We start from the raw sequence: 123,322 nt of genomic DNA on the forward strand, positions 1-123,322 counted from the left end.
GAGCATTTAACATAAGTTTTACCTTTGAGCGTCTTGTTGGCGAAAACTGGCAATGAGGTGAGAGGGACAAGAGAAGGAGAGGTACCTTTGTACTTTGCAGCGGGATATAAAAAAAAAAAATGTAATCGTGTTTCTCATCTTCTTTATCAAAGTGCTGCGGCTCAACTCCCCCCAAAATGGATTAACTCGCTGGAATAAAAAAGACAATATAACATACATCCATAAACGTGGACGCATGTGAAAAAGTGCAATGTATTTATCTGTACAGTAATCTATTTATGTATTTATATATATTTATATGTATTTATATATATTTATTTATTTTATATATATATTTATATATATTTATTTATTTATATATGCACCGTATTGCTTTTTTTTTTTATCCTGCACTACCATGAGCTTATGTAACGAAATTTCGTTCTTATCTGTGCTGTAAAGTTCAAATTTGAATGACAATAAAAAAGGAAGTCTAAGTCTTATAAAAAAAAGCACAGAAACTAACTGAAGAGTTACACAGTGTGCTTGAACGCCTCATAATGTGAACAGCGCAGGGATCGCAGGGCTTGATGGAGCCTTCTCCGACATGAAAAACTGAAACCGACAAGAGGTTGTTCATCGTTCTGTGTGCGTTTTATGAAAAAATAAACCAGACACATAATAAAGATGATTAAAGGATTCATTGGTTCATCACATAAACACTAAGCGTTTTTTTTTAGCCACAACCACTCGGGGGCCACATGATCATGGTCTGGGTCAGGGCCATGTATAGAGAGAGCATGGACAACCGTGTTTCAAGCGATCTCCTCAATAATTGGTCAAAAGGCACTCAGGTCACTATAGGGCGCCATGTTATGTGCCAGTTTGAAGCTGCAGTTAAGCAACACTACACTTCCACATTATACCTTTATTTTAATTGAAGAGTGATTACTGAGTGTTTGCCGTGTAAATATGCCGTTGTGCCGCAAGGGGATGTGCCACTCGCAAAAAATGTGGAAAGCAATTGCATACATTTCCCGAAACCGTAAGTAAAAGCACAGGCATGTATAGCGCAGTGAATACAACAAAAACATTGGAGGCATACATCAGTTGACATACTTCATACAAAAGTCATAATTTTTCCGTATTTTTTGGTCCAAAGCTAATGAGGATTTAGGTAATGAGGGTATTACGTTTTTTTTGGTTATTGAGTATTTTCTGACGTACATTTTGCCACTGGAAGCGTGTTAAGAGAGCCTGCTGATCACTAAACACTGCATGAATGTATGCATCAAAAACGGCAAAGCTGCCACAAAAGTATACTTTGACAACATAAAAGCATGTTTTATTGTAAGTTTATGAGCTGGTGTATATTTAGAAGTATTATATACTTATAATTTCGGTTTAGTTCGTCAGAACAACTAACATCAGAACTAGGGATGTCCCGATCCGATATTTGGATCGGATCGGCCACCGATATTTGCCAAAAAATGCGTATCGGCATGGCATGGGAAAATGCTGATCCAGATCCAGTTTTGAAAAAAAAATTCCGGTCCGTGTTTTCCAACGCACCGATTTAAATAATACTTTCCACTTTTCTGCTGCTCCCTAATTTCCGTTCCGCATTTTCCAGCACACCTTCAACACATCCACAGGTCTGTGGATTCTCACGCAGTTGCTTTTAGCTGCTGGCAGTACACGACAGGCTATTCTCACTCTTTCCTGTGTCTCCTTCTCACAGACAGCAAGCGCACGTTCTTACACACGTCACATACTGTCACGTCATACGTCACATACGTATACGCCCTCCCTGAGCAGAGAGGTAGCAGCATGGCTAACGTTAGCTGTGATGCTAGCGCAGCCGTGGGAGCAACGTTCCCTCTAAGGTGCGCGCCTGTGCAATTGCGCACTGCTCAAGCGTTCTCTGCGCACGGCAAATCTATGCCACGCACAAAATCAAATAAAAAAATAAGTGCATAACAATTTTTGACACACGGACACGACAGAGAAAACAGTTTTCGTCATCATTGTTCAAATATTGTAACGTCTGTCGAGACGCTTATCTCCATTTGGTGCCACACGTCCACACCATCAAAATGCAGAGGCAAACATTTCCAGATCAACACCGTATGAAAAAAATTGTGATTTTTTTTTAGTTGTGATTTCCTTCTCTGCATGAAAGTTTAAAAGTAGCATATATTAATGCAGTATGAAGAAGAATGTTTTTATGTAGATACATAGAATCATCATACTGCTGTGATTATATGCATTAAGTCTTCATTCAAGGCTAAGGCAAAATATCGAGATATATATCGTGTATCGCAATATGGCCTTAAAATATCGCAATATTTAAAAAAGGCCATATCGCCCAGCCCTAGTTCAATGATGCCATTTCTGTTTGTCATGTATAATTTTGTCTATTTTGTGTTTATCCTTGAATAAACAGGTCAGTTTCTTGTTACCAACCATTGTGTATTATTCATCCATCCATCCATTTTCTACCGCTTATTCCCTTTTGGGGTCGCGGGGGGGCGCTGGAGCCTATCTCAGCTACAATCGGGCGGAAGGCGGGGTACACCCTGGACAAGTCGCCACCTCATCGCAGGGCCAACACAGATAGACAGACAACATTCACACTCACATTCACACACTAGGGCCAATTTTAGTGTTGCCAATCAACTTATCCCCAGGTGCATGTCTTTGGAGGTGGGAGGAAGCCGGAGTACCCGGAGGGAACCCACGCAGTCACGGGGAGAACATGCAAACTCCACACAGAAAGATCCCGAGCCCGGGATTGAACCCAAGACTACTCAGGACCTTCGTATTGTGAGGCAGATGCACTAACCCCTCTTCCACCGTGCTGCCCGTGTATTATTCAAATTCCCCTAATTCAGCTGGCTAGTTGTTATCAAGAGTACTAAAACCCTTTTCAACATGATTCTGACAACTAAGTAGGCTAAATAACTTTAAACTTTAATATATGCTCGGATAGGCCAGTATCGGTCAGTATCGGATCGGAAGTGCAAAAACAACATCGGTATCGGATCGGAAGTGCAAAAACCTGGATCGGGACATCCCTAACCAGAACAACTGCAATGTCATGTTTCCGGGCACAGCCACACACATCCAAGGTACCAAACAGGGCGCCTCTCGTTTAGTTGTCCATACTTTCTCTATACATGGCTTTGGACTGGGCTTTTGTAAAGATTTGAAGATTCCCATCGGTTATAAAATCTGATGTTAAAATCCATTTTGCTGTCAAAGTTCAATAATAAGGTTGTTTGAATCAATTTAGGAATGTGAAACACTAACTACTTCCCTTTGCAAAAACGCTAAATGTTCATTCCTCCTGTTAGCGACAAATCCACCATGGAACACTTCACTGTTTACTCAGCATAGACGTCATAACGTCATCAAAGCTCACAATTATCCAATCACACACAGCGCCAACATGTGAGGACCAGGATGAGGCGGTAGAAGAAAGGTAAAAGTATAATGAATCTATTTGTGGCAGCATCGGACAAAGTTATAGCGAAGTTTACATTTTGCATCTTATTGCACATAACTGTGGTGTGTTCAAAGCTCCTTGATTAAAGTTCGAAACAAAAGGGTCGCTATGCTTTTGAAGACAGGGAAGGCTTAACTCTCAATAGATGCACTAATAATTATAACAATTGTTTATTATTGTGATAATTATCATCCATTAATTACATCAGGAAAAAAGTTTTTCCATACAAAATCTTGGAGACATTACAAGTTGTATGTAAAAACAAAAAAAGCTCCTACCATCTCTCTGCTCACGTCTTCGCTCCTGCCCATGCGGACTCCTCTCTCTGTCGCCGCGGCTTCTCTCACGACCCCTCGAGTGGCGGGGGCTTGACCTATCAGAGCGTCGGTGGGGTGATGCCGCGTCGTGGGAAGCGGCGGGAGATCGCGAGCGCTGGGACCTCGGCGGCGACGAGGCCGCCACTGCAGAGCTGCGGTGGTAGGCGGGGGAGGACAAGCGTCTGCGACGAGGAGAGGACGAATGCCGCTGCGGGGAGGAGTCGGAGCGGGAGGAAGGAGAGCGGCGGTGGGGCGGCGTGGGCGTGCGCTGGTGGAGTTGAGGAGATGGAGATCTATAGACACAAAGGCACATTACGTCAATGCCACCGGGTTTTGTCGCAGCAATCGTACCAGGCGTATGTGCTGACCTGCGAGGGGGCGACGCCATTATAGGGACTTTGTGTGAAGACGCTTTGGGTGAAACAGACTTCTTCCTGGTGGAGGGCGACACGCTATCAAACCCCTCCTCTGACGTCACCGAGCGCTTGGCCTTATGGGAACTGTCTGATCGATCCCTAGAACATTATTTTTTTTAAATAACTGAATAGCAAACATAAAAATACAGCGCAAACCCTACCTGCGCTTTTCCTTTTTGGTTTGTCCTTTATGTTTTTCTGCATCACGCCCCCTGTCTTTTCCCTCCTTCTGCTTCTCTTCTCCCTTCTCTTTGTTTTTGTGCTTGCCTTTGTGCTTCTTTCCGACCACGGGGATGTCCAGAGGCACTGGAGGGGGAGGACTGGGGGTGCGAGGCCCTTTCTTCTTACTGTGGGATCCTTTTGAAGATCTGATGCAAACAAAAGAATATGTCATCACTGTGTCCTCATCTTGTTGACCCCGCCCCTGCCTGGGAGAATCGTACTTGGCAATTTCTGTGATGGGCAAGGATGCTAATGCCTTCTTCTCTTTCTTTCCGGACCCCTTGACTCCGCTTTTGTGTTTCGGGGAGCCACTTGACTTCCTGGGTGTAGGGGAGTCTCGCGAGGGTAGCGGCTCAGGAGAGGCCTGCGGGACAGAGATAACGAGCATGAGCGGAAAGGCAGTCTGCAGATGACCAGGACATGTTCACACAGGTGGCGCGGAAGGTCTCGCTTTGTACTTTTTGCATGGCCGTAGATCTCGTTTTGGTGACGGTCTCGTCTTTCTTGGTGACAATCTCTTCTCTCTTCTCCAGATTCTCCTGCTCCAGTTTCATCAGCTCACGTTGAATCTTCTGACGTTTCATCTCGAGGGATAACTCGTAGTCATAGTCGCCAATATCTGAATCTGTAAGTCCGCCAAACATTTTAACTTTCCACACCAGGCAAAATCGAATGTTCCAAATCAAGATCACTTTTACAACAGCAGGAAAAAAAGCTGGCAAACCCTCACGAGTTGTCTCCCACTCTGTGGTTTCTTCTTCGCTGGCTGGGGTACGCTCCTTTGTAATTTTGATATCTTCCTTCTCTCTGTGTCGGCCTCTGGAGGATTCTTTCTTCTATTGGTCGGCAAACAAGACATTTTTTACACTAATGACTATTATTTAAAAACAATGTTATTTACAGTGCATCCGCAAAGCATTCACAGCGCTTCACTTTTTCCACATTTTGTTTTGTTACAGCCTTATTTCAAAATGGAAACACTTAAGTTTAGTAGTAAAAAGGTAGAGCTGCAACGATTAATTGATAATCTGTTGCGTCGATTAATTTTTTGAGTGTAACTAATAAAAAAATTGGTCAAAACCGGATCGCATGGAGTGGCTGGAACTTTAAATATAACGACATAGTTTCTGCACGGACGCTGCAATAGAGCGCACATGAGATCAGTGGTGTGTGAGTGCTGTGATTTGTGTGGGGGCGAACAGGGCAGAGTTTTTATGTTATTAAAAAAAAAGTATTTAATTAGCACACTCATTTTAAAACTGCAAATTTTAAATTTGGAAAAAAAAGAATGAAAGTTATTGCAAGCATAAAAATAATGTATTTAAACTATTTTCTATACTCTATGCATTGAGACCATCCATCCATCCATCTTCTACCGCGTGTCCCTTTCGGGGCTGCGGGGGGTGCTGGAGCCTATCTCAGCTGCATTCGGGTGGAAGGCGGGGTACACCCTGGACAAGTCGCCACCTCATCACAGGGCCAACACAGATAGACAGACAACATTCACACTCACACTCACATTCACACACTAGGGCCAATTTAGTGTTGCCAATCAACCTATCCCCAAGTCCATGTCTTTGGAGGTGGGAGGAAGCCGGAGTACCCGGAGGGAACCCACGCAGTCACGGGGAGAACATGCAAACTCCACACAGAAAGATCCCGAGCCCGGGATTGAACTCAGGACTACTCAGGACCTTCGTATTGTGAGGCACATGCACTAACCCCTGTTCCACCGTGTTGTCTACTGTTATATTGAGTATTCCAAATTGTTGTATTTGCAAACCTTACAACAACACTTGATTCTAGTCAAATTCACAAAGATACAATATTACAGGCATTTTTAAACATATTGCATGTTTGGTTTTGGAGTTATGTTTATATAACTGTCATATTTTGTATGACAGTTATACTGTCATATTGAGTAAAAAAAACTATTTTTTGTCTTTGTAAATCTTACAAATGATCATTTCTCGAGTAAAACTCACAAAGATACTTATTACAGGCATTATTAGCCAAGTTCCATGTTTGGTTTAGGAATTATGTTTAAATAACTGTCATGTTGAGTGTGACAGTTATACTGTCATAATGAGTATTTCTAATGTTTCTATTTGCAAACCTTAAAACACTTGATTCTAGTAAAACCAAAGTGTTTTATTCGAATACTTGATTAATCGATCAAACTAATCGATACATTACTTGATTACTGTAACAATCTATAGCTGCAGTCCTACTATAAGGCTATAAACTGTACTTCATTACTGTTACAATGTGATTTTGAACCAGTAGTTGTAATTGGTCTAAATTTTGAAAACAAGCAGTGTTTCCCTGCCCGTCATTATTTGTGGCGGACCGCCAAAAAATACATCTGACTGTTACAAATTGATGTAGCGCTACCTGTTGCCCAAGCTCATAAACACATTATTATAGGACTGTGTGTGAATGTAATTTGTTGCTACAAAATGATACAGTGTTCGGCATCGTAACTCCCCTTTAACAAACATTGTACGCTTAGGTTTGGGCCTAAATGAAAATGAACTTCATGACTTTCCTGTCATCAATGAGTTGCCATATGTCCCGTCTGTGTTTGTTTTCTTCCGTCTCTCACTTTCAAACGGGGTACAAGAGAGTTCACTCTGTGCATTGCTCTTAGCAGCTGAGCGTGTTTATTCAATTGCAGAACTAAAAGGTAAGGAGTGAATCTTCTTGTCAGTCATGCACAATCTTTGTTTCGGTTGGCAGAGGAGGGACCGCTAGCTTACACACACAGAATGCAAAGACAGAGACTTGCTAGTCGTGAGTGAGAAAAACCTAAGGTAACAAAAATTAGGAGGAAAAAAGATGATTGCAAAGCCAATATGGGAATAGTTTGACTTAAAATGAGCACATCAACACAGACCAACGAGCAAGTGTGCCCAATTTTGTGGTGGCGAAACCCACCCCCCCCCCAAAAAACATGTGACCAGTTTTTCCAACAGGGGGAAAAACTGCACTTTAAGATGCTCAATATTTATTGAAGTGCAAATTCTGCTAACAACGATTGAGAGGCAATTTTATTTTTATGGTTTTTTTTATCTTCTTCACGATAATTAAAAGTTATTGACCTTCATATTACAATGGTAAAAACATTTATGACAATGTATTGCGTTTGAAAGGAATACTTACAGTATTATTATTATTAAGACTAAATTTCTTAATTTGATCTCAAAATAATGCTGACAAACGTATTGTTAATCTGCAATAAATTGTAAAAACAATATATCATCCAGTAAAATGTATTATGGGTTCAAGCCTACTTACGCTACCGTCTAACAATAAATGTGTTGTCCGTTTCTTTGTGTTGCTTTTTTTTTTAAGTTTTGGCTAAAAATCACATGCATTTGCGTCATGGTTAAGGCAAATTAGACTGGCGCAGTCAACTCACTCTTCCTGTGGGCGATGTGGGCTCGTCCAAATCACGCTTCACACTTTCTGGGTCATTATCCTGTCTTTTATTCTTCATCCTCTCCCGCAGATCACCTGTGGGTCTCTCTGCTGACCTACGCACGTGTACACATGAAACAAATGAAGTCCCGAACACGCATAACAGCGCAAGCCTTGTTATAAGAAGCTGAGAAACAAGCCATCGTACCGGCTGAAGTTAAATCCTTTGCCTCGTGGTTGAGTTCCATGTGTGTAGCGACAGGTGTTGCCGTAACTGCAGTTTCCGGTCTTCAGCCAATTTCTACAGTGACTCTGAAAGGCACAAAACAACCATCCATGCACACGACTCTTAATCACATCGGGAAATTTCCTACATCAGATTCCGTACACATACATCAGCAGCATTACTCCCAGTGCTCGGGCCGAGTCGTTCAAACACGCTGGGTCGGCGGGAGGGGGCGGCAGGGTTGCTGGTGCTGCTGGATGCGGTGGTGCTGCTGCTGTCAGATATTGTTTTTGAATTCTCCACTGTAACCTTCCGCCTGATCTTGGACATTCTGCAGATCTGGACATAACACAAACAATAAGTGAAAAACATCTCCTGTTAAAAATAACCACAAAATGTCTCATGATGACAATTATTATTAGTATGCATGCAAGTAGAATGTATGTATTAAGGCTGGGCGATAAAACAATATCAATAAATATCACGATAGACACGTACAATATCAATAAAAATGTGTTCGATAAAACGTTAGATTTTTTTTTTCTTCTATGGCGGAAGAAACCGGAAGTTGCATAGCAACTGAGTATGTTTTATTGGAGAGCTGCAAAAGAGGCGCGGGAGAAGATGCGCGCTATGGTTGGTGGGGGTCTGTGTTTACTAACAAGACATCATAGCAGAGCCAAAGTTGAGTTTCTTAACATGGAGATATTCTCACTACTTTTCTTTTGTCGAGCACAAAGAAAAGAACATTTTAGTTAAATGTAAGTTGTGTCTTGGATCAAAGATCCTATCTACTGCCCAAAACAGCAATTCAAATCTGCTGAAACAGCTACAAAAGCAACATGCTTGGACGAAGCTAGTAAAGAGAGACACACTTCACCTCTAACACGATTTAAGCAACAGCGGCTGGATTTTAACGGAGGGACTGCTACCCAGGACAACATTGATAAAGCCATTGCAGCGTATGTGCTAGAAGACATGCAGGCTATTTCTACAGTGGAGTCACCTGCTTTCAGGCAGCTAATTAGCATGATATCGGGCGTCAAACAGCAAATGACAGAGAAAACATTTTCCACGTACCTGGACGCGGTGGACAGTGAGCACTTAAACATGGAAAGCAAGCTAAAGAAGACACTCCAAACTCTGCCTCTTGCTCATCATTCAGCAATGAAGGTACACACACTCTGTCAATTCTACTCAGTGGCCTAGTGGTTAGAGTGTCCGCCCTGAGATCGGTAGGTTGTGAGTTCAAACCCCGGCCGAGTCATACCAAAGACTATAAAAATGGGACCCATTACCTCCCTGCTTGGCACTCAGCATCAAGGGTTGGAATTGGGGGTTAAATCACCAAAATGATTCCCGGGCGCGGCCATCGCTGCTCCCCTCACCTCCCAGGGGGTGATCAAGGGTGATGGGTCAAATGCAGAGAATAATTTCGCCACACCTTGTGTGTGTGTGTGTGTGACAATCATTGGTACTTTAACTTTAACTTTAATTCTCTTATATACTCTTTCATTCTAGACTTCGAGAGTGTTTGATTATCACATCACTCTAAATGTATAGACTATAAAGTTCACAAACATAAAGAGGGATCCTAATGGGCCAGGCCAATCTTTCCTTATCTCTAAACTAAAACTTGGGAAATGTGTAGAGTGTTCTGGGCTTCAGACATGATTTTATTTCAGAATTCCTTGAGAGAGAAAAAACACCTGGTTAGGCTTTGTGTATGTAATGTGTGCCTTCCTTGCTTTACAGCTATGTTGTTATTATGCTGTTTGTTACTTGTGTATGTTATGTTGCAGCTATTTAAAATAGTTTTGTCAATTTGTTCTGGCCTGAAAAAAATTGTCCCTTTGAAACATATATTTGTCTTTGTGTGTTGTCTGTAGACCACATTGCTTAGCAGAGTTCAGTGATGCAAATGCATGTCAAGTTGATCAAAAGATTGTACTATTCTCCAGTGCAGTGGTTCTTAACCTTGTTGGAGGTACCGAACCCCACCAGTTTCATACGCGCATTCACCGACCCTTCTTTAGTGAAAAATAAAAAGATTTTTTTTTTTTTTTTTCAAATTCAAGAAAAAGTTATGTTTTTTTACTGGTGCACAAAATGAACCGTGCATGAACATCACCTTGTTCAAAGAACAAAACCAACACGGTGCATGAACTCACAACAAATTACACCCTTTACACACATTACCATGAATTGATTAAAATGGACCGCGACTTAAACAAGTTGAAAAACTTATTCGGGTGATACCATTTAGTGGTCAATTGTACGGAATATGTACTGTACTGTGTAAACTGTACTGTTTCATATAATGTATTCTCTTCCTTTGCAATCTGCTAGTAAAAGTTTCAATCGATCAATCAAACAACCTGCAAATCAGATGGAAAATTAGAGGGAACATTGTTTGGGGGTAACTATAATACGCTGACAGGGAGAAGTTTTTATTTACACGATAAGTCGGATGTAGGGATGATGTTTGAAACCGGTTCTCCCGGTTGTTTGATAACAAAAGAACCGATTCCATGGACTCAAATCTCATTTTGAGAACCGGTACCCGTTATCGAGCCCACTACAGTAAAGAAAAAGAGTTGGTTCTTTATTCGAATCCCTGGGAACGAATCCCGTCCCACAAGAAATGCCACGTGGGACATCACAAGAAATGACGTCACGAAGCTCAGTCATTAGGCGCAGATAGGGAAAGCAGGAAAAACAATGGACCGGAAAAAGCGCTCCAAGGTGTAATAAAGATCAAAACAAAAAGGTATAATCCAATGAATAACTTTACTGAGAGATTTGAGCAGGGTACAAACACACGATGAACACTTTTACGACCAACCGGAAACATAGCAACCAGGCTAGCAACGCACCTCCTATACGGCAGCTGTCGGAACGTTCTTAAAGCAACCGCAGCACATACAACATGTATGACATCTCCTTTTTTTTAACTTTTGTTTTTTCTTGTAAACAAAATCACACTGTATATACATTCACAGCTTTTCTTTTCAAGTCTTCGAAAACAAGATCCTGCCACCACATTGAATTATACCTTTTGTTTTGAACTTTATTACATGGTGTCATAAGTGACGGAAAGTGACGTCGCGGCAAAAAAATGGCCAAGTTTAATCCTCTGGATAATTTTGCGTTCGACTGACCAAATGAATGGGGAGATTGGAAACAACGTTTCCAAATGTATCGCATAGCAACAAAACTAGCAAAGGAGGACGGCGAAGTACAGGTCAGTTGCCTGATATATGCTATGGGTCCAGAGGCTGAAAACATTTTCAAGTCGTTCACGTTGTCCTGAAGATGATCAGAAAAAGTTTGACATTGTGTTAGGAAAATGCGACGAGTACTTTTATCCCAAACGGAACGTGATCCACGAGCGCGCATGTTTCTACCAGAGAGGACAGCGGCCCGGTGAGAAAGTTGAAATGTTTATCAGAGCTCTATATGATTTATCCGAACACTGTGACTTTGGAGCAGCGAGGGACGACCACATTCGTGACCGCATAGTTGTGGGTATCGTGGACAAAGACCTGTCGCGCAAACTGCAGCTGGAGGCTGGTTTGACGCTAACCCAAACCATACACTGTTCGCCAGCCCGAAGAGGTGAATGCACAAGTGCACCAGCAACAAGGAGAGGCGTGCACGGCGGTGCAGGAGATCGCCCGTGGACGTGGGAAATTTGCATACAGAGGAAAACAACAGTAATAAAAGTGAGCTTTTGTTAAACCAAATATTGTGTGTTTTTTTCCATATACAACAACCTATCTGGATTCGATAAGAAAATCGGTTCGATAAGAATTCGATAATGGGCTTGAACTCGATAATTTCTTATCAAACATCATTCCTAGTGTCTTTACCTCCACCGAACCCCTGAGGCCGACTCACCGAACCCCTAGGGTTCGATCGAGCCACGGTTAAGAACCACTGCTCCAGTGCAATAACAGTACTGAAATGAAGGCTAAAAGGGCATTAAAGGGGGTCTTAAAAAAACCAAAACAGAAATAACTGAATAGTTACTTTTCACAGTAACGCATAACTTTTTGGTATAAGTAACTGAGTTACTTTTGAAATAAAGTAACTAGTAACTGTAACTAGTTACTGGTTTTCAGTAACTAACCCAGGGGTCGGCAACCTTTACCAGTCAAAGAGCCATTTTGACCAGTTTCACAAATTAAAGAAAACAATGGGAGCCACAAAATTATTTTGAAATTTAAAATGAAATAACACTGCATACAAAGTTTTTTTTCTTGCTTTGTGCTATGTATAAACCAAGGGTCTCAGACACGCGGCCCACACCTTAATATGAAAATTGAATGTTAGTGCGGCCCGCGGGTCTTATATGAATGGCGCTTGACAGCGTCATACTTGTCAACCCTCCCGATTTTTCCGGCAGACTATGATTGTCAAGGCAACTGTTCTCTCGAACTTGCCGTGATGGTACAGCATTTAGCGCCCACTAAAATCAGCGTGCCGGCCCAGCCACACGTTGTATGGGGCTTCTGCTTGCACACGTAAGTGACAGCAATGCATACTTGGTCAACAACCACACAGGTTACACTGACGGTGGCTGTATAAAAAACTTTAACACTCTTACTAATAATGCGCCACACTGTGAACCCACATCAAACAAGAATGACAAACACATTTCGGGAGAACATCCGCACCGTAACACAACATAAACACAACAGAACAAATACCCAGAATCCCATGCAGCCCTAACTCTTCACCTCAACCGACGCACAGAGGGGGGGTTGATGTGTGAGGGAGCAGGGTTGGGGTGGGGGCGGGGTTTGGTGGTAGCAGGGGTGTATAATGTAGCCCGGAAGGTGTCGGCAAGTATGCGGCTGAGCCGCATCCATACTTGCCATCCCTCCCGAATTTTCCGGGAGACTCCCGAAATTCAGCGCCTCTCCCGAAAACCTCCCGGGACAAATATTCTCCCGAAAATCTCCCGATTTTCAGCCGGAGCTGGAGGCCACGCCCCCTCCAGCTCCATGCGGACCTGAGTGAGGACAGCCTTTTTTCATGACGGGAGGACAACAGGGTGACAAGAACTAAATCATCCAGACTAGAGATAAATTGTATTATTATGTTTATCTTCCCTAAAAATAAATATATTTACTAATTAAAAAAAACAAAAAACGAAATACATTTTTACTATATTGTGCTAAAAACATCAAAATTAATTGTATTTTTATTTGTATTTTTTCTGACTCCTTATTACATCAAGCCATAGAATTATACATTAAAATAAACATATTTGAAATAATTAATTTTAAATGATCATAATTAATTTGAAATGACCATTTTAATTATTAAAATAATTGCTTGTTTATCAACAACTTTAGCATTTTAGTCATTACATTTTGAAGCTCTCAGAAGCCAAGTTATGTTATATTCCTTAAGATTTATTTATGCAAGTTTGAAGTATCAATGATCTAAACAGTTTTGTTTGCATATTTTCAGGATATATATATATATATATATATATATATATATATATATATATATATATATATATATGTCTTAATAAGGTTATCCAAAAAATAGTGCTCGATACCGTAGTAGAGCGCAATATATGTATGTGTGGGGGAAAAAAATCACAAGACTATTTCATCTCTACAGGCCTGTTTCATGAGGGGGGTACCCTCAATCGTCAGGAGATTTTAATGGGAGCATTCGCATACCATGGTTTATATAGGGCACAGAGTGGGTGGGTACAGGCTGGCCTAGGGGCGTGGTGATTGGTTCATGTGTTACCTAGGAGGTGTTTCCGTCTATGGCGGCATGTTGTTACAATTTCGCCATACACGGAAACACCTCCTAGGTAACACATGAACCAATCACCACGCCCCTAGGCCAGCCTGTACCCACCCACTCTGTGCCCTATATAAACCATGGTATGCGAATGCTCCCATTAAAATCTCCTGACGATTGAGGGTACCCCCCTCATGAAACAGGCCTGTAGAGATGAAATAGTCTTGTGATTTTTTTTCCACACACACACACACACACACACACACACACACACACACACACACACACACACACACACACACACACACACACACACACACACACACACACACACACACACACACACACACACACACACACACACACACACACACACACACACACACACACACACGGACGGCGTGGCGCAGTGGAAGAATGGCCGTGCGCGACCCGAGGGTCCCTGGTTCAATCCCCACCTAGTACCAACCTCGTCATGTCCGTTGTGTCCTGAGCAAGACACTTCACCCTTGCTCCTGATGGGTGCTGGTTAGCGCCTTGCATGGCAGCTCCCTCCATCAGTGTGTGAATGTGTGTGTGAATGGGTAAATGTGGAAGTAGTGTCAAAGCGCTTTGAGTACCTTGAAGGTAGAAAAGCGCTATACAAGTACAACCCATTTATCATTTATTTATATATATATATATATATATATATATATATATATATATATATATATATAAAGTATTACGGCGTTACGACGTAAAGTATTTCATATATATATATATATATATATATATATATATATATATATATATATATATATGAAATACTTCACTTGGTGAATTCTAGCTGTCAATATACTGCTCCCCTCGTCACCACGCCCCCCACCCCCCGAAATCGGAGGTTTCAAGGTTGGCAAGTATGGCCGCATCAGACTGATCAAAGAGCCGCATGCCGACCCCTGAACTAACCCAACACTGGTAATAATACACAAAAGTATGGTAATAATACACAAAAGTAAAGTGCATGCTTTAAAAAAACACAAACTCTATTCTTATTGCATTTGCATGATTAGATAATAATGCATCTTAAATAAACAAAGAATGTAATGCTCATGATCCTGAACTGAGCAAAAAAAGGACCTCAACTCTTGCAAGTGAGGCTAACTAATTGAAACACTGAAGGCTAGCTTCTGCAAGTTTCCACACACAATTACAATTCCACTGCGTCTATCGCCCCCCCGCAAATCCTGACGTGGAGTATAAAAACACGCAACCTGCATTGCGTCAGCACCAGAACACATGCACGTTGACATGCTGAAGGTTGGAGGCAAAAACATAACGAACAGAGGCTAATGCTAGCAAAGCACTTTTACGTTTCAATGAAGCGCGAGGCCTTCGCGTCCCAGGGAAGACACATGCCGAAAACGAGCGCATAAAACAAGCTCACTCACCCAAGCTATTGAATCGGTGTCGCATCTACTGTTGTTCAGTAAGCGAGGAAATAATAGCGCATTTTTTCTTTAAAAGCAAATGCTAATGCGAGAGCATTGACGGAGGATGTGCGTCATTTTCCATGGTCTTCTTCGGCGCTGCTAAGGCAAGCAAGCGTGTGTCACGGGAGTCACCGCAGCGCCACCCATTGGTTGAATGTATGAGCATGTACAACATATATGTATATATAATATATGTACATATAATATAGGGGCAGCAAGGCCTTCTCTGCTGGCCTAACATAACCAGAAATCACGATCATAATTAAAGATAAAATTATTTTTTCATTTATTTTTCCTAAATGTCTAAAATTATTCATATTCTCTTCATGTCATATTATGCTCGTTCCAGCGCTGTTGTTTTTAGTTTTAATTTGTATCCAATCAGAATTCAGCTAGCTTATGTTGCCATGCAGTACGAAATCTGCCAGACGCCTTCAGAATCAACAATGCGCTGTATGTGCACGGGGGCATACAGTAATAGACAGTTGCGACAGCCAATCAGATCACGAGTTGTTGTCAGTAAGGACTTCTCGCTGGCCTTATGCGTCCTGTGATTGGATACTTATCGGGACCGTTAGCGGATGAATTTGAGAACACATAGAGTTGATCGACAGTTGCATAGCCAATTGGATCACAAGTTGTCGACAGTAGCTGTTCCTTTACAACTAAAAGTTGTAAACTCTTGTTGTTAAAGTGTGTCATGCTTGTCATTTAATTAACATTGTTACATGTGTATTTATCGCCATCATGTGGTCAGGGCAGTTAATTTATCCTTGAGACTTGGTACTTTGAATAGACTTAGACTTACACTTCCTTTTTATTGTCATTCAAATTTGAACTTTACAGTACAGATAAGAACAAAATTTCGTTGCATTAGCTCATGGTAGTGCAGGATAAAAAAGCAATAAGGTGCAGATATAAATAAATAAATAGGTTAGTGTACAGATAAATATATTGCACTTTTTCATATGCATCCACGTTTATGGATGTATGTTACTGTATATTGTCTTTTTTATTCCAGCGAGTTAATCCATTTTGGGGGGAGTTGAGGGGATAATTATGATGCGTTCAAGAGTCTTATGGCCTGAGGGAAGAAGCTGTTACAGAACCTGGAGGTTCTGCTTCGGAGGCTGCGGAACCTTTTTCTAGAATCCAGCAGTGAAAACAGTCCTTGGTGGGGGTGGGAGGAGTCTTTGCAGATTTTCTGAGCCCTGGTCAGGCAGCTGCTTTTTGTGATCTCCTGGATAGGAGGAAGAGGAGTCCTGACGATCTTTTCCGCCGTCCTCACCACTCTCTGGAGAGACTTACAATCTGAGGCATTGCAGGCTCCAGTCCAGACAGAGATGCTATTGGTCAGCAGGCTCTCTATAGTGCCTCTGTAGAATGTGCTGAGAACGGGGGGAGGGAGCTGTGCTCTTTTCATCCGACGCAAAAAGTGCATGCGCTGCTGAGCTCTTTTTACAAGAGCTCCGGTGTGTAGGGGCCAGGTTACATTGTCAGTTATCTGCACCCCCAGGAACTTGATGCTGCTTACTATCTCCACCGCTGTGCCGTTGATGTAGAGTGGAGTGTGGCTGGACTGGTGCTTCCTGAAGTCAACGATGATCTTCTTGGTCTTGTGACGTTCAGGACCAGGTTGTTGGTTCTGCACCAGTCAACCAGATGTTTCACCTCCTCCCTGTAGTCCATGTCGTTGTTGTCACGGATGTCCATGTCGTGTCGTCCGCATACTTCACAATGTGGTTAGTAGTGGACATGGTGCAGCAGTCATGGGTCATCAACGTGAACAGCAGCGGACTCAGGACGCAGCCCTGGGGGGAGCCGGTGCTCAGGGAGATGACACTGGAGGTGTTGTTGCCCACTCTCACAGATTGGGGTCTGTCTGTGAGGAAGTCAAGCAGCCAGTTGCAAAGGGGGGTACTGAATCCAAGGGGGACCAGTTTGCTCACCAAGTGCTGCGGGATGATGGTGTTGAATGCTGAGCTGAAGTCCAGGAACAACATCCACACATGTGTGTTCTTTCCTTCCAGATGTTCTAAGCTCAGGTGGAGTGCAGAGGAGATGGCGTCCTCTGTGGAGCGGTTAGGGCGATAAGCAAACTGGTATGGGTCGAATGTGGGGGGAAGTCTGGAGACAATATATTCCTTTACCAGCCTCTCGACTCGACTCGAATCAAACTGTATTCACCGGAAGTTGCATTAGCCAAGCAAAGAAACTTACGGTATATGTTTTAGTTGCTGATGCGTTTTAAGTGATTTTCAAATGCGCCAGAAAATAACCCGTTTTGTATACTGTTGATGTGATTCCATGCCCAATAGGGTGTAAATGTTTTCCTATATAGTATTTTTTAGGGGCCAATCCATTTTTGTTGGTATTGATTGATTGAAACTTTTATTAGTAGATTGTACAGTACAGTACATATTGCGGACAATTGACCACTAAATGGTAACACCCGAATAAGTTTTTCAACTTGTTTAAGTTGGGGTCCACGTAAATCAATTCACGGTATTTCTTTATATTGATACATTTGTTTATATTTATAAACAAATTTCCCGATTATCAAAATACTATTTAAAATATAAATGATGCAATTTTTTTAATATATTGCTGTCGTCCCTCGTTTATCGCTGTTATACAATATTTTCAGAGCTACCACAAAAAAAAAAAAAGATGATAAAAAAACGTATAATTACAGGGTTTTTAAAAATATATATAGACATGAAATACGACAACACTTGTTTAACCCAATAAAGTAGACATAATAATAGAAAATAATACATGCACTGTACTGACTTTAGGAGCCATGATCTCATCTTGAGGATAATACTGTAGTATTGATTTTTGGTTCATTTAGTCGTTTTCATACTTAAAAAAAAAAATCAATAGTGTAGCTGTAAACTTGAAAGGGCCATATGACGAGAGCCAACTGTAATACATTTTTTGCATTTGTTAAAAATAAAAAGTAAAAATATCAAAGCAGACAATGGATTATTAAAAATTAATTAAATTTAAGATTATAGAAATATATAACTTCTGGCTGTTGGATTTTCTTGTTTAAGTCAAATAATGACAATTAAAAGTGTAGAATTGTTTTACTAGTTAAATTTACAATTGTATTTGAAATACTTTTGAATATTCAAATCTCGAGGCAAATACTTTCTTTTACATTAAACTATATATATTTTTGAATTCTTATTTATTCTGTTGAAGGCCATTTTAAATGTTATGTTTTTAAATATGAAAATGAAAAACGACACAAATGGCCCTCATGAGGACGAACTTCAAGCACCATTGCCTTAGTGGAGTTGTCACCAAAATATGACATATACTCATTGCCAACTTTTATTTTTGTGTTTATAGAAATATAAATTACATTTTGATATCACTACATGTTTTAACACTTGCTTGCTGGACCAGTTTTCATGCGGTCCAAGACAAATATATATATATATATATATAGCAAATTCAATAATAGCTTACCGGTACATTTTATATTTAGTGATTTTTTCTCTCAATAAAAGCAAGTACATATTTACAACATATATATAAATGATGCATAGTACGTTGCACAGATCCATGCAAAAATGAAGTGGTCTTTTATTTTGAAAAGAGCAAGAATATACTGTACTGTATATTAACAGAGTTTAGAAGACACTTTTAAAAGGGCAAACTTCACTCTTGATTGGTCAGACCTTGATAAATGATACACAAATACACATTTAAAAAGATTATTTTTCTTTATGCCAAAAAGAAAACTTGATTATGGGCATAATCATGGGCCGTCCACATTTTTTGCACCAAAGTTCCGCTTAAGAAAACATTTAAAAAGGCCAATTTGATATTTGTCATCTTCTAAAAAGGCTGATTATTACAACGATTAGTATTATGTATTAGTTATGAGCATGATTATTTTGTGCCTTTTTGCTCAATGTCTTCCCCTTGTTACATTTTAATTCCACAATGTGCCGCGGGGCTAGAAAAAAAAGAGCAACAGGTCCCACTTTGGACATATACGTATAAACAAATATTATGTCTTATAGTCGCACAAGGAGCAGAAATGAAAGGGAAACATGTTTTTTATGCACTGTTATGTTATGCAACTATTCAAACTGTATTTGCTTTGAACACGTATGTCACACACTTCAGAGAAAGATAAGGAAATTGTGACATTTAAATTTGAGCATTCGGAACAATTTCCAAAATAACAATCACAGTCTAATCTCTGCTCAAACAGTTGAAGCTTGTGTTTTCTCGATGACCTTTTGAGCAATGACCTTCACGGCAAGTAGCGCTTCATTGCACGCCCCGGAAATGTGAGACGGTGGCAGAAGAAAGCCATAGCGTCCGCGGTCCTGCAGCTCGAACGTGAAGGAATACTTGATGCCAAGATTGTACGCCCAGTCATCAGACCCACCGGGAGCCAGGTCTGCAGAGGAGTGACGAGAGTTACGTAATCAGTACATGGAAGCGGTCAAATGAATTGTGAGGTCACAGCAGTCACTCACATATTGTCTTGGCTCCTGCGCCATATTTGTACATGTTTCTGTAATATCTTCTGATGGCTTGTGAAGCTTCCTGGGCCATCTCCATCTTGAAGTACAAATGGAAAGTCAACAGCCACAGTTAAACAATTTAATTGTAAATAAAATTGAGCGGTTGTAAAATTAAATAAAAAAATTAAATCAATGAATTTACTATCAAAATGTTGTTATGGATTTATTTTATTTTTATTTTCACTTATTCAGGACAGTGCCAAATTAATGAACAATTCATTACTGTTGCAGCGTGGCATTGATGGTGGGATCCTAGGATGCAGAGAAGACAGGCAGTACGTGAGCAAAAGGTCACTTTATTAGGCACCACTTTATTGGCCGGTTAGATTATCTGTGCGGATATTTGGCATTTTTTCGCTATCAGCCCTTTCTTGTTTTTTTTACAACTACAACAGAACTACATCAGCAAATACAATATATACACATATTATATTTAGTAATTCAAAACTAAATATTTAGTGAAGTATACAGTAATAAGCACTGCTCAATCACCAGCTTTTTCGTCTTGCATGAGAAATGTTTCCTTTTTCTAGAGCAAGTTTCCTTTTTAAAATGAATTTAAACATTAAAGTTACTCCTTCTAATGCAGTGCTGATCATCTACAATATGTCTTCTTTGCTTACATGAACTTGTGAAAACTTCTGTTTTTTTGCCGGGAATTCCAGCTTTTGTTTTTCTTTTCTTTTCTGGCCTCTTTCCCCCCTTTTTTCGCACTACTGCAGCGATGGAGTCACACTGAAAAGCCTGCGGCCGCAACATTCAGGACATGAGCTCAATAAAGGAGCGCGGCGAGTTTCATGTTCCGTGATTCAATTTAATAACAACGAGACAGAGCATTAGAAGAGGATGGACATAATGGAGACAGAAAATATACAGTATATCTGACAAAAAATCCAAACTTTGTGTCAATAGTTTGACAAACTTTTTATATAAGTAAAGAAGAGCAGGCATGCAGATTTCCCATATTTTGAAAAGCAAATGTGATGCTCCTCTTCGACACACGTAATAAATAAAGGTGCTTGTGAAATATTTGCATATTGTAAATACATATGGATATGGTTTAATGGATACAATGAAACACAATTAGGCATAATGGTGCACAATTGCACCAAGAAAAATTCCTAGTTTGTGAACCCGTTCTCAAACAATGGCAATAAAAACTATTCTGATTCTGATATAAAGCCAACTTGTTTTTCCACTCCACTGCTACTTTAAAGCCTTGTCCAGCTGTTTACTGACATATACTATTAATTTTTAGCTAACTTTTACTCCAAATATCAGTTATCGGTCTCCTTGACAAGCGGGTCCAATGTTTGCGACACGCGACAGTTTACGGTTTGTTTTAGTCCATGTTATGTTTTAGTGAATGCTAGCATCAAGCCACTTTCTTAATTCATGTTTTGCTGCGATGCTAAGTTTTGCCTGGAGCTCCACGCACGCGTACCTGCGGCACACGCACACTGCCTTTGTGTATTTTTTGCCTGGTGCGTATTAAAAGACTTGCCTTAGCAGCACGCTGCTTCCTGCCGTCTTTTGCACCTAGGGAGACACGACAGTCCAAACAACGCGCCCTCAACGTAACATGATTATTTGCTTCCATCCATCCATTTTCTACCGCTTATTCCCTTTGGGGTCGCGGGGGGCGCTGGAGCCTATCTCAGCTACAATCGCTTGCAAAGTTCAAATTTGTTTGAGAAAAAAGACCCAATATTTGCACACAGATACAATTTTATTGTCCAAATGTCATCCAGGAACATTTTTAAACGTCTTACTTGAATGCATGTCATGTATTTGCACAAAACCTGGTAACATTTTTATCTTAAAGTTCTTTCAGGCTGTATTTTGAAATTAAATTTGCCAGAGAGCACACCAGTCGAGTCTCCTCATTCATTTTTGACGTATGCACTGATCTGATCACTGACCGTATAAGGCAGGGGTCTCCAAACTTTTTGACTCAGGGGCCACATTGGGTTAAAACAATTTGGCCGGGGGTCGGGCTATACATATATGTATAAATGTATTCCTTGCGCACTAATTGACTGAAAGAGCGCGCACCTGCCGCTGATGATGTCACGTTACCGATGGGAAAATGCATTTTTAGACAATATGATTTGCCTGAGCGGCTAGGAGACACCGAGAGTAACAAGCGGTAGATAATGGATTAGAAAGGACATATTTTAAAAATTATAATAATTAAAACAACAAAAACAAACAAACAAAAAAATATATATATATCTTTTTTTTTTCAAACTTGGGACTTCCCATGGGCCGTAGTTTGGGGACCCCTGGTATAACTGTGAAGGGAAAAGAGCTTGTAAGGTCGAAATAAATTGCATGATCAATCTTAGGGTGCAAAGGACTAATGCGATAATTAATCACACAAGTTCACTTAGAAATTTTGACAGGCCTAATTAAAATATGTTACATCATTATAATACATAATATTCATATAATCATACCTTTTATCATCATAAAGGGAAAAAAGTTGTTTCACAAAAACACAGAAAAATATGGGTGCTGCTTAACTATGGAGTTTGCAGTGACCAATTTGCTAATGTCTGAACTTAAAAATGAACTGTAAAAACCTGTTTATGATTGTATTTACTTTTCTTATCCTCTATATACTGTGTTTACATATGAGCAGTTATCTTTAGAAAACGTTCACATGATATGGATTTGTGTGTTCTAAAGAAAGATACCATATTCATATCTATAATTTTTTACATTTAGATTTTACTGTAGTTTTAGCGCAGCTGGCTTTGTGGAAGCTTCTTTAGCAGCAGGCGTCTTTGTATCCTTTCAAAACAACTGTGGTGGCGTTGCCAGCATCTCAGGTGGCTGATAAGGTTTGATGTGTTGTTGCGCAATGTTTTTTTTCTCTCCTTGCGGAATGTTTGCAGAACATTTGGTGCAAATAGCATGCGAAAAGTCTTCCTCTAAAATAGGGTTGCTCAATATTTATGTACAAAATAAATTTGGCCGAAGATATAGTTTTTGATACTATCGTTGTATTGTGATAATGCATTTTGATGACACGTTCTAGTTGTGTCGTCTAAATTTGACCGCAAACGTCCAACGCAATGTTGTATTCTTTTTTTTTTTGTTCCTGTTCGGCTACTCAGATAAATCACATTGTTGATGTAGATGCCCATATTTGCTGTACAGATTTACTTCAGAAAAGAGAAGCGTGGGATCCTTCTCTTGATGCCTTATTTGAATTTGACTTTATTAAATAGATTTATTTAATGTTTGGCGCAGCCGGACTGGAGCAAGAGGAGATAGAAAGAAGAAGAAAAAAGATGATAGAGGAGGAAATTGTGGGTAGATGCAGGGGATAAGACAGAGAGACCGTTTATATGCCAATTTCAAAAGGCCACGGCCCCCTGACACCCCTTCTCAACTGTCTATGCGACGTCAAGGCTTGGTTAGCCCAGAATTTTTTAATAATGAATGATGGAAAAACGGAAATTTCAGTTTTTGGTCTGGCCCTCACTGACTTGGGACCATTGCAAAATTATGTGCGTCCCAAAGTCACCAGCCTTGGCGTCACTACAGACAGCGATTTTAAACATGACAAACAAGTCAATGGCGTTTTAAAATCGTGTTTTTATCATCTTCGTCTTTTAGTGAAAGTAAAACCGTTTTTATCTTTTAACCTTTTTGAACAAGTCGTGCATGCTTTTGTTTCAAGTGGCCTGGACTACTGCAATGCACTTTATGCTGGCATTAGCCAAAAAGCTCTCTCCCGGTTGCAGTTAGTCCAGAACGCGGCAGCACGACTTTTAACAGGGACTAGGAAACGCGAGCATATAACCCCAATTCTTGAGACTTTGCACTGGCTCCCTGTTCATTTTAGAATTGATTTTAAAACCTTGCTGTTTGTTTTTAAAGCTTTACATGGACTGGCACCTCAGTATATCTCAGACCTCATCCAAATTTACACTCCTGCGCGCGCTCTGAGGTCCGAGAGCCAGCTCCAGCTCGTGGTGCCCAAGACTAGACTTAAATCCAGGGGAGACAGGGCCTTCTCCGTGGTCGGCCCTAAGCTCTGGAACACTCTGCCCCTCCATGTTCGAACTGCTCCCACAGTGGAATGTTTTAAGTCTCGTCTTAAGACCCACTTTTATTCTTTGGCTTTTAACACTACGTGAGTTGTGTGGTCCTCTGTCCTCTGTTGTCCTCTGTGTTTTTTATAAATTTTGATTTCTATTTACTGTTTTAATTGGTTTTTCCCTTCAAAATCGTTTTTAATCATATTTATTTTTATATTGGTTTTATATTTATTTATTTTTTGTTTTTATTCAGTCATTAGTGGAGCTAAGGATAATATTTGAACATTGTTTTTAATATTGTTGTGCAGCACTTTGGAAACATTTTTGTTGTTCAAATGTGCTATATAAATAAAGTGGATTGGATTGGATTGGAAAAAAACAACAACATCAGCAAATATGATATGTACAAATGTACGAAAAATGATAGCAAAGAAGCAGTTAGGGAAGTAAACATTAATACCACAGAAATGACAATGAACATTATTGCACTACAAATGGAGCAATACGAATACCAATACAAAATAAAACCTTACAAATTCAATAGGGTCCTCTGTCCCAAAGGGACATTGCGGTCCCTAATAACACTATTGATAATGAATAATAATAATAATTACCTCAATTATTAACACAATTGTTTCAAATGCAACAATATTACATGTAATGAAACCTTGTATTACAAAAGAAAGCAAATAAATGGAGGGCAAGAAAGAGAAGCGAACTATATTAACCTTGTAGATTGTTATAGTAACAATAGGTTAAGCTTTGTCAGTGTACAGTGTTTACCCAGTTTCCCCTGGGGGGGAACAACGTTGATATATGTTCGATGAAACGTGACGGAAATTAGGCAATATCTTACTCCATACGTCAGCAGCTATAGATGATGATAGAGTTTGTGATAATACCGGTAATCGTTATCGCAGAAGGGTGTAATATATATCGCGATCTAGATTTTTGGCCATATCGCCCACCCCTACTATAAAACAGTGAAGAAGTCCCACATGAACGACGCCGCGTTTGTTTACAATGAGCTCAGAGGGGAGTTTTCCACAGGCTGTTTACGACATGGCAAAGGTAGAAGTAAAGAAGCGTTGATTTGCTCACTCTAACCCACCTACAGCACAGTATGGTTTAATCTTGACTATGCATTACATTTTTCTTTTTGCCAGATAATTTTTTTTGATTTATCTAATTCCTCAAAATTATCTGTGCAGTATTTATCGTGCACCCCTAATATCTTTAAAAGGGTCATTTATTTCCTAAATATTAATTTCTTCCTGTATTTCCGCAAGCTCTCATCGTCCCTTCAAAAATAAGAGTCGTTTCGTTGATGACCGACACATACTCACCATATCATTGTGGTTCTCGGCCTCCTTCAAGGTGTAGGAGTATGGGAAGAGCAGCATCTGGGAGTAGGAGTGCATGGTGAGGTAAAGCTGGATGGTGTCCTTGTGACTGCGCAGAAAATTGGCGACGGCCTCCGATTCGGGCTCTGACTCAGGGAAAGCACCGCAATAGATCTCGCTGCAGGGCTCGTCAGAGGCACCCTCCGCTAGTGGCCAACAAAAAGCATACAAATATGTCAGCAGGTAATGAGAGTCAAATAAATACATCTTTAAATAATAACTTAAATGTGTCAATAAATCATTGTAATTAGAAATAAACACATAAATGTGTTATCAAATGTGTCATTAATTTGTTTAATATTACAGCACATTCAACTGTTTAATTTATTGCTTCAATATTTAATTAATAATTGAATTAATTAGTGATTTTTCATTATTTAATACATTTTTATTTCAGCATTTGTTTAATTATTTTATGAGCCTGTCTCTCAGCGCGTCATGAATTAATTTTATCTGTCAAAATCCGCCATCAAAGTCAGTGGGCGGGACTAACACAAATATCGGCCAATTAATTGCTTTGCTCTGAAGCCTGCAACTTTGAAAGTTTTTCAAAATATGTGGCTAAAGAGAATATATCAGGTGTTAGCCCCGCCCACTGTCTTTGACAGATAAAATGAATTTGACGCTGCCACAAAGGTTTATAAAATTAATAATAAATCATGAAATAATTTATTTAAACATGAAATAATTAATACATCATGAAATAATTAAATAAATAATTCCAATATAGCAATCAGGGGTGTCCAAAAAAAAAAAAGATTTTTTGAATGAATCTTGATTCTCATTTGTAACGATTCTTAATCGATTAAAAGAAAAGCAAAAATCGTTGCACTCAGGCAAATCATATTGTTGATGTAGATGCTCATATCTGTTGTACAAATTTACTTGAAAAAAGATTAATCAATCAATCAATAAATCAAAATTTACTTATATAGCCCTTTGTGGGATACTTCTCTTGTTGCCTTATTTGTATTTACTTTATCAACTGTTTGGGTAGAATTTTATTAAACAAAACTAGTTTTGTTTTAAGTAATACAGAAATTTATCAGAGCTGTTTATCTATTTTATGAAGGAATGTAGTTAATCACAGAACTGGCACACAATGTTATTAAAAAAGTATTGACTTTGAATTAAGAATCGGTTTGAATCGACAATCGATTCTGAATCGAATCGTTACCCCCAAGAATCAAATCGAATCGTGTGGTGCCCAAAGAGTCACAACCCTAATTGTAATAATTAATTATATAGTTAAATAAATATAATTTTACATTAAATTAAGTAATGACGTATTAAAAACACATTTGTTTATTTAATTCAAATTATCATTAATTAATGACACATTTAAGTCATTATTCAAAGATGTATCCCATTTGACACCTACATAATCAGGAGACTTACTGCACCAGTTTGCATCAAAGTTCCTGTTGAGGTCAACCCCAACACATAAGCTGCCTCTTCTGTTGGAACGGTTCTTCCTCCACATTCGGTTCTGAAACACAAAACAAGCATGCATAAGTCCAACATCTATTGTAAGTTCAGACTGCTGTCTCATGCCACCCTACTTACTGTAGTCCATGTGTAGTGATATCCATCAGGGTTCATCACAGGCAGGACGTACACATCCATGTTGTCCAAAATGTCAGTTATGTCTTGGTTTTGTTTGTAAAAACCCAAGGCCTTTAGTGGATGAGAATGTCTTACTCATCTGATTTGTGGATAAAGATAACATACCAACGTGACGTACTCACATATTGTATGAACCATAAGCAGAAGGCAGGAGAGATCCACTCTCTGGCATGGATCCCACAGTCGATCCACATGGCTTTTTTATTCTCACTGTTAAGTGACAACTGAGAGCAGAATAAAATATACTTTAGTACCTCATAAAAGTGAATACACCCCTCGCAATATTTCATTTATCTTCTAATCATATCCACAGAAATGACACTTTGATACAATTTAAAATCAGTGTAAAACTTGGATATCGATGTGAATTTACTGTCACCTCAAAATAAGTCAACACACAGCGATTTATGTCGAAACGAAAGTAAGCACTTTACACGCATAAGTGAAAATGTCAAAATTTTAAAGTGCCAAAAATAATAGTAGCTAGACAAAATATTCACACTTTAGGCACAATGTGGACATTAGGGGTGTATTCACTTTTGTTACCAGCATGTGACTTATTGTATATACTTATATTTTGCGGGGACAGTAAATTTACAGTTATACAACAGGGTCTCAGTAGGTTTCAACAAATCAAATGTAATCAGGATTTCCCCTTCATGTATTTGATTGTGGTGCGCCACGACAACATATGTACATAATGTATTGTATTGTAGCGTCTAGAAAAAGACATACAAAAGCCGATGCTCTTTTTAGCTTTTATTGATAATTGTATGTATTTTCCTCCTTGCACACACGTCTCCGTGTTTCACTCCTAGACACACAAAACTTCCCTTATTCTCCCCACCCCCACACGGTGTATTCACACAACATTGAGAAAATTTAACATCGTAACACACTAACATGCACATTAACATCACCAGGTAGTTCAATGGATATATATATATATATATATATATATATATATATATATATATATATATATATATATATATATATATATATATATATATATATACATTTATATATATATATATATATATATATATCTATATATCTATATATATGTATATATATATATATCTATCTATCTATCTATCTATCTATCTATCTATCTATCTATCTATCTATCTATCTATCTATCTATCTATCTATATATATATATATAAATTTGGCTGCTGAACAAAGACGTACTTTGATTATCGGAACAGCGCAGACGACACCGGATGTTGTGATGACGTAAGCCATACGCACAAGGTTGTCTAGCTTGGAGGCAGCATGTCTGTGATATGGAGAACTTTAATGTATCCCAGATATACCCGCGGACAGCATACTTGCCAACCCTCCCGAATTTTCCGGGAGACTCCCGAATTTCAGCGCCTCTCCCGAAAACCTCCCGGGACAAATATTCTCCCAAAAATCTCCTGATTTCCAGCCGGAGTTGGAGGCCGCGCCCCCTCCAGCTCCATGCGGACCTGAGTGACGTGTTGACAGCCTGTTTTCACGTCCGCTTTCCCACGATATAAACAGCGTGCCTGCCCAATCACGTTATAACATCTACGGCTTTTAGAGAGTGCACAACTGCGCACACAACAAGGAGACGAAGCAGAAGAACGAGGAAGATACAGCCATGGCGAGGCCGACGACGAGTAAGATGAAGAAATACGCTTGTAAGGTCCAAAACGAATGGAAACAAGAATTTCAGTTTATCCAGGACAGTTCGAAGGGGAAGGGGTATGTTGCCTGTAAATTTTGTAGAACAGACTTCTCCATTGAACACGGTGGACGAACGGATATACTCACTCATGAACGGTCAGCAAAGCACGAGGTGGCAGCAGCGCAGCACCGGTCACAGCACAGTATTATGGGCCACCTCGCTAAATGGAGACCCGAGTGTGTAACTTATGCCGAGACAAAGATGGCTATGCTGATAGCTGGAAGCAACATCCCGTTCTCATTTGCGGATGTCTTCAACAAATCCGTGAAGGATATGTTCCCGGATTCAGAGATCGCTCGCCAGTACGCAAATGGCAGAACAAAGGCTACTCAAATAGTGAAAGGTAAGTGTTTTTTTTTTTTTAGTAAGCAGCAAACTGTGCTTCTGGCTGCAAAGCTTTGCACTTTCAAGTACAACAATGAGTAGATGAGTGTTATGTGTGTGTATAAGTGTAAATAAATGAACACTGAAATTCAAGTATTTATTTTATTTATATATATATATATATATAATAAAATAAATAAATATATATATAGCTAGCTGAAATTCACTGAAAGTCAAGTATTTCTTATATATATAAATATATATATACACACATGAAATACTTGACTTTTGGTGAATTCTAGCTGTAAATATACTTCTCCCCTCTTAACCACGCCCCCCCCATCTCCCGAATTCGGAGGTCTCAGGGTTGGCAAGTATGGCGGACAGCGATCTTCAGAATTTAAGATAGAACTAGCGGCTTTTGTAAGGAGAGAAAGGCTCCCAGCAGCGCGAAGCAAGTGTGATGTCAGGCTCTGTGCAGCTTGTTTTTCGTTGCGGACGTGGAGCAACAGAAGTAAAGAGTCTCTAATCCCGAATACAGTCTACAATAACACCATAAATAAATGCTAGATTTGTTGCCAGTCATTTATAATAAAGAAAGACTGACTAAAAGAATTGGAGAAATCACTACAAAAAAAAAATCAACAAAGTCCATTGTATAATAAGCGGTAACAATTAAGAAATAAGGCAAAATTATATTATGTACAAAAAATATATGTTGATACTATAATAAATCATAACAGATTTGTTTAAAATGTATGTACACATTTTCTTGCCTTTTTAAAGAAAATATATGCATCATAGTAAATATTGTGATGACGTCATATTGACCACGCCCGAGCCACGCCCCAACTCCACAAGTATCTTGGCAATCTAGGGGAAACCCTGACAATAGTTTTTAAGATTTTTTTAAGACCGTAATGAAAAAAAAGTAAGATCCATTATACATTCACACCGACAAATAAGTACAAGTCGCAGCGTTTTGGCATCTTTTGACACAGATTTGTCCCAAGTTTTTATTATTGTTCCATTCACTTGTACTACAGTGTTTACAAATGCTGCCCTCTAAGATGGCTCCACATCTGGGTCCTGATCCGACATAACATTATTATATTTTTTAAAAGACTTTTTATGAGATTTTAGGACATTTTAAGACCACGCGTACTTTAAACTGTGTCAATGTGTCATATCTTCAATGAGAAAATATATGCATTAATGCCATTTTTGGAGACTGTTGCATTGGAGTAAGACAAACACGCTCACCTTAAGAGCATAGAGTGGGCGCTTCTCGTAGGAGGAGCCCAGGAGAATAGTTTGGATGGCGTTGGGGTTGTCCTTTGTTGTCCTGTTGATCCAATGATAGATCTTCAGAGGCGACAAGAAAACATGATCAGGTAATCACCATGGCGACGGAACTAGAGTGCAGTGGAAGGCATACATCCTCCAGGCTGTGATAGCGCTCGTAGAAAGACGTGCTGCTTCGAGGGTCCGTCGTGTCGTTCCTCGTCTGCATTTCGATCAACTCATTGGCGTTGTCCAATAACACTCTGAAGAACGCACAGGTGGTTGGTTAATCATCAAAAACTGAAGCAAAAGGAAATTGTATACTGCGGTAACTCAACTTAAGAGCGTTTTGAGATAAGAACTGTCTCTTGGCTAATTGTTATGGTTTAAGTTCCAAGCATCCCCGCCATGAATTGACGTATCGAATGTCACACTGAACCCTGTAAAATCCACCCAAAACATCTGGTCTTACTCGCTAGCAGTGACGAACATAACTTCCTTTTCGAACCATGGGAATTAAGGAAAGTGAGTGTCAAGGACACTGCTGAGAAGAAGAAGTGGATGATATGCATTCAATTAAAGAAAGAAATCATCAAAAACATGATCGAGGGTGAAGCAGTTTGAGTGTATAGCTGCGAGTCTGCACCATACTGAAGCAGAATGAGTCTAACGCCAGCCAATGATGTTGAAATAATATCTAAACTGAGGGACATGTATCCATGAAAATATGGAGAAGCTGCTGATGATGTGCTTGACGTCCAAGCAGCTGGAAGGCGATACCGTAGAAATACATTCTCCAAAATAAATGCTGTACTTTATTATCCCTATGTCTAGCATTAAAAGATTACAGTTGGTACAAAATGCGGCTGCTAGACTTTTGACAAGAACAAGAAAGTTTGATCATATTACGCCTGTACTGGCTCACCTGCACTGGCTTCCTGTGCACTTAAGATGTGACTTTAAGGTTTTACTACTTACTTATAAAATACTACACGGTCTAGCTCCATCCTATCTTGCCGATTGTATTGTACCATATGTCCCGGCAAGAAATCTGCGTTCAAAGAACTCCGGCTTATTAGTAGGAGCCCAAAAAAAGTCTGCGGGCTATAGAGCGTTTTCTATTCGGGCTCCAGTACTATGGAATGTTCTCCCGGTAACAGTTAGAGATGCTACCTAAGTGGAAGCATTTAAGTCCCATCTTAAAACTCATTTGTATACTTAAGACTTTAAATAGACCCCCTTTTTAGACTAGTTGATCTGCCGTTTCGTTTCTTTTCTCCTCTGCCCCGCTCTCTCTTGTGGAGGAGGGGGACACACACAGGTCCGGTGGCCATGGATGAAGTGCGGCTGTCCAGAGTCGGGACCCGGGGTGGACCGCTCGCCTGTGCATCGGTTGGGGACATCTCTGCGCTGCTGACCCGTCTCCGCTCGGGATGGTTACCTGCTGGCCTCAATATGGACTGGACTCTCACTATTATGTTAGATCCACTATGAACTGGACTTTCACAATACTATGTCAGACCCACTCGACATCCATTGCTTTCGGTCTCCCCTAGATGGGGGGGGGGTTACCCACTTATGCGGTCCTCTCCAAGGTTTCTCATAGTCATTCACATCGACGTCCCACTGGGGTGAGTTTTCCTTGCCCTTATTTGGGCTTTGTACCGAGGATGTCGTTGTGGCTTGTGCAGCCCTTTGAGACACTTGTGATTTAGGGCTATATAATTAAACATTTGGCCCTGCGATGAGGTGGCGACTTGTCCAGGGTGTACCCCGCCTTCCGCCCGATTGTAGCTGAGATAGGCTCCAGCGCCCCCCGCGACCCCGAAGGGAATAAGCGGTAGAAAATGGATGGATGGATGGATGGATAATTAAACATTGATTGATTGATTGATATTACAACATTACTTTAAAAAAACTACTGTAGTTGTTTGTAATACATTCCATTGTATTGTTTTTCATGCTGTATTTCTTATCTAAAAGTCTGTTGTTCTTTTAAAAAGCCACGTTACATGTTACAATTGTCCTGTTTTTGGGGCCAAGCATCAATTGATTTCAATTTCAATGCACGACATTGATTTAAGATACAAGTTTTGAGATCAGAGCTCCGTCACAGAACCAATTAAGCTTGTAAGTTGAGGTACTACTGTAGTATTTGTTTTAACGCTGAGAACATACTCATGTGTTATTTTATATCGCTGCAGCACATCTTTGACCACAGCTGAGCTGTTTGCAGGAACAAAGAGGTGAACTTGCGTTTCCTCTTGGATGTACTGGTGGTGTACAGGCTGCCACAATGCAGTCTGAAAAAAATAGCATGTAGATGTTAGGGGGGAAAAAACACATACAAATAATTTCTACCTCATATTGAGTGGAGATATTCTTCAAAATGTCCACTTGCACCGGTGTTGTCGGTGTGATGGACAGAATTTGATCACTGCACAAAAGAAGAGGAAATGGTTGTAAAGTAGTGCGTGCGCATGACGCAAGTCACACTTTTTTTAATGAAAGCTTGAAATTATGCTGGATTAAAAAAAAAGAAAAGGCACACTTACCGTGTTTCAGTGCTGACCGCCCCGATGAACTGGAACAATAAAACAAAGCAGATCAAAAGTGTCCTCATGATGGAAAGTGCAGATGACAGTGATAGTTTGCGCAAACTGTGGGGGTAGGGACATGTTATTGATTTAGTCTTTTAGTGTTGATTCACAAGTTAAACTTTGGCTTTTTCAGACAGCGGGGGCATAGATCAGCTAACATGGCGGCGACGGTAAAGATGACTTCAATCACATATTTTTTAACAGGATGCACTTTTTAAAACTATTTGGATTTAATTTACACATTATGAAAACTGGCTGTTTTTTTTAAATGGTGTAGTTATACATCCTCGCCTGCAAGTGGCGCTCGTTAAATGCAAACCGCAGTAAAGAGCAGGCAAGTGAGAAGTTTAAAGGTGACGTGTGTAGTTTTGTTTCCGTTGGCAAGATGTCGGCACACGACCAGCTGGCTTTGTATTTGTCTACAACAACACAGTAAGTAAGCATTTTTATTTCCATTTGTGAAACCTTTAAGCCACATGGTTATACATTTCATTTAGATTTTGTCAGTGTCGTCGTTGTTCACCGTTTTGAAATCGTTTTTCTGTTTTATTTTTTTCCACTGCCTATAAGCTATTTTACTCATACGGTCTTTTTTGAATTTGGTTGCTTAAACACAAACTTAGTATTTAAACAGTTAAACTTCTTGAAATGTAATGAACTAGTAGAGTACAATATTGTAAAAATTATGTATTATTCACAAATTCTACCAAACAACATTGACTTAAGTGGAGCCCGACTTAAACAAGTTGAAAAACTTATTCGGGTGTTACCATTTAGTGGTCAATTGTACGGAATATGTACTGTACTGTGCAATCTACTAATAAAAGTTTCAATCAATCAATCAAAAACTAGATGACAGGCAAAACGTCTTCTAAGACAAACCAAACAGTCCAGTTGCGATCGATTGAATGCCCTGGGAATGCGATGACCTGGATGAATTAGAACAAACGTTGACAACATTTAAAACAGATTCGTAAAAAAAGAAAAGATTGGAGAGTTTAAAAAAACAAAACACATCTAGATCAAAACCGTGAGAATAGAAAGATGCATTTCAATCAAGGGTGTTAGATTTTGGAACAAACTTGACAGTGGAACAAAACAATGTAGTATAATCAGGCTCAAAAATATAAGGTTCTGGATCATTATTTGTACCAAAGTAACCGTTGCAATTTCTCATGAAGTCTGCATGATTAGTAATAGTAGTTGTTGTCACATCCTGGTACCCCAGCACCTCCAAAACCCTCAAATCTAGACTCCAAACATCCCAGAACAAGCTTGTCAGGTTACTTCTAGACCTCCACCCCAGATCACACCTCACTCCTACCCACTTCTCCAAAGTGGGCTGGCTCAGGATGGAGGACAGAGTAAAACAATGTGCACTGAGCCTAGTCCAGTGGTTCTTAACCTTGTTGGAGGTACCGAACCCCACCAGTTTCATATGCGCATTCACCGAACCCTTCTTTAGTGAAAAATAAAATGTTTATTTTTTTCAAATTCAAGACAAAGTTATATGTTTCTGGTAACACTTTAGTATGGGGAACATATTCTAAGTAACAAAGACTTAATTTAGAGTTATTTGGACACTAGGGGAACATATTCTAAGTAATAAAGACTTAATTTAGAGTTATTTGGTTAAGGTTAGAGGGTTAGGGTTATAATAAGGCCATGTCGAATAAGGCATTAATAAGTACTTAATAATGACTAGTTAAGAGCCAATATGTTACGAGTAATTTGCATGTTAATAAGCAACTAATTAATGGTGAATTATGTTCCCCATACTAAAGTGTTACCATGTTTTTTTTACTGGTGCACAAAATGAACCGTGCATGAACATCACCTTGTTCAAACAACAAAACCAACACAGTGCATAAACTCACAACAAATTACACACCTGCAAATCAGTCAGCTGTTGTCGTAATACGCCATAGGGAGAAGTTTGTATTTACACGATGAGTCGGGTGTGTTTTGACCTCCGCCGAACCCCTGAGGCCGACTCACCGAACCCCTAGGGTTCGATCGAACCCAGGTTAAAAACCACTGGCCTAGTCTATAAAATTCGCTACACCTCCCTGATACTGAAGTACTTGTCAAACTACTTCCATAATGTAAATGACCGCCATAACCACAACACCAGGGAGAGCTCCACAAACCACGTTAAACCCAGATTCTGATCTAACAAAGGTATTAACTCATTCTCCTTCTATGCCACATCAATATGGAATGCACTCCCAACAGGTGTAAAAGAAAGTGCATCTCTACCCTCCTTCAAAACCCCACTAAAAGAACACCTCCAGGCAACTACAACCCTTGACTAACACCCTCCCTTCCACCGCCTACCTCCCCGGATTGTAATTCATCAAATGTGTATATACTTGTTCTTATGCTTTCTGAGCTCACTATGTTCACTGCTCGCTGTACATATCCTACGAAGTCAGACCTACACTGTTTCAATGTCCATTTCTCAGATTATATTATTGTTGATGACTGAAGTGCTGATATCAACCAAACCTAAACCCCCACCCCCTCCACATCCCACCCCCGGATTGTAAATAATTCAATGTATATACTTTGATGATGATTAACTTGTGTGATGACTGTACTATGCTGATAGTATATATTTATACCATGAATTGATTAACGTGGACCCCGTTGAAAAACTTATTCGAGTGTTACCATTTAGTGGTCAATTTTACGGAATATGTACTGTACTGTGCAATCTACTAATAAAAGTCTCAATCAATTAATAAATTGTGGGGAAAAGTGAACATTGCGATGCGCATGTGAAATGAATACGGCGCCGTATGCTTAAAATGACCAACGTATGTAAATATTACATGCTATTATGAATGTGCCTGTGACAATAGTACATATATACTTACAGCATGTATATTAAGCGTTGATAGAGGTTTTTTAGAGTGCTTTGTAGCCGGAAAAGCGCAAATCACGTTAGCTCCATTGTTAGCCGACTTTTGCTAATATTTATTTACAAGTTAGAATGCATGAAAACAGAAAGACGTGTTCTTGTCTTACATAAAGATTGTGAATGATGGGCAACATTTTTATGATTAATACATTTTACTTATTTGTTTCGTATTTTAATTATATTATTTTGTTCACTCTTATTACATCTTTTTTTTAATTTATTGATATGTCCTCATTATTAGTATTTTATTTTTTTAACACAATAATGAACACAAATCAATGCCTTTTTGACAGTGTTGTGTCCCTGTGTTGCAGCTTGCTGTGGAAGTTGTTGTTGCCCCTGTTGTTTGTATGCCTGCTGCTGCTGGTCCTGCTGGTCCTGCTGGTGCTGGCAGTGCGTCTGTGGCTGCAGGGCAAAAGGAGCGCTCGACTGGCGACAACCAGACGTCCGGTGGTGGCCTTCTTCCATCCGTACTGCCACGCTGGCGGCGGCGGAGAGAGGGTGCTATGGTGTGCAATCCGGGCTTTGCAACAAAGGTAGAGTTGACTGTCTCTTCAGAATTCTTAAGCAAGTTCAATTGAACTATTTCTGTTCTTTGTATCTCCACAGGTACTCGCAGGTAGACTTTGTGGTCTACACCGGCGACCTGGGTGTTTCAGCGCATGAGATCTTGGATGGAGCGCGAATTCGTTTCAACATCACGCTTCGCCGCCCCATTCGCTTTGTGTTCCTCAGGCACAGAGTTCTTGTGGAGCCCAGCACATATCCTCACTTCACTCTGCTCGGGCAAAGCGTGGGTTCCATCTTCTTGGGATGGGAGGCGCTCACTGAGTTTGTGCCTGATATTTACATTGATTCAATGGGCTACGCCTTCACTCTGCCTATCTTCCGCTACCTGGGAGGCTGCAGCGTCGGCTGTTATGTTCACTATCCCACCATCAGTACCGACATGCTGTGTGTAGTGAGAGAAAGGAATACCAGGTATGTATTTACTTGCATAATTATTACAGTTTTGTTTAACACCCTTTACTGGTTGGCCTAGTAGTGCAACTAACTCGTTCGAGGGGCCGCATTTCCAGAAAGCTAAGGACCTCACTATTTTTTATTTAAAAACCAACATACTCTGTAGTGGACATTTGTTTTTGGTCTATTTCTTCCGTCAGAGTTACACATTTCAGGAAAAAATCAGACCTGTATGCAAAATACAGGTGTCCACTGAAGTGGACACAGGCCTTTAGGATGTCACAACTAGGGATGGGAATCAGAAACCAGTGTATCAATTATTTGGAATCGCTAGCCAACTTTTCAAACGATTCTCTCATCGATGCCAGTAGTTGGAACTGACATCTTGACGCAATGTTTCAGTTACGTATTCGCACTAATTAAAACCTTGATGTCAATTCGATGTCGATTAATCGTGCAGCCCTATCTCTTATTAAATCAAATATTTGTGTATGCATGCAACAAGATTTAACTGGTAGTGTTGGGAAGATGTTTCGACACGGGAGAAGCGCCGCTGTCAGACACAGAGCTCACAGTGCCATCCCGCGCCTCTAGCCGGCCGAATTTCGCTGTCAACCCTGGTGGGACTGATCGCGAAGAATTGGACCTCGTCCGTTGCTCAGTCTAGCTCTCCTTTCGCAAAAGTAACAATCCTTCCGCTAGTTCACATACAGAAACTTTCTTAGGACTTTACTTGCTCTATTTAGTCAAGTTTGATGTCCTCTTGAGAACCTCGTAAACTATGTTTAGCATTTTGTCGGGGCGTAAAGAGGCGAAAATGTTTTGCTCACTTTAGTGAAGACTATTCTTTTTGTAAGTAAATTTAATTAACTAAAGATTCACCGTGTAAGTGCAAGAGCACATCCATGTGACATTACAGACACTTAGTGACCAGTGAGTATACACTACTACATATCACCATTTGTGGGCGGTATAGCTCGGTTGGTAGAGTGGCCGTGCCAGCAACTTGAGGGTTCCAGGTTCAATTCCCGCTTCTGCCATCCTAGTCACTGCCGTTGTGTCCTTGGGCAAGACACTTTACTCACCTGCTCCAAGTGTCACACACACTGGTTTAAAAATGTAACTTAGATATTGGGTTTCACTATGTAAAGCGCTTTGAGTCACTAGAGAAAAGCGCTATATAAATATAATTCACTTTATTGTTCTTGAAAAAATAGTCGACTATGGGCAAAGTCTAACGAATCAGATTCAACTATGAAAATCCTTAGCTAAAGACAGACATAATGTGTAATAATAATAATAATGCAAGTATTAATTTCAAACACAATAAGCTTTGATTTAAAAAATAAAAATAAAAATAAAAAAACCATTGTAATTGGAAGGTCAATGATTTTTAATGAACCTAAATAAGTAGACTATAAAAATAAAATTGACTCTCAACCTCTGTCAATCACTTTCCGTTCAACGTTGCACACTTGCTCGTTGGTCCGTGTTGTCGGGCTCATGTTGCTTCCTCCTTTTGAAACCGAAATGGACATTCGGCTGTACGATCATCTTTTTTCTTCCTAATTTTTGTCACCCCGCGATGCTTCTCACTAGCGAGTCGCGACTAGCAAGGCTCTTTGTCCGTGAATCCTGTGTGTATAAGCTTGCGGTCCTGCCTCCGGCCACCGAGACAAATATTGATGCAGAGTGAACCCTCTTGCACCCAATTTGAAAAGCGAGAGACGGACAAAACAAACACGCAGTCATGGCAATTTATCCATTGGCACAGTTATTGAAATCATTTTCATTTATCGTTCAATTAATTGATTTAGTGACCACGCTTATTTATGTTCTCCCAGCAACGATTGCATTTCATGACCAATTAAGTCAAATTGAAAAATCTCTCTTGGCTTCAAAACAGTGTTTGGGAATAACTGAATTTTTAATGAAGTATTGACTGTTGATTGGCTGTTCTCATCCCAGGTTCAACAACCCAGATTACGTCTCCAACAACCTGTTCCTCAGCGCCGTGAAGGTGTTCTATTACTGCGTGTTCGCCTTGCTGTACGGAATGGCCGGCTCTTGCAGTCACCTCGTCATGGTCAACTCCTCCTGGACACTTGACCACATTCTATCACTGTGGTACGTCCCCAACCGCACCAGCGTTGTCTACCCGCCCTGCGACGTCAGCGCATTCCTGGACATCCCGTTGGAGGAGGACGGGGGGAAGAAAACGTGCCGCTCCATCGTCTCCATCGGGCAGTTCCGGCCCGAGAAGGACCACAAACTGCAGATCAGGGCTTTCAAGAAAGTGTTGGCTCGGCGGAGAGATAACAACGAGACACTAAAACTGATCCTAATTGGAGGATGCAGGAATCAGGAGGACCAAGATCGGGTGCTGATGTTGCGGGGGCTGTGCCTGGAGCAGGGCGTGGCTGACAAGGTGGAGTTTAAACTGAACGTACCCTTTGCAGAGCTGAAGAGAGAGTTGGAGGAGGCCACTATCGGGCTACACACCATGTGGAACGAGCACTTTGGGATAGGTAACAGATCTCCACTCACCGGTTTGTTTTATTGCACACGTGACAGCGCTCTGATCCCCTTCAGGTGTCGTGGAGTGCATGGCAGCAGGAAAAGTCATCCTCGCCCACAAGTCCGGAGGTCCCAAGCTAGACATCGTAGTGCCTTTCGAGGGCGGCCAGACAGGCTTCCTTGCAGACGACGAGGACAGCTACGCCGAGGCCATCGAGAATATCCTCAATTTGCGGCCTGCCAGCCGCCTGCAGATAAGACAGAACGCACGGCAGTCGGTGACTCGCTTCTCAGATCAGGAATTTGAAGTCTCTCTCCTGGCTGCCATGGAGCCTCTGATGGGGACAGTTGAACAATGACACAGTTTGTCTGGGACTGTTTTTTTTCTTATTATTTATGGTAAACGTGCAAAAAAGTCCGCCTTTGCTTTGTCATTGTGATTTAAGAGGTTTTAGCTTACGGCAGACATGTGAAAAGCGATCCTTAAACGGGAACTGCACTTTATTTTTGCCCATTGTTCTCAATCATTATGACAGATGTATTTTTTTAAATGCATTCTAAATAGAACATGCAAACACCTCCATTAAGGTTGTATATACCGTATTTTTCGGATTATAAAGTAGCACCGGGCGAAAATGCATAATAAAGAAGGAAAAAAACATAAGTCGCACTAGAGTATAAGTCGCATTTTTGGGGGAAATTTATTTGATAAAATCCAACACCAAGAATAGACATTTGAAAGGCAATTTCAAATAAATAAAGAATAGTGAACAACAGGCTGAATAAGTGTACGTTATGACGCGTAAATAACAAACTGAGAATGTGCTGATATGCGCCTAGTCTCTTACGTGAATGAGATAAATAATAGTATTTGATATTTTACGGTAATGTGTTAATAATTTCACACATAAATCGCTCCAGAGTATAAATCGCACCCACGGCCAAACTATGAAAAAAAACTGCGGCTTATAATCCGAAAAATACGGTACATGATGTAAGTATATATGTAATGTAGTAACAAGCACTTATACGCGGCGCAATAATTTAAAAAACATCACGTTTACTTTCTTAACATCACTGATTACTTCTCACTGCAGACTTTATCAGAGCCTACAAACATAATAAAACATCACTCACTGCTAAAGGTCTACTGTCATTATAATGTTAACTGCTAGGATGTTAATATATTATATTCCCATTTAGATTTGAAGAATCACTCATAATTCTTGGGAAGAAAAGGTGGGTGGAACCAAGCGTCATTTCAGAATCAGAAATACTTTATTGTATTAATCTCCGAGGGGAAATTTAAATTCATGTCGTTCTCTAAATTTGCTGTCAAAGTGTACCAACTTGTCCGAATACGTCCTCGATCCTTTTACTATCTCGGTGAGAGGCATGATTTATGATTTAGAAAAAGTTTGATGAGCAAGGAAACTAGGAAGTAGCTGATCAGTTGAATTTGTCAACTTTGGCACACACGCTCACGATCATGGTGCCGCTATACATAGTTTGTCTGCGTTAGCTTTTATAATCACAGCATCACTAATACTTGGTCAATATTGAAGTCATGAAATGTAAATGTTTTTTTTAATGGGCTGAATAGAGAACCTCTCGCTGGCTGTGCTAAAAGCAGACTTTTATTTACGAGTTAGAATGCATTAAAAAAAAATCTGTCTCATAATTGTGAACGATAGGCAAAATTCCACAAAAAAGTGCAGTTCCTCTTTAATGCACTAAATGACGGATTGAATACTTTGCACTGTTTTCAAAACACACATTTCATCTAAAGTAGTATGAAATGTATTTGTGTGTACTAATTGCTGAATGATAAGATGTAAATGTACCAGCGAACAATGACATGTACACAAGTTTGTGTAAAGGAATGTGATTTTTCACTTAAGTGTAAATAAAAAAGGTCAGCTTTAAAGCCCTTATTTCAAGTGAATTGAGGTTAAGCGTCATTTTAAAGAATTGACACGTCAGGGTGGGATCAATAGTGCCGAACAAAGGTTGAGAACAGTGGCGAGGGGTGATTAAGGCCAATAGGCGGTGCAAAGTTGATTTTGCAGATGTAATTGAAAGAGTCGAGATGCTTTTAGTTTGTTAGTATGCTTGTTGAGATGAAGTCACAGGTGCTTCTCTTGGCCGCAGTCGCTCAGGTGCTCAATTGTTCATGCATGACACGTGACATGACCTTAACAGCATCCCGCTGTAGGCTACAATGCTTAGGTGCGGGAACTCAGCTTGTCCCTCTCTGGCACGCGGAGGTAGCTGGAGCCTATCCCAGCTGCATTCGGGCAGACGGGAAGGTACACCCTGGACAAGTCGCCAACTCATCGGAGGGCTAACACAGATAAACAACATACACACACTAGGGCCAATTTAGTGTTGCCAATCAACCTATCCCCAGGTGCATGTTTTTGGAGGTGGGAGGAAGCCCGAGTACCCGGTGAAAACCCAAACAGTCACGGGGAGAACATGCAAACTCCACACAGAAAGATCCTGAGACCGGGTATTGAACCCATGACCTTATTGTGACGCACACGCACTAACCCCTGTTCCACCGTGCTGTCTTATGACCTACATAATGAAAAAAATTACAAACAAGATTTTGTGAACGCTATAGTAGACTGACCATACATCCTCTTTTCACCGGACATGTACTCTTTTGCGGGACTGTACGGGCGGGGTTTCTTAAATGCCTCAAATGTCCGGCATTTTGAATTAGGGTTGCGTGTATTTTCAATGTACGTCCAGGGTTAATAAGGGGTTGAAAACAAAACAAATTGTGAAGGTGTGCGCAAGCAGCAGCATTCGTGAGGAGGGGCAGAGACAGAGAGAGCGAGGGAGTGGATTGATTGATTGATTGAAACTTTTATTAGTAGATTGCACAGTACAGTACATCCATCCATCCATTTTCTACCGCTTGTCCCTTTTGGGGTCAATGGTAACACCCGAATAAGTTTTTCATCTTGTTTAAGTCGGGGTCCACATTAATCAATTCATGGTACAAATATATACATAAAAAAACTACATAAAAAAAAAGTAAAACATTTTGAAATGAGGAATGGATCTGAAGTTGATGTAGACTCCAGAGATTTAAACGTTAAATATAAAATGTATGTATGCCCTGGCACACCATTATCATCTTCATGACCCAAGCAAAACACTTTTTACACTTTTATACTGAAATAAATACACCTACAACTTGTTAAATAAAAACATAGAAAAGAACTACCAGCAGCGATAAAGTTTAGATTCATGAAGGAAAGAAGAAAGTGAATGAATGTTTATAACTGAATAAATTTACATATGCATACAAATGTCCATCCATCCATTTTCTACCGCTTATTCATTTTTGGGGTTGCGGGGGGCGCTGGAGCCTATCTCAGCTACAATCGGGCGGAAGGCGGGGTACACCCTGGACAAGTCGCCACCTCATCGCAGGGCCAACACAGATAGACAGACAACATTCACACTCACAATCACACACTACAATTTAGTGTTGCCAATCAACCTATCCCCAGGTGCATGTCTTTGGAGGTGGGAGGAAGCCGGAGTACCCGGAGGGAACCCACGCAGTCACGGGGAGAACATGCAAACTCCACACAGAAAGATCCCGAGCCCGGGATTGAACCCAAGACTACTCAGGACCTTCGTATTGTGAGGCAGATGCACTAACCCCTCTTCCACCGTGCTGCCCTGCTTACAAATGTATTTAATTTTTTTTAATGAATTAAGTAATGTTTATGACAACCTTTTTCCAAAACACAATATACAATGTGAGATATAACAGGATAATGCATACGTTTATCATTTGTTTTCAAAACGCTTGCAAAAAAGTGGGACCCCCAAAATGTACAGTGGGACCCCATTTTTATGACTTGATGGGGTCTCTGGGACCCCATTTAGAAAATTCTTAGCACCAACACTGCTGTTAACAGAGGAGAAAAAATGCTTTATTTAAATAAATATATTATTTATAAAGCAAGTTCGAGTATCATTGGCAAATTTTCACCTAGTCCCGGCCATGGTGTGCTGCCCGCCTTGGCACGCATATATGTGTCCTCTTTTTGGGATTTCAGAATATGGTCAGCCTACGCTATAGAATATTTTGAGCCTCCAATCTTTAAAAAAATGCATATGATTAGCCACGAAAAATATTGCTACATTCTAATAACTCCATTTACATTCTAATAAAAATAACTTGCCAAACACCGCAGATGAAGTATTATTAAAAACAACCAATTGGCAGTAATTTCGTGATGCTAATGGTAGTATACATAAATGAATCAATACTATATTCTAATATTTTTTTTTTTTTGCACTTACAGCAGCTGACCAATTGGTGGCGGAGTATGGCAACACATAATAGCGTCTACTGTAGCGAGTAGGGACTGATGCCCAACTTGTACATTAAGAGACTTAGGCATGTAGGAGTTCATGTTTACTTGTGCAAAGCTGAACAGCCAGTTAACATGTAAATGTTCTCCAATAAGCACACATGGTTGTTTTTTTCTTCTGTTTTAGTGAAGTCATTTACAAAATAGAGCTATCAGTTAAACCGCTAAGCACACAAACTAGACACATTTAATAAGAGTCCTTAGTTGAACAATTTTCAGTTTAAAACATTTGTCAGTATAAGCAAGTATGAAATATTTATAGTAGCATATTACTTACAGATACAAAGTATCCAAGGCAGAAGAGTATCAGAAAGTATCCAGTAACAAACATGTCCGCATCATTCAATAAGCCTTATGAGCTTAAAGGGGAACTGCACTTTTTTGAAAATGTTGCCTATTATTCGCAATCGGCCTGGCGCAGTGGGACAGTGGCCGTGCGCAACCCAAGGGTCCCTGGTTCAATCCCCACCTAGTACCAACCTCGTCATGTCCGTTGTGTCCTGAGCAAGACACTTCACCCTTGCTCCTGATGGGTGCTGGTTAGCGCCTTGCATGGCAGCTCCCTCCATCAGTGTGTGAATGTGTGTGTGAATGGGTAAATGTGGAAGTAGTGTCAAAGCGCTTTGAGTACCTTGAAGGTAGAAAAGCGCTATACAAGTACAACCCATTTATCATTTATTTATTTATTATGAAAGACATTACGACGGATGGATTAAAAAAAAAAAAAAAAATTCTAACTCATAAACGTAAATAAAAGTGGAGCCAATGGGAGGTCCTCTATTCCGCCCATAAAACCCGATAAATAACCATCCAAAAAACACCAACAATACTACTCCGTTTACATTTCGTGATTTGAATATTAACAAAGTATTAGTGATATTGTTATTATAAGCGCTAACGCTGACAAACTATTTATAACAGGGCATGGTCTGCTGTTTCCTTGCTTCCCTGCTCCCTGTAAGTTTATTGCAGATCATAAATCATGCCTCTCACCTGGACAGAAGAAAGCTGGGGATGCATTCCGACAAGTTGGTACACTTTGACATCCAATTTAGACCCATTAATGGCGAGTATGACACGAAAAGATGCTTGACTGATAGTTTTGACTTTATGGATTAATATCCTTGTTGCACTGAGAATGATCCAGGTTTGGAAGATTGTTAAACATTTTCTACACCTCAGCGTCACTTTTCCCGCTCCACTTCGGTCCGAATGTTCACTACTTCTAGCCAGGTACTGTCTCTCAAGTGCGGCCATGACAGCAGCACAAGAGAGTCCAATGAGGAGGTGAGTGTATGGAGTTAAAAGTATTTTTGGAATTTTGTCTATGATTCACAACCCTTATGTAAGACAAGAACACATATGTAGTTCCTTTTTTATGCATTCTAATTCGTAAAATACGGCAAGTATGAGGATGTTAAACTATTGGAGAACACTTTCATCCCATAAAACTCTCTAAAAAAACATCCAAAAACCACCAACAAAACTCTTTTTACATCCCGTGACCTGAATATTAATTAATTAATTGGCGGGCGGGGTTTGGTGGTAGCGGGGGTGTATTTTGTAGCGTCCCGGAAGAGTTAGTGCTGCAAAGGGTTCTGGGTATTTGTTCTGTTGTGTTTATGTTGTGTTACAGTGCGGATGTTCTCCCGAAATGTGTTTGTCATTCTTGTTTGGTATGGGTTCACAGTGTGGCGTATATTTCTAAGTGTTAAAGTTGTTTATATGGCCACCCTCAGTGTAACCTGTATCGCTGTTGATCAAGTATGCGTGGCATTCACGTGTGTGCGCGTACAGAAGCCGCACATATCTTGTGACTGGGCCGGCACGTTGTTAGAATGGATGTAAAGCGGACGTGACGACAGCTCGTAGAGGACGTTTAAGGCAGTGCCTTTAAGACACGCCCCCAAGACTGTGGTCCGAGTGGACTACGAGATATAATGACTGATGAACACCTTCGTTCGATAATGAAGGTTGCCTCAGCTCAAAGCCTGAGCCCCAACATTAATGAACTGCCATCCAAGAAAAAAAAAAAAAAGATGCCAGGTATCTGGCTTTGGCACATCAGATTAGATCATTGTGTTGCAAACTGAGCAGTTTAAAGTCCTGAATGGTTGGTTTATTCATTGTTATTTTATTTTCAAATGTATAAGCCTGTGGAAAAAGTTACTGTTGATATTTACCTCAGAAGGCTGCAAATAGAAAAGAGGCATTCAATTTTTATTTAAATTGTATTTGATATGCCATTGATATTTTCTTCTTCTTATTATTATTATTTGAAACTCGATTTTGCATGTCACTATAAAGTTATATAAGCCTTGCTTGTTCAATATTCAATGCAAAACTTGTTTGGGTCCCTAATAAAAGGTTAATTTGTTAAACCCGCCCGCGGCTTTGTTCAGTTTTAAATATTGGCTCACTCTGTATTTGAGTTTGACACCCCTGCCCTGTAGGGTCAAGAGAAATATCCTAATCAATGATTACTTTTTTACAAATTGGACTAGACTACATGGATTCTACAGCCTGAGCAACTGAAACAGTCCGTAAACTGACTTTTAACTCCATTTCCACTTTTAAGGAGTTCTGGTTACACTTACAGCAAAGACTTTTAAGTCTGGTGGACGTAGAGTCGACCCTTCTTTATGACTGAAGAACCCAAATCATGTGGACTGGAGCAGTGGTTCTGTTGATGGTGACATAATGGAATATGAATAAAGGGGAAAAAAACCGTTTACAGTTTACGTGTATCACACCAATTACTCAATATTAACACAAAAACATAAATAAACTCACCTTAGTAACTCCATACGTCCTTGTTTCACTATAACTCGTTTTGCTATGCTAGTTTACTGACGAAACCGCGCGCAACAATGAAGGCTCAATCAAGCCAGATAGTGTGAGACATGGGCAGAGAGCGGAATTACTTCAAAATAAAACCCGGAAAACAAAAAAAATTAAAGGTTAGGGGGCGTTTCTTGACAAATGACTCAGAACAGATAATGGTTTGAACATTTATATTGTGAATTTGGATTTATATGCAATGACATGTATTCAGTCTGCAACTATTTAGGTCCCACATGGGCACATCAATAACTTACACACAGAACTGTAGCAAACATCCTGTTCAAGACTGTGATACTTTTTTTTTTTTTTAAAGAAATGATATTCCACAAATGAGTTGGGTATAAAAAAAAAAGAAAAGAAAATCAACTGTATGCAACTCCTTTTCCCCTCAGATCAAAGACCAATAAAATAAAATACAATCATTCTAATCCATTTCATTTTTCAACAGTGTAAATATAAACGCCATCCTGATACATGTTGAAATGTAAGAACAGCACGAGCACCTTGCAAAATGAAGGCCATGAGACAAGAAACAGACACTAATATGAGTGCAACATTCAAGTCCTAAGTCTGTCACATTTGTTGTTCTCTACATATTTGATGCGCTGTACATTAATCGGGCTGACATGTCGCTTTGCGGCTCCTTCCTGGGTTGTGGTCCTGTGACTTGGCAGGGGGCGATGGAAAAAAACAGCAGCTACAGCAACTGTACAAATGTATACATATAAAAAAAAACACTCCACAACACACATTTTAAAATAAGTCCATGGCAAGTTTTGCATTAGATTAAAAATAGTAAAGAGCAATTTCCATCCAGGCTGCTGAGCCTGGAGAAAAAACACTCCTTCCTTCATCAGCGTTGTGCAAGACTTAAAGAATAAGGCCTCCTTCTTTGCTTTTGTCATGAGACCATCTAGAAATGTTTAAGACACCGCATGTTTGAAAGTCTGTTTTGAACTTTTGTTGGTGTGAACAACTCATGTTAACCTCCAATATACATTCCATAACCACCGTTGACCAAGCACTTCAATTTAGCATTTAAATAACTTCACACAAAAGCAAACAATACCTGCACCTCGCTATCATACTGCATGTATGCACATGCTCAGCAATCACACAACACATGCACTCCCATCTACAGCCTGAACAATGTCTTTTTCCTCTTTCCAGTCAAAGCTTGGATACTTAGTTCGGAATTGATCACGTTTTGATTTGTGTTGAAATGCTTGGTGCACAAGATGGGATTTATCATTAAAGGGGTCCTATCGTGCTCATAAAGATATACCGGATCCAAGCGGGTCACTCTAGTAAGTATTTTCATAAAATGGTAGAGATGGGTCAAACGATACAGTATTATGAAACACAAAGACTGTGTCTCTCGGTGTGTCACTTTAAGAAAAGTTTCGTGACCAATACAGCTGCTGTGTTGTTTGACTACAACGCACCAAACTGTGCTTCACAAACCTTTCTGTATAACTACACGTGTGGAATATTTAAAAAATGTTTTTTTAAATATTTATTATTAATTTTATTTCAGGTCAAATGTGGTGACTTTTTTAATCCAGCAGATGGCGCCATTATGAAGCACCAACAGTGTCAGTGCAGCGCTAATACAGCTAGTGAGTGTGCCAAACACTAAATAGTTGTGAACAGGGTAAATCTGCACTCTTCTCCTCTTGGCAAAACATGCTCGGATTCCGCAGCTTCTTCCCAGACCACGCCCACTCTGTTGCGATTGGTCATGCTCCATATCCCTCACGCAGTATGTGCTAATGGATATCAGCAAACAGTAAATATGAAAAAAAAATAGTTCTGGCTGTCATTTTTAAGAAAGAAAAAATGGTACCGCGCAACGTTCGCGGGTAAGTTGTCATACCCGATATTTAGGAGTGGCATAAAAATGGAAGCGGGGATTAATTAAAAACACCCCAACTTCATTATTCGACACTTCCACATCACGCAGAACAACCTTTGAAAGATCAGTCTGAGAAGTTGCAAATGTAAGATAGGACCCCTTTAAGAGTTTAGACTGAAAAACCTGCGCTACAAAGAATGAGTAAATGTTAATAAAAGTTTGCAGATCTAGAAAGCCAAGCATTTGAGAAATGTGAACCACCATCTTTTTGTATTTACAGACTTGGTTGTTATGACCCGAAACAAGGAGGGGAATATTCTCACATGTTTTTCAACACTCTCCAGTAAGCTTGGTGCCGTCCCCCCGTTTTGGTGGCGCAGGTGGGGGTCCTCGTCGCAGCGTTGCATAGCCTGAGATGTTACCAGACATGTAGCCGCCACTTCCTCCGTTGCTCTGGTTGCCCTGTTCAGGGAGCAGCTCAGGCGGTGGCGGAGGCAGCGCCATGTCATCCATCGTCCCAGCAGGGTCCGTTTTGCCTTGCCGACCCACGGATTTTCGCTTAAGGGTCCGGTTCAGGTCCTCTAGAAAGTTGGGCTGTCCTGAGCTGCCCTTTGGTGAGGTGGGCGGAGGGACTTGTGGTGTTGGTGAGAGGGGTTGGGGCTCTGGCGTGGTGTTGCTTCGGCGCACCAGCGTCGGGGGAGGAGTCTTTTTAAGTGAGTTCTTACCCCATGAAGAGTTATTGATAAAAGAGACCGGCGGAGGAGGAGGGGGAGCTTGGGGCTGGGGGTTGACCACAGCCACTCTGGGAGGGCCGCCATTATGGGAATCGCTACCAGGAGCAGGTGGAGGCGGGAACAGCTCAGATGCTGGCGGCGGCGGAGGGAAGTAGGCGCAATCAGGTGGCGGGGAGGGGAAGTCGCCACCAGATTGTTTAGCCTGGCTCACTTTGGCTTGAAGAGCCAAGGGAAGGTTAGACAGGTTGAGCTTGCCGGGTTTAGGAGGTGCGGGGGGACCCCCTGAAGGATCCTTCGATGGAGAGCCAGTGGATGCAGCAGTGGGAGACGGGGAGGATGGAGGAGTGTTACTCTGGGGGGCAAATTTACTGAGCAGGTTTCTTCTAGATTCCTCATAGGCGTTGGACTTGATGCTAGAGTTTCTTTGGGGAGCCGGAGGAGGTTTTTTACCTACCAGACTGCAGTTGCCAGAAGGTCCCATGTTCCAAGGTGGAGGGGGAGGCGCCGGGGGTGCTGGGCATGAGGCAGTGGCCAAGGGAGCTGGGGGTGGAGGCGGTGGGGCAGGAAAACCACCACTGTGGACTTGGGCGCTGTCCGGAGGGGGCGGGAACTCTGGAGACTGTAGCTGCTGACCACCACCAGGCTGCCATTTTGGTTTGGACTTAACTGCAGGCGGGGAGAGAGGAGGGGCTACCTGGGTTAAAGCCCCCGGAAACTGACTCGTGAGCTGTTTGACCAATGACGTTACAGGGGGCGTACCTGTGCAAACACCTGGGGGCTTAGACAGGCTGTGCTGCTTGGGCAGCGTTGGCGGAGGTTGGCTGGAGGTGTAGCCTGTCTGGAGACTGAACTGCTTCTTAAGGGGGCCAGGTGGAGGAGGGGGAGGTGGCGGCGGTGGAAGCCCACCCATGGAGGCAGGAGGTGGAGCAGGTGGGAAGGGTGAGACAGGTGACAATGGTTTGGGAACAAACCCTGGTGTGAAGGATTTGGGTGGTGCTGCCGGTGGAGGAGGGGGGAACTGGACTGGCACGGAGGTCTGTTGGGGAGGAGGCGGAGGGGGTGGTGGAGGTGGCGGCGGTGGAGGTGGTGGTGGGGGTGTAGGGGTGGGAGTCGGTGACTCTTCAAGATCTCCATTTGCAGACAAAAGATCCCGTGGTGGGCTAGGAAACCTATCCTTCAGTGCACGCTTCAGCCCAATGTTGTAGGTGGACTGGCTGACTGGACCAGGTGCAGCCGGGGGTGGCGGAGGAGGGGGTGGAAATACCCCACCTTTGGTTGGCGGGATGAAGGCAGCGAGGGCGCCCGGATTTTGAGGGCCGAGCTTCAACACTGCCATGGCTGAACCAGGAGTTGGCATACAAAGTGGCGGTGGGGGAGGGGGAGGCGGCGGGACATTTGTCCTTGCCGCAATGTGGTTGACGTTTGGTTTGGTTGGCGCCGGAGATGCAGAAAGTTTCTGGGGATGGAGGTGAGTGGGCATCCTGCGGTGATTGGTAGCCAGAGATGATTGCTGGTTCTGCAGCCTGTTTATGGTGCTGAACTTGTACATGGTGGGAGCTGGAGAGTGGTGCGACACGTTTTGGACTGGAGGTGGCAGCGGCGGCGGGGGTGGCGGCGGCGGCGGAGGAGGGGGGGGTGCAGGGGAGGGCTGTTGCTGCGGGGGAGGGATCGGGCTGTAGTTACTCACACTTTGTGGAAGCTGTTGGTTGTAGGTGCTGACTGTGTGTTGTGGCGCCTGTTGAGGCGGCGCCTGGTTGTAGTTTGAGTACACCTGCTGCTGTTGGAGTGAGGGTGGTGGTGGTATGTGGCTGTAGTTGCTCCCAGGGTGTGGCGCCTGTTGGGAGGGTACCTGGGTGTAGTTTGAGTGCGTCTGCTGCTGTTGAGGTGACAGTGCTGCTAGCGGCAAGTGGCTGTAGTTGCTGCCAAGGTTTGGTGGCTGTTGAGGGGGCATATGGTTGTAGTTGCTCATGGCGTGAAGATGCTGCTGTTGTTGAGGAGGTTGCTGTGAGCGCTGAGGCGACTGTGGCAGAGGCTGCTGGGCCTGTTGAGGAGACGGCGGGGGAATGTGCTGCTCCACACCCTGTGGTTGATGCTGTTGGTGGGGATGAGACTGAGGAGGAGGTGTCAAAGCCGGGTGGTCAACCGAATGCTGGCTGTGATGGCGGTGGCTGTGGGTAGCGTGCGGCAAAGTGGCCCCTCTGGACGCCTCCATTCGCATCTGTTAAAAGCAGATGTGGTGTTAGATTCAGCAGCAAAGAGGGAGATCACACACTGAGTGATCGTACCTTGGTGTTCTCCTCGATTTGAGTGCCTCTCTTCCAAGCCTCTGAGAAAATGGAGCTCACCACACTCTGGGAACGACCATGAGAAGATCCTGTGTCCACACCACTGTCTGAATGGCCTGAATGATTGGACTGGGATTCTGGAGGCGCAAATAAGGACGGAAAAAACATTGAGCATCAAAAGTTATTTTCGAGAAGAAGAAAATGACTTACCGGGTATGCTTGCAGAACTGGAGCCTGATCGGATACTAGAGGTGGACAGAGAGGACCAATCGTAGGCTGCCTCAGTTCTTTTCATGGCCTCCTGGTAGTTCCCATAGAGCTGCTTCCCATACTAGACAAAGAAACAGTGCATAATCCAACAGCGGTGTTGTACATTTCTGTTTTAACACAAAAAATGAAGCTCAGGCTTACCTTTGCAATTCGAATTCCGTTTATCCACTGGTGCAAGGTCCTGACATCATCACAGCACAGATACTTAATATACTGTGACTTCTTCTGGATCTGTGGATGCTGCAAGACAAAAAAACACTCTTTAGTACCTGACTGAAGACAACTCAGTGATATATTGGGAACACAACATACACACCACGCCCAAAAGTACAAGGAACACTAATTTACCTTCAAAGCCAAGCAGTAGTCAGTGGGAGCTTTATATTTGCTGCGATAGTCTTGACCATAGTACACATTAACATGGTCTAGCTGTAGGAAGCATACAAGATCTCTCGATGCCTGCAGACAAGACAAAGGAAAGGCTTGACTTTTGAGGAAGTGCTTGAATTGTATATTTTTTTTAAACTAGGGGTACGTCTTTATTTTTCTCACACACTTCAGCGCAGTGTTGTCAACTTGGCGATTTTCTCACTAAATCTAGAATCTTTCCAACTCCCCTTATATACTCTCTTTATCAAAAGCGACTCGCAACACATCTTGCAACTTTTTTTTGGCTGTTTGTAGACAAGAAAGCTCGTAACACTAATGTCCTTAACAAACAAGCTGTGCTGCTGTGAGCCTTTCCTTACAGCAGCACAGCAGATTGAATGTCTGCTCTTAGACAGCTTTTACTGAAAACACATTTTGTTGTACTTTGAAGTGTCATGACAATGAAGTCCATTCCATTCTTGTCAGAGCAGAGAGGACAGACACACACACACAACAAAGCTGTCGCTGTTTCTGCCTTGGTTGAGATGGAAGTGTTTCATCACTGTTCACACAAATATAAACAAACCTATCGTTCATGTCAATGAGCTAGTCAATAGATTTGAATATCTCAACATTTAACAACGTGGAACAAATAAATAGACCAAATGTGCACAGAAATTCCAAATTGGTTATAAACAAGGAATACTAAAAAGCAGCTTGCATGATACTGGTTCTCATAAACAGAGTACATTTCCATTTCCAGTCGTTTTTAAATTTTGTGACCCAAGCCTAACTGACCTTTGCTTTGCCTTTTGGGACATAATAGATTCCAGAAGCCCTGAGGAGGAAGTAGCGCTTCTTCCATGACTTCTTCCCATCTTCCTTTAGCCACAGCACACCTTCGATCTCTGGCACAGATACAGAGCCTCCGCAAAAGCACTCCTAAAAATTGATAATTCAACATTCATCAGTCATCCTTTACAAAAAAATAGTTATTTATCATCTTACTTCTAGTAAAGCCTCTTTGTTTCTGTCTGCCATTTCAGAAGTCTCTTTGCGCCCCAGCAAATAGTTCTATAAATGACAAGGACGATGAGTTAAATAGTGCACAGGCAGTGGAAGGATAAAGCAGCGTAAAGTCAGTTGCTCAATACGTCTTATGTTAAATGAATTATTCACATTTACTAGCTTTAGAGCTTCGACCTACTTCTAACTCTCCAGCACAAACAAGCTCCCCTGTTTGCTTTCTGAGCAATACAGGCTTCGAGTGTGCATAAAAGATGTGTTTGTGTCTGTACCACACAGAGAGAGGCTGGCGAAGGGTATGAAAAATACAACCCATCTACTCTCTCTGCACGAACGTGTGGTGGCGTTGTAGTCAGGCACCTGAGGGTTCTTGAAGAGAGCATATTTTTCGATGCGCTCAATGAACATCAGCTTGTTGTGACTGTCCCGCGTCCAATTCAACAGATTCTCCACCAAGTTCTCGTGATCCTCGAAAATACGCTCTAAGAAACAGAGGAGATGAACATAGTTTTAAAAGAGTGTTTTCTTCATCACTTGAACACGATTATTCAAAAACTAAAACCTACCAATTTCCCCCAAAACTGGGGTTGGACATGCAGGTGAAACTCAAATAATTTGATTGTCAAACATAAATGTGAAAATAATATGTGATATAAACTCATTACATACAAAGTGAGATATGTTAAGCCTTTATTTGTACAATTTTCATGATCACAGCTTACAGTTGATAAATAAATGATAAATGCGTTATACTTGTATAACGCTTTTCTACCTTCAAGGTACCCAAAGTGCTTTAACACTATTTCCACATTCACACACACATTCACACAGTGATGGCAGGAAACCCAACAGTTGAAACCCCAACATTTTCTGAGATTTTCTATTTGAAGTTTTTCAATAAACAGTAAGCCATAATCATCTAAATTAGAAGAAGAGGGCTTGAAATATCTTGAGTTGCATGTTATGAGCCTATGTCACATAATAGTTTCAACTTGTAGATTGAATTGCTGGAATAAACGAACCGTTGCACGATATTCAATTTTTTTTAGTTTCACCTGTAGACTAAGGCAAACCTTTGTTTTATACCGTGAGAGGGGACATGGTGATGATTCTAGTTAATGAATGATTGGCCTTGGCGGAGGTCTGTGTTCTGAATGCCATTCTAGTGTTGTTTTTGGCTGGGTTTTGGAGAGCAGATTTTTACTATTTAGACCTACCAATAACTCAAATAATGTATGATGCAGTGATTATCACGTAATTTGTATTTATCTTTGTTCGATACAAATTGAATTTGCATCAAACATGTAAAATATGACATTTTAAAGCCCCACATAACTTTCAGGCTATGCTGATGTTAAATAGCAGACGCTATCAAGAAATTATATTTGATTGCGCTACAAACATGACGCTACTACCAAGATGTAGGGGGCGGATGCAGGTACAAAGTAAAGAAAGACTGGCGGGAGATTTTTTTTGAAGGAAGTAGTAGTGAAACAATCAAGCTGGTGGCTATTTGTTGCTACCGGGTTCAATGTCCGACGATTCGACTGCGAGGTTGATAGTAGAAACAGACTCCTCTGTAGGGATGTCTGATAATGGCTTTTTTGACGATATCCGATATTCCGATATTGTCCAACTCTTTAATTACCGATACCGATATCAACCGATACCGATATCAACCGATATATACAGTCGTGGAATTAACACATTATTATGCCTAATTTGGACAACCAGGTATGGTGAAGATAAGGTCCTTTTTTTTTTTTAATTAATAAAATAAAATAAGATAAATAAATTAAAAACATTTTCTTGAATAAAAAAAACTAAAACTATATAAAAACAGTTACATAGAAACTTGTAATTAATGAAAATGAGTAAAATTAACTGTTAAAGGTTAGTACTATTAGTGGACCAGCAGCACGCACAATCATGTGTGCTTACGGACTGTATCCCTTGCAGACTGTATTGATCTATATTGATATATAATGTAGGAACCAGAATATTAATAACAGAAAGAAACAACCCTTTTGTGTGAATGAGTGTAAATGGGGGAGGGAGTTTTTTTGGGTTGGTGCACTAATTGTAAGTGTATTTTGTGTTTTTTATGTTGATTTAATAAAACAAAAACAAAAAAAACAAAAAGATAACCATACCGATAATAAAAAAAACGATACCGATAATTTCCGATATTACATTTTAACGCATTTATCGGCCGATAATATCGGCAGGCCGACATCTCCACTCCTCTGAATCAAATCGTTGAATAGTTTATTTTTTTGCAAAGCCATAAACATTCATACACCAGTTTGGGTGGCACTGGAAGCAACGTGGGTGAAGTGTCTAGACCAATGACACAACGGCAGTGACTAGGATGGTGGAGGCTGGATTCGTACCAGGAAACCTCAAGTTTCTGGACGACCACCCTACAATCTGAGTCACGCCGTCAGAGACAGCCCGAGTAATCACTATTGACTCTTTCGGGCTCCAACTCCTGGAACACCAAAGAATCACTTAATTAAAGTACAGTGTTTTATTTCTTAGAATCAAACAGTGTTGCTGCTCAAACTGTATGTCATGTTAGTGGCCAAAAATATAAAATATAATGCCTTGCTTTTCATTCATTCATTCATTCATGAATGAAAACCTTGGTTTTAATGAATACTTAAGCCTATTACACCAGTGGTTCTCAAACTTTTTTTGTCATCCCCCACTTTGGACAAGGGGGAGTTTTCAAGCCCCACCTGCCCCCATCGCCCCAAAAGAGCGCTAATGCCAAGCTTTAACATTTTCAAATTTATTGAACATCAAGTTGCATACATTCAAACTCAATAACATAAAATAACATCAAGTTCAATAATAAATAAAATAACTGTGCAGCTGTGGTATAACTTGCATCAAGTTCAATAATAAATAAAATAACTTCCATCAAGTTCAATAATAAATAAAACAAAAGTGTTATAACTTGCATCAAGTTCAATAATAAATCAAAAAAAGTGTTATAACTTGCATCAAGTTCAATAATAAATCAAAAAAAGTGTTATAACTTGCATCACGTTCAATAATAAATCAAAAAAAGTGTTATAAGTTCAATAATAAATTAAAAAAAGTGTTATAACTTGCATCAAGTTCAATAATAAATCAAACAAAAGTGTTATAACTTGCATCACGTTCAATAATACATCAAAAAAGTGTTATAACTTGCATCAAGTTCAATAATAAATCAAATAAAAGTGTTATAACTTGCATCAAGTTCAATAATAAATCAAATAACTTGCATCAAGTTCAATAATACATAAAAAAAAGTGTTATAACTTGCATCAAGTTCAATAATAAATCAAATAACTTGCATCAAGTTCAATAATAAATAAAATAAAAGTGCCACTTTGCAATCTTTGCAAAAAAAAAGGAGGAGCTATATGCATTTGGCAAGACAGGGCAAGTGACAGCACTTTTCCCCGGGAGAGCCACCTTGCTTCACTGTGAAACAGCACGGCTGTATGATCAGCTCCCATTTCCTCACACAGTGCAGAGAACAGTCGCACTTTCAGTGGTCGTGTTTTGATCAAATTTACCGCGCTCACAACATCTGTTAAAACCTCATTGAGTTCGGGGCTGAGCTGCCTTGACGCGAGTGCTTCCCGGTGAAGCACTCGTCAGATTTTTGTTTCTCTGCAGGCACTGGCTCTGGCTCGACGACCTTTGAGGTGCGAGTCACAAATGTATATATTTGTGTAATTGTGGTCCACACATTAGCCTGCTACCCATCCGCGCGAAAGTTTGTTCCGCTTAGCCCCGCCCCCATTAGTTACTGTTGCTATGTCTGTCAAACTTTCGCTCCTACCGAGAAATTTAAAGCCTACAGTAAAAATAAGTACCGGTAATTTCCATTTATTTATATAGCGGATTTCACAGACAGAATCACAAAGTGATTTACAGTGTGCATAGAAAATGAAAGCATAGTAAAAAAAAAAAATCTAAGAATATAATGATAAATAAAAAAATTTAAAGTGAAGTTTCCTCCCGTTCTTCGCGCCCCACCTGTCATGTCTCTATTCCCCACCAGTGGGGCGCGCCCCACACTTTGAGAAACGCTGTATTACACTATTGTATTTTAATGTTGGTCATTATGGTGGTACTTGGAGAGCCAAGTCTTTTCTGAGGTGGTACTTGGTAAAAAAAAAAAGTTGGAGAAACACTGCACAAAAGTGTTTTTTGTCTAATAGTCATGTTTTATTACGTCATAAAAGCTAAATTCCAGAGTAAAGCCTCTCACATGCTGGTCATGCCAGTGGAAGCCAGACTGGCAGTGGAATCGCATAGTTTTCATAGCCTTAGGTTTTTTCAAACAAAAAATACTAATAACACGCAGGCAATTAAAAACAACATTCATTTTTGTAGTTTCCTGCATGTGCATTGCACATATATAATGATATTGATGAACAACACTATGGTAGAACGGTAGGACCACAAAACCATTAGATATTAAAATGTTTTTTTTTTACTCCTTTGCCTTTATCCCAGGTTTAGTATGTGACCTTTTGGTTGTTAAGGTTCAAGGCGTTTCTTTTGTCATTCCAATAAAACACATGATTGGACCGAAATTGGTTATTGAGCCAGCAAATTTAAAACAAAATACTAATACGATTGGTTAAAACAAAAATCAGTCCAAGACAAGCAAAAAAAAAAAAAAAAAAAGTAAAAATAGTCACACTCGCCAATAACATTTTATGTGCAGTAGTGTGCAAATGTATCTAGTTGTTGGATGGTATAAAATAAAGTGGAAAATACTCCACACGCTAATTCTTAGACTAGTATTATTTGTATCCTTCTGTGTGTATACAGTGATACCTCCAATTAAGAGTGCCCCAACTTAAGTGTTTTGAGATGAGAGCGGTCTCGGTCTCTCAACTAGTTGTTATTCTTTAAGTTGCAAGCAAAACTGTAAGTTACAAGCCTCACCCCCATTAGCTGACATAGCAAATGTCACAGTGAACCAAGTAAGATCCGACTAAAACTCTGGTCCTACTAGCTTATAGCTAGAGGTGGACATAACTTTGTTTTTTAACCATTGGACGGAGAAAGTGTGTGTGAAGGACAGTGCTGAGAGGAAGAAGTGGATGATATTCATTGAATTAAAGAACTAAATCATCAAAAACATGACAGGTGTGTAGCCAACTTGGTGAAGCAGTTGGAGTGTATCCCTGCGAGTCTGCACTATACTCATAAAACTACTGTAATTGTTAGTAGGACATCATGCTATTGTATTGTTTTTCATAAACTATTTCTTACCTATAAGTTATTAAAATGCATGTTACATGTTAAGAATGTGGTGCTGTGGGGGGGCCGAGTACCAATTAATTTTGTTTTTAAAATAATTTAATTGGGATACAAGTGTTTTGAGTTAAGAGCTCCGTCACATAACCATCCGTTGAGGTAGTACTGTATTTAACTTTACTATTTTTTAATCTTCCTTTTATTTAATCTTTACAACAGTTTAGTCAACAGCTTTTGTTTTTAAACTTAGCTCGACCTAACAAACTACAACAAACCGTCAAAAACAAACAATTGATTCATATTTCGTACCCATTTGAAGCTCGTTAATGGTTTCCACCAGAGACCAGTCAGGACTGTAGCCACAGTGTGACTTGTCCAGCAGGCTGTCAAGGACCTGCCTGACCGTCTGCCTCTCGTCCACCATCATGGTCTTGGAGCTCTCGTCTGACATATGCACCCTGATCACCAGCTGGGGAGGTTGAGAGGGAAAAGGTGGGTGAAAGTTTATGTTTGAAACAACGACACTTCATTTTCATGTGACCCAGTTAGACTCCTGGAGGCTGTGGGGTACAGTCGGTCATGGGGCCATGTGGTATGTTGCAATTATACCACAGTATTAATGGCTCATAGTGTGCCAACTAAAGTCCAACTTCCAGTAATCTGGTTTTGCGTCTAAAGCCCACTGAAAGTCAAGGAAGATTACATTCAGCTGAATGTGACGAGCATGAGCAAGTTCCAAAGCCAGACTTGCACAGCCTGTCCTGGTGTGAAATTGAATAAAGTCCTCAATTCCTTGACATCCCAATCTTGACCCAAGCATGCAATCAGTTTGTGGGTTCATTAGGAACTTGGATGAATGACAACACTAAGAAAGCTGCAGACATAGCAAGTCTGACCTACATTATTTAAGTTAAAGTACCAATGATTGTCACACACACGCTAGGTGTGGCGAAATTATTCTCTGCATTTGACCCATCACCCTTGATCACCCCCTGGGAGGTGAGGGGAGCAGTGAGCAGCAGCGGTGGCCGCGCCCGGGAATCATTTTTGGTGATTTAACCCCCAATTCCAACCCTTGATGCCGAGTGTCAAGCAGGGGTCCCATTTTTATAGTCTTTGATATGACTCGGCCGGGGTTTGAACTCACGATCTACCTATGCATGGAAATACCCCTCAAATCAACTTTGTATTGCCTCTAAATGAGAATTAACAAGACAGTCGACTTTAAAAGGAGAACTGCACTTTTTTTTGGTGATTTTGCCTATCATTTATAATCCACAAAGTACAGGGTGGCTAACAAAGCAGCTAATGGGAGTACTCTATACCGCCCATAAAGCCTTCTAAAATCATCCAAAAAGCGCCCCCAATACTCCCTTTAGATCTCGTGACCTCAATATTAACCAAGTATTAGCAATAGTGTTATTATAAGCACTAACATTTAGGAACTATTTTAGTGGCGCTGTGAACACAGAGAGCTAACTCGCTTACAACTATACTGAACTGCTGCATCGCCTCTGAGTCGGTAAAAGTTAATTCTAGATTATAAATCATGCCTCTCACTTGGACGGTTGTGGCCATAAACTGAGAAGTTTGTCAACTTATACCCTTAGACGGCGAGAAAGACACAAAAAAGCTCATTTGCGTCACTTTTTTTAATCTACGTGAGGTATGTAAATAATTGTTCATCTAAACAGGAAGATATGAACGTCCCATCAGTGGGTATCCCAGTGAGAGCAGGCATTGTACAGTAAGTGATTGTTTTATTATGTTCGTAGTTTGTATTTCTTGTTTAGCACTTCGCAATACTGCTGCATGATGCTTAGTGTTCACACAACTTCTAAAACTTGTAACTCATCTTCCTTATATTCATGCTCAAAAATATAATGTTCTGGATCATAATTTGTCCCAAAGTAGCCTTTGTTGTCTCTCACAAAGTCTGCCATAAGTAGTAGTGTTGAAAAAGCAAACATTGTGATGCGTCTGTGAAATTAATATGCCCCTGTATGCTTAAAATGACCAAAATATGTAAATATTACATTTTATTATGAATGTGCCTGCTACTACATTACATATTGGTGTATATGTTTTTCTATTTTGTTTCCATTTATTCCCCCATTATTTACTTTTTACTTTTAAATTCGATCTCAATTCTGTACACTGCTGCTGGAATTTTAATTTTCCTGAGGGAACTCTCCTGAAGGAATCAATAAAGTACTATCTATCTATCTATCTATACTCATAGTGTGTATATAAAATATTGAGAGGCTTTTGGATGTTTTTAGAATCTCCTTACCTCCAAACATATGTGATCATATCTTACATAAGGATTGTGAATGAGAGCCAACATTCCAAACAAAGTACAGTTCCCCTTTAAGCTTTGTTGTCAAACAAATTGTGTGATATGTCAAATTTGAGCTTTTTCTGATGTACACAGAAGCAAGTACAATTACTGAATAAACAGAGGAGAAATATAACCTTAAAGGAAAATCTAATTTAAAACATTTGTATGCTCGTACAACACTTAAAACCTTCACTATATCAGTATGTGGAATTAAATTATGGAACGGATTAACCAAAGAAATCAAACAAAGCATCAATATGATTCAGTTTAAGAGACTGTTCAAACTACAAGTGTTCACAAAGTACACAGAACGGAACGGAATAACCAAAGAAATCAAACAAAGCATCAATATGATTCAGTTTAAGAGACTGTTCAAACTACAAGTGTTCACAAAGTACACAGAACAAGAATTATGATGAACAGAGTGTGAAAGTTGTCTGTCTATCTGTGTTGGCCCTGCGATGAGGTCGCAACTTGTCCAGGATGTTCCCCGCCTTCCGCCCGTGTGCAGCTGAGATAGGCTCCAGCACCCCCCCGCAACCCCGTAAGGGACAAGCGGTAAAAAATGGATGGATGGATGGATCTTGAACCCTTTTTTTTATTTTTATTTATTGAGACAAAGATTATTTATGTATTTAATATATGTTTGCTTATTATGGTATATTATTTATTTATTATTTATTTGTTCACTGTTCTGTTACAGAGAACAAGGAATTTGGATAAAATTGCTATGGTATGAAAAGGGGTCGGATTAAATAAGCTCTGCTTCTTCCTACTCCTTTTCGGACGTGTAATGAAAGAACTGGAAATATGTGCTGCATTACATTGTATCGTATGCATGTTCGAAATAAACTGAGACTGAACTGAACTGAACTGAACAATGGGGAAACACAAATGGCATCTTGTGCATGAGTACGGTGGCGTGCACACCAACCCTCTTGTCAATCTCCTCCCGCGCAGACACACGCTCACAATCAAATGCTGCAATGACCTATTTTCTGGGCTGTGAATGAAGTTCACAAAGGGATGCGCCGCGCAGCGAATGTGACAAGACAGTCGTGACGACACGACTCGGAGCAGCTTCTAATGACAGGCCTTGAGTCAGGAAGTGGCACACAAAAAGAATTGCACTCTTACCTTTTTGACCTGAGCTTCTTTAATTTTCTCCAGGGCCACTCGGATCTTCTCTGCCTTCAGCTTAGCAGCTTGCTCCTCCTGGATGGTTCAGACAGATGTGCGGTTAATAGACTCGGCATTCAGACATTAGACCATCTGTGCCTTCGTAGCCTTTCTTCATCCTCACTACCCTTGTCATCTTCATCTAATACCAGGCTCACCTTCATTAAATAGTTAACAGCCTTCCACTCAAATGCAACAAGCCGCGATGGCGACAATAGCATTTCTTAGCTCACCTGCCCTCTCCAACAAGACGCCATGACTTCCATTTCCCAAAGGTGCTAACGAAATGCCTTGCAAGTGAATATTTGATCAAAAACAGTCTTGTCGATTCCGACAGCGATCCGCTGCTCCCTCAAATATGGCGCTCCATGTGCCGTCTACGGTTCCTCTCTAGATTCTTATGGAGCTGCAGCGGATCCCTTTGATCCCTCATACAGCGGAAGGGAAACAATACGGGGAGATCCCCCGGAGGGCCACAAGCTGCGGATGAGTGTGGAATCAGTTCAGAAAGCCTCAGCGTCCTCCAGTTAAATATAATAGAGAAAAATAATCCATTGAAAACGTTAAAAAAAAGTCTAAATGTAAGAAAGTGGTTCAGAAAGTGTTCTCAAATCCGAGCCATGCACCTTCCATGACGGCAAAGTGTGCTAAGTGACATGTGCAACCGAAATGAACACAACTTGACTACTAACGTATACCTAAGAGAGGATGATGCCCCTCCCCCTTCCAACATTCAGTCTTCCCCTTCATGACTTTCTCTCTCTTGCTCTCTCGCTCTCCCTTGATCTCAAAGGGGTTTTTGGGAGCGTGCCCAATTGAGGAAAGCATAGCACCCGTACCGTAGCAGAATGGCGGTTCTGCCAACCCAGTGAGCTCCATTTCCCCGACTGTCTCTCCTTGGGCGACCGTGACCACGACAACCTCAGCGCTAACACTGGAGGACAAGTATGGAGAATTTGGGTGAAGTGTTGAATATTTAAGGTAGCGCGCCTGCTTACTAGCTGGGAGGTTGAAGGTGGGGGTGTTAAACCACCCCTCAAGCCTCTTACCTCCTTGAGCCAGACTACCTTTTCCACTTGACCGCCTCCAGCACTATTTGGCTGATACGTACAGTGTGGTGGCAGGCTTTTAGTGGCCTTTTAGTGTGTGAAACAATGCCACAAGGGTTGTGCCGGTCCGCTAGTCACACTGTAGCTTTGATATCCTTCTAAATTGTATTGTTTGACAAATTAAAGTGACTCGTGCACAAAACTTATGGATCAGGGGTGTCCAAAGTGCGGCCCGGAGGCCATTTGCGACCCTCAGACCGAGTTATGGATGCTCACAGCATAAAAACAACAGTAAAATTGTAAGAAAAAGAGCATAAAATCAGAATGGAATGAGAAAAAGCTGAAAATGTTAAGCTAAAAATTCTTAATAATATACTAAGTCACATACAACACAATGGTCCTGGGCATGACGTTAAAGTGCATCCAGCAGTGGAGGCTCCTCTATGGGGTCTTGCTTGGGACACTAGGAGGTTAACCCCTTTACTACTGTTACCCCAGGTGGCCCTTGGCAAAGGCCTAGTATCTGACTGCCCCCTAGCCAGGGATACGGTAAAGACCTCAACGGCGGAGCAGGCGGAAGATGGTAGATTTAAGAACTACCACAACGGCTGCGATGGCGGAAGAAGGCTGCAGCAGAAAAAGGTCCCCAGTCATCTTGGACTCCATGCCACTGGACCCTGACCCGATTCTGTCAAGGATCGTGTGGTGACTGTCTGTGCACCAGTCTCCCCACGTTAAACAAAGTCACGCACAGGCATCCTCCATAAAGGGATACACCCCTACCAGGAGGATCGTCATACTCGTTCGAGTTACCGCCGACGATGATAACACAATGTTTTGTCTTTAAATATATGTAATATCTGTTTTTATCATTTTTTTAAATAAAAAAATATTAAAAATGGGTGTGTGAATGTGAGTGTGAATGGTTGTCTGTCTATCTGTGTCAGCCCTGCGATGAGATGGCAACTTGTCCAGGGTGTACCCCGCATTCCGCCTGAGTGCAGCTGGGATAGACTCCAGCCCCCCCCGCGAACCCGAAAGGGACAAGCGGTAGAAAATGAATGGATGGATGGCCCTGCACTTTTCAGTATGCGGCCCTCGGTGGAAAAAGTTTGATCTGAAATATTAGAAGCTCTCAAAATGGAAAAAAAATTACATTAAAATATAAACAAAGTTTAGTTTAAAAAAAATACAACAATTTGAAAAAATACAACCACCATAATAAACACTGTTAAATATGTAACTGAACATTATTTTATACAGGTATAATTTTTGGCACACTGGGTTATGCAGTTACACAATCCATCATTATTTGTATTCTATTTTTACATGGGAAAAAAAACAAGTAAAAATGTAAGAAAAAAAGAGCAAAAAAAATCAGTATGTTATGAGAAAAAGCTTAAATGTTCTAACTAATATTTTATCCTGCACTACCTTGAGCTAATGCAATGAAATTTCGTTCTTATCTGTATTGTAAAGTTCAAATTTGAATGACAATAAAAAGGAAGTCTAAGTCTAATAATAATGTACTTAGTCACAAAACCAAAGTGTTGTCTTTAAATATATATAAAATCTGTTTTTAACATTTTGCTTAAATTAAAACATTTCAAAATGGCCTTCACATACAGTATTTTGACTTTTCCGTATGCGGCCCTTGGTGGACAAAGTTTGGACCCCCTGCTATAAACCAAGGTTCTTAAACTCGTTTGCATTGAGGGCCACAATGCAGTTATGGCTGCTCTCAAATGGCCGCTTGTGACAGTCAATATATATGAATTATAATGTATACTTGCTGCATTATGTCGTTACACAATTCACTATGGATTTGATTATTCTATTTTTTTTGTATATACAAATTGATGGATAACATACTTGCTTTTGAAATCATAAATCAGCGGGACAAGCATTTAATATATGTTGGTAATATATGTCCAAATTCTATTTCTCTTGTTCCATTACATGCTTTTTATACCACTTTTAATAATTGTTTTACCTGTAATAGATTTAATAGAAAAGGATGTTAAAAAATGAGTTGCGGATGGAATTTTGGACATCCCTGGCCTAGAAGGCAAATAAAGAGTAACTTAAAAAGTCCTCCAACCCTTAAGTACAGTAGCCTTACTCGAGAAAAGACTATGTAGGTGAGCTCTGTTCCTAATTAGGTACATTTTTGTACCACAATTTGAGACAAAGCGCTTACTTTTGGCGAAATGAGACAACCAACCCCGTTCTCCCCTACTTACAAAATGTGTCGTTATCCAACACCACGTCTTTTTTAAAGCATCTTCCTGTTGAAAAACAGTGAATGAATGCACTTGTGAGACAGCGCCTCTTCTGGATTCATAGCTGCAGCACTTTGTGCACCCTGCAAATAGTGCCATCACAGCAATTTCTATTTGGTTACCCCCAAAAACGATTTACAATTTAAAGCAGAAAAAAAGAATCCACCAATATGTCGGGCAGCCAATGTCAAATCAAAAATTTACGGGGCTCTACTGTATATATTGTATGCAAGTGAAAGTTGATTGTGACATAGCGTCGCTGTTGGAAACCATGAGAGACATTTGTGACATGCAGAGCGGCAAGGACCGGGTGAGCGTGCACTCAGTCAAAAACAAGCAAGTATTTGAGGGAAAATCACCTTGGTCAGGAGGTGAGAAGGCTTTCCAGCTATGCTTTTCAGAATGAGCGAAGTTTCTTGATCCAGATAGGAGTGCTTGGGGTGAGGAGAGAGAAACAAGAAAGAAAAAAAGAGAAATTCCATAGCGGAATAGAAAAATATTGAGAGAAGTCAGTGTCGGATGAATCCTGAAAGATTAATATTCGCTGTGATCTTCTGCCATGAAATGTGAAAGTGAAATTAAATAAAAAGGGTGCAGATTATAATTGTTAGCTGAAGCTATGAGAAAATAAGCATTGATTAGCTTTTACATTATAACACATGTCTGAAATATTACAGCATCTAGGCATATGAGCAGCAACAATGTATACCTATTAAAAATGTGAAACTTCACACCATACACATACATATAATATTACCGCAATATTAGGAACAGCAAAATCTAATGAGATTGCAAAGAAAAGCTGTATCAAAAAAATTCTCTTACAAATGATTCCCATTTGTGACACTTGTGGTATTATTTACAGGGTTCATATTATGATTTTCTTCCTACATTTAAAACACTTCCTTGTGGTCTACATAACATGCAATGGTGGTTCTCTGGTCAAAATTTTACATAGATTTTGTTTTACACACCATTTTCAGGCCGCATTCTGACTGTCTCTTCAGGATGCGTCGTTTTGTGGGTGGTCTTATTTACGTGGCTCCACTTTCCTTTTTTTGTTTTTTATTGTAGCAACATGGTTGCTAACGTTTTGGAGCGCACTTGTGTGTGTGTGTGTTGACAGTTAAACTTGCTGCTGCTGTTGTGTTATTTTGATAAAAAAAAAAAAAAAAAAAAAGAGTCATTACCCCCTTGCTATGTTGGTTTGATATTTAAACATAATGTACACAGAGTCTACAAAGTGTGCATTTTTTTTCTAAAATAGAGAATTTTGTCGAGGCTAGAACCAATTATTCATGTTTACATTGTTTCTTATGGGGAACTCTGCTTCACTATACAACCTTTTTGGATTACAAACCATGTTCAAGAACTAAGACAACACAAGTTTCCACTATTCTTGAACTTTTGTGTTTGAAGTTCTAAACCGCCACAACAATTGATTCAAATAAATCCACTTTGACAGTGTCAGTGAAAACTTAAGTACCGTATTTTTCGGACTATAAGTCGCAGTTTTTTTTCCATAGTTTGGCCAGGGGTGCGACTTATACTCAGGAGCAACTTATGTGTGAAATTATTAACACATTACCGTAAAATATCAAATAATATTATTTAGCTCATTCATGTAAGAGACTAGACGGATAAGATTTCATGGGATTTAGCGATTAGGAGTGACAGATTGTTTGGTAAACGTATAGCATGTTCTATATGTTATAGTTATTTGAATGACTCTTACCATAATATGTTACGTTAACATACCAGGCACGTTCTCAGTTGGTTATTTATGCCTCATATAACGTACACTTATTCAGCCTATTGTTCACTATTCTTTATTTATTTTAAATTTTAAAGTTCTATTTTATCCACTAGCGACGCTGAGATCATTATTCATGCGTTCGTTACGTCTCGTCTCGACTACTGTAACGTATTATTTTCGGGTCTCCCTATGTCTAGCATTAAAAGATTACAATTGGTACAAAATGCGGCTGCTAAACTTTTGACAAGAACAAGAAAGTTTGATCATATTACGCCTATACTGGCTCACCTGCACTGGCTTCCTGTGCACTTAAGATGTGACTTTAAGGTTTTACTACTTACGTATAAAATACTACACGGTCTAGCTCCGTCCTATCTTGTCGATTGTATTGTACCATATGTCCCGGCAAGAAATCTGCGTTCAAAGAACTCCGGCTTATTAGTGATTCCCAGAGCCAAAAAAAAGTCTGCGGGCTATAGAGCGTTTTCTATTCGGGCTCCAGTACTATGGAATGCACTCCCGGTAACAGTTAGAGATGCTACCTCAGTAGAAGCATTTAAGTCCCATCTTAAAACTCATTTGTATACTCTAGCCTTTAAATAGACCCCCCTTTTAGACCAGTTGATCTGCCGTTTCTTTTCTTTTCTCCTCTGCTCCCCTCTTCCTTGTGGAGGGGGGGGGGGGGCACAGGTCCGGTGGCCATGGATGAAGTGCTGGCTGTCCAGAGTCGGGACCCGGGGTGGACCGCTCGCCTGTGCATCGGCTGGGAACATCTCTGCGCTGCTGACCCGTCTCCGCTCGGGATGGTGTCCTGCTGGCCCCACTATGGACTGGACTCTTACTATTATGTTGGATCCACTATGGACTGGACTCTCACAATATTATGTCAGACCCACTCGACATCCATTGCATTCGGTCTCCCCTAGGGGGGGGGTTTCTCATAGTCATTCACATCGACGTCCCACTGGGGTGAGTTTTTCCTTGCCCTTATGTGGGCTTTGTACCGAGGATGTCGTTGTGGCTTGTGCAGCCCTTTGAGACACTTGTGATTTAGGGCTATATAAATAAACATTGATTGATTGATTGATTGATTGATTAAATTGCCTTTCAAATGTCTACTCTTGGTGTTGGGTTTTATCAAATAAATTTCCCCCAAAAATGCGACTTATACATGTTTTTTCCCTTCTTTATTATACATTTTCGGCCGGTGTGACTTAAACTCCGAAAAATACGGTATTATCTTGAGGAAAATCTTGGGATCTGAACCGAGGATGTCGTTGTGGCTTGTGCAGCCCTTTGAGACACTTGTGATTTAGGGCTATATAAATAAACATTGATTGATTGATTGATCTTTGAAAAGACAACATTTTTGATAGAGCTCTCATTAGATTGTGCAGGTGGAACCAATATTGTGGCTGCTATCTTAGCATAGTTAGAAGCACTTTAGTGACAATATATCCACACGCAATCAAGCAAATGTGCATGCACAACAACAAACTCACACACATGCACTTACAGTGGCCCGATCCACTTCGCCCTCTTGCGAGGTAAAGTCGAGGTGCCGCCTGGCCGTTTTACCGTTGGCCCACCGCAGTGTGACATGCTAGAAAAGTGCATGTGTGTGGATGGAGATAAAAGAAAGGATGCAAACAGAGATAATATGAACACATGCAAGGGGGTTGGGAGGCACGTTGCATGCAAAAAGTCACTATTTCACTTTCTTGCTTTCTGTCCTTCCAGAAAGTGTGCAATGTGCAGGCTTTTGTGAGAGCGCTACAATGCTCAGTGAGTAAAAGGAGTCATTCAGGAGCAATAAACACTGTTAATATTATAATCACAGTCACACTTAGAAGATCACAATGCATTTATAGGCACAATGAACGTGGTGTGTTGTAAACACATGCGGCGTCTCACGTGCACAATAACAACCTGATTATGGTAAATTAGCCTCATTGTTGGTTAATTATTTAGACGTTAGACGCTTCATTGCCTTCAATAAATGTGATTCTTACTGGAAACACACACACACAAAAACAAACAGATATTGTTAGCCATGCTCGTCATACCTCTGTGCTCGTCTGGTTTTGCACGGTGGGGCTACTCCTGCCATCCCCTTCTCCAGCTGTCGTCACTTTATCAATGTCCAGGGAGTCCATGCTGGACGCGGACACACACGCCGAGTTGACGCTGGAGCGCTGGGACGGGGCCTCCTGTTCACTCACAGCGCCCACCGAGCCCGTCCGCCGATGCTGCCCACCGCCAGACGAGCCGGACGAGGGTCGCCGCAGCGTGGCGGAGGAGAAGGAGGACGAAGAGGACGAGGACGAGGAGGAGGTCTGACGGGCAGCTTCGTCCATGCTGAGGGAGGCCTTCTCCAGCTGAGAGGTGATGTCGTCCAGGGAAATGTTGGAGGCAACAGGGCGGGTGGTGGAACTGCTGCCTCGCACCGTGTTGGCAGGAGATGCTCTGGTGCTGCTACTTGCACTACCTGTTTGAGGAAAAAGTAGTGCAATTTACACAACCAGAGTTTTTTTTGGTTTGTTTCTTTAACAGGATAAATGAAAGACTGGTCCTTCAGTACAAATTCATATAGAATAAGATAGGATAGACTTCATTCATCCCACAATGGGCAAATTGTGAGGTTGCAGTGCAGATACAAAAAGTCCACAAAAAAAAGGTAAAAACACATGAAAACAAGAGGGAAACATCAAAGATTACAAAGGACATCAAATACATTCAAAGAACACAGAGCTGATGCAACCAGCTGCCACTTCAGCGGCACCATTTCTACATACAGCTACAATGTGAAACAACCAAAGACCCAACAATTAACAATAAGTACTGTGTTTTTGTAAGCAAATTGGAAGAAGGCAAGTAATCTTATGACTCAAGTGATGGATGGATACATGCAAAAATTGAGAAATGATCCCCTGTTTCCAAATATGTTTATTCATATGTGTAGAGATGTGTGCAAACTTTACTTAGGAAATCCATGAATCCATTGCTTAAAACACCAAAATAGGAGCGCAAGACAAGAACTAAAACACTACACACAGGAAAACACCAAAAAACTCAAAATAAGTCACGGTGTGATGTGACAGGCCGTGACAGTACACCTACTTTGAGACAAGAGCTATAGCATCCTTGGTTATGGTTTAAATTCAAATCCAACAATTGCGAGAACGACTTTTTATTGTCAATAGCCGCTACTGAGTTTTGTTTTTTAATGATTTCTGCTTGTGGTGTGCCTCAGGATTTTATCAATGAAAAAAATGTGCCTTGGCTCAAAAAAGGTTGAAAAACACTGGGTTAGACCAACGCTCATACAACTTTTCAAGATAATTTAATGATTACATTTTTGATTACAATATCATCAGACAAAACACAGCATGGTAGTGTAACAGTATCAATTAACTATTTAAATTATTTTTTACTCTGATTTAAATCCTTTGATTTTTGTCCTTGAAGCCCTCCTCATGTGTGTATAATTTTTAATAACAAAAACGACAAAATACATTTTTTGATGATAAAATATATTGATCTTACCACTGTAGCATCCACCATATACTTATACTATACTGGGAATCGTTACTGTAGTTAATTGTATCGATCCGCCCACCTTTGTTTACCTTGACAAGCTCTAGCGTGTGGTTAGCGGTTAGCATATCCTCTTACTGTGCATAGTGTAGTATGTTTAGCTATTTCTAATTCTCCAATGATACTGATACAAATGTTTATTTCCCACCATCGGAGGCTGTGATAGGCTCCAGCACCCCCCGCGACCCCGAAAGGGACAAGCGGTAGAAAATGGATGGATGGATGGATGGATGGATGGAGGCGAGGGTTGCAGACTAAGAAATAGCTTTGTACTGTGGAGGGATGTTAGCCGCTAGCTTGCTAGCAAGGACTTTAAATTGCAATGAAGACGCTTTCGTTCGCTTGTCTGTCATGAAAAGGCATTATCACGATAAGCGCCAAATTTATATAATTTATATCATATATGAATCTTAATTGTAATATAAGATAGTAAATCCAAAACATGTATTGGAAGCCCTGCACAGAGGCTTATAGTGCATGCAACAGTGCTTTTTCATGACATCATCGCAGGTAAATATTTGCACAATATTAAATAATGAACATATTCAACCCAGCAAAAAGTGATTTTGTTTAATCAGTCTAATCATTTTGTGAATTTATTTATATGTTTTTTTATTTACTGTGTGGATGATTTTGTACATCTTTTTTACCCGAGTGCAAAACTAGTGTACACAAAACTACCTCCACTGCTTCCCCCTCCACTGGTGCCGGCGTGCTTGGTGCTGGCACTGCGTCCCCCAGGGGCCCGCTTGCTCTGGCTGCGTGAGTTTGGTTTAGAAATGGTGGTAAGCTCCTGTTCAATGGTACACAAGTCAGCCATGAGAGCATCCAAGTCGACTGTGTCGCCCTGGTTCAGTGCCTCTGCGTGGGGTAAAAGTAAGCAAAATTATTGGGGGCGGGGGTAGCTATCGAAAAATGAGATGATTTAGGCCTTACCGTTGATATTATACATTGAGAAGCGGTAGGAGAAGTTTGCCATGTTTGTCTCCTGCCTGAGAGGAGGTTTCTGCAGTGCCTTCTGTGGTCTGCTGTCATCCAGACTCTACAGAGAAATCACAAATATGTCATTTCAGGGGAATAAAACATCAACACTGATGACACAATCAATGGTGTCTGTCTGCTTCATCATCACACACAGAATCGCACTAATACACAACACAAAGGGTGGTAGGAGGAGTTGCTAGGATACAGAATGGGGCGACAGGATTAGCGGTGTTCAAGTTGCCATGGTTACAGGCCATCGTTTGCCTCAATCGTGTAGGCAAGAGTGTGTGTGTTGACCTGTGTGAGCTTGTCCAACTCCCCCAGCCAGGCTCCGAACATCTTGTCCAGGTCTTGGTCCTCCTTATCGCTGTCCTCCTCGGCTCCATGGTCCAACTCGTCGTCTGACACTTGATCCATCTGCCACACACATGTGCCGATAGAAAAAAAGCACACTTGAAATCTAAATGACTGAGAACAAAAACACACACACTGAAATATACCCAAGGCTCAGTTAAACCTCACTGCCTGTTACCATGACAACCGCGCATGTCCACTTGCCCGCGCCGGCTGCATGTCTCAGATCAGATCAGTGACACTTTAACCAATTTGTGTGTGGATGACTTTTAGGTGAAAGGTCATAGGCAAGAGCATTTCTTTATTTGTTGGAGTCTTGTTTTGGTAAAACATCCGTTTGTGTGGGCAGCTCCCTCGCCGAAAAAACCTTGGGTTCTCTAGGACAAGCGTAGTACATGGAAGGACGGATCAGTTAATGTGCTCACATTTATCTGCTTCAGAGACAACAAAAAAAATTCAAAATAAATAAATGGTATGGAACACTGTAATTTCAGTTTTTGCGTGTTCTTTGCATAAGTGTATTTGGACAAGACCACAATATGGATTGTCCCATGACGCACGGTAATCCTGGAGACAGTGCCATAAAAACAATACCGGCCAACTGTAGCAGAAAAAGGAAAATGATGTGAACCACTGTGTTCTGTCACAAGGTGATGGCGGAGCTCCCTCTAGTGGCCTAGTGAAACTGCAGCTGTGTGACCCTTCACCCATATCTAGATGTTTTACAACAGCTTGATTTCACAGACAGCTGTGTCGAGGTGGGGATGTTGTACCGGAGTACCAAGCACAGGGTAGTTTGTAGTTTTAAAGATGTTTTTATGTAAGTTATAAAAAGGCCTCATAAAAGTTAATATAAAATTAATATAGCCGTAAAGGTTCAATAATAAGGTTACCTGAATACAGTGGCGGGCCGTGCGTTTCCCACCTAGGCCTTCAGTGATCTCCGACCTCAATGATTACCTCTCAAAATACCATAATTGATGTCCCCACATGACCATTGCTGGAGAAATACTACCGTATTTTTCGGAGTATAAGTCGCTCCGGAGTATGAGTCGCACCGGCCGAAAATGCATAATAAAGAAGAAAAAAACATATATAAGTCGCACTGGAGTATAAGTCGCATTTTTGGGGGAAATGTATTTGATAAAACCCAACACCAAGAATAGACATTTGAAAGGCAATTTAAAATAAATAAAGAATAGTGAACAACAGGCTGAATAAGTGTACGTTATATGACGCATAAATTACCAACTGAGAACGTGCCTGGTATGTTAACGTAACATATTATGCATACTTGCCAACCCTCCCGGATTTTCCGGGAGACTCCCAAAATTCAGCGCCTCTCCCGAAAACCTCCCGGGACAAATGTTCTCCCGAAAATCTCCCGAAATTCAGGCGGACTCAGGTCCATGAGGACCTGAGTCCGCTAACCCACAATATAACCAGCATACCTGCCCAATCACGTTATAACTGTAGAATGATGGAGGGCGAGTTCTTGGTTTCTTATGTGGGTTTATTGTTAGGCAGTTTCATTAACGTCCTCCCAGTGCGGCAACAACACACAACAACAGCAGTCACGTTTTTATATACCGTAAAGCAGTTCGTCTGCCGTAAACAGCAATGTTGTGACACTCTTAAACAGGACAATACTGCCATCTAGTGCATTTGATGAAAGCACTTTTGTGCGTGCCACACATCAATGCATCATCAGAGTTCAGCATTGTTAGAAAAATAGTGACAGAGAATAGAACAAGGATGGACAATTCAACCCTTAACTCAACAATGAGTAGATGAGTTGTATGTGTGTGTATAGGTGTAAATAAATGAACACTGAAATTCAAGTATTTATTTTATATATATATATATATATATATATATATATATATATATATATATATATATATATAAAATAAAATTAATATATATATATATATGTATGGCCCTGCGATGAGGTGGCGACTTGTCCAGGGTGTACCCCGCCTTCCGCCCGATTGTAGCTGAGATAGGCTCCAGCGCCCCCCGCGACCCCAAAGGGAATAAGCGGTAGCAAATGGATGGATATATATATATATATTTATATATATATATATATATATATATATATATATATATATATATATATATATATACACACATACATACATATAATAAAATAAATAAATATATATATATATATATATATATATATATATATATATATATATATATATATATATAGCTAGAATTCACTGAACGTCAAGTATTTGTTTTATATATATATATATATGAAATACTTGACTTGGTGAATTCTAGCTGTAAATATACTCCTCCCCTTTTAGCCACGCCCCCCTCCCACCCCGACCACGCTCACCCCCCTCCCCCCACCTCCCGAAATCGGAGGTCTCAAGGTTGGCAAGTATGATATTATGGTAAGAGTCATTCAAATAACTATAACATATAGAACATGCTATACGTTTACCAAAAAATCTGTCACTCCTAATCGCTAAATCTGATGAAATCTTATACGTCTAGTCTCTTACGTGAATGAGCTAAATAATATTATTTGATATTTTACGGTAATGTGTTAATAATTTCACACATAAGTCGCTCCCGAGTATAAGTCGCACCCCGGGCCAAACTATGAAAAAAACTGCGACTTATAGTCCGAAAAATACGGTATACAGGAACACATTTACACCCTACTGCGCATTGAATCACATCAACAGTATACAAAACAGGTTATTTTGTGGCGCATTTAAAAATCAACTAAAACGCATGAGCAACTAAAACATATACCGTAAATTTCTCTGCTTGGCTTATGCAACTTCCGGTCAATAAAGTTTGATTCAAAGTACACACTTCTCTAAGATATATTAACTGCCCTGACCACATGATGGCGACAAATACACATGTAACAATGTTAATTAAATGACAAGCATGACACACTTTAACAACAAGAGTTTACAACTTTTAGTTGTGACAGAACAGTTACTGTCAACAATATGTGATCTGATTGGCTATTGCAACTGTCTATCAACTCTATGTGTTCTCAAATTCATCCGCTATCGAACCCGATGAGTATACAATCACAGGACGCATAAATGTCACGTTCAACGTGAGGCCATCTAAAAGGCCTTACTGACAACAACTCGTGATCTGATTGGCTATCGCAACTGTCTATTACTGTATGTCCCCGTGCACAGTACGCCCGCATTGTTGATTCTGAAGGCCACTGGCAGATTTCGTACAGCATGGCAACATAAGCTCGCTGAATTCTGATTGGATACAAACTAAAACTAAAAACAACAGCACAGGACCAAGCATAATATGACATGAAGAGAATATGAATACTTTTGGAATAAATTAAATAAAAAATTGTTTTTGTCTTTTATTATGATCATGATTTCTGCTTATGTTAGGCCAGCAGAGAAGGCCTTGCTGGCCCTGACAGCCCACCACTGCCTGAATCAAATTAATGTCTAAGACCACTTATAACCCCTGTCAACAATGGAAAATGGTTCGTTCCATCTGGATAGCGGCAAACTAGCTTAGAATACTTCAGCCAACACAGACGTCAAAACATGACAGCTCACCTTTAAGCATTCCCAACAAGGTGAGGTGATAGAATTCATGTGAAAATATAATAAATGTATTTGTACCAGCATAGGAGAAAGTTATGTACAAGTTGTACTTTCGCATTTCATTGCCCATAAGTATGGTGCGTTCAAAGATCCTTGATTAAAGTCACAAACGGAGGCATCACTAGTTTTTAATAACATGACTCTTAAGAGATGCACTAATAATAATATTAATGATGTATCATGGTGAGTGTTGTTGTCCACTGATGATAATCCTATCTGCATCAGCTAATCTCTACTTTACACTCTGAAGCAAAAGAAGACATATTTACAATCATATTCAAGTGAATAATTTGTAGGGTTTTTTAATTAAAAAACAACTTTTTTTCCCTAAAAAAAACAAAATTATTTATCAATAAATCATTATTTAAAGTTTATTTATATAGCCATTAATCACAAGTGTCTCAAAGGGCTGCACAAGCCACATCAGGGCAAGAAAAAACTCAACCCAATGGGATAACAATGAGAAACTTTGGAGGGGACCGCAGATGTGGGGACCCCAGCCCCCCCAGGCGACCGGTGCAATGGAGTGGATCTAGTTAATAGTGTGAGAGTCCATTATTAGATATGTTCTAGACCAGTGGTTCTCAAATGGGGGTACGCGTACCCCTGGGGGTACTTGAAGGTATGCCAAGGGGTACGTGAGATTTTTTTTAAATATTCTAAAAATAGCAACAATTCAAAAATCCTTTATACATATATTTATTTAATAATACTTCAACAAAATATGAATGTAAGTTCATAAACTGAACATCAAATCAAGTAGGCTATTCCATTCATTACCATAAACCCAGAGTTTCCCCCATGCCATGATGGTTTGACCCTCACTAAAATGTCTGTCAAAAAGAAGTGAAAAGAAACGCAACAATGCAATATTCAGTGTTGACAGCTAGGTTTTTTGTGGACATGTTCCATAAATATTGATGTTAAAGATTTATTTTTTTGTGAAGAAATGTTTAGAATTAAGTTCATGAATCCAGATGGATCTCTATTACAATCCCCAAAGAGGGCACTTTAAGTTGATGATTACTTCTATGTGTAGAAATCTTTATTTATAATTGAATCACTTGTTTATTTTCCAACAAGTTTTTAGTTATTTTTATATATTTTTTTCCAAATAGTTCAAAAAAGACCACTACAAATGAGCAATATTTTGCACTGTAATATAATTTAATAAATCAGAAACTGATGACATAGTGCTGTATTTTACTTTTTGATCTCTTTTTTTCAACCAAAAATGCTTTGCTCTGATTAGGGGGTACCGTACTTGAATTAAAAAAATGTTCACAGGGGGTACATCACTGAAAAAAGGTTGAGACCCACTGTTCTAGACAATTTAATCTGATCTTTAAAAAGTAAAAAACTAAATAAGGTTATGTTTTAAAAAGATGGTTTCAACCAAATGCATGCAACAATTAGTTATTTAGTAAATGTAAACATCCCAAGTGGGTGTGTATGGGTAGGCGACATAGGGTTTAGGTTGGAATAGGGGGGCCCTTAAGATGTTTTGTGTATGGGGGGCAAGAATTTGGTCCTACGCCCCTATTTAGAGAACATACAATTATGGCATTCTAAGCCACAATGTGTTCATTTTGACTCACTGACATGTCATAAATACACAAAAAAGCTCAGAGAACACGCCAGCTAACGTGCAAACAACACCTCTAAATTGCTAATGTTCATTTATTGCACACCCTCTGACTCTGCAGCAGACATTCAGTTATTCTGTTCTTGTGACTATCAACATCATGTGTGGTAGTGCCAGTAAAAACAAGGTCAAGGAAGAAAAAGTGCAAGAGAGGGTGCAATACGGCACTGAGCGTTATCGGGCGCTGACGCCGCTCACCCCTTCTTATCACGTCTGTTTGGACAGCATGATGCTATTCAGTGAATGAACCACCAATGCCAGCCATATTGCACAGCACAATACGGTTTTTACTACTACTGACTCACAACCGGGAAGCTGTGTCAACCATTAGTCACAGGTATCGCAACAAAGTCAGCAAAATTCTTCCAACTTGACCAGTCGCTCTTATTGTGCTTTGGTTGACTTGAAAGGGCTTACTCACCTGGTTGAGTGAGTAAGGTGGTCTTCTGGTGTTCGTATATGTGTTATAATGTTAGTCATATTGTGCCCGGTGATGCTGCAGATGCAAATGATGCTAACGTTGAAACTACACCGCCTCAGCTACCAGCCTAATCCCACGGAATTAGTGAATAACTTCCTGTTTCTGAATGCTCATCCAACACTTATCAAGTATGCAAACCCACAACAAGCACGTGTGTGTATGTGCTTGTAAAATCAGACCACTCCCACACAGGCCATGGGTGTGGGAGGACCTGGATGGCTTGCGTCCAACTGTTCTAATATTCTCTGTGGTGCCTCTGTGTGTGCAAACACACACGTTTGACAGCTGTGTTTAAACAGCAATCAGCCTGCAGTCCTTCAAGACAAACTACACCCAACATGAAAGATGATGCAAATTTTTCCCAACTGTAATGAGTCAAAATAACAATTAAAAAAAAAAAGGAAAAGAAAGAAACACACACACAAAAACATTGGCTGCTGTCAGTCTAATGGAACCACAACCTCAATGGTGGACACTAGCGGAGTTTTAAGTGAATTACCACCTGAGTCCATGCTTTTAAGCTTATGGAGTGTGACCCGAGGGAGGTAAAGGGACGGGTGGATACTGTGTGTGTGTTTCCTGAGGCAACATCTTAAACCAGACATCCTTGGCCTTTTATCTCCTCCTACTACCGGGTAGTGCTCTCATTTGAGCATGGATGGCACTCATCTGTCTCCAGTGACTCGACGGGTGGCTCACAGGTCAAAAGGGTAAAGGTCAAAGATCGCAAGTCTGCTCTTTTTACGTGTCCCTTTGCTGCTCAAGTATAGATGTTTTGAATAAGCAGAGATGACAAAATGGTACACGATGCTCTTTAAAAAGTGCAGGCACAAGCACAGGATGAAAAAGAGCTGGCGGAGGAGAGTATTTCTATCTTTAGACACTCAGTGTTGGGAGACTTAAAAACCAGAGCGATGTGTGTGTAGGAAATACAGATTTAAGCAACTCTAGATTTAAAGTATGCCAGCATTAGTTGCACTTAGTTTAAAGGGTTTATATCGTACATTTGCAACTTTTAGACTTCTGTTTGAAATGTTGTACTCATATTTTACAGAGTATGGATGGGCAATATGGCCTAGAGCACAGGTGTCAAGTGCAAGGCCCGCGGGCCAGATGTGGCCCGCCACTTCATTTTATTTGGCGCTCGAAAGCCTGGAAATAATATGTATCAATAAAGTACTGTAACTTTTCTTACTAAATGTATTCTTTCTTTCTATTTTGGGAGATATATGGAAGAATGGCCGTACGCGACCCGAGGGTCCCTGGTTCAATCCCCACCTAGTACCAACCTCGTCATGTCCGTTGTGTCCTGAGCAAGACACTTCACCCTTGCTCCTGATGGGTGCTGGTTAGCGCCTTGCATGGCAGCTCCCTCCATCAGTGTGTGAATGTGTGTGTGAATGGGTAAATGTGGAAGTAGTGTCAAAGCGCTTTGAGTACCTTGAAGGTAGAAAAGCGCTATACAAGTACAACCCATTTATTTATCATTTATCATTTAATCGCAAATAATGTTAACCTAAATATTGTCTAATTACTAATTATTATCAAACATTCAAACCATTTTTTGAATAGAAATAAATGCTAATAATGATTTCAAAGCAAGTTATCCATCAAATTGTGCAATTTAAAAGTAGCAATAGATATCATGGTAAAATTGTGAAATGTACTGGGGTTTTTTTACAGCATTTTTTTTCTAAATGAAAAAAACAGTACTTTTTACTGTAATAAACTGTGGTGCCGTTTTGGCATTTACAGTAATACACCCAAAAATCTACAGTTGTTGATTAGTGGTAAAAACAAAACCAAACTGGCAGCTCAGGTGCCAAAATTGTACCGTAAAATTGCAGGGTTTTTTTTAATTTACAGTAAAAAAAACTAATGTAGATTTTACATAAAAATTCGGACAACTGAGTTGCCTTTTTTTTTTTACCATAAAAACAGCAGTACTGTTTTTCTATTTACAGTAATATACACTAAATTGTGAGGTGAAATTATTGCAACTTACCATGTTTTTCTTACATTTTAGTTTTAAAAAATCCACTAATAAAATGCATTAAAAAAATTGTGTAATAATAATATTCACAGTTAGAAGCGGCCCTCTGGGGCCAGACATAACTGCGATGTGGCCCTCAGTGAAAACGACTATGACACCTCTGGCCTAGAGTCTATATAGCAATATTAGGGCTGCAACTTTCGATTATTTTACTAATCAAGTGATCTATTGACTAATTTGTTCGACTAATCGAGCAATCAAATAAAACACACGTTCTATCCACAATGCGACTTTAGGGGAAATAGAAATAAACAAGGATTTTCTAATGACCTTTCTTCTTATAAATGCACATAACTTTGAAATTGCACTTTTACAGGAGTGTCACTATGTATTACTTAAATGGAAAAAAAAGTTCAAAAGTAAAAAAAAAAAAAAAAAAGCTGTAAAGCCAGATGAACATGAACCAGGTAATCAATAACACATAAAGAACAAGACTAAAAAAAGACCCTGACTAAGTATGATAAATTGAGTGGAAATGTATTTAACAATTTAACATATACACATTGTGACGCTTTGGGTGGCCTGATAGCGATAGTTGTTGTGATCCCAAAATGCAGAGGACAGCAGGAAACAGCATGCATGTAAAAGGTAATTGAATTTAAGAAACAGGAGGCTATGCAAACATGAGAAAAAACTAGGCGACAAGGTAAACTTAACAGAATGTTAGCAGTGAGCAACAGTTTCCGCCTGAGCACCGGAGTGAGCGATCACAAAACAATGTTCCAACACCAGCCAGCAGCCACAGCTGAACCGAAGCAGACATGATTATAAACGAAGAGCAGGTGCGCTGGCAGAAAGAATAAAGGCGCAGCATAAAAAAGAACAGGATGTGAAAACTACAAACTAAGTGTGCTGGACAGGAATTAAATGTGAGTGTGAATGTTGTCTGTCTATCTGTGTTGGCCCTGCGATGAGGTGGCGACTTGTCCAGGACCCCGCCTACCGCCCGAATGCAGCTGAGATGGGCTCCAGCACCCCCCGCGGCCCCGAACGGGACAAGCGTTAGAAAATGGATGGAAGGATGGACAGGAACTAAACACTAAACCACCAATACAAGACAAACTGTCAAGTCGGACGTGACCCGTATTATAGTGGTGTTTGATATTTGGACATATACAATTAGTTATCATTAACATACAAATTGTTGATGCAAACATGTCCTCAAATGCCTCCATGTATTTGAATAAAACTTTTGTTATGCAAGTCAACCATATACTATGTTAGCTACCTGAATGGACTTTTACCTTGTTTTAATGTTGAATCATTGATGTAGTGTTATTATGAAATGTCAGCTCTGGGTAAACATTTTACCCAATGTTTGTTTTATTCACTTTTGAGCCCTTCTCGCTCTTCCACTTTGTCGTTTTTCTGAGCTATCTCTGTCTGTTCGCACTTTACTAGTCCCACATCCTTCCCACTTACACACACACACACACACACACACAAACGCCACATCACCGGCAGCACAAACTGCATCACCAATAAGTGCACTGCGCTCGTGAGCAATACAAAATCTGCGTATTTAACTCAATAATCGCTGCAGCAACAAAATACAAATCAATGCTTCTTAATCTAATACAATTGATACATTTTAGCGATTAATCATTGCAACCCTAAGCAATATATTTATTGCAGCATAGAACAACAGATAACAACACATATTATAATAATATAATATTCAGAAAATAAACCATAATAGAACCGTTTTAAAATGGGTTACAAAGGCTCCTAATTTGGCTGCTGGCGCATGCGTTATTGTTAGTAATAATTTCTCAAAACTTTGACCAACCTACTAGTTAATTCATTGTTATTAGCTGGTTACTTTAGGCTGCGTAGTAAGCACTCAATCTGCTGTTTGGCTACTTTACATTAGTTTGGGGCAATACTACAAATTTGGGTGTGGATCCAATACTATGGTAAGTAATTATAAAGGCAGTATTGGCCATAGCATACTGATACTTAAAAGTTTCAAGATCATTAAGTGATTCCAGTTTTGATCATAACTTTAATCAGAAAAAACACAGAATGGCAGTGTAACAGTATTAATTAGATATTTAAATTGGTTCCCATTTCACTAATATTACACACAATAGACAGTTTCGGAATCCGTGACGTTATACGGGCACACATCGCAGCGGCAACCATAATGCATAGGTGTAGTTTTCGCATGACAACGACAAATACGATTCGACATTAACCAGTTATATTTGTTAAGCTATCGGAGAGGATTAAATGCTTTTGGGGGAAAGCGGTATTATGATAAGTGTGGGATGATTGACAATATAGACGCCTACGCCACAGAAAAAAAGCAACAAAATCAAACTAAGGGCATCAGTCACCTACCCAGATATCGTCAACTATCATCTCTTCTCGTCTTCTCTTCTCAATCTTCCTGGCATTAATGAAAATTAATTACATTAGTGGCTCCATGTACTGTTAGCTTACTATATATACACACACTATACTAGTATAGTATATATAGTAAGCTACCAGTACTATATGGTACTATACTACTGTATATAGTATACTACTTACTATACTACTAAACTATAAATATTAAAAATAAATTCTAGTTCGTATTATATTATCAAGCATTGTTTGCTGATACCCGTATGAACATCATACATTCAATAGGCCTTAGAAATAATCAAAAAATATATCTAATACCGGCATAACAAGAATAAACCATGTCATATTTTCACTCAACTTTCTGATCAAGATATTACAATAACAGAAGCTAGCTTATATGCACCATTGCCAGCTAACAGCAGCAAGTGTCCTTAAGTTCCCATACCCCCCTATTTAAAACACAATATTCAACTTTATGTTTAAGTAACCTATACCTATCATGAACAAAATTGCTCATAACACACTGAAATAAGGGAACAATTTCGCTGTTAGTTCGGCTATGCTAATACGAGACAGCCACAGTTGTCGTCTTTTTGTCAACAGTTGCTCCGTTTTCTCGCATTGGTTATTGATGATGGCTGAAAGTCAAAAGAACAATACCGTACACCGCTCACTGTCATTGGAACAACCGACAATATAGCAGCTAACCTCTGTTTGCCAGCTGTTCCTAAATGTCGATTTGTTACGTGCTGTTTACTTGCGTTCACCCATCCAATATAGCGACCGTCTTAAAAATCGTAAGTCGTATGATTTCACACAAAAAGGGACTATAACTAAACATAAGCAAACACTACTATTGGCTATTATCCAAATCCTTTGGTTTTTGCTCTTAAAGCTCTTCCTGTCACGGTTTGGGTCGCAGCTTACTGCGGGGTTCGTTCTCTCGAAATGCAGACGGACGACTCCGGACGAAAGCGTGAGGTAGGATATGATTTATTCCTCATAAATCATCCAACTTACAAAAATACAGGCAAACAACAAAGGCAAGCATGCCTAACACACGGGTAGCTAAGGCAAAAACTTAGCGCAGGAAACATAAAAGCTAACACTTAGCATAAACTAGAGACAAGGCAAAACTCACGTAACAGGTGCATATAGCAAACAATGACGCCAGGCCGACTGACCGGCAAAGGCAGGCTTAAATAGTCCCTCTGATTAGTGCTCGGGAAACAGGTGAGCGTCCCGAGCACCAATCAGAGACAGGTGGAAACAATAAGCACCCATGGTAACAAGCAAGGGTGCACAAAAACAGGAACTAAGGGAGTCCAAAACTAACAGAACATAACGAAAACATGATCCGGACCACGGATCATGACACTTCCATGTGCAATGACTTTTTTCCTGAGTTTGTACACCATAACAAAAATGACAAAAAAACCTTCAATCTAACCACCTAAGTATCGACCATATACGATACTAAACTTGATATTGACACTGTCGATTCGCCCATATGTTTTCGTTTAAGACATTAGCTTAGCTGTTAGCATTGCTTCTTGAATCCTCCTACAGTGTGTAATGTAGCATTTTTTAGCCAATCATGGCCTTGTAATCCTCCAGTGATATGGTTAATTGTAAGAAACAGTTTATGTGCCACCATTGATGTGAGGATTAGTAACTAAAAGGAGATTAGCAGCACACATTTGTTGCAGCTTTTCGTATTCAAATTTGCGGAACACAGCTAGAAAGTGTCATCAAAACACATTATCGTGGTATAGTGATAAAATAAAAATCTGTATCGTCGGCCAAATTTCTATAATTGATATGGTGTATTGTCTTTAACGCGCAACCTCCTGTGCACGTGCTATAATTTGGGATTAAAGATTTAACGATAAACGGTAATAAAGTATAACTGCTGTAAAACTCCCAACGGTTAGTATTACCGCTATGCTGTGGCCTTGCGCCACGATCAAGTACATGTAGGGGAAACCCTGGTTTACAGACAATTTTATAAACACAGACAAAGATGTCTACAACAGGAAGTGAACACGTGTGATGCCATATAAACCGGAAATTAAGCCAAGTGAACAATGAATTTACCTTTAGCAATAAAACATTTTAAAAATTAATATGGACGATAAACCTATTCAAAAACTCAAATACAAAAATATGGCTCTTAAAAAAAACAGAATATCTAATGTTTTTCGACAAGACATTTTTTTTAAATACAACTTGGTTAAAATATTTTAGTGTGTGTGTATATAAGGACTTTTTGAGCGCATTCAACAATACTGCAATAATAACGATAACGGTGATAACTTTGGTCACATTAACCGTGATATGAAATGTTCATACCATTACATTCCTACTTCTGAGGTTTATGGTTAGTGTGTTTTTAAGTTATCCCTGGCTGAATTTATATGCAGTCATGTACGACTCACATGACAACTTTAGGGAAGTCCCGAACCCTAAACCTTATCTTAGTAAAAGTTGGATACATATGCTTTGCCGATAATGAAATTAGGACTTCTTGAGTTTCCTCACTGAAGATTCATTACAGCAACCTTCACTTGCCACTTGCTTGTTTCTGTCTTAACCTTTGTTGTCAGTAAATGAAATACATATTTTATTGGCTTGGCTTCACAACAACAACACTTACGTGGCCATTTAACCTTTTCAAATCCGCCAGACCCCAGTACAGGTTGCATTTGTATTTCTACAATAACTGCTACACGACCTTTTTATCATACATACATTCACGCGTATGTTACCATACAAAAGTCAGCTAAACGTTAAACCGAACCAATTCCAGACAAACAGAAGTAATTTCAAAAGAGATCACGTCAATGGGCATGTTAAAAACAAACAAGCAATCAAAGACCAGCATACGTCAATAATACTTTAATTTTTTTTAAAACAGCACTATTTGAAAGCCAACACTTAGCCCATACAACAGAGTAAGTATCATCATTCAGAATATACACATTTTTAGCATTAAAATGTCTTGAATTGCTTTTGCAGTATGTCTTGGGTCATTATCCATCTGCAATGTGAAGAGCAGTTTTATACCATTTGGCTGTGTGAGCAGCATCTTGTTACTTCTGTCAGCAATCACATCAATATCCATTTGCAGCCATACTGTATATGCTGGACCATAAGTGCCTCTACCATAAATTATATCTGATGCAGTATGCTCTGGATGGCGAGCCTTGTCCCTTACTTTTCTCTTTCCATTATTCTGATACGAGTTGGCTTGTCCAAAGAATCTGATCTGACACATAAGGCCTTTTTAGAATGGCAACATCTAATCTGGTTTCCTCTTCTTCCAGTGGTGTGCGCTTTGTTAGTAAAGTTAGTTTACATTCAATACAAGTCTGTTGATTTAAAAGCAATTGTTTCTACCAGAGAGTCATTGTGGCATCACACACTACAGTTAGCCATTTTGTGTCATGTGGTGGACAGAGCCATGCAAGCACATCCCTAACTAAAACCATAATAAAAAGAAGGTCAGTCATGATTTGAAAACAGACAACAGAAATAATCTTGCAGACTCTGTTCCCTTTTTCACATGACATGGAATAACTGAGGCTGTCAGCTGGCCTACTTTGGCACCAAACAGAATGTGGTTGTTTCCTTCTGCATTTTCCATACTTCTTTCTTACAGCATTAAGTCTTGCATCAGCCATTTCTGCTGCTTGGCAAAGACAATAATATTTGGGTGTGACATGAAAAAGGGTCAGTTAAACATGCCATTGTGGGTTGTATTAAGGTACTCATTATTTATACTTTTTGTACCACTTTTCAACTGCTCAGTTTATATTAGGGACAGCATAGGTCTCATTCTCTAGTGTCCCTTTGCAGTAGGGGTGTCCAGATACGACTTTTTCACTCCGAATACAATACCCATATTGGAGCCTTGATTATTGGCAGATGCAGATACAGATATTGAACTGATATGATATCAGCATAAAACATACATGTTTTTATTATTTTGAAGTGTAGAAAACTTGATCAAGTGAAATTACTTAGAACAATGGTATGTATTAAAAAAACAACTAACCTATTTATTATCAATCCTCTGGAATGGAATTAAGCTGTATTTAAGTTGAAGTGGGGTGGTAATTAATGAAACTACTGGCCACAATAATTTATCAAGTTAAGGTCATGATACAATAAATTGAATGATGCAGATAAGTTTGTTACTGGATACTTTTTAATGCGCTTCTGCCTTGGTAGACTTTATATATGTAAGTTATATGTACCTATAATTATTTGATACTTGTTTATATAGACAAATGTATTAAAGATGACAATATTGTTCAATTAGGAAACTTATTACTAATGTGTAGTATGTGTGCTATTTTGTGCTTAGCTGTTGTGTAGCTCCTAGCTCCTGGTCGCCGATAACCTACCATGTTTACATTTAGTCAATGACCTCAGTGAAAAAAAACAACCTTATGTGGTTAGTGGAGGACATTTAGATGTTAAAGGGGAAACTGCACTTTTTTGGAATTTTGCCTATCGTTCACAATCATTATGAAAGACATGACGATGGATGGATTTTTTTATATGCAATCTAAATATTAAATGTAAACGTAAATAAGTCTGCTTACAGTGGAGCCAATAGGAAGTACTCTATTCTGCCCATAAAATACGATAAATAACCATTAAAAAAGCGGCAACAATACTTAAATTACATTTCGTGATTTGAATATTAACCAAGTATTAGTGATATTGTTATTATGAGCGCTAACGCAGACAAACTATTTATAGTCACTAAAGATCCGTGTCTCTCTCTGTTTACATCATCATGTGGTCTGCTGTTTCCTCGCTTCTATGCTCCCTGTAAGTTCATTGTAAATCATAAATCATGCATTTGACCTGGACAGTAGATTGCTAAGGATATAATCCAACAATTTGGGACACTTTGACAACCATTTAGCACCTGGAACTGGCAAGGACGACACGAATGGCGCTTGCTTATTTAATATTTAGAATGCATTAAAAAAATACTCCATCCGTTGTTATGTCTTTTGTCTAATGTTTGTGAACGTTAAGCAAAATTCCCCAAAAAGTGTGATTCCCCTTTAACTGGCTGTCCAGCTTTGCACTCCAGGACTGCTTGTATAAGAAACAGAAAGTCTGCACCGCAGTCCAAGTGGGTACACTTGTCTATCTCAACTGCAGCCTTGATGCTGAATGATTAAAAGAAAAGTGTTGCTCTTTTTCCTTGAACGTCACACCACAAAATAATATTTTTCATGGTAGAATTTAAATGCTGCCATATGCGTGATCTCGATAAAGGTTACCAATTAAAGGGGAACTGCCCTTTTTTGGGAATTTGTATCCAAGACAAAAACACATACTATTACGCATATAAAGCGCTCTAAAAACATCCAAAAATCTCCATCAAAGTTTTATATACACAATGTAAGTATATATGTAATGTAAATACAGGCAAGTTCATAATAACATTTAATGTTTAGGTATTTTGATAATTTTAAGCATACGGTGGTGCATAAATTACAGACGCATCACAATGTTGGCTTTTCCCTTTAACAACGACAACACTACTACTCTCAGCAAACTTTGTGAGAGACAACAAAAACTACTTTGGGAGAAATGATGATCCAGAAACTGAATATATGGGGGATGACCAACACATTTTAGAAGCTGAAACCCTGTAGTGCTAAGTGCTGAACAGGATATACAAACTATAAACATAATAAAACAATCACTTACTGTACAATGTCTGCTCTCAATGAGATGCCGACTGATAGGATGCTCATATATTTCCGTTTAGATAAATAATCAATCATAATCCCCACAAAGGGTTAAAAAAAAGTTTCCGCAAACAAACGTCTTTTCGTGTTTCTTGCCATCTCTGGGTCTAAATTGGTTGTCAAAGTTGACTAACTACTCAGTTTATGGCATATCCTCTTACTATACAGGTGAGATGCATGATTTATAATCTAGAATTAACTTTCACTAACTCAGAGGTGATGCAGCAGCTCACCAGCTTAGTATGTCAATATAGCAGCATAAAAACTAGTGAGCTCTGTGATCATGGCGCAGCTAAAAAATTGTTTATATTAGCGCTAAAACGTGTTTATTATTTAGGTCACGAGATCTAAATGGAGTATTGTTGGTGTTTTTTCAATGTTTTTTAGAGGTCTTTATGGGCGGAATAGTGTACTCCCATTAGCCACCTCGTACTTGTCGTATATTACAAATTAGAATGCATTAAAAAATAAAAACATGTGTTCTTGTCTTATATATGGATTGGGAATGATAGGCAAAATTCCAAAAAAGTGCAGTACAATTTTTGGTGTATTTTCTGTCGACCAAATGTAATGTGAGCACCCTTAGGTCATTATCTACCCATGACAAAAAAACGCCAGGTGGATGCATCATATAACGCAGCCAGGGTGTTCTGCACACATACACACACCCAACACAAAAAAGTCAAAGCCACATTAATAAAAAGATAACCTCCTTGATTGATTAACAAAAGCAAAGGAGCTCTACTGTGAAAAGACACGCGCCAAATGTGTGACAGACTGCAACAGAGGGTGTGACTGATGGCAGATGAGATGGATAACAGACCGAAGGATGGATACACACAATAATGGAGGGAGGGTGCCGCCTATTCGGGTAGGCTGAACAACAGCTCCAGTGTCATTATTCACGTGTGACCGACAGCCTGCAAGCGGTTGTGGAAGACCCACATTTACAGATCCACAAATTCTTAAACGAGTGCACCGAAGCGCAGCATGACACAGTGAACTCCTTTGGCTTAAACAATTACTAAGGAGGAGCAAGGCAAGAGGAGGGGTGAAGTGGAGCCAGAGAGAGGGGAGGAAGGTAAAGCGGAGGTCGGCAGATGTAGATTGAGAGCGAGGGAGAGTAAAAAAAAAAAGGTGGTCAGAAGGTGCAACGGCAGATTCTCAATATCACCGTTTCCATAGTTACGGCACTCACTCAGCCGATACTTGCACAGCCAGCATGGCCTGTCATCACTGCAGAGACAACCCATCCATTTGCATGGTTGTATAAAAACAAATGGCTGATCTTGTAACAGTAAAACAAAATACGATTAAAAAACATTGATGATGAGGCAGACTCAATGTGGAAATCTTTGGGGACCTAATCCAATTCTGATTTCTGGGTTGACGATTCAATTCAGAATCGATTTTCGAATCAACACGATTCTCTAAAGTTGTGGTTGCTCATTCAAAACAACACTGGCTCTAGTGTTTGTAATGCGCTACGTGACACGAGAGCTAGGGATGGGTACGATTAGAATTTTAACCAAAATAGTATCGATTGACAGGTACCAGGAATCAGTACGCAATGGTACCAATTTTGGGTAATTCTGTGTGTTAATAAATATTGTTTTTGATAAAAAAATCTTGGTTTATTTTGTTGCAAAATTTAAAAAAGAGCTGATTATGATAACTGTTGTCCAGTTGTTATACCTTGTTTTAGGATCACATTTTTGAGTCTCATTTGCAGGTATGACACTAAATAATTGCCATTGCAAGTCCATCCATCCATCCATCCATCCATTTTCTACCGCTTGTCCCTTTCGGGGTCGCGGGGGTTGCTGGAGCCTATCTCAGCTGCATTCGGGCCAAGACATTAAATGGCAGCAGTGTATAGTTCATAGTGTGTTCAGGTAGGTTCAGTCTTGTTGCACCCTACAAAGCGTTATTACTGTAAGTATTGAACTTGCATCAAGCTAGCCCATTTTTGGAAAAGTGGAGCTTTAATTTATGTTTGAGTCTATTCTAAGTTAATTTCTTTGTTGGCATTGAAAATTGCAACATTAGCGAGAGGTAGTTATGCTCAGTCTGCTCTTAGTGCTGCTGGAGTGATCACCAAGAGCCAAAGAGTCTGCAACTGGGCGTGATTTCACCCGCAAAATGGGTACCAAAACATGGCACCGTTGGATTTTACGTGAGTAGGTGCTCGGTAGGACTGGCGGGATTCAGTCGATGCAAAGAAAGTACCAGCTTCGATACCCATACCTAGTGAGAGCATCGTCTTTCAGCCCTTGGTCTTATCCAGGAGAAGGAATAAGAATCAAGGAATCTAATATTGTGAAATGGGTTTACTAACAAAAAATGAAGTCTGACTGTTATTGGGTAAAACCAAACTAATCAAACTTACTGTGGATTTGTTATAATAAATCACTGTTCACTCAACAGGCAGAAAGTCCATTCATCCATCCATCCATTTTCTACCGCTTGTCCCTTTCGGGGTCGCGGACAAGTACGTGCAGAAAGTGAATATGCTATTTATACTAACATACTATTATTTTCAAGTATGTCACACTATCTAATAACCTCTTACTCAGGCTTGAACTAGTAAACACACAGCTTGGCCCGACAAGTTTTCAAGATGTCTTGGGGTTTGTCCACAGTGGAAGAGGCTATATGTCTGCCCCCTGTTTTGGAATAACACACATACTGCCTTTACAAAACATTCCTCTTTGAGCTGAATAGAACACAAAAACAGATGCAAAGCCAGAGCATGAAAGCATTTATCCCGCTGTGTGCTGGATGCTACCTGCGGGCACTGAGAGGCGCACTTTAGTCCCCACTGCACTACTGCAATCCCCATCACCTCCTTTTCCTTGTCCTCCCTCTCCGCAGGCTTGCAGCTTATGAAACGAACACAAAAGTAGGATAGCCGGTTTTCCTGCCACGCCACGTCACAATTGGCAAGTGCTACTTCTTTATAAAAATTGTGTTTTATGTTACTCAACAGTGACAGTTGAAAGTTAGTAAACACTCTGCTGTAAACACACATGGGTGGTACTACAACCTTGGTATTATTGGCCTCTGTTTTGACATTTGCATTTACCGATCCCTAGTTAACCTTGCAAAAACTATGGCAATTTACAGTTAACGAAATGGTGATGAATATGGTGCAAAAACTGCAACCCGCGGTGCTTCACATTCATCCTGCATTTGTGGCATGGACGGAATAAAAGCTCACTCGGAACGTCTCCTTGTGTCAAGGTCTGTCACGGTCCCCCCCTCACATGGTTTTACTAAAACTGGGAATTATCTCCCCAGGCTTGGCTCCTCTTTCATTTGGCTTTCATTTACGAGACCCTCTTTGTGCAAACAACAAACACATACCGTATTTTCCGCACTATAAGGCGCACCTAAAAACCACAATTTTTCTCAAAAGCTGACAGTGCGCCTTATAACCCGGTGCGCTTTATTACGATTCATTTTCATAAAGTTTCGGTCTCGCAACTTCGGTAAACAGCCGCCATCTTTTTTCCCGGTAGAACAGGAAGCGCTTCTTCTTCTACGCAAGCAACCGCCAAGGAAAGCACCCGCCCCCATAGAACAGGAAGCGCTTCACCCGCCCCCATAGAACAGGAAGCGCTTCACCCGCCCCCGGAAGAAGAAGAAAAAACGCGCGGATATCACCGTACGTTTCATTTCCTGTTTACATCTGTAAAGACCACAAAATGGCTCCTACTACGCGACAAGGATCCGGTTCATAAAAAGACGCAATCTCTCCATCCGCACACGGATTACTACCGTATTTCACAGCAACTGATATTCCTGTGAACTGCACTGTGGAACGGGAGCACGTACGGTGAATATTCGCACCACAGGGAATGAGAAGTCATCCTTCACTGTGGTTCTAGCTTGCCATGCTAACTTCCTCCCATGGTGATATTCAAAAGGAAGACCTTGCCAAAAGAGACCTTTCCAGCCGGCGTCATCATAAAAGCTAACTCGAAGGGATGGATGGATGAAGAAAAGATGAGCGAGTGGTTAAGGGAAGTTTACGCGAAGAGGCCGGGTGGCTTTTTTCACACAGCTCCGAAGGCGAACACACCTTCACTAAGACGGGCAGATAGCGCCGGTCGACATACGCCAACATCTGCCAGTGGATCGTAAATGCCTGGGCAGATATTTCGGTCACAACTGTGGTCCGAGCTTTCCGGAAGGCAGGATTCACAGAACTGCTGCACAACAACAGCGACACTGAATCCGATGACTTCGACGAGGCGGAGCCGGCCATTTTTGGATCCCACGCTTGCGCAACTTTTCAATTCGGACACCGAAGACGAAGAATTCGAAGGATTTACGAATGAAGAATAACTTCAGAAGGTGAGCGCTATGTTTATTTTGTGTGTTGTGACATTAACGTTCGAGCAACATTATGTTGCTATTTATTGCTCTACACCATTTTGAATTTTACTATGTTTGTGATTGCACATTTGCGTACATTTTGGGACAGAGTTGTTAGAACGCTGGTTTTCAATATATTATTAAAGTTTGACTGAACTATCTGACTGTTTTTTTGACATTCACTTTAGCGCAGCGTTTTTTTGACATTCACTTTAGCGCAGCGTAGGCGCGGCTTATAGTCCGGGGCGGCTTATTGGTGGACAAAATTATGAAATATGTAATTCATAGAAGGTGCGGCTAATAATCCGGTGCGCCTTATAGTGCGGAAAATACGGTAAGTCCATGGTGCAATAAACAACAAAGAAATACATATACAGTACGTAAAACGCCCGACAGTTAGTATTACCATATTAAATAGTTATGATTGCAAAAACAGTGATTGATGACTGCACTTTGATACATTTATGGAGGGATAAGCATTAGCATGCTAACTAGGTTAGGTGTTAATATAAAAACGGGAGACAATGTATTTTTCCCAATTAAGAAATGTCATACTCCAATCTAAATTTATATAAACACATTGCTGTCTAAACAACTAAGATACAGTATTCACATTGGACAATAAGGCTGTGCTGTCTTTGCACAAAGTGGTCGATACTCGACTGTTTCGAGTTGAGACAGACGGACGTCCGTTCAACGAGAAGTAGACTCCAGTGGCGTCACATAAACCGCAAGGGAAACAAACCGACACCTAATTTGTATTTATTTAAAAAAACATTCTAAAACAATTACGAATTCAAATGAAAGAAGATAAACATATTTAAACAAATAAAAATAATATGGCTCTTATGAAGCCAGAACACATTTGATGTTTCCTCTACCGAGAAAGTATATTGTGTGTCTATTTTTTTTTAAGTTATTAAAAATCCATCCATCAATTTTCTACCACTTGTCCCAACTTGGTTAAAATATATTTTAGTCTGTGTTTATGTAATTTTTGAGCAGATTTAACAATACCGTGATAGTATTGGTAACCTTGATCTATTTGGTCACATTAACTTTATTTAGCCATTTTATTTGTTGTTTAGGTTGCATCACATTTGCTTTTTTTTTTCTGCATCACTGATTATTACTCACTGCAGACGTTATGAGGGCCAACAAGCATAATGAAACATGACTTACTGTGCAAGGTCTGCAGTCATTAGGACGCCGACTGCTGGGATGTTCATATATTTCAATTTAGGTGAAGAATGATTCATAATCCTCACAAAGAAAGGGGGGGGGGAGAAACCAGCGTTTTTTTGTGTCATTTTCACCAGTTTTGGGTCCTAAATGGCTATCAAAGTGCACCAACTTGTCAGAATACCTACTCAGACATCTCATGTCCAGGTGGGATGCATGAATTATGATCTACAATAATCTTACAGGGAGCAAGGAAGCGAGAAAGCAGCAAATCACTCGATGTAAACATAGGGACACACGGAAGTGATTTTGCCGCCACTATAAATAGTTTGTCTGCGTTAATGCTTATAATAACGATATCACCAATACTTGGTTAATATTCAAATCACAAAATGTAAACAGAGTATTGTTGGCGCTTTTTAAATGGTTTATCTGATTTTATGGGCGGAATAGAGGACCTCACATTGGCTCCGGTGCAGGCGGACTTTTATTTGCTTTTATTTAGTTAGAATGTATTAAGAAAATCCATCTGTCGTCATGTCTTTCATAATGATTGTGAACCATAGGCAAAATTCCAAAAAAAGTGCAGTTCCCGTGTTACAGAGACTGAACCTATTTTATTGCCTGTGAATTGTGATTTTTATTCAAGTGGAACATTTTGCTATAAGACTTTCTTTTTTTAAATAATTTTATTCAACTTTTAAAAGTTTACATTCCAATTACAATGTTAAACTATAAGAGAAATACAAGTTTATTGCATTCAAAAGGGTATACTAGCATTATTATTGTGTATTATCATTACATCAGTGGTTAATTTGGTCTCGAAATAATGTTGACAACTTGTCCAGGTTGTACCCCGCCTTCTGCCCGAATGCAGCAGAGATGGGCTCCAGCACCCTCCATGACCCCGAAAGGGACAAGCGGTAGAAAATGGATGGATGTATGGATGGATGGATAATGTTGACAATAATATTGTTTATCAGCAATAATTTGTAGGTCAATATATCGTCCAGCAAAATTTGTTGTCCTCCTTGGCCTAACATTACTTTTAAAATGTACTTTAGATGTTAGTAATACATTTTTATACAATATTTCTTATTTAAAACTTTGTTTTTCTTTTTAAAAAGGCATGTTACGTGTTAAAATTAAATATCTCCGGCTTCCTCCCACCTCCAAAGACATGCACCTGGGGATAGGTTGATTGGCAACACTAAATTGGCCCTAGTGTGTGAATGTGAGTGTGAATGTTGTCTGTCTATCTGTGTTGGCCCTGCGATGAGGTGGAGACTTGTCCAGGGTGTACCCCGCCTTCCGCCCGATTGTAGCTGAGATAAGCTCCAGCGCCCCCCGCGACCCCAAAAGGGAATAAGCGGTAGAAAATGGATGGATGGATATTTAAATCAATTTCAATGGGAGACGTTAATTTATGGAAGTAGAATTGTCTCACATCAAATTATATATATCAATATGATATTAATACATATGCATATATTAATAAATATACAAATACAAATGTGATATACAAATAAATAAATAATTTGTATGAACGTGTATTTGTAAATATATTTTTGAAATTTCAAAATATATACAAATAAAATTTATAAATTTAAAAATGTGACATACAAATAAATCAAGAATTTGTATAAATAAATGTGTATTTGTAAATATATTTTTGAGATTTTAATATACCGTATTTTCCGCACCATTAGCCGCACCTAAAAAACACAAATTTACTCAAAAGCTGACAGTGCGGCTTTTAACCCGGTGCGCTTTATATATGGATAAATATTAAGATTCATTTTCATAAAGTTTCGTTCTCGCAACTTAGGTAAACAGCCGCCATCTTTTTTCCCGGTAGAGCAGGAAGCGCTTCTTCTTCTACGCAAGCAACCGCCAAGGTAAGCACCCGCCCCCATAGAACAGGAAGCGCTTCTTCTTGTACTGTAAGCAACCACCCGCCCCCGGAAGAAGAAGAAGCGCGCGGTGCATGCTGGGATATGTGACGTTTCATTTCCATTTGTGTGTTTATGTAAAGACCCCAAAATGGCTCCTATTAAGTGTGTTGTCTGTCTAATTATAAATAATGCAGACGAGGCGTGTTAACTGAGTTCTCAACGTTTACTCACAGCGTGCTCATAACCACATTCTAACTGCCAGCATACAACGCTTCTCAGGGCTACCGCGCATGCTCGTAACTATCGTTGCATGCTGGGTAGTGTAGTTGTTATATTTGCTAGCTCATAACATCACTTTAAGAGACACGCTTACGCGCTTAATTCAATACTCGCCGTCATTCCGGGTGGATTGACAAAAGACCTCCAGCCGCTAGATATTGGTGTCAACAGGGCATTCGAAGCTAGACTGCTAACTGCGTGGGAACAATGGATGACAGAAGGCGAACACACATTCACTAAGACGGAGGCAGCGCCAGACGACGCCAACATCTGCCAGTGGATCGTAAATGCCTGGGCAGATATTTCGGTCACAACTGTGGTCCGAGCTTTCCGGAAGGCAGGATTCACAGAACTGCTGGATAACAGTGACACTGACTCAGATGACTTCGACGAGACGGAACCGTCCATTTTGGATCTCACATTTGCCCAACTTTTCACTTCGGACACCGAAGACGAAGGATTTACGAATGAAGAATAACTTCAGAAAGTGAGCGCTATGTTTATTTTGTGTGTTGTGACATTAACGTTCGAGCAACATTATGTTGCTATTGCTCTGCACTATTTTGAATTTTACTATGTTTGTGATTGCACATTTGCGTACATTTTGGGACAGAGTTGTTAGAACGCTGGTTTTCAATATATTATTAAAGTTTGACTGACCTATCTGACTGTTTTTTTGACATTCCCTTTAGCGCAGCGTAGGCGCGGCTTATAGTCCGGGGCGGCTTATTGGTGGACAAAGTTATGAAATATGCCATTCATTGAAGGTGCGGCTAATAATCCGGTGCGCCTTATAGTGCGGAAAATACGGTAAATATGTTTGATTTTGTGGATCTGTGGATCGCTTTTTTGCTTTTGTGTCTATGAGACATTTCTACCACAAACCAGATGCACAAATAAATGTGACCTACACACTCCTATGAACTACCAGCAGAACGCACTGCAGCCAGAGTGGTCTGGGTCACAAAGCATTATATGCATTATATGTAAAATGCCCGGAGCAAAAAAGCCATCCACATATGCAAATTCAATACAAATACAAATTCAAGCATATTTATATTAAAATCTCAAAAATATATTTACAAATACACGTTTATTTATACAAATTCTTGATTTGTATGTCACATTTTTATATTTATAAATTGTATTTGTATATATTTTCAAATCTCAAAAATATATTCACAAATATGTGTTTATTTATACAAACTATTTATTTATTTGTATATCACATTTGTATTTGCATATTTATTAATATCATATTGATATATATAAGTTGATGTGAGACAATTCTACTTCCATATTAATTTCAGATAATGTTTTACGTTAAGAGCTCCGTCACATAACCAGTTAAAAGCTTGTGAGTTGAGGTACTACTGTACGATATAAAGTGCCCATCTTCGGTGCAGCTTTCATGGCAGTTTTTGACCACAGCATTTGTTTTACAACTCTGCTGTCTAGAATTTACTGCCTCAAGAAAGCAACCATTAGTGTACAGTAACTCTTACCTCTGAAGTGGATTGGCCCGCTTCCTACTAAGGTTGAAGTTCAGTCAACACCACCACTCCACTCTGACAGAGCCTTTTATCTGCTGGAAAAGAAAAGGAAGGGCAAGAACATCAGGCCATCACTCGGGGTAATTCCCAAAATTTGTGGATTGATTGCAGCAAAGGGATAGACCAAACTAGCAGCTGGAGGAGAGCACACTGAAGTCACAAAAATGCAGTGAAGGTGCCATTTGAAATAAGTTTTCAACCGAATCACGATGAGCTTTCAGCTTGTTGGCTTCTTCAGTTCCCTACAAAGCCTTCCACAAAACATTAATTTCTGTACATTATGACTTTAACTAAGTTGTATGTCTGAAAACTGTAAGGAGGGTCCGGGGGGGGAGCAGCTGACATCTATCAGGAAGCTGTTCCCGTTGGTCTCAGCTGTTCCTTCGTTTTTCTACACACCAACTGTTATTCACGCCACAGCATGCGTTCAGTCTCCTTGCACAAGAAGAAAAACAGTGGTTGTATTTCCACAGCAAACACACGCACCAGGCAGAGGGTTCATGCGCGCGTCTGTGTGCGTGCACTAAGTCCATACACTGACAAAAGCACCTTCTTCCAACTCCCTGGTGCAAACTGTGCCCGGAGTGTAATATCACTCAGTCGGCGTGGGCCCGGCGAGCAGGTGTGGCAGTGACACATGGACCGTGCAGCTGCAGGGGAACACAGTTGCTGCAGTCACAACAACAGCAGGGTCGGCGGGCAGCTGCTCACACACGGAAAACAAAGACGGGGAAACTAACAGAGTCCAAATAATGCACAATTTCAAGTATTTATAACTATCCGTTGCAATACAACACGTGCATACACAAGTATCTGTGTTACAGAGGTGGGTAGAGTAGCCAGAAATTGTACTCAAGTAAGAGTACTGTTACTTTAGAGATTTATTACTCAAGTAAAAGTAAGGAGTAGTCACCCAAATATTTACTTGAGTAAAAGTAAAAAGTATGTTGTGAAAAAACTACTCAAGTACTGAGTAACTGATGAGTAACATACACACACATATCATATATATACATACATACATACATACATATATATATATATATATATATATATATATACACACACATTTATATTATATTATATTATTTATTTTGCCGTTTTTGTTTACATGTTAAAGGTGTTTTAATGAATATACATGCATGTTTAACACATATAGATTCCTTTCTTTCATGAAGACAAGAATATAAGTTGGTGTATTACCTGATTCTGATGACTTGCATTGATTGTAATCAGACAGTAGTGATGATAGCGTCCACGTTTTCAAATGGAGGAGAAAAAAGTTCCTCCTTTCTGTCTAATACCACATGAAAGTGGTTGATTTTTGGCATCTTATTTGTCCAGCTTCCATATTCGTTTTTATACACTTTACAAGAAATACATTGGCGGCAAACTCCGTAGCTTGCTAGCTTGTTTGCGCTGGCTTTCGGAGACTCTTTGTTTTGAAAGCGCAGGCGCGATGGAGCGGCACTTTTATTGTGAAGACAGGAACTGTGCAGTCAGTCTTTAGGCTTTTGACGGGATGTACGGTTGAAATAAAAGGGTATTTTTTCCTTCACACTTTTGATTGATTGATTGAAACTTATTAGTAGATTGCACAGTACAGTATATATTCCGTACAATTGACCACTAAATGGTAACACCCCAATAAGTTTTTCAACTTGTTTAAGTCAGGTCATGTGACCGCCTGGCTCTGTTTGATTGGTCCAACGTCACCAGTGACTGCATCTGATTGGTGGAACGGAGTGAACGTCACCAGTGACTGTATTTGTTGAAACGCAGGCACTATGAAGGTCTGTCTGACAGACCAAAACAAACAAAGCGTGCATGAACAGATCGATAAAAAATAGTAGCGAGTAGCGAGCTGAATGTAGATAAAAGTAGCGGAGTAAAAGTAGCGTTTCTTCTCTATAAATATACTCAAGTAAAAGTAAAAGTATGTTGCAATAAAACTACTCTTAGAAGTACAATTTATCCCAAAAGTTACTCAAGTAGATGTAACGGAGTAAATGTAGCGCGCTACTACCCACCTCTGCTGTGTTATGGAATCTATCAGCTTTGGAAACACCCCCAGCCCCTTGTGTGGCTACTCCAAACACTATAAATATAGACAACATACGGTTACACAGAAAAATGCCTTGCATTTAACCCTCAGCGCCCCACTTAGCGCCCCACTTTAACAACACAACAAAGGGAAACACTGTGTTGTGTGCACAGGTGTGTCCTTGTCCACCCACGCTTCCCACCCCTCAGGGGCAGCTCATTTCCTGTCAGTGCAGGAAGTCCGGAGTGGGGCAGGACAGAGGGACCAGCAAGCGAGCTGATGATGTCACAGGAAAAGAGAAAGACAGAATTTGTTGTCGGAAAGCGCAGTAAATGACGACGCCGATCTGAATGAGTAGCTTGGCAGTTCTGGAAGAAAAACTTCCTGCGGGAAGAATTGTGCATCAGCATAAGACGACGCTGCGGCTTCTCTGACCATAAACATTATTTTCACCCAGTCAGCTGATGGATGGTTCCAATCTGGGTCGGTGCATTACTATTGATCAATGCAATGCTTTTAGTACGCCCGCAACCCAAATAAGTCTGTACCCTTGCTTGGCAAACTGCCTGACATGAAAAAAATCCAACACATAAAATATGTTGAGTGCAGTCTGTGGCCCTAAATTACACAAACATATTTCTCGGTTCGAGCACAAACTCCTTGACAATAGGGGATCTAGTACACAAGCACAAACTCCTTGACAATAGGGGATCTAGTACACTCACCCTGTCACACTCGCAGCTAGCATGAATGCTAAAAGAGGTCATGTCTGGTTGTGATTACAAGGAGTTGATCTCCACTCCTCGGCGGGATTCTCCATGCTCCGTGCAGAGCGCGCTAGGCTCGGGAGAGAACACACATGGGGGGAATTACGGAATAATGCTGTGTCAGGAATGTTCCCACGGTGGCCCGTGGGGTCTGATGGGGCGTCCCCATTGGCTGGCTGGTTGCCAGTGAGGTTTATGGGTAATGTAACACACACATACAAGGTTAAACGATATAATAATGCCTCGTGTTGACCTGTTTTGATATGCTGTTAAATCTCATGCTGCTTTGAAAAGATAAAGAGTGATGGGGGAGAACGATGGACAAACATAAACATGCCAGTTGAAGTCGGTCATGGTGCCAAGCGGCTCCGAGTTAATTTTCCTATGTAAACCAGTAACCACTCGAGAGAGTCGATCAGCATGCCGGAGTATAAAGATTAGCAGGCTACTTTTAAGATACTCAGTCGTCAGAGGCAAAGGAAGAGTATTAGTCAACGATAAATACAGACAAGGATATTTGGTCGGATTACGCCTACGAATTGGAGTGACTGTCAAGGGATTTTTTTTTACAAAATGTGTCAATGCAGCTGCTTCTTCTTTGGATTGTAGGTCAGTGCTATTACTGCCGTGTCCTACATGAACCCTGACGCAAAGGAACAGCAGGCCTGCATGCCATCATATAGTCAATAGTGTGTGTGTGATTTCCATAAACCGGCAAGCAAAAACACTGGTGACCTCAGCGTCCTCATTCCATTTGCATTTTTCACCTCTGAGCCTCCAGATGTTATGAGGGCAGGCTGCCATACACATGGTCAGGTTTCCCTGCTAACCTGACACCCGTCTGCATGGCAAAGCTCTCTCAAACATGCTGCTCACAGTCGAGAGATCTGACAGGGGAAAAGTAGGCTGCAGTGCATGTTTAATAGTAAAACAAGCTAGTTTTATTGATTTGAATTAATGAACCTCAATTCATCCCAAAAACACTTAAGACTGAAATCTATCTTCTATGCCTGGGCCATTAACTCCAATAGACTCTGAATCACTGAAAGCACACATTCAAATATGGATTCTTGGAGGTTCTGAGCTGAATTGAGCATCTCATTATGCTGTTAAATTTATTCTCCATCTTACATGAAATTAATCTACAGAGTATCCAATTGGAAAGCCAACCCTAAGGTCAATGATGACATTGGGACTGTGGTTTAGCGATGGTAGGAATTTTGTAGACTGACACACACTGAATAGGGATGGAACAATTTCTTGGGATAAAATTCCCAACAGTTAATATCACCAATTCAAATTTTAATCATTGTTAAATGTGATTGATTACTGCCCTTTGAAAAACTCACTAAGGATGTAACAATAAACAATATTAATGATAACCGCTGTAAAACTCCCGACAGTTAGCTGTACTGCTTTAAATTAAAATTATTGAAAAACTGTGATTGATAACTGAACTTTGATCAACTCACAGACTGACTGGCGCAAGCTCGCTTGCTTTGATGTCAACATCAATACAAGAGACAATGTATTTCCCCATTAAGAAACGACATACCCCAATCTAAACTTATTGCTGTCTGAGCAACTGAGATATTCATTTGTGCACATACAACCTACAAGCTGTGCTCTCTTAAAACACACTGATTAATACACGGTGCGTTCAAGGACCGCTGAACAAAGCAGGACACCACAATGCCTGCCAGAAATAAATAATAATGAAATTAAAAATTAAAGTGCTACAGTCCAAGCCAATATTTAAAACAACAACATCTTAGCCATTAAAGCAAATCAAATACTAAGACTAAAACACTATCATTGAAGCATAGGAAACACAGAACATGCAAAATAGTGGGTTTTTGACCATTTTATAAGTACTTTTTGAGCACATTTAACAATACCGCAATACTAATGATAACCTTAATAATTTTGGTGATTATAACTGTGATATGAAAATTCCACATCGTTACATCCCCACTCACGGCTACACTGCTCATTTCCTAAAGAAGCAGATAGTACGCTAATCACTAGGTAGCTTAAATACTGACGTTAATGCAATTTTGGAATGAAATAAAAGTCACTTCTGCTCTGTGAAACATCCATGCAAGTATTTCTCTTTTTCCACTCTTCTAAAGCTGCTTTTTGAAACATGCATAATTAAATAAAGTGAAAATGTTGCTTGAAACGTTTCCACTAAACTGACGATTTAAAGCTCACTGCTACGCCACTGATTGTAAGTGACATGTTTATATTGAATTTCCCAATAACTCAATCTTTCAATAACTACCGGTATCTTGACACTAATGTAATTTAACTAATTTATTTTGTGTTTAAATCTGGGTGGTGATCCCACAAATGCTAGATCAAGTTAGATGTGTTCGAACCTTTGGCCGCAACTTTTTTCGGTAGGTTTCGAAGATCAGTGATCCGTTGTATTGTATGATTCCCTGCCATTCTTTATGGATCCAAAGTTTTCCCTTCAGTTTTTTCCCAGAAACAAAGCCTTGTTGCATGATCCTTCTGCATTACTAAGCTAATGCATTGTGTCTCTTTATAGGTTGCGTCATTTTAGGAAGGTGCACAGCTAGTTTAACTTTGTGTTCTCTCCTGACAGGTTGCGCTGAAAATATTGTAGCAGCATTATGTCCGTTTTTAGCGAGTGAGAACAGAAACACCCGTGTAGCCGAAACTTTGCAATTTAAGCACAACATCAGTCAGTGCCTTTTTTCCCCTCTCCGGACTTGAGTTGTTGAGCTAAGGAATTGTTAGTGTTAGTGTTTTTGTGGAGACAACACGGCGTCTATTTGGTTTTTAAAATGACAAACTGTTTGGCGACGCATGTGGACGCAGCGCCCACTCTCTCTCCGAGCTTGGAAAATTGCTCCAGAATAGAGGGTGACAGAAGCTGTATATCAATTTTTCTGTTTGGAAAAAATTAGTAAAGAACCTTTGAAGTCTATGAAGTTTTGAACAAGCGTGACATTTTAAATTGAAAATAATAGCAAAATCACTTAAAGGGAAACTGCACTTTTTTTAACATTGTTTATCATTCGCAATTCTTTTGAGAGACAAGAATATTTATGTCTGAATTTTTTTTGCATTATAACTCGTAATCAAACGCTCTTAATAGGTGGCTAACAATGCAGCTAATGGTATTCAATCTATTCTGCCTATAAAGCACTTTAAAAACTATCCAAAGAACTCCAACGTTTTACATAATGCTGCAAGTCCATCCATACAACCATCTTTTTCCCCTAATTTGAGGAAAAGCCCAGACTTCCCTCATAGGGAACGTGAGCTGGGTTTAGACCGTCGTGAGACAGGTTAGTTTTACCCTACTGATGATGACTTGTTGCAATAGTTATGCTGTAAGTATATGTGTAATACAGTAACAGGCACATTCATAATAACACGTAACATTTAGGTATTTTGCTCATTTTAAGCATTACAGTGGTGCATCAATTTCATACTGTGCATCGCAATGTTCACCATTTCCTTCAACTAAATACAACTATTACTAATCATGCAAATTTCGTGAGAGATGACGACAGCTCCTGTGGGACAAATGATGATCCAGAACTTGAGCTACAAAAAAATAACTCAGACCCACTGAAAGTGCTAAAGAAGAAATACAAACTACAAAAATAATTAAAAAAAAATATTTACAGTACAATGTCTGCTCTCACTGGGATGCCGACTGATGGGGTGTTTGTATCTTTTAGCACAAGACTTGTGTTCTCTGTTTAGATGATAAATTAATCACAGCCCTCACTTCTGAGGTAAAAAAAAAACCAATGGGCGTAAATGACCATCTTTTCGTGTCTTCCTCGCGATGTCTTTGGGTCTACATTAAATGTAAAAGTTGACAAATCTTTCGAGTTATGGCCACAACCTTCTACAAGTGAGAGGCATGATTTATAACCTAGCATTAACTTTTACCAACGCAGAGGCGATGTAGCAGTTCTGTGATCAAGGCGCCACCGAAAATTGTTCCTCGGCGTTAGCTCTTATAATAACAATGTCGCTAAAAATTAGTTAATATGCAGGTCACGACAAGTAAATGGAGTAATGTTGGAAGGGTTTTTAGAGGGTTTTATGGGTTGGACTTAATGACTCGTGCTAGACGAGTCAAATTAGAATGCATAAAAAACAGAAAAGTGTTCTAAATTTGGAGTATAGCCTAATACTAATGTAGAGTAGCCAAATAACAGTATGTGCTTGGTAAATTTTTACAGAAGTGTAAAACATGAAAATTAGCGGGTTGATTAAAAATAATAATAATAATACCACCCGAAATTACACAATATTACCGTATACGTTAGCAGCCTAATAAGAGCCTTTGTAACCCATTTTTAAATGGTCCTATTATCATTTATATGACAAATATGTATCATTATCACAGGAGGCTGCAATATATACTGTATTGTGATAAATATTTTAGTCCATATCGTCTTAAATAAAGTTGATTTGATTTGATTTGATATCTGTAAACCGTGATATCATCGTTACATGTCTAACACTGAAAGGCAAGCGGCTAATAAGCACAGACAACCACAAAGATGGGAGCTGGTTGGACTGTAAAACAAATGTGCAGCAAAGTCCATTTAATTAAGGCAATTGAATGAGCGGGAAATAAAGCCTCCTCCAATATTTACTCCTTATGTAATAGATCACCCACAGTCTGTTTGCTCTTTGCCTCTCCCAGTTCAGAAGAACCCCAACAAGCTTTTGACACTTTATATTCTCTGCACGTCATACAGCCATTATCCAGTAACTCTTTAGGCTGTCCGCAAACCCACTGGCCAACTCATCCATCAACTCAGTTGTTGTGTAAGGACAAGCTTTGGATTTCAGAAAGAAAAAAAACGCCATAATCAATCAACTCCTTCATTCTGCCCTCGCCAACATCTGATGCAGATGATGGAATTAGCTCCTTTACCCCCCAACTTGGATCCTAAGGTATCATTCAGGCTGATTTTTTAACTTTGAAAATGAATGTATGGCAGTCATGGAAACACTCTCAACTGTGTGACAGTACAAGAGCCAAAGCAGCATTTCTTGTCACACACACGATTGGGTTGAATGACTGACCGGCCTGAGATATTATGGTGATGTGGAGGACAGAAGGAAGTTGTTAGAAGGGGGGAGCATAGGCCACCTGCCATTGTCAAAGCCGTATAGATTAATAACTGCCTAAGCTCCTTAAACAGTGGAGTGGTGAAAGACGACGCACACAAAAGGGACAATTAATGACAGGCACAGGTATCATAGCAGTTCAAACGCACAACAAGAGAAAAATAGGTCATGGTGGAAGTGGCGTGGAGGCTCTCACCATACCTTGTTGAGGAAAAAACAAATGTGGGTTATTATTATTTTCAATGTGGCCCACTGTCTGTTTCGATTGTTAGCGTGATTGTGGTGTTTTGGGTTTGTTTCCCATTGAGCGCTCCCACTTTGATTTCATTTCCTGTGTGTGTTGGTGTTCCTGCAGTAACTTCACCCCTGCTTCTAAGCACTGTCCTCCCCCTGTGGTGGATTAGTGATTATGTTTCTCACCTGCTGGTAATGATTACCTGAAAGTTTTAAATGCCAGTTTCACGGTTTAGTAGGAGTGGGATAAAACATTTTTTGTTAGTAATAAAAAAGTATGCGTGCTACAGAGCATTTTCTATTCGGGCTCCAGAACTCTGGAATGCCCTATCGGTAACAGTTAGAGTTGCTACCTAAGTAGAAGCATTTAAATCCCATCTTAAAACTAATTTGTAACTAAATTGACTTATTTTTATACCAGTTGATCTGCCATCTCTCTTTCATGTTCTGCCCCTCTCCTGCGTAGAGAGGTTATCAGGTGGCCACGGATCAGTTTCCACGGAGGAGGCGCTAGATGTTCCAAGTCGGGACCCGGGATGGACCACTCCTCTGTGCATCAATTGGTGACGTCTCTGCGCTGCTGACCCATCTACATACAAGATGAAACCCTGCTGGCCTCACTATGGACTGGACTCTCACCTTATTAACTGCATCCGCTCCCCATCCATTGCACTGGTCACCCGGGAGGGGGGGTCCAACATCTGCGGTCCCTTCCAAGGTTTCTCATTGTGCCCATTGAGTTGGGTTTTTTTCTTGACCTGATGTGGGATCACAACCGAGGATGTCGTTGTGGTTTCTGCAGCCCTTTGAGGCATTTAGGATTAAGCTCTACATAAATAAACTTTGATTGATACATAACTGTTTTGTTACAAATGTTTCTGCTCTGCTACCTTTTTGTCAACTCAGCTTTATGCGCAAAATTTTCTCTGTTGCAATCTATTTGTGTTTGTGAAAACAAATACTATTTTCCTGCACGCTGCCTCCTGCTGCTGCAGTTTGAGGTCTTCTACCGCACGGCGACTGAACGAGACAGTTGGATTGATTTTACAAGATTTTCTGGAAGTTTTCGGTTTTTGCGTGAAGTCAAGCAAAACTTTGTGAGAGCCTATTGTAGGTCATTGCTGGCAGTATTTCTATGCAGGGTGCAGCCCTTCGCCTGAGTGTGTCTGCACCAAGAACATGACTGAGTGGAGATGAGGATGCCCTCCTTGTGTCTGCTCTCATCACCGGTGCAGCTGTGGACAGGGGATGCTAAGCCAAGGCAGAAAAAAAGACTTTTGATGTATCCACACAGTCTACTAGGACTGCACACAAAAATTTTAAATTGTGATCTTGGTGGCGTCTTGTCCAGGGTGAACCCTGCCTTCCGCCCGAGTGCAGCTGGGATAGGCTACAGCCCCCGACGATCCCGGAACGGACAAGCGGTAGAAAATGGATAAATGGATGTAGATTAACACATACATGCATCTAAATGTATATGTTACTTAAAGGGGAACTGCACTTTTTTGGAATGTTGCCTATCGTTCACAATCATTATGAAAGAAATGACGACGGATGGATTTTTTTTAATGCACTCTAAATATTAAATAAACATAAATAAAAATCTGCTTACAGCGGAGCCAATGGGAGCCCCACTATTCCGCCCATAAAATACGATAAATAACCATTCAAAAAGCGCCAACAATACTCCCAATTACATTTTGTGACTTGAATATTAACCATGTATTATTTATAGCGGCGGCGTGATTGTTTGATTGATTGAGACTTTTATTAGTAGGTTGCACAGTGAAGTACATATTCCGTACAATTGACCACTAAATGGTAACACCCGAATAAGTTTTTCAACTTGTTTAAGTCCGGGTCCACTTAAATTGATTCATGATACAGATATATACTATTAGATATATACTATCATCATAATACAGTCATCACACAAGATCATCACATTGAATTATTTACATTATTTACATTCCGGGGTGTGGAGGTGGGTGGGGGCCGGGGGAGGGGTTGGGTTTGGTTGTTATCATCAGTCATCAACAATTGAGAACAGAGAAATGGATATTGATCACTTCTGTGTGTGCCTCTGGTTACATCAGAGTGGTCTGCTCCCTGTAAGTTTATTGTAGATCATAAATCATGCCTATTACTTAAAAAGTAGATAGCTGGCGATATAATCCGACAAGTTGGGGCACTTTGACAGCCATTTAGGACCTGGAACTGGTGAGAACGACACAAAAAGTGCTTGTTCCCCCGCCCTTAAAACCATTAAATCGGATAAAATACTAAGACAGAAACATTATCAGTGAAGCATTAAAAACACAAAACAGGCAAAATAGTGGGTTTTGAAACAGTTATTTTATTTTACTCGGTCAAAATATTTCAGTGTGTGTATTAGTACTTTTTGAGAACATTCAACAATACCGCAATAATAATGATAACCGTGATAATTTTGGTCACGTTAACCATGGTTGTTACATTCCTAGCTATGGGAAACATCTGGTCTGACAGTGCTAAGAAAATATGTTTAAAAAAAGAAAGCCTTACATAAGCACGCTGTACTTAAATCAGTTATTTGCTAGTTATGTCACAAAAATGATTATGCTTTGACTTAAAATAATGGTCAAAATTGTCCAATGATATTTGTACCAAAGAATTTAAGGACTTTCTTCATCTATTATTTTGGGGGGAAATTTGCCTATTATTTACAATTTCTACGTAAGAAAAGAACATACGTTTCTTTTTTTAACGCATTCCAAGTTGTAAAATACAGCAAGTTTGTGGTGGTTAACAATGTGGCTAATGGGAGTACACTATTGCGCCTATAAAGCCTTATAGACTTATACTCCAGTGCGACCTATGTTTTTTTCCTTCTTTATTATGCATTTACCGGCCGGTGCGGCTTATACTCCGGAGCGACTTATAGTCCGAAGAATACGGTACATAAAAGGAAGAACAACATAGGTCTTTGTCTCACGTAAGGTTTGTAAATGATAGGCAAAATAACAAAACAAGTGCAATTCCCCATTAAGGTGTTTCCCAATTTTCTGTCCTATTGTGTAAGTTTATTTTTATCATCACCATTCTTGAAGCAAACAAAGGTCACCACAAGCCTCTAAGCAGCTGATTTAGCGTCACAGCAGGTGCTGACAAACGGTCCTGATAAAGTACGTAAAGGCCAAGAGGAAAAGCAACACCATTTCTGAAGCAGGAGAGGTTTTTAAGGCTACATACGGCCCGACTAGCCATTCGTCTTTGTTTCCACATCCCACAGGCAGCTGCTGCCAAAGGTCAGCAAAATGTTACCAGAACAAGGCCCTATACAAGCTAGTGACCGTGCCCATGAGTCAGGAGGGCACACACCCAGGCAACACGTACAAGTGTTAGTTCTCCTTCGCAGACACACAAACACACACCACTAGGAGGTGAGCCTATGAAGCTCTCCATCGCCGAGTTAACTCAAGTTACACTCTCGCCTCCAGGTGAAGTCGGCGTTTGAAGCAACATCCGCCCCTCGCTGTCCTTTGCTCACCTACACCCCCTAGCTGAAACACAACCTAGGGTAATATACACTGCTTTAGACCTTTTGTGTGGGGAAGTTTGCGCCCAGGGACAAGCGGGTGGGTGTTTGCTTGGATGGGTGGGAGAAGGACACGCACAGGCCTCACGCGACAGAGCTGTAGTGCGTACAGACAGGCACGCACGGGATGCAAGCAAACAAAGCAAGAATATGCTTCAACATTCGCGTCAGTCTCACCAGGTCATTTACTCGAGCCTGAAATCTATTTGACAGCTGTTATTTTCATTTGCTCAACTTTGACCCACAACAATCAGGCAACATAAGAACGCAGCAAACAGATAAAATGCAGAAAAAGCTGCTTTTATTCCTTTCAGCAAAAGGATGTGTGAATGAGAAAAACATGTTTTGTCTGTTTGGAGATGCTGATGGCTATAGCTAGCTTTTCCTTTGACGTTGAAGCATTCCTCACATGTGCTTTTAAACAGGAGCAGTAAAATGACTAACTCCCTTCCAACATGTTTCACCTCCGTGGCTGGAAATTTAATCCATGACTGTGCTTTTTATGGCTGAGCTAGCTTACAGCCGAAACCTGAGGACCCTCAGGGTGCCTAGTCTGCAGAGAAAATGTCTTGCCTGATCCCGTTAGGTCGAGCATGTGTGTGCTCCTACTTTTTATGTGTTTATTTTCACTGCAATAGAGCTATGAATCCAAAGAAAAATTACCATTAGTCTACATTCACACTGCAGGGTAGGATGTCCAGTTCGGATTTTTTTTTGTCAAATCCAATCTTTTTACGTACGGTAATCGTTCACATTACAAAAAAAACGCGACGTCTAATGTGAAGGCAGTGTGACCCTCATGCAGACATGACATCATGACGTCAAACGTGGTGCAGTGTTTACGGAAGTTTAGTTTAATTTAGTCTTTATTTGAAGGGACAACGTACAGAGACATTAAACTCAAAGACAGATATGTTCTGCACCAGATTATAGCTAAATAGCTCATTTCCATCTGCAGTCCCTGGCTACCTAAATTAAAGAGATACAAAAACCATGTAATAAAATTATAACATTAAAATTATGCTATAGCATGTAGTCAAATTAAGAAAAGTCATAAAATGTCCTTTCAATGACACATAATACAAAACAACCACATCTCATTTACATCATAACGCAGACAATACATGCTATTGTTCACATCTGTCATTTGTAAAAACAACCATGATTTTAACATACACACCTCACAGTTTACAACAAAATGTTCTCATGCATAAATATAATACACATTAAGTTGACATGTCAAACATAGTGCCCACCGCAGTGACCGTGTGAGCAGCTTTGATTGCTCCCAAGCCACTTTTTAACTTACAATTTGAATGAAGAGTAATCTGTTATACTTTTCAAGTTTGTTCAAGAAAACATGTCTTTAATTCTAGTCGATCTCAGTCGTGGCGCATTTGTGGAAATGTTAAAGGGGAACATTATCACAATTTCAGAATAGTTAAAACCATTAAAAATCAGTTCCCAGTGGCTTATTATATTTTTCGAAGTTTTTTTCAAAATTTTACCCATCACGCAATATCCCTAAAAAAAGCTTCAAAGTGCCTGATTTTAACCATCGTTGTATACACCCGTCCATTTTCCTGTGACGTCACATAGTGAAGCCAACACAAACAAACATGGCGGAAAGAACAGCAAGCTATAGCGACATTAGTTCGGATTCAGACTCGGATTTCAGCGGCTTAAGCGATTCAACAGATTACGGATGTATTGAAACGGATGGTTGTAGTGTGGAGGTAGGTAGCGAAAACGAAATTGAAGAAGAAACTGAAGCTATTGAGCCATATCGGTTTGAACCGTATGCAAGCGAAAACGACGAAAACGACACGACAGCCAGCGACACGGGAGAAAGCGAGGACGAATTCGGCGATCGCCTTCTAACCAACGATTGGTATGTGTTTGTTTGGCATTAAAGGAAACTAACAACTATGAACTAGGTTTACAGCATATGAAATACATTTGGCAACAACATGCACTTTGAGAGTGCAGACAGCCCAATTTTCATCAATTAATATATTATGTAGACATACCCTCATGTCAGCAGGCCAGGGAAGCTAGGGTCGATATTCTTCTCTTGATCATCTTCGGTGGCATAAGGGACGGTGTGAGCCAAGACATCCAGGGGGTTTAGCTCGCTCGTCTGCGGGAACAAACTGCCGCCATTGCTAGCTGTGCTACCGAGGTCCTTTGTCCCTGAATTGCTCACACACTCCGGCAGATTCAATGGGGGTCTGGCGGCAGATTTCTTTGACTTTATCGTTGGAAATGCATCTGCTTTGAGTGTCGCAGGATATCCACACATTCTTGCCATCTCTGTCGTAGCATAGCTTTCGTCGGTAAAGTGTGCGGAACAAACGTCCAATTTCTTGCCACTTTCGCATCTTTGGGCCACTGGTGCAACTTGAATCTGTCCCTGTTCGTGTTGTTACACCCTCCGACAACACACCGACAAGGCATGATGTCTCCAAGGTACGGAAAACAGTCGAAAAAACGGAAAATAACAGAGCTGATTTGACTCGGTGTTTGAGAAAATGGCGGATTGCTTCCCGATGTGACGTCACGTTGTGACGTCATCGCTCCGAGAGCGAATATTAGAAAGGCGTTTAATTCGCCAAAATTCACCCATTTAGAGTTCGGAAATCGGTTAAAAAAATATATGGTCTTTTTTCTGCAACATCAAGGTACCGTATTTTCCGCACTATAAGGCGCACCTAAAAACCACAAATTTTCTCAAAAGCTGACAGTGCGCCTTATAACCCGGTGCGCTTTATTACGATTCATTTTCATAAAGTTTCGATCTCGCAACTTCGGTAAACAGCCGCCATCTTTTTTCCCGGTAGAACAGGAAGCGCTTCTTCTTCTACGCAAGCAACCGCCAAGGAAAGCACCCGCCCCCATAGAACAGGAAGCGCTTCTTCTTCTACTGTAAGCAACCACCCGCCCCCGGAAGAAGGAGAAAAAACGCGCGGATATCACCGTACGTTTCATTTCCTGTTTACATCTGTAAAGACCACAAAATGGCTCCTACTAAGCGACAAGGATCCGGTTCATAAAAAGACGCAATCTCTCCATCCGCACACGGATTACTACCGTATTTCACAGCAACTGATATTCCTGTGAACCGCACTGTGGAACGGGAGCACGTACGGTGAATATTCGCACCACAGGGAATGAGAAGTCATCCTTCACTGTGGTTCTAGCTTGCCATGCTAACTTCCACCCATGGTGATATTCAAAAGGAAGACCTTGCCAAAAGAGACCTTTCCAGCCGGCGTCATCATAAAAGCTAACTCGAAGGGATGGATGGATGAAGAAAAGATGAGCGAGTGGTTAAGGGAAGTTTACGCGAAGAGGCCGGGTGGCTTTTTTCACACAGCTCCGAAGGCGAACACACCTTCACTAAGACGGGCAGACAGCGCCGGACGACATACGCCAACATTTGCCAGTGGATCGTAAATGCCTGGGCAGATATTTCGGTCACAACTGTGGTCCGAGCTTTCCGGAAGGCAGGATTCACAGAACTACTGGACAACAACAGCGACACTGACTCCGATGACTTCGACGAGACGGAACCGGCCATTTTGGATCCCACGCTTGCGCAACTTTTCAATTCGGACACCGAAGACGAAGAATTCGAAGGATTTACGAATGAAGAATAACTTCAGAAGGTGAGCGCTATGTTTATTTTGTGTGTTGTGACATTAACGTTCGAGCAACATTATGTTGCTATTGCTCTACACCATTTTGAATTTTACTATGTTTGTGATTGCACATTTGCGTACATTTTGGGACAGAGTTGTTAGAACGCTGGTTTTCAATATATTATTAAAGTTTGACTGAACTATCTGACTGTTTTTTTGACATTCCCTTTAGCGCAGCGTAGGCGCGGCTTATAATCCGGGGCGGCTTATTGGTGGACAAAGTTATGAAATATGTAATTCATTGAAGGTGCGGCTAATAATCCGGTGCGCCTTATAGTGCGGAAAATACGGTATATATTGACGCTTACATAGGTCTGGTGATAATGTTCCCCTTTAAGGATTTTGTGCAATCGGAGGCAACGTTTTCTGAACCGAATTGTTGAGCGTAGAAAATTAAGAAGGAAGAGGACAATCATTTTTGGCTTTCGCAGTTTGCAGCACATTTGCTTTGATGTCTGCCTCGAGTAGCGTGTGGGTGAACAGTCAGAGACAGGAGACGTGGAACATTGACGGGAGTTTCTAAAACATTATTTTTGTCTGTTTTCTGCACATTTCTCATCTATTTATTTTGAAACAGTCTATTTTGGCGACAAATTATGGAACTTATCATTACACATACGAAAGAGGCCTGGGTTGATTTAAAAAATGTGGAATTTCTCTGTTCACATTGACAAAAAAAATCCAAAACAGGTGACATATGGGAAGAAAATCGGAATTGACCTGAAGTGTGAACAAGGCTTAGAGATGTCACTAGAGATTGCATAATTAGGATATGGGGTCAATGAGCTGCAGAGCCTAACCAATCTTTACCACAGCTGTGTCCAAGTGTTTGCATGGCTAAAGATTGTACTCATGTGAAGGATTTCTACAAAAGGGGTGCACGCTTAGGGAGACAGAATTTCATTTCCATACAGTGCTTGAAAGTGTGACCTGGCAACACATTGCATTGTGGGTCTTGCTGGACTCTAAATCGCCTATTTACATAGTTGGTTACAAGACTGTTTAATTTTTTTTTTCTTTAACAAGTTCAAAACATGGTGCAAACGTGCGGCATCATTAATTGCCATAATCGTGGTCATGATCACTTAAGGGGAAAAAAGGATTTGATGAGACTTTTTTCATTTCCAGCGTGAAAACAAAGCCGATTAAAGTCGGGTTATGAAGTTCATAAAGAGAGGGCGAATAGCCTGGATAGCAGCTGTGATACAATCAAACATGACTTTTAACGCCATCATCTGGTACATGTTGATGTGTTCACGGCACTTCCAGACTGGTAAATTTGAATCAAAGCACGTTTATTCAGTTTCACACGTAGCATTTAGTAGGCTGTTAGCGTTAGCCAAGCAGCTAGACAAACAACGTACAGTATTTTGGAAAAAAGTATGTTGTCTATTTACTGTGTCTTGGGTAAGCACAAAAATGAATGAGTGTTGTTTCCGGAGAAGTGGCGCAGTGATCAAAAGTATTTAAGAGTAAAAATGGGATTATTGTTTAGGAACATCAGCTAATGAAATGAGCCTGGGTACCATCACTCCATCTCAAACACATTAGAGATCAAAGTCATATATTATGCGCTAAAGGAGGACAATGAGCCTTAACAGACTTTGCATTCTGAAATTCGCTATGTGGTAGGTTACTGCAGACGTTATCTCATTCTGTTGTTGACTATTTTTTTCATATGGTGTTGATCTGGAAATGGTTGCTTGGGCATATTGTTGGTGTGGCACCGAACGGAGATGTTGACATGCAGAGTTTCAAGCACTCTTCATTCTCTAGTGGGTGACTCTTCAAGTCACTTTTTAAGTCATGCTACAAATTAGCAGAGGTGCTACTTTTTGTAGAAACGCTTTTGCCGCATACTTGTCCGACATCATCCCGCTTGAAGCCAAACCACCGCCAGAAGATGGACTCCCTGCTGTTTTTCTTGGAATTAATTCTTCCTTCATTTGTTACCAGATTTGCACCTTCTTTCTCTCGCATTACCACTCGCACCACTCCGCTAGCATCACAGCTGACGTTACCATTCCGCTGCCTCTCTGCTGGGCGAGAGCATATGACGTTGCACGCGCGACAGTATGTAACAAGGTGCGCTTGTTTTATCCCTCTGTGAGGAGAGACAAGAAAGACTGAGAAGAGCCTGTGGTATAATGCCCACAGCTAAGAGCAACTGCCTGAGAATGTATACTCGAATATCACGATCTAGTCATTTTCTATATCGCACAGAGACAAACCCGCGATATATCGAGTATATTCGATATATCGCCCAGCCCTACACGCTACACACGCACACCGAGCAGGACGACACAAGAAGCTAACCGCTAAAGCATCAATGTAAAGTAGGGGTGATCGAACCAGATGTCGACACTATCGAGGCCTTGTATAGGATCAGTATATAAACGATAGTATAGTGGTCTGATTGATATTTTTTTGTTCTTGTTGTAATTATTACAAAATAATTTTTTGGACGTTTTTGTTATTACAATCAGTATTACATACATTTCCAAGCTCTCAATCTGAAATTTCAACTGGAACGTCCCCCGAAATCAGATTTCCTACACGGAAAATCTGAGAGTCCTCACCCACCGAGTTGGCTTTAAAGATGGCTGCTCTGAACCATAGTATCCATTAGGGCTGCGAATCTTTGGGTGTCCCACAATTCGATTCAATATCGATTCTTGGGTCACGGTTCGATTCAAAATCGATTTTTTTCGATTCAACACGATTCTCGATTCAAAAACGATATTTTACCGATTCAAAACGATTCTCTATTCATTCAATACATAGGATTTCAGCAGGATCTACCCCAGTCTTCTGACATGCAAGCAGAGTAGTAGATTTTCGTAAAAAGCTTTTATAATTGTAAAGGACAATATGATATCAACTGATTGCAATCATGTAAATTTGTTTTAACTATTAAATGAAACAAAAATATGACTTATTTTATCTTTGTGAAAATATCGGACACAGTGTGTTGTCAAGCTTATGAGATGCGATGCAAGTGTAAGCCACTGTGACACTATTCTTTTTTTTTTTTTTTTATAAATGTCTAATGATAATGTCAATGAGGGATTTTTAATCACTGCTATGTTGAAATTGTAACTAATATTGATACTGTTGTTGATAATATTCATTTTTGTTTCACTACTTTTGGTTTGTTCTGTGCCGTGTTTGTGTCTCCTCTCAATTGCTCTGTTTATTGCAGTTCTGAGTGTTGCTGGGTCGGGTTTGGATTTGGAATTGGATTGCATTGTTATGGTATTGCTGTGTATTGTTTTGTTGGATTGATTAATTAAATAAATAAATAAAATAAAATACAAAATTAAAAAATAAAAATAAATAAATAAATAAAATTAAAAAATCGATTTTTTCAAAATGAAAATCGATTCTGAATCGCACAACGTGAGAATCGCAATTCGAATTTAAATCAATTTTTTCCCACACCCCTAATTATCCATTATTAGCACTTCTCTCTAGTTTTTGTCGCACCAAATCAGCAATATAGAATGTATTGCCGGATGTTTATATATGATAATGTCCTTATGGTGTGAATTAAAAAAACTAATGTGTTTTATATGTTCTACATCGCAAGCAATAGCGCCACCCGCCGTCTTTGTGTTTCCTCCCCATTAATCGTGTTTGAAGGTTGCAGAGGGAGTGCACATTTTGACACACAGTTTATGTTGCTCATGTTTGTTTATATTCAGATAAGGCAAGCGCAAGAATAGCTTATGTAGAAGTGGCCATTTTGGTTCCCGACCTTGTAACCGAAACACTTATAACTCAGCTGTGACATCATTCCCAGCACCGACTTCCAACTTCTGAGGATAATGGAACGCCCAATGAGTCTTTGAACACTTGACGGTTTTTAAGGGCAATGCCCAAATGATTTAAATAGAAGCCAATAGTAGTTACTGTGCACTAGTCACTTAAAAAAAACAAAAAAAACTGTAAGTAGCATTTAATACCACACATTTAATACATCATCTGATTTACAAAAACATTAGCAAATTCTAGATTGAATACGATAAAAACTCTATAAAAATGTGTTATTGTGTTTGCATTAGTTACTTGCTATGAAACATTTTTACTTCTAATATCTAGTGTCAAAGTAGGGATGGGCGATATAGCCTAAAATCTATATCACAGTGTATATTGCAGCCTCCTGCTATAACGATATATGTATCCCAATAAATTATTTGGTATATATAACAATGATAACCGTTTCAAACGGGTTAGAAAAAGGCTCCATATTACATTAATTCTGTTTTTTTTGTTTTTTGTTTTTTCAAAACAAGTATTATTGTACTTGTTAATTTATTGGTCATATTTGTGTGCTTTCTGTTGTAACATTTTTCTTTCTACACTTCTGTTAAAATGTAATGACTACATATTCTTCTGTTTGATACTTTACATTCATTTTAGGCGATATTACAAATTTGGGTATTGATCCAATACCAAGTAGTTACAGCGGCAAAATGGATCATACCAACGCTGACACTTGAAATGTTCAAGATTACGAAATGATTACATTTTTTATTACAATTATAATCAGTCAAAAACACAGAATTGCGCTGTAACAATATCAGTTATGTTTTTTAATTATGACCTACTATTGGCTCTGATTTGAATCCTTTGATTTTTGTCCTTAAAGCCCTCTTTTATCTAGGTGCTCATTTACTAAATGTATAAACAATAACAAAAACAAGAAAAGATTTTTGATAGAATAAAATATCGATCTAACCACTGCAGTATCAAACTGATACTATATGACTTGGTATTGTTACTGTCGATATTTGTATTAATTTGCCCACCTTTGTTTACATTCAAAAGCTCTGGGAGGCGAAGAATCCTTGCAGTTGCACTGTGGAGGGACGTTAGCCACCGGCAAGAACTCCAGATGGGTACCCGGTACATGGGAATCATTACCGATACTCAACGGTACCAATTTTCCCTACTTTTGTGTGTGTTAATAAATATTAATTGTTTTTGATGATAAATATAATTTTATTGCAACATTTTAAAATTAGATGATTACGATAACTGCTGTCCAGTTGTTATATCTTGTTTTACTATTTCTGAGTCACATTTGCAGGTATGATATTAAGTTGCAATTGCAAGTCCAAGACGTTAGATGGCAGTAGCGTGTAGTTTATGCCATGTTGTGTTTGTCATTTCAGTCTTTGCTCTCTGTTGCGCCCTACAGAGTATTTATACTGTAAGTATTGTACTTATTGCACACCAGCCGTTTGATTGTAACGTGCATATTAGTTGTAGTTTTGATTAATACATTTGAAGGTGTGGAATTTAATCAGTAGTTAAGTTAAGTTAAAGTACCAATGATTGTCACACACACACGAGGTGTGGCGAAATTATTCTCTGAATTTGACCCATCACCCTTGATCACCCCCTGGGAGGTGAGGGGAGCAGTGAGCAGCATGTCAATTTCAATCAATAGCAAAGACAATGTATATTAGCAGCAAGCTAACACCCTTTTGGAAAAGTGGAGCTTTACTTAATATGTTGGGAGTGTTATTTGAGTCAATTTATTTGTTGGCATTGAAAACAACAATACCTAGAGCAGGGGTCGGCAACCCGCGGCTCCGGAGCCGCATGCGGCTCTTTGATCAGTCTGATGCGGCTCAGCTGCATACTTGCCAACCCTCCCGATTTTTCCGGGAGACTCCCGAATTTCAGTGCCTCTCCCGAAAATCTCCCGGGGCAACCATTCCGATTTTCACCCGGACAACGATATTGAGGTCGTGCCGTGATGGCTCTGCCTTTAGCGTCCTCTACGACCCGTCGCCGTGTCCGCTTTTTCACCATACTAACTGCGTGCCGGCCCAGTCAAATGTTGTATGCGGCTTCTGCATACACACGTTAGTGACTGCAAGGCATACTTGATCAACACTCATACAGGTCACACTGACGGTGGCGATATAAACAACTTTAACACTGTTACAAATATGCGCCACACTGTGAACCCACACTAAACAAGAATGACAAACACATTTCGGGAGAACATCCGCACCGTAACACAACAGAACAAATACCCAGAATCCCTTGCAGCCCAAACTCTTCCGGGCTACAATATTCACTAACCCCCCCCCCCTGCTACCACCAAACCCCGCCCCTCCCAACCCCGCCCACCAACATCGCACATGCCTCACAGATGAGAGTTTACAATCCTGTGTGAAGATAAAGGTGACGTCATACAGCCCTCATGTGGAGACGCTGTGCGCTGCGGTTCGGGAGCAGAAATCACATTGACCAAGTATGATAAATATTTTAATTTCCTATCATTTTCACATTTTTTAATTGTTCAGTGAAACAGACATTTTATTATTCAGGTTGGCAGCTGACTGCACGGCGCCAGTAAAAGGATGACGGCACAGAGAGAGGACTTCATTTTTGGTTCTCTGCCAGTTGATAATTTAAGTTTGGCGTTTTGTTTTTTCATTACTACAAGGAGGCCTTAAATAGACATTAAGTATTTTACTTAACCTTCAACCAGACGTCTTTTTCTGAGTTTTTGACTGATTGATTGAAACTTTTATTAGTAGATTGCACAGTACAGTACATATTCCGTACAATTGACCACTAAATGGTAACACCCGAATAAGTTTTTCAACTTGTTTAAGTCGGGGTCCACGTTAATCAGTTCATGGGAGTTAAAAAGGTTTTGTTGTATGCAGAAATGTTATTTCATTTTCTCTGCAATCGTTCATTGATTTCATAAATGTAACCCATAATAGTTTGTTTATACATAGCACAAAGCAAAAAAAAACGTCATATGCAGTTTTAAATTTCAAAAGTTTTGTGGCTCCCATTGTTTTCTTTAATTTGTGAAACGGGTCAAAATAGCTCTTTGAGTGGTAAAGGTTGCCGACCCCTGACCGAGAGGTAGTTTGGCTGAATTCGCACTCAGTGCTACTGGATTTATCGCACCATTGGATTTTACCTGAACCGGTGCTTGGTAAAACAGGTGGGATTCGGTCAGTGCCAAAAAAAAAGTTCCGGATTGGGATGCTACATTGCGTTGAGGACGTGGTCTTTTGCTTGTCGCTGTCAAATTTGCCTACCACTGCTACAATGTGTCATCAAGATGCATTTTCGTAATATAACGATGATATTGGAGGCGACCACAGCTACAATGTGTCATAAATATGATATTGGGAGGCTAAAAAAAGTGTTTTTCTTCATTTTTGTTCCGGACAAGTGTACTGCACTACAAGCGAGTGTGAAAACTGACTAATAAAAGTCCAAGAGGGCTGTTAGTGGAACATTTTGTGTTTGTTTTGCTGAAACCACAGTATGAGCTGTACACAGACAAACCACCTACCTTTGCCAGTAAAAATGACACATAAGTTTGCAGGGTGAAAAGGCTGCGAGCCGGCCAGACGTTGGCATGGCATGCAAATGACCTTTAACCCCCCCCCAACAGTCATGAAGAGGGTAATTTAAAAGCCATGCTCAAACCTGTGAGACTTGCAAACAATGCTTTGAATGAATGCTAACTATTGTGGACAACCAATCCCTGTCGTCGACGTCATCAAACAAAGAAAATTACACCGACGTTCGTGAGTTAAACGCACCTTAAAGATACGTCCCATATGAACTATAAGTGTGTTTTGCTCATTTGAAGTCATAAAATTAGATTTTTTATTCGACCACTAGCGGCCATTAGCAGGAGCTGATGGCCTCCTCTCGCTTAACCGGGGTGGAGACGACTATGCCCATAAGGCGACCACCTGGCTACTAAACATCAATTTTATACAATTAAATGCTCTCGACTTAACAAAAATACACATTTGTTTTATTTGTACAAAACACTGCCTTTTCCCAGTTGGCCCAAACACCGCACACACCCCTTCTCCCCCCAAGAAAGGGGTCGTTCGATGGCCGCATTGAGGGCTCACACAGTCCATTCAAACATCAGTTTATTGAAAAAAAAAATGGACATTTTTATTTATTTATTTGTTTGTATTGCTTCCTTTTAGAATCAGAACCGCTATTTGAGGGGAAAAAACGTCATAATATATGCTCCTCTCGTTTTTTGACACTGTCAGCGGCGTAACGATGGATGAATTGTGTGTCTTTCGTTAAAAAAATGACATTCGAGGATGTCAGGAGTTCAAAAATAGGGATTAAACACACATTAGTAGGGAAGAAAAAAGTACTTACAGTGAAATGGGAATGACAAAGAGGGTCCTCTTCTCCTGCTGTGTCCTCCGGTGGGGGGATATCACACAGTGGCGAGGCAGATGGGTCACACCTCAACGCTTGTGTGCGCCGAACTGTGGTTTTTGTGCGATAGCTCCTTAAAAGTGTCCGTTGTCTTCATCATGGTTTCACGCTCAGCCTCTTCTACATGTACATGTATTCCACACCGACACCCATTCTTGCCGTGGAGAAGACACGCTGTGCGTCTCCGTCGTTTCCTGTCCAGCCCAGAACCCACGCTGCCTTCACGGCCTTCAGGATAATCGGAGACCAGAGGACGAATGGGCGATACGGCAAGTAAATTCTGTACAAGAGCAGTTCTACCTACGCTATATTGCCAAAAGTATTTGGCCACCTGCCTTGACTCACATATGAACTTTTAGTTATTTTAGGGTTCGATATGTCGTCGGTCCACCTTTTGCAGCTATTACAGCTTCAACTCTTCTGGGAAGGCTGTCCACAAGGTTGCGGAGTGTGTTAATAGGAATTTTCCACCATTCTTCCAAAAGCGCATTGGTGAGGTCACACACTGATGTTGGTCCAGAAGGCCTGGCTCTCAGTCTCCGTTCTAATTCATCCCAAAGGCATACTTGCCAACCCTCTCGATTTTCCCGGGAGACTCCCGAATTTCAGTGCTCCTCCCGAAAATCTCCCGGGGCAACCATTCTCCCGAATTTCTCCCGATTTCCACCGGGACAATAATATTGGGGGCGTGCTTTAAAGGCACTGCCTCTAGCGTCCTCTACAACCTGTCGTCAAGTCCGCTTTTCCTCCATACAAACAGCCGGCCCAGTCACATAATATATGCAGCTTTTACACACACACAAGTGAATGCAAGCCATACTTGATCAACAGCCATACAGGTCACACTGAGGGTGGCCGTATAAACAACTTTAACACTGTTACAAATATGTGCCACACTGTGAACACACACCAAACAAGAATGACAAACACATTTCGGGAGAACATCCGCACCATAACACAACAGAACAAATACCCAGAACCCCTTGCAGCACTAACTCTTCCGGGACGCTACAATATACACCCCCGCTACCACCAAACCCTGCCCCCATCTCCCGAATTCAGAGGTCTCAAGGTTGGCAAGTATGCCCAAAGGTGTTCTATCGGGTTCAGGTCAGGACTCTGTGCAGGCCAGTCAAGTTCATCCACACCAGACTCTGTCGTCCATGTCTTTATGGACCTTGCTTTGTGCACTGGTGCACAGTCATGTTGGAAGAGGAAGGGTCTCGCTCCAAACTGTTCCCACAAGGTTGGGAGCATGGAATTGTCCAAAATGTTTTGGTATCCTGGAGCATTCAAAGTTCCTTTCACTAGAACAAGGGGCCAAGCCCAACTCCTGAAAGACAACCCCAGACCACAATTCCTCCGTTGACCCCTCTCTGTCAGTTTACGTGGCCAACCACTTCGTGGCTGAGTTGCTGTTGTTCCCAAAACTCTTCCATTTTCTTATAATAAAGCCGACAGTTGACTTTGGAATATTTAGGAGCGAGGAAATTTCACGACTGGATTTGTTGCACAGGTGGCATCCTATGACAGTTTTACGCTGGAAATCACTGAGCTCCTGAGAGCAGCCCATTCTTTCACAAACGTTTGTAGAAACAGTCTCCATGCCTAAGTGCTTGATTTTATACACCTGTGGGCGGGCCAAGTGATTTGGATGGGTGGCCAAATACTTTTGGCAATATAGTGTATACTGATACCAATACTTTTTTTCCCAAGACAACTTAATGATTTTGTGATTTTAAAGTTAAAAAGTTAAAGTACCACTGATTGTCACACACACACTAGGTGTGGCGAGCCCTGAGATCGGTAGGTTGTGAGTTCAAACCCCGGCCGAGTCATACCAAAGACTATAAAAATGGGACCCATTACCTCCCTGCTTGGCACTCAGAATTAAGGGTTGGAATTGGGGGTTAAATCACCAAAAATGATTCCCGGGCGCGGCCACCGCTGCTGCTCACTGCTCCCCTCACCTCCCGGGGGGGATCAAGCGTGATGCTGAAAGGGACAAGCGGTAGGAAATGGATGGATGCATACTTTTAACCTTTGTGCAGGCTAAAGAGTCACTATACATACACTAGGGGTGTCAAACATACGGCCCGCGGGCCGGATTAGGCCCGCGAACCGGTTTTATCCAGCCCGCGAAATGATTTTGGTAAGTATGAAAATTTTGCTGAAATTTTTGAATGAAAGAAACTGCTCTTCTAAATGTGTCCACTGGATGTCGCAATAGCAATTCTTTGTATCCCCTGCCGTAGGAGTGCGCGTGACTTCAGAGGGGGCGCAGCTATGTGCCCGGTTAAGATAGAGGACTGGGCGTGGGGACACATTATCTGGGCGCACATAAATATGTTGAAATAAAATGTATCCCCTTTTAACTTCATGTGTGATTCATGAAATGAGTCCAAATTCCCAAGTTTTGTTGGCGCTGGTGCTACATATGTACAGCATAAACCACATGCTACTACATCAGTTGAGGAAAATTAGTAAATGACATTAATAACATCCT

At 40.4% G+C, this 123,322-nt stretch overlaps 4 protein-coding genes across 14 annotated transcripts in view; 1 reads left to right on the plus strand and 3 right to left on the minus strand.

Annotated features, from left to right (window-relative positions):
* The window catches only part of zc3h13 (zinc finger CCCH-type containing 13), a 35,526-nt gene extending 20,204 nt beyond the window's left edge, over positions 1–15,322 (minus strand). For 3 of the 6 annotated variants that reach the window (XR_009817769.1, XM_061985075.1, XM_061985073.1), the window contains exons 1-9: positions 15,294–15,322; positions 8,257–8,427; positions 8,071–8,174; positions 7,864–7,978; positions 5,167–5,278; positions 4,901–5,067; positions 4,382–4,806; positions 4,173–4,319; positions 3,766–4,097 (exon numbers count right to left, since the gene is read on the minus strand). Coding sequence is in view for 5 of the 6 variants with exons in the window: in XM_061985075.1 (XP_061841059.1) it covers positions 3,766–4,097; positions 4,173–4,319; positions 4,382–4,806; positions 4,901–5,067; positions 5,167–5,278; positions 7,864–7,978; positions 8,071–8,174; positions 8,257–8,418 (1,564 nt within the window). In the remaining variant the exon portion in view is untranslated. The remainder of the gene's footprint in view (positions 1–3,765; positions 4,098–4,172; positions 4,320–4,381; positions 4,807–4,900; positions 5,068–5,166; positions 5,279–7,863; positions 7,979–8,070; positions 8,175–8,256; positions 8,428–15,293) is intronic. The other 3 variants (XM_072915869.1, XM_061985074.1, XM_072915868.1) reach the window with 2 other exon arrangements.
* A 3,586-nt stretch (positions 15,323–18,908) lies between these two features.
* Positions 18,909–32,972, minus strand: cpb2 (carboxypeptidase B2 (plasma)). Its single transcript, XM_061985116.2, has 11 exons — positions 32,850–32,972; positions 32,656–32,731; positions 32,473–32,597; positions 30,449–30,557; positions 30,274–30,375; positions 27,092–27,193; positions 26,910–27,020; positions 26,742–26,832; positions 25,287–25,489; positions 19,841–19,925; positions 18,909–19,761 (listed from the first exon to the last, which is right to left on the minus strand). The coding sequence occupies exons 1-11, from the start codon at positions 32,915–32,917 to the stop codon at positions 19,562–19,564; spliced, it is 1,272 nt and encodes a 423-aa protein (XP_061841100.1). The 5' UTR covers positions 32,918–32,972; the 3' UTR covers positions 18,909–19,561.
* A 225-nt stretch (positions 32,973–33,197) lies between these two features.
* On the plus strand, positions 33,198–41,370 carry alg11 (ALG11 alpha-1,2-mannosyltransferase). The gene is made up of 5 exons (XM_061985113.1): positions 33,198–33,326; positions 36,132–36,353; positions 36,427–36,798; positions 38,749–39,308; positions 39,373–41,370. The coding sequence occupies exons 1-5, from the start codon at positions 33,280–33,282 to the stop codon at positions 39,654–39,656; spliced, it is 1,485 nt and encodes a 494-aa protein (XP_061841097.1). The 5' UTR covers positions 33,198–33,279; the 3' UTR covers positions 39,657–41,370.
* A 5,330-nt stretch (positions 41,371–46,700) lies between these two features.
* On the minus strand, positions 46,701–121,065 carry raph1b (Ras association (RalGDS/AF-6) and pleckstrin homology domains 1b). 6 transcript variants are annotated; one of them, XM_061985077.1, is made up of 18 exons: positions 120,754–121,065; positions 97,069–97,148; positions 71,843–71,962; positions 71,498–71,603; positions 71,243–71,422; positions 69,031–69,452; positions 68,481–68,567; positions 65,568–65,642; positions 61,836–61,913; positions 58,667–58,826; positions 53,444–53,565; positions 53,066–53,131; positions 52,856–52,999; positions 52,037–52,147; positions 51,830–51,928; positions 51,629–51,749; positions 51,419–51,555; positions 46,701–51,351 (listed from the first exon to the last, which is right to left on the minus strand). In XM_061985077.1, the coding sequence occupies exons 3-18, from the start codon at positions 71,960–71,962 to the stop codon at positions 48,730–48,732; spliced, it is 4,650 nt and encodes a 1,549-aa protein (XP_061841061.1). In that variant the 5' UTR covers positions 97,069–97,148; positions 120,754–121,065; the 3' UTR covers positions 46,701–48,729. The 6 variants fall into 6 exon arrangements, with proteins under 6 accessions (XP_061841061.1, XP_061841060.1, XP_061841062.1 ...); XM_061985076.1 differs by having other exon boundaries at positions 97,069–97,151; XM_061985078.1 differs by lacking the exon at positions 120,754–121,065 and adding an exon at positions 119,912–119,944 and having other exon boundaries at positions 97,069–97,151.
* Positions 121,066–123,322: the final 2,257 nt, after the last annotated feature.

Source organism: Nerophis lumbriciformis, linkage group LG23, assembly GCF_033978685.3.
Source record: "Nerophis lumbriciformis linkage group LG23, RoL_Nlum_v2.1, whole genome shotgun sequence".
Classification (NCBI taxonomy): domain Eukaryota; kingdom Metazoa; phylum Chordata; class Actinopteri; order Syngnathiformes; family Syngnathidae; genus Nerophis; species Nerophis lumbriciformis.

Excerpts from the sequence above, each read along its gene's own strand:
- raph1b (XM_061985077.1), bottom strand. The coding sequence starts at position 71,962 with ATGGATCAAGTGTCAGACGACGAGTTGGACCATGGAGCCGAGGAGGAC. Across the intron at positions 58,827-61,835 it reads AAGAAGCTCAGGTCAAAAAG|CTGGTGATCAGGGTGCATAT; the intron begins GTAAGAGTGCAA and ends CAACCTCCCCAG. Across the intron at positions 51,556-51,628 it reads CAGTTCTGCAAGCATACCCG|AATCCCAGTCCAATCATTCA; the intron begins GTAAGTCATTTT and ends TTGCGCCTCCAG.
- alg11 (XM_061985113.1), top strand. The coding sequence starts at position 33,280 with ATGTCGGCACACGACCAGCTGGCTTTGTATTTGTCTACAACAACACA. Across the intron at positions 36,354-36,426 it reads ATCCGGGCTTTGCAACAAAG|GTACTCGCAGGTAGACTTTG; the intron begins GTAGAGTTGACT and ends GTATCTCCACAG. Across the intron at positions 36,799-38,748 it reads GTGAGAGAAAGGAATACCAG|GTTCAACAACCCAGATTACG; the intron begins GTATGTATTTAC and ends TTCTCATCCCAG.
- cpb2 (XM_061985116.2), bottom strand. The coding sequence starts at position 32,917 with ATGAGGACACTTTTGATCTGCTTTGTTTTATTGTTCCAGTTCATCGGG. Across the intron at positions 30,558-32,472 it reads CGATATAAAATAACACATGA|AGTGTTATTGGACAACGCCA; the intron begins GTATGTTCTCAG and ends TGCGTTCTTCAG. Across the intron at positions 27,194-30,273 it reads GCCCACTCTATGCTCTTAAG|TTGTCACTTAACAGTGAGAA; the intron begins GTGAGCGTGTTT and ends TTCTGCTCTCAG.